Genomic DNA, 144,179 nt, shown 5'->3' on the forward strand with positions numbered 1-144,179 from the left:
ACTCAAAAGATATTGACAGTGCCATCCTTTACCATACCTAACTACAGTGGGACCTTGACTTACGGATTTAATCCGTTCCGAATGCACACTCGTAGGTCGAAAACTTCGTAAGTCGAGTTTCCCATAGGAAAAGCGGTTTCCCATAGGAATGCATTGGAAACGGAAAAATTCATAAGCCGAGGAAACCACATCTAAAAATCCGTAAGTCGAGGAAACCGCATCTAGCCGCGAACGGGTTTTCCATTCGGATGTCAAAAAAATCGTAAGCGCGCGGCCACTTTTTCCGCTCATAAGTCAGAAATGTCGGGTGTCGAGTAGCTCGTAAGTTGAGGTCCCACTGTACTAAATTCAGTAGGCTTACTTCCAGGTAAATCAGCAGTGGGGAGCCTGTAGCTCTTCATGTGTTGTTGGATTCCAACCAGTGCCATTTTTCTAGATAAAGAGATGCCAGAACTCACCATGAACACCACCCTCGTTCTCTTAGAATGATAATGGCGCCCACCTGAGAGGTGCCGGAACTGAGTTCTGGTGAGTTCTGGCTGAAAAAAAGCCATGAGTCCAACTCCCATCAGTCTCAGTCAGCAGGAGTTAGGGATGATGGGAGTTCCAGCATCTCAAGGGCCACCGTTTCCCCACCTTCGTGGTAGATAGTTAGCTGCACTCTGAGTCTGTTTCTAGAAATAAAGGGTTCAGCCCTGTCCATGCTTACCTGGAAGTATGTCCTACTGAGTAAAAGTCACCATTGCTTCTTTCCTGCTGATTGCTGCTGCTTTTGACTCCCTCCCTGGTGTTTCGCTGGCATCAAAGTGCAAATACTGTGCAAATTATGCAGCTGCATTTAATTCTCCATAGCAGTGTGCATGGAGGAGAAGACTGGGAAAGCCCAGAGATCTTCTCCTCCACATGGACTTCATGAACATCTCTCCCAGCCCATGAAATAACTTAAGCACCATGCAAATCAGCTCTTATTCTGAAGCAGCTGGTAACTTTAATGGGATTGCATCAGTGTGACTTGGGGATTAAGGCCTTTGAGCCTTAAGGCTGGGTTTGCAACCCATGGCTATGTTCATGCTGTCATGGTATGATTTGTTCCACAACAGAACAGAACTGTCTCAAAGCTTAGTCACTGCTCTTAATGCTGAACCAACCCCACAACTGTTCGGGTGTTATTGCAGTTGTTTGCGATATGTGAACCACCTTTTAAATTCACACCTATCTGAATTTTGCAATGCAGTTCTCCAACCAATGTTTACAAAATGCAGATATTAGGGGAAAGTGTGCATAAAAAGGTTTATATTACTGAAAATAACATACCAAATATGCTTTATATTGGGGTAAATTGCATGCAGAAAGGGAGTGCCAGGATGAAGTCACACAAAAATGCTGGTAAATTTTCATCAGGATTTTAAAATAAAAAATTGCTGCAGGTACTGTATGTGGAGAGCTGAATTTAAGATTGGAAAAAATGAGAAACTGAGAACCAAACCTGACTGATCCTTCTTTCCCTATCACCCAAACTTAGCAGCAAAGCTCCAGCTTTAGCCATGAGAGGAACCAAAGAACGCAGCAATGGAAAGAATGCAGTGGCAATGTAACAGAGTTGACCCCACACCTTCTCTTGCAAACAAAGCACAAACATACCACCATGACTAGCTGACAACATGCAGAACCTAGAAACAAGCTCCCCGGGAGAAGGGTTGAGTCCCATTGCGGTACCAGTGTGTTCCCACAGGCAATGCTTGTAACACAACATGTTTATACTGTTGTCTATGTAAGCGGAACAAGCAAAAGCAGGGGAGCCATATGGACAACAGCAAGGTCACAGGAGAGACCAATATTAGGTGCTCATTTGGAAAGAACAATGTCACGGGAAACTGGAGCGGTAGGCTTCATTCCCGTCCCTGTAAGATGCTGATAGGGCCTCTGCTCAAATGGAAAAGGGTGACGCAGTGGGATTAGACTTCAGGTCTCCTGCTTCAGCAACCAACAACAAAGCTACAGAGTCCCAGAAGAGACACACACAACCGGGCCTTCATAGTCTCCCAAGGGGTCTGACTGATAAATGATTCATTGCTTCCAAATCCCCATGAATAAGAAATGGGAATCTCGACAGTGTAAGGGTCCTTCTTGGAATCATGAGCTCGGTGGGAGGGCATGAGCTTAGCATGTAAGGCTCAACCACTGACTACTGGATCACAGGAAAAGACAATACACAACATGCATGACCTGAAAAAGTGCAGTGCAGTAGTCAATCAAATGTCCCACTGAAGTCATGGTCTAATCCAGGATTTCCCAACCTGCTGTCTTACAGTTGGACTTTGATTCCCATCACCCCTGAACATTGGCCACGCTGGAGGACACCAAGCTGGGAATCCATCGCAGTACCCCAGGATACCTTTGATATTGACCAGCCTCCTTCATCCCTCCAAGTTATGCTCCCCCCATTTTCATCAGGTTGATATCCTGGGTCTGCTGATTTACTCAACAGACCTTGTTATTTACTGCTCCCCACCCTGCACACTTCATGCAGATTTCGGCTTTATCGCTAGCAGTATGGGGGCATTCAGGAGACCATTGGGCTTGGGGGGGGGGCTTCCACCCCACCTTTGCTTGGTGCTCCAAAGATGCACTCTATCAGACCTTGAATGGTGTGACAATGAAGAACCTCCTGATCCACGCAACGCTGCCACTGTGAGTCCTCTCAGGTGAGCAGTCGGGGGGGGGGAGGATTTCAATCTGCTAACCACTAGAATAAGAGACACAGCTGAAACACTGGGGTTGGTTTTTTTTATTGAACTGTCAGTTGTGGAGCAAGTCCTGGATGTCAATCTTTTTTCTTCTCGCAGAGTCACTGTGTCCTTTGAAGCTGTGTAACAGGACAGGAGTGTGCCATCTTCCCCTGTGATGTGCATGGATGTAACTGTTTGCCATGCATTTCTTGAGGGGCACCATGACCCCCTGGGAAGAAAACAGCAGCAGCCCCACATACGAACATCTGACTTCTTGCTAGCCACCGCTTCTGCTGCATCACTTGTGGTCTTCCTGGCACTGGCGAGGGAACATCATTTCCTGTGGAAAGATGAGAAAGGCCTGGTAAGTTTAGATATAATGGGGTAGGAGCTGAAACCAGGGGTTTGTTGAAAATGCATAACTGAGAAAGGATGTCCTCACACCGAGTGCCTTTCTATTGCCTCAGTCAAACTCACTACTCTTCCATTGCCTGGGCATTCACCTAGTTGTAGGAATAGCTGAAGTACAGCATTTTGTGTTCAGAATAATAATAATCTTTATTTGCATCAGCCACTAGCCATAGAAATAAAATGAAATAAAATGTACTGAAGAAAGAGGTAAAAACTTAACTATGCAAAATACATTTTGGAGGTTTACATCAGTAATCAAACAACAGATCTTATTCTATTTTTTTAAAAAATATATTTATTAAAGATTTTCAAACATACAGAAATACAAAACACACAGAACACAAAAAATACAAAATACAAAAAACACAAAAATACAAAAACAAAAATTCTTACTTATAACCCTTATTTCTAATCTATTGACTTCCTCTTCCTCCTCCTGCTGCGCTTCTTTACATTTCATATTTAGTAAATTCTAAATCTTATATAAACTCTAAATTTACTTCAATATTACCATTTTACTATATCTATTGTATCTTATCCTTTAAACACTCAATCTATATCTTACTTCTTAATTAAAATATCCTTATCTTCTAACAATACTTATTTTCAAACCCTTATATTATCCACAACTTCCTTGTATCTCCCTCACTACCCTTAAATCAATCTATTACATGCTTATTTTTCAAATAAGTTTTAAATTTCTTCCAACAGATCTTATTCTAATTGCCCCTGCTAAAGTTTTGCAGAAGAAGAATCTTTATTTGCACCAGCCATTAGCCATAGCAATAAAATAAAATAAATGTACTGAAGATAGAGGTAAAAACTTAACAGAAAATATATTTTGGGGCTTTACATCAATAAACAAATAATAGATTTTATTCTAATTGGCCCTGCTAAAAACCTTGCAGCTTTTGCTATCATCTGATCATCTTTATCTGCTAAAAGAAAGGACACAGTAGCAACGGCTGAGCAACCCAGCATGGACAATAATAGAGGGGTAATAACTTCACTCCTCAAATCTTTACTGACTTTATACAGTGGTACCTCGACTTACGAATGGGACAAATGGCCACACACTTACGAATTCCTCGACATCCGAACGGAAACCGCGGCGGTTTCAGATAGGGTTTTTTTGACTTACGAATTTTTAGATGGGGTTGCTTCAACTTACAATTTTTTCCGTTTCCAATGCATTCCTATGGGAAATTGCGTTTCCAATGGCGCTTTTCGAATTACGAATTTTTCGACCTACGAAGGTGCCTTTGTAACGGATTAAATTCGTAAGTTGAGGCACCACTGTAGTGTCATCTCCACAGGGACATAACCATTTTTCCAGTGGAATTTTTAGCATTTTGTGTTCATCCACAGGGGTGTATCTCGCTGCCTTTCTCATTCTGTGGCAGAAGCTTAGGGAGTTGTGGTGGCGGCAGCCCTTTTTTCAGGAATCACTGCTGCTGATTGCTGCGTAAGGGAGAGATTTCTGGATTTCTGGAAGGACTTGGCAAGATACCAGCGTGTGAGGAGACAGTGCTAAATTTATAAAAGGGAATTATGGCAAAAATTCACACAGAATCATATATGGTTTGATTAATCTTGCTTGCCGGAAGAACTCAGTGACTTGAAAAAAGAAGAAAGATAATAATAGATTATGGAATAAGATCTGGACTATATTGAAAAGAATTGCAGTGACTATAAGAGGACTAGGCCTTCTGAGTCTGAAGCATGGGGAGTCGATAAATTTGTATAATTTGGCAGAGGATTTGGATTGTTTAATTGATATTTGCATAATTTGTATAATTTGAAAATGGATTAGATATTTAAATTGGAAAATCTAATTAAAATGTTTATTAAAAAAGAAGAAGTCATGCTTGGAAGCATGATGAGCCCTTCTTGCTTACCCGTATGGCTATGTTGTTCTTGCAGCGGCGCCTTTGGTGAGCTGATGTTCCAGGGGGATGTTTAATCACGGATTTCTGAGGAAGAGTTCTCAAAAGGAAGTCTTCGGGTTAGGTCAGGTTCCGGCAGTGTCTCCTTCCCCTCTGCCCTTTTCCACTGTGGATCGTCTCGTTTAGCTCCATGTGCTGGGGGGTGCTCCATTTTCTCTGACTGCATGCCAAGACTCCTATGCAGGACCACTGCGTGAGGCAAGTGTAACAGAGTCAGAAATGAGAAAACTCTGCCCTTACCCACTGACTACTTTCCCCAGTCCTTCCTTACCTTTGACGGTCCAGATCTAATGTAACTCTGGACACCAATACAGATTTTCGATTCTCATACTGTCAGGATTCTGTGCACCTTGTCAATTCGTAACGGGCGATCTTTGCCTATAAACCTGTGCCTTTTCATTTACTTAAGACATCAAGGATCAAAGGAGAAAAGGGCAGTAAAACATTGTTTTCCCACCAATCTGCTTGTCATTTAGATATAGCTTATTGTATAAATGTCATGGAAACAAGCTGTTCCCTGCTTTTTTTTAAAAAAAAATGAAACTTGCTTTGCAGTTTTCTTCCTCTTGATAAAAAGGCTAAACAAAGCAAATGTGTTTACCAGGTAAAAGCTCTTTGCGATTCCCCTCCCCTACTACTCAGTGAGTATGCATGATTCATTTCCACAACAGGATCCTTGAGCCTCCCAAATTAAATATTAGCATAGATTAAGGGCCAATATAGATGTGGCATTAAACATGTCCTTGCATTTAATGTGCTCATTAAAAAAAAATGTAAATAGCAGTCACTGGATTTGATAATTATTAGGAACGCAGCAGGTGGGGAGGGAGAGTTTAATTCTTCTTTTTTTTTCTGCGCTGCAAATGAAAATTGCTCCTCCAAAGTTAATAGCCATTGACAGGCACGTGCCCCTTCCAGGAATTTGTATAACGCCCCCTTAAAATGGTCTAATCCAGAGGCCATCAGTATGAAATCTTGCAGCAGTCGTTGAAATGAGCAGTTTAATGCAGGACAGGAATCTGAAATGCAGCAACGTCTGAGATTACGGATGCCAGAAGAGCATCAGAGATCACAGGAAAGTGGTGCTGCCATTGAGGGAGGGACTGCCAGTGCCCAGTATAAATGCAAATAGCAGCTTCACAGGTTTTCAGGACATGAGAATACACAGGGAGGCTATAGGTTCCTGTACAGGTGCTTTGAAGGATGGAAGAGAGGCCACTCACAAAAAACCCTTGCACCCTTGTTAACTATCCTTTAATATATATTTTTAAAAGAAACGAAAACAGTGGTAAAAAGTAAAGTAGACCCACAACAAAAACCCCTACACTCCACCCCTGAGAATTTCATAAACCTTTTTTCCCTCCCCTTTTATAATTTTCAAGTGCAGTTTGTTTTCTCATTGATTGATGGAAAATGGCAAAAGAAAAAAAAGAAAAAACACAGTAAAGAAATTGCCAGTTAGGTGTAGGGAAGACAGGCACAAATGACAGTGTTTAGGTAAATAGTCAAATGGGTTTGGGGAGAATGAGGAAAATGCTACATATGCCGCAGATGGATTTAGCAGAGCATGACATATGGCTGCTTAAATGATTCTTGAATGCTTTATAAAACTCTGTCCTTTAACTGCGCCAATGAAGAATGACTGAAAAGCATGCTGCTGACAGGCCCTTAAATGTTAAGGTGCTGAGAGAACATGGCAGCCCAAATTTTGGATGTTTCAATATTCCCTGGCTTCACCTTAGACATCCTGTGCAGAAGTACTGAGTGTGGCTATCAGGTGCCGGTCATTCATGAACGCTCGCCATTTCCAGAAGCTCAACCTAAAGCATAGCTATTCAAAGAGGTTGTTTTAAGTCCAACCAATGCAAATGTGCTGGCATTTAAAAATCTGAAAGCTTGGGGGGGGGCGAGATAGTGACAATTCTCCAACACAACAACGCAGATTCTGTACCATAAAAACCTGAATTCTGAGACGTTAAGGAATTATGCTAACTAAGCACGTTTATTTAATTGTACGTCCTCTGTAGCTTGCAGCATTTCATCAAGCTTTGCCAAGACATTTAAAGCCTATTTGTTTACCATTATGTGGAAGAATTTTGCTTTTTAGAAATGAGAATTCTACATTTCTCAGGATACTAATTCTGAGCTAGATAGTAATCCACATGCTTACATGGTGTAATCACAGAATGCACCTGTCGTTCAGAATTAACACAGCATCCACATTTGGTGAATTCATTTACTTTCATACAGTAGATGGGTTACTTTTTCCACAATGGACAATCATCACTTCCTGTCATGACTACTAGCCATTGGCAGACACACACCCCTTCCAGGAAGTTGCAGAACTCCCCTTTAAACCACCTAAGCTAGTGACCATTACGACATCTTGCAGCACCCACTCAAATGAGCAGCTTAATGCAGGTCAGGTATCTGAAGTGCAGAAACACCTGAGATTTCTGATGTCAAAGAAGCATCAGTGACCACAGGAAATTGATGCAGCCAAGAGCTTATTTCTGGAGAAAGAGGAAAGTTTTTCAAGTAATGAGTGGAAAGAGAAAAGTCTCCCAATTAATTGTTGGGACAAAATGTTACCTGTCGTCGTCCAGTTTAAGCGATGCTATACAAGCAGTAGAAGTAAAAGTGTAATATACTTACATGTTTCCAGATCCTGTTGGAGTAAAGGGAATAAAGGTTAGTCCAGAAATCAAGACATGTGCAAGTTTCCATCAGCAAATGTAATTCAGTTTAGGTTCACATTGCAAGGAGGAGTAAGGACTGACTTTGGGTTTGGCCACATTTCCGCTATTCCTGCCACTTCCCCTTGCTGTTTACCACTGAATCACAACAAATGTCAATTGGTTTTTTTCTGCAGATTGTCATTTGTTCCAACTCAGGATAAACAGTGGGTTTTCCTGGGGAAAGTGGTGGAACGAATGAAAAACCAATCGGACTCATGGTTTCAAGGCACAGGACAAGCAGTATGGGCAAGCCCTTATTACAGCACATTATAAAAAATATTAACAGATTTGGTGTTTTAATTATGATGGATGATAAGAGGGAAAGATCCAATCTGGAAGCTTTAGGTTACAAAGCCTCGCAGTAATTTGGAGCACTGGATCAAATCTAGAATGTGCCCTGGAACCAGCTTCTATTTGAGCATCACCCAACATTTGCATGGAAATTGTCACCTGGATCCTGTTAATACCCATAGATGTTCAGAAGTAAACATTTGTATTTAACTCTGGATGGGCATGCGTTAGTGCGCACTCTTACTGAATCCTGTTTAACAATTGAAAACCTGCCCATCAACTGCTTGGGAAAGGGATAATCAGGCTGAATCTGGTCATAGAAATATAGAATCATAGAACTGTAGAGTTGGAAGGGATCTCAAGGGTCATCTAATCCAATCCCCTGCAGTGCAGGAATCTCAACTAAAGCATCCATGACAGATGGCCACTCAACTTCTGCATGAAAAGTGAAGGAGAGTCCACAACCTTCCGAGGGAGTCTGTTCCACTGTCAAACAGCTCTTATTGTCAGAAGGTTCTTCCCGATGTCTAGTTGGAATCTTCTTTCTTGTAACTTCAATCCATTGGTTTGAGTCATACCCTCCTGTTGCTTCTTCCACCTTTTGTGAAATGAAATTGTCAGCGAGGCAATTGAGGAATTTGTTGAACTTTACATTCTTGGCAGAGTTTGAGTTCCAACAGATAGCAGAATAGTTGAAGTCTCCCATGGCTACTACATCTCTCCTTATTGAATGCTTGGTAATCTGCTCTAGGAAGTCATCAACCGAGCCTTTAAGTTTGGCTTGGAGATCTATAGCAGACACTCCCAGTAAGGTTACTGCTGTTTCGCTCTCCTACAATTTTTACCAATCTACTCTGAAACTACCTTCCATTCTCCAAGTTTTGGATCTCTTCACAAGTGTACATATCCTTTACATATGATGCTACTCTTCCTCCCTTACTGTTTGATCTATTTGTTTTGAGCAGGTTGTAGCCCTCAATTTCTACATTCCAATTGAGTCACATTCCATTGGCTTTCAGTAATGGTCTGATTTGTTTCTGACCCCAAACACACAATGCATGCACATGTAAATGGCAACCCACTAACTGCAGTGCAATAGTGCTAGAAATACTTACTTCACTCATTGATGTAGATTTATACTTCACTTTGTGATCCACTCTGTGCTTAGGTGGCATGAATTTACAGATGAAAATGAGACTTGGAGTATTTTCTCAAACAGACCTCAAAAGATGATTGCATGATGCTTTGACTAGGGCTGGAGTGAGTGTTCCAAGCAGCAGTACCCAGTGACGGTGACTACTTTTGCCCAAGTTAGTGACCAGAATAGATGTGGGCACAGCTCACCTGAAGCATGGCCCTCATTTCAATTCTGTCCACTAATATCCTGCCCACTTCTGCATGCTATCACCTCTCCCTCCTCTAATGTAAATAATGCCTCACCTTGGGGAAGAGGGAATGGTTAGCATCCTTTACAAGACATGCAGTAAGATAACCTGTGGTTTTTATCTGTGTAGAGTAGCTGTTTTTGCTACCTCAACATAGGGCTTCTCTGTACAAGGAAAAGACCTTAGCTATATAGAAGAGACCTCCAAAAAGAGGTAAATAAAATTCAGTTTAATAAAATACCCCAAAATTACTGAAAAGGGAATTCAGTTTCTCATCTGGAAATGCATGTACCACAGCCAGAAAGTACTTTTTATAAATGATTATTTTTTATTAATTGTGTTCCCCCCTCCCTTGCTGCATTTTATGTTCTGCATTTGATAAGCTGTTTGCATGTGTATGCTTGGCCAAATGCTCAGGTGGGGAAAATGGCCAAATGCAATAAATTGTTTTACTGCACTTGGGTCTTTCTAGAGCTGCACAGATGGACACATGGTGATTTGCTCCAGGTCAATCCAGTAATTCATTATTTGCATTCCTTTTTATCAAGAAAAATGTCCTAAGAGAGACATGCTATTGTCTATGCACGTTCAGGTACATCCATTTTTAGGATTTGCTTGTAATGCTATAGGCTAGTCCCAAATATGGTTGTAACTGGGGCCAGACAAAACTAGAAACACTTGCTTGGGAGTGGGAGGCGGGGATTTGTCTTTCATTACATCATTACATGCCTAAAGACAGCAGGCATTTCTAAGAAATAGAGGTGTTCAAATTCATCACCCTGTTTACCTGAATAGAACACTGTGAACAGATTCGGATAACTTTTGCTAAATGGGAAGATTTACAGAGGATCCCACTGACACACAAGAGACACACAAGATTTTGAGATGCCAATACATTTTGGTCAATGGAGACATGAACACACACACATACATACATACACACACACACACACACGCCAACCCCACCTGCTTTCATTTAAACACATTTGAAGACTTCTTAAATGGTTTGGAGTAGTATATGAACAGCCCTTTCCCCAGTTTTTAGTAAACAACTATTTGTCATATATAATCTAGAAGAGCATATAGCATGCAATCCTATGGGATTTGGGAATGGGGGAGGGCATTGGACAGTTGCTCTCACAGACGTTCTTCAAAGCCATTGCTTTAACAAGTGACTTGGCCAGTTCTTCAGCTGGCATAATGAAAAATGGACATGCAGATTTGGTATAAGTGTTCTAGGGGGTGTGCAAACAGTCTGGAATCCTGCACCAATCACAGACATGTGACCCTGCTTTGTCAATTAGATTAACCGGCATGTAAACTAGCACAGGATTACAGTCAAGGAAAATTAAACTTCAATACAATTTGTTAAATTAACATGTCATACACTTTCCCCCCTCTTTTTGCTGCATAGATAGCATGTGAAATTAGAGCTTATTGGATTGACAATACAAAATGAGCTCTGTTTTCTAACAACTGAAGCATTTTCAGCATTGGGATAAAAAAAAGTATTAAGAATTAGGAATGTTAACATCAAAGTGATCAAGCAACTATGTGCAGAAATTAACCCTTTTATTATATTGTATATTGTAGTAGTAAAGTTTGTTGGAAGTGCATGAATAAAAAGTTAGTGAAATTACAGGAGGAACAATCTATATAGCAATAATAGGTGCATTCACTGTGCATCTGAAAGGAAAAAAGAGAGAGAGAGTTTTCACTCATTTTGGCCTAAAACTTTGTGTTCAGGTTTCCAGAATTCTGACATCAGAACCCAGATAACACTGATTAGAACCATAAGGCTTTACAATAAAAGCTAAAATATTGACCATATGATGGCAAAAAGTCTTTATTTTGTGGTTATATTATTCTCTTCTAGCTACTCTCTGATGAAGTGGGTGGTGCTGTGGAGGACGACCTCCTTCTCCGAGACAAGGACCTCGATCGTTCTGCACTGTAGGTAACATGCTTATCATAGTTTTGTATCTGAGCTTCAAGGAAATCCCTTTGTTGTTGGCTGATTGTTTGGCTAATCAGTCCAGGGAGAGCTTGAATGCTACCAATTAATGTTTCCAATTTTGTTTCCAGAGTAACAATCCTCTTCTCAAAGTCTTCACTTCTTTCGTTTAAGTCAGAAATCATATCATACATGATGTTTTGAGTCTGAAAGAAAAAGGGAAAGGTAGACGCATTTGAGCAAGCAAGGTTGTTCTGCAGCATTTCAAACACTCATTGCTTACATACTGTGACTTCATAAGCCAGCAGCTTTACAAACAACTAGCACAAACCAGCTTCAGAATGTATTTTATTCCAAGCTTTATTGCACAGGTGCAATTCAGCTGAAGCTTGTGATTCCTTAGTGGCGCACTTTTGAGATTTCAAGCAAACAATGATGTGGGTTGGAAAACTCTTTAGAAATCCGGAGACGCAGAAATGTGTCTGAGTTCAACAAATACTCTTTGTAGCAGAAGCTGAAAAGCTTCTCTATCTGCAAATGGGTTCTGTTAGACTGGCTATGCTTTCAATTCCCCTCAACATTTACAGTAAAGAGAGTTTCATCTTTCTAAGGAGCACTGCACACATTATGTAGTGGCAAATGTGCTTCGCGCACTGTGTGTAAATCTAGTGTCGAGCTGAGGCATATCCCAGGTCCCTGAGTCACTTAAATCAGGAGTTATGCGGCTGAAAATGTACATAGCCTTTCTGGTGCATAGGCAGAACATTTTAGTTGCAAACCACACAACTTTAATGTGTAAAGTGGCCCTGAGACTCCACTTCATTTTGGCAATTTGGATGGGAACAAGGAAGCCAGCATTCAAAAGCCACTTATAAAATCTAGTCCCATTTATTTGTACATTCTGGTCTGTTCTGCTCAAAGAGCATCTCCTGCCCCAAGGCCGTGAGAGTAGTTTCCCACAACTAGTCTGAGCTTTTGCTTTCCTCAAAGAAGCTAAACCATTTGTGAATGTTGACTTGTCTCCTATGATAACAGAAGGAAGTTCACTGGAATAGGCTTATAGAGCTCGAATTGGCTTTTTACCTTAAAGCTTAGCGAAACGATGAATGCCAGTATACAAAAGCAAAAGGCCAGTACAGTATACAAAAGCAAAAGCTGATGTCCGATGTTGTTGCACTTACACTGACCTTTGCCAAGTCCACCAAAGTGTTTGCCTGATCGTTCAATTTCCTCTGTTCCATTTTAACACTTCTTAATCTAAAAGATTGAAAATCCAAGTCAGATAACAGATTTTTTTTTGCCAGCTCCTCAAACTTGAATACAGCATGCATCTAAACAGATAACTGCATGGACAATGTCTTGAATACTTTGTGTACAGTCATAACTGGTTATGTGTCTGGTACAATGAAAAAAGCATGCTTCCTTAACACCGCAAAAAAGAAAGAAGAGAGCAAGAAAATGTGATGTCCCCGAGACTACTAATTGCCATGGTTAACGCTGAATTCAAAGTGGGAGGTAAGGATTTATTCATAGTGTATGAAAGAAAGCCAAAACATTCCTTAAAGCTCCAGTATCCTGGCAAGTAGGCATAGGAAGTAATGAACGACAATTCAATCTCCTTATTATTGCCTAAGTAATCATTCGGCCTCTTCCATATGCCTACATGATTAGATACAGGTATAAGCCCTCTTCAGTCTGAAATGGATTTGGTTAGGAGGTGTTTGAACCTGATGAAAATACAGTGATAAGTGAGTTCCTTGTTAATTTTTAAAAGCTTTTATCTGACCAGCAGCTAAATAAAGAGCACCATTGTTAATATATTAGTTTCACAGATCTCAGTGTCGCTGACTTGGAAATACTTTTGTTTTTAATGTGCATAGCAATTTTCCTAGTAGGTTTGGTTGGCCAGTTTATCTGTCCGTGATTAAACTAGAACACTATGAAGTATTGTATCTGCATAGAAGAGTCTCATGGGTATAGTTTTTCCCTTGATGCCCAAGTAATTCCATTCATGTTAATTAGCTGAGCACCGTCAGAAAGAGAAAAACAAGATGTATTATTCTGAACTGTAGTATGAAAATGTGTGTTTGTTTATATGACCAGTGAGTTTGACAAAGACTATTAATCTCCCCCCCCCTCCAAATATATGAGAACAGAAAGGTTTTTAATCTGTAGTACTATCCATGGGGGGGGGGAATGTCTCAATGCAAATTGTGAATTGGCTGTATTGATATAAGAGGCTTCCTTCCTCTTCTTCTTTTCGAAGGGTTATATGCTTCAAGGAATAAAACAGTCCAATGCATAATTCTCTATTTATACCAAAGGACACACCCACACCAAGAGCTCCACAATAGCTTTCCCATTCATTTCAAGGGAGGAGGCCGCTCTACATGCTTTTTCTTTTGTACAGGTGAATCTGTTTTGCTGAGCTAAATGTAGAGGCATTACAGGCAGGGGTTGCTCTCTGTGTATTTTGGACATGTACCCCTCCCTCCGCCCAGGATGTAGGCTTTTAAAGGCAGTCTATTATCATCAAGTTACAAAGGCAATGAAGGCCTTATGTGCCTAAGCCAGCAGGGCGTTGTGTGGCCAACACCTGATAAGTGTGTGAGAATGTTTTTCAGTCCACAACGTGCCCATGATCTCATTCAAGAAATGAAGCTACCCTGAACTTAGTCATTAATCTCATGTGGTTCCTCTTTCCAGGTCATTGTCCTAAACCTCATTAATAATTGGAATCCGTTTATTTATTTAATTTTATTGAGTTTGTCCTGTATCAGCGCCATCGCACACATTGTTTTATTCACCATTGATAACTCGTGGATTTATTCTCTTAGTTTATTTTAAAAGAAGCTAAAGCTGGCTTCTTCACAACCCCAGCATCCATTTGTTTCAGGATTCCCTCTTAAAGCCCACCCCCTTCAGCACTGTGCATTCAATTTGATGGGGTGAATGAGAATGAATGGGCTTACAGCTGCAGTCACACAAATTCAGCATTGTTGTGGGAGGTATGAGGGGCACTCAAGCTCACATTTTCAAGAGGAGGAATAATGTATGTCCAGAAACACATAAAATTATTAAGTGACACTGTGACCCAGTTCTTTTAGCCAAACCATGACTAGGTGTAAATGAGCTGTCCTGTTGCTGTTCCATTATCCAGAGCTACTGTAAGCCATGGTTTGGCTAAGCATTATGCCAGAAATCTGGGCTCATGGTTTTGCTCAATCACACAAACTATGATTTGTAGCCAAGGTTTATATTTGACTTATCATTAGTGCTGGATTTAGGACAGTGAGGGCAGTTCCCCTGCACAAGTCGCCAAGCCATGGGGGTGAATAATAATAATAATAATAATAATAATAATAATAATAATAATTCCTATATTTATACAGGTATCTACTGAGAAGATTGATTTAAAAAAGGAACTGTACCAAAAGGAATTATTGTGAAAATAAGAAAAAAAATGGGGGAGGGGGTGCCAAATCTTGTCCTTGCTCGGGGCACCATGTTACCAAAGTTTGCCCCTGCATTCCTAGTTTGTCTTGAAAGCAAACCTTGAGCCTAGCTTTGGATGTACTGCTAAGCCAATCAATGGCATAATGTTTGCTAGCATGGCAGCAGCAAGATAAGGCAGGCACCCCCAAACTTCGGCCCTCCAGATGTTTTGGACTCCAATTCCCATCTTCCCCGACCACTGGTCCTGTTAGCTAGGGATCATGGGAGTTGTAGGCCAAAACATCTGGAGGGCCGCAGTTTGGGGATGCCTGCTCTAAGGACACACATGTTCACTCATTCATGCTTAGCCATGTCTTGGCTTACTGTTATGTGTAAACAGGGTCTATAAGGGACAACACTGAAAGAAAGCAAACAAGAGTGTTGGTCTGTATACATTAGACGTGTAGATTTGTCTGTATAAACTTTTGAAAGTATATTTTAAGTCATCAGTTATCTTTGGAAGAGGGAAAGCCAATTAGCGACATTTTAGGTTGAGCTTTCTATCCTCCTTTCCCTCCCTATATGAACATTTGGAGAAATATGATAAATAAATGGTATAATTTTTATACTGATTATTTACCTCACTTGCAAATGTATGTTGATAAAGAGAGATTTGCATCTTCAAGGTGTGTATATCAGCCTTGGTTGTGACTTAGGAGGAGCAAACCTTTTTATAAACTGATCATTTCTTAGCTGCGACAGTCAGATTAAAAATGATACTAGCCAGATCTTTCTCTGAAAATTAAGAAATATTGATACTCTGATTCCTTCCTTCTGAACTTCACTTATCACAGAAGAAATTCATGACTTTGGATTGCAGTTCCACAGTAGCAACCAGACTATTGAAATTCACAAATAAAGTATCCATTTGTTGCATGCAGACAGTGGTAAATTCTGCAAATTTGAAAGGAACAGCTCACACAACTTACTTCCGAGCTCTATTTTCATTGTTGAAATAAAAAGACAAAACAAAAGAAAAGAAACTGTAAAATTGACTAAAACAAATTAACACAAGGGATGGTCTTCATGTGAGCGCAATGTGCTCTGTTATGGAGCTTGTAGTTCATACATTTTCTCCGTAGCACTCTCTGGGTCAGCAATTAACAACTCAAATGCAGGACAGTGTTATACTCTCAGTTTCTATACCACATTTCACCATGTTCTGAAAATAAGCAGAGTTGTGGTACAAGCAGACTTAAGCTGCCTTCACACATCACATTAAACCATGCTTAATTTTTAACTATGGCTTAATGTGAACAAGCAGCATGCTGGTGAAAGTCCTTGCTTAACTCCTCCCCTGCTCTTGGGTGCGCTATATTCCGGGGAATAAAAAGCCGAACCTTGGCTAATCATATTATCCAAACCTGGGCTTGTGTTTTTTTTCTCCCAAACAAACCACCAGCAGTAAGCCAAGAACAAACTTTGGCTACCACTTGTGGTTTGTTTAGAGCCGCATACCTTGACCTGACACATGTTCTGAATTCAGACACATGTGCTGAGTCAAGGTTTGTGGCTTGTTGCTCCTGGCACAGTGGGGCCAAGAGTGGGGGAGAAGTGACGCATGGACCTTTGAGCACTGTGCACTAGAATGCTGCTTGTTTACGTTAAACATTTAACTTCACATTTCTTCCTGGCCGGAGCGATATCAGTGGCAACTAAACACTTCAGCCCCCTTCCCACATGCCATCCATACATGGGAAGAATTGATAGCTGAAATATTACCAGGATTCTCAAAAGTTAAGAGACCTAGTATTTGCACATTTTATTTCTATCTTCCCTCTCAACATCAAGCGTTGAGTAGGCTAGATTTAACCTTTAAATAGGGTAAATAAGGGGAGTTAAAGGAAAACGTATGAATATGTGAATGAAGACTATCACCATGAATCAAAAAGGAGAACGACACAGTTCAGCTAGAAATAGAAAATCAAACTTATCATTCTGAATGTTAACATCCAACAGGATATGACTGGTTCCAGTGTAGGGCCATTCCCCTATTTTGCTAGAATTCAATTTAACCCCCTTTGTTTGACCTGGGAGGTCAAATGATGCAGGACAAATTAAAATTCAGAAGTAAAACAGAAACCTGGCTCTGCATAACAAGGAAAGGTGGCCACTATGGGAATGACTTCATTTAGTTTCTTACTCAATAGGAGGTGATGAACAAATATTTGCAGTTCTTTTTGAGACTAAAGGGATGCATCACTTCCTTTGAGAATAAAGCTCTACCACATCAGTAGGCAAATTCACACATAATTTTGAAAGTCTGAATACTTCTAGCAAGGGACACATAGAAAGTAAGGTCAGAAGACAAAGCTAAATCACATATTAAATTAAAATGAAGACAAGCACCTGGCAGATAATAGCTACCTTGCCCCATGCTTATTAGAAGCCATATTGATGTGAAAAAAGGAATATTCCATGAAGACTGATCTGATGCCAGCTCACAGTAGGGCAGGGTGGGAAACCTGTGGCATTCTAGGAACTTTTGGATTCTAATTCTCATCAGCCACAGTGAGCATGGCCAATGGTCAAAGGGTATGGGAGTTGTAGTCCATAGGCTCCCTATCCATGTTGCAGGGGTTGCAGTCTAATCCTGAACATGTACACTCAGAAGTAAGAATCCCACTAAATCACAATATTGTAATACCTGGTTTCAGCTCATTTTGTAATTCACTATCTCAGGAACCCACCCTATGAACAGTACACTGCCTTTTTTCTCTTTTTTTTTTTAGAAAAAGCGTTTCCCACAGGTGTTTTTCTAACATGTGCTTTTCTATAGACAGCAGCATTTAACCTCACATCTTTGCTAAACTGAACTAATACTCATTGTGTATATTTTATTTTACAACTTAAGCACACTGTGTAACCATTAATGAGTTAACCCTTTTCAGATCCCTCCTCTGAAGCAGAAATAACATTACTGCCATTTAATGCGTTCAAATCAACAGCGAAAGAAGAGAAGCACTGTTAAGTTATGAAACTTATTTCCTCCTCACTTTTGGTGTAATGGGTGACTACAGACTCTATGAAATGAAATTCATGACTCTTGGGCTCTGTACACAGACCTCTGTGCAGGGAACAACCAGAGATCCCACGTCTTGTGTTAACGTCAGGTATGGAAAAGAAGAAAGTAGGAAGAAAAACGAATTGCTCACAAATGAGCCTTGTTTGGACATGACACTAAACCATGGTTGAATGAGCTGCAGTGAACTTTGGGACTGTTATCCCTCTTTCTCTTTCACTTCTAGCTCTTTGTAATGTTGGAATTCAGATGAGACAAACTGTTAATCTAACCATGGTTTGTTGAAACAAGCCTACTTCAAACCACAGTTCACAAAGTTCACTTGTTTTAACTAACCATGGTTAAGATTAACCTAAGTTTGGGGTTAATATAAAATGAAAGCAGAGATTTTTTAATATACTCCCTGCATCTGTGCTGGAGTGGAGAGCACATAAGTCAGATGCTTGCTACGGTTCACAATGCTAAGCCATATTTATTTTGCAACTTCTTGGAACTGGCACTGAAGTCTTTTTCTTGTTATTATAGTATTGGGTCAGTCAAGATGATCTAACTTTACTGATTCCCCACTGTAGAATGATTAAAAGCAATATACATCATGTGTATTTCAACTCAGATTCTGAGGTTCTGATCTACACTTCTGAGAAAGGACCTCTTTCACAGAAGTGGACTTCTGCTCCCATTTTCATTACCCTGTATCTCTACTGCTAGTTCACCAAGCTCCATACTCTTACCTTTGGCCATTTCCTCCTCCCAACAACTCTCTATGTGCTGCAGAGGAAGGGCGTGAAGAGGAGAAACTTGCAGCAATTAACATCTGCCACTAGCTTTATGTAGCCCAAATTGTGGCAAGCTCTTCCTACTCTGGCATAACAGTGACTGAGCACTTTCCAAAGTCAGGTATGAATGAGGAATCAGAGATGCTTCCATTATATCTGCAAGGAGCCTGTGGTTTCCAAAGATTAGCTCGTTTCAGGAACTAATTCCCCCACATACCCTAAATGAATAGACCATAAGGTGGCTAATTTCTGGGATGCGAAAATGTAGACAACTATTCCACCATTATTTTTTTCACCAATATTTGCTGCAGCAATAACATTACCTAAAACTGACACAGTAGTAGAACCTACTGGTTGCAATAATTTAAAAAATGGTAAAACAAATTCTATTAAACTTATATATCACATAATAAAATAAGTGGCTATTGACTGATGGTGACTATAGTAAAAGATTCTTTTGTCAGCTGTTAGCACCTGCCAGAAAAATCACAAGAGGATGTTATTGATATTCAAATCTATTTTGCAATACGTACTAGATTCATTCTTATTCCAAAATATCATGTGTAGGAAGCTTTAGCAAAGAAAATCTGTATTCAAGTAAGGGTGGTTGGATCACACATGAAGAGTCAGGGATGTGAAAAACTTGTTCATTGATTTCCACAATGTCTTTGCTTTGTCTTCCCCTGGCCTTTGAAATCCACAGAAACTTCATGAAGGGTCTCAGATATCTTTCCTTCTAAAAACTGTATGCATAATCTGTATGTGAATTAGATTGTACATCTCATTTCACATCCATCTTGAATGCTATTGTTTCCCATCCATAAGATGCAGATTCAGAGACACTGAGCTACATACAATGTTTTCCTCCCACACCCTTGAGATAAAGTGAACAGAATCAGACAGAAGGTGGATTTGGGATAGCTGCTTGTATCAGCAGAACAGCAACATCCACACTAGAAACTGAACCTGCCAGATTACCACAACATCCTGGATAAGGGAAATATAGACAAGCCAAAATGGTACTTACTGGTGAATAGCTTGCAAGAATTTGCGCTGATGTTTCCTTACTTTCGCATGGTCTATCTTTTTCACCAGCTTTGTATTTTTATAAATTAACCATGTTTCCCTGAGTACATTGGCAGCTGCATTTTTCACCTGTTTTAAAAGAAGAAAACACCAGGCTAACTGAAACAGCATCACACGTCCCTTTGAGTCTTCCCTAGCACATGTTATCTATCATAAATATTTACAGGAACGTCTCCTTCTGAGACCAGGTGCTGTAGAGAGCTAATGTAATAGGAGCACAACTGTCTAAATTCTGTGCCTCTGCTTGGCACTTCCATTAGCGACTACCCCACCCAGCATCTTGGGAATTCTGCTTTATGATGCAGTAGGTCTGATTAACAAGCTGACTCCCCTTCCCTTCCCCACTGCCCATGCAGGAATTTCCCTTCTCTCCTGTGTTGTCATGGAACATCTTTTTCATAGACAAGATCTTTTTCATACTTGACATTTTGGTTCATGGCTTTATACAGCAGGGTTGCCAAAAGTTGTTAAGCTTTTTTGCTAAATCTAAAAAAAAAAGGTGAAGTTTTTGAGCTACCTTTAAGGAAATTCGCAAAAATCTTGCCATATGGACAGATTTCCCCAGATGTATATAATAATATTTTATTTTTTAAAAAAGCATGTGGCTAAGATATAACCCTGCCAAATAGACAAGCATTGCTTCTCACAAGCTTCTTTATAAGATAGATAATTTTATCTGATCAGCACTCCGAGAGTACATTTCCACCAGAACATCAGGAATTGTTAGACACTGAATGCCAGTCATGTTTTGCTTTGTTTTAAGTAGATGAGAAGTTGTGTTGAAGGACCAAACTGGCTACCAGTTTGTCATTACAATCATATCTCACTTTTGTTCCATAATGGAATCAAGGCAGAAAACATAACGTTTCCTTGGAAGTTTCACTTCTAGGCACTGATCAGTCCCATACCTACTTAGATTTCCTAAGATTGGTTTATCATGTGCCTTGAGCTCATGTTCCAGGACCTATTCCACATGTTTGCTTCTGTTTTGCTATTCCTTAAGAGAGACTTCACATCTACCAACAGTGGATGAAACACTCAAAGCTGACATGAAACTTGAAGATTCAATAATTCAGCAGCATCTTTCAAGATCTATCCCTAGAACTATCTGTGATCCTAGCGAAAAACGAAGCAAAACATTTGCTTTTTATTGCACATGCAAAAACAAACAAAAAGCACATCATGACTTACTCTTTTAGTTAGCTGGGTATCCATCATGAAATTATGCACATGTTTTTCAGCTTTGGTAAGTTCTAATTTCCTTGCTACCACAGCTACCACCAGTGCAGTGCAACCGGCACCCTGGAAATAGCAATAAAACAAAATCCAAAGAGTTGCAATACCTTATTCAATAATGGTCACACTATTGACGAAACAGGAAAAGAAAACAGTATGGTTACACAAAAGAAGTACATTTGTTTAGTGCAAAATGATATAATTTGATTTTATCAGTGTCTCTGTAGTTGGGAAGAAATTCAGTGTCGTGTTAAGGCGATCATTCAGTCAATGCGATTTCAGTTTCCCAGATGGAATTATCCCCTCTCTCCTCCTTCCAGACAAGACTCATCAGGTGAATCCCACTCACAGTAATATTACACTTTAAGTGTTACTTTAATGGCACGCCCAACCTCTTCCAGATCATCTGCAATACTTCTCCCTCCTTCCCCCCACAATGGCCTGATTTGCATATTACATTAAGTGAAACCTTGGTTAAGCGTGAATGCACAGACTCCCAGAGAGGAGCTTGCAGCTACTTCGCTCTTCCCCATCTCTTTTTGCTGCCATGCTATGCCTTAGTATGTCATCCCAACCTGTCTGGTTAACTTCTATCCAGACTAGCCATGAGTTGTAACTAAGAACAAACCATGGTTTGTTGGAGCCTGTAATATGTTCACGCTTTTGCACTAAGCCAAGGTTTGATGTGCAAACCAGGCCACTTGGTCTCACAGGAAGAGAATCTTCTTGCTCCAGTGATTCTGCACATCATTTGTGTCTCTGTTGTTTTCTCCCCCTGCCACAATGAGAAGTAACAAAGGAGGAAAAAGCTGAAGGTACTGGCAATATGTTAAACAGCTGCCCACTAGTTCTCCACAGGCATTAATATTCTTTAGTTGGGAAACTAAGGACTGTAAGTTACAGATATCCTGTTGAGGGCAAAAGAAGTTGGGACTTTATGGGCCATAGACAAAGGGATGCCATAGACAAATCTAAGAGATGTGATTCTTCAAGCAGCTGATACATGCAATGGGGTTTGGGCACTGACACATAAACATTAGTTCCTCATTTGATATTAGCAGTTTTCCGTTTTCTCTGCTAGTTATGAAAACAAACTAGGGAGAATTAAACAAGCTGCACCATTAATATCAGTGTTAAAACAGTACTTAACATTTACATTATAGCAATAATGAGCTTAACTAAACCAATTTATAGTGAACTGATCACTGTGTCTATTAAGGAGGATAGTATAATTATATTAGGAACAAATCTAATAAAAACAGAAGCCTGTTTAAACTTTATCTTTGGACTTTAATAAAAGTCTTACCTAAAATCTAATTAACCCATGGAAAGTGAAATATTGTACAATCTGCCCTTTGCACTACCCACAAGGGGGAAAGGCTGACATTCCATTAGTAACAGTTTATAGGGATTCTATACATTAAACATTTATTGACATTAATATTTTATCTGTATTGAAATACATTGCAATTCTACAAATCCTTGTAAAGATGAGTATTTGGGATGCTCTTCACAAGACTTTAATGAACTTTTCCTCTATAAGGTAAATTTATCTCGCGCACACCCTCACAAATACATTTTTAAAAACGTTGAACAGCAGAGAGCCCAGGTTAGAACCTGTGCCACCCCACTTGAGAATTCCCTCAAGGCTGACACAGAGTCATTACTGAGCACCCAATGGGTATGGTTATTCAACCAGTTGTAGATCCACCTAACTGGAGTAGCATCAGCCCACTTTTTACCACCTTGTCAGCAAGGAAGACTGTCAACTGCCGAAATCAAGATATATTATGTCCACAATATATTATGTCTTACCCCTTTTCAGAGCCTGAATGAAACCATGTTAAATAAAACAGCCTAGAACATCTAGGAGAGTCCGTCATGGGAAGAAGATGTGCATAACAAAATACTGAAGTCTTCTGTCAGGAAGATGTAATTGCATCAAGGGATTCTCAGCATCTGCAGTAGCAGAGATTTCAGCCTTTGGATCCTTCTCTCTCTCTCTCTCTCTCTCTCTCTCTCTCTCTCTCTCTCTCACACACACACACACACACACACACACACAGGTTTTTCTAGAAACCACCTACTTTTCTTTCAGGGACTGAATCCATCTCCTGTTTCCTGGCTGAACAATGTTGCATAGAAACTAGTTTGGGAAAAGAAGGGATTGGCACGAAGCATTATGTAGCTCTTTTTTTAAAGAAAATTAATAGCTGCACTTTTGCTTCCTAAACTATTGTGTTCCCATTTCCCCAACAATACAAGCTCTATTCTGTCTTCCCTATACTCTGGCTTTCCTTTTCAAGTCTACCCTCTCATTTTTAATAGGGGGAATCATACCTGTTGGTACTGGATCAGAATCGGGGCAAGTATAAATCCATTTTTTCCTGGAAAAGCTTAGAACAAACTGTGATTCATGATATAAAGAGGTTTCTTTTTTAAAAAATAATAATAATAATGTCGGGCCTCCATAGATGTACAAAGGAGCTTCAAAAAATGTAAATTATTTTTGAACTCCACCGCTCCTCCCTGCCATACACGGGTCTGTGCAGCGTATTCTCCAGAAGCTTAACCATTTCCAACAAATGATTATATGCTACAGCTGGTACTTCAATGACTAATTAACCTTTGCAGAAAGAAAGCCTTTGTTAAAATGTCACCAAGCTCACAATGAATAGAGGGAACATCTTGAGATGTCTAGGCAAAGACCAATAGCTAGGAGTCCTTTAACAAAACACACTCTCTCTCTCTCTCTCTCTCTCTCTGGCTTAAGATGATTCATTTGTCCACATGGCTAGTGTAAGACAAATCAGGGAGCCACAATGCTTAGATCCAGAACTAAAAAGTACAGCCAACTGAATTCAAAGCAGGAGGAAAACAATTACAACTGTCTGCAGAAAATCTCACACTTCTATAGCAGTTTGATTCTGCAGCTGTTCTCATGCTGCTGCTTCCACAGCACATTGTGCAAGAAGCAGAGCCTATCCGAATTTAGTTGTGCTTTCCTCGTGAAATGACACAACACCCCTTCTTCTGTGGCTTCTAACTGTGGAAGGGCACTGCTGCATCCAACTCAGAATTTGGATTCAGAGTTGTGGTTCAGTTTCATCTTTATGTGAGGCACAGAATAGTTCTGATATTTACTAAATCCTAATTTCCCCCTTGGAAATCCAACACAGGGATTATCTACATAGGTACACATATGCTCACAGGCATTCCCTGGTTCCCACAGTGTAAACCCCCATCTCACACACACTGAAGTTTGACTTGACAGAAGTATTATGTTGCACCCAATAGAACAACATCTGCTTGGTTGTGTGTGTGGAGGGGCAACAGTTTCTCCAGTTTGCAGATGGGCCCAGGGGCCCAAAATGGTTGGCAACCCCTGATCTAACGGAACATATAAAATACAGGGACAGGAGTTAGCCACTTGCACAGAATTTAAGACACAACAAAGGAAGACAGAACTAGTTTAACTGAGAGAATATATCTGACTGATATACATGAACATGACCCCTTAATCCTAGTTGTGATCTGGAATTGCCATTCAAACAGAGTGCTGGTGAATAGCATTGGCTATTCTTCTACAGTTCTTCACGTCAAATTGTTGTGAGCAGGGATTTTCAACCTGACGAATATGAAAGAAAAGAGAGAGGCTTCTTTGTGTTTATGAAGAGTTTGTTTGTCTCAGATTAGTTCTGCCCTATGTTATAAATCAAGCACTGCTAGGAGGTGTTTCTTTTTGTTCTGCAATGTATTTCTTATCAATAAAAACTTTGGTGTGGCGTGAGCATATTTTTATTCTGAAGGTGTGGCCCAGAGAACAGAGTTTGAGAACCACGGCCATAATACAAGCGACAGACCTGATTCTTTGGCTTGGCTTGCATGTCTCATTTATGTATGGTTCTTTGCCACTGTATATTGCTCATTTACATATATAAAATCAATGCATGCATTTCAATGTATGCAACTTGAGAATGAGTAACATGAAATACCAATTTCCATATCCTGAATAAAAAAAGCAGCTTGGGTTTTCAATAACTCTGCCCAGCAAACTTCTTAAGACTGCAACAATATGGACAAATTTTAATTCTTAGATACTTCTTTTAATGCATTTTTAAATTACAGGCCAACACAGCTAGCTTTCCTTTTTGAATGACTTGGAGAGTATTGAATTCAGCCATTCAAAAACAGTATCCTAACTGGAGGAAGAGGATTTTATAGCATAGGGAGATGGGGCTTTATTTTCTGAAGGTTATTCCATTCCAGCCACTAGGAAAAGCTACTTAATTTGACTTCAGTTTACTCTTTTTTAACCTAGTACACCACCTAAAATTAATCTCCAGCTCTGCAAATATAAAAATTACCATATTTCCCTATGTGTATTTTCCTTAAGGCTACAGAACTGCTGGATTTTATATCTGTTAAAAAATTGGGAATTGGCCAATGTCTATTTCTTCCTCTTAGGATCCCTAGGTACAGTCTAAAAACTCCAAAGCACCTAGGAGAGCCTTATATGATAAATCTGCTATCTTGTCCCACACTAGAGCTGAAGACCAATACCAATGCCAACTTTATTGTTTCAACACAAAGCAGCCTTCCTTCCCCCCAAATTTTGCTTAACACCTAAGCCTGATAAAGGGCTTTGAAGAACTCAGAAGTTTGACCACTAATTTGTGGCACTTTGCTGAGGTAATAAAGGTAAAGGTAAAGGGACCCCTGACCATTAGGTCCAGTCACAGACGACTCTGGGGTTGCGGCGCTCATCTCACTTTACTGGCCAAGGGAGCCGACCTACAGCTTCCGGGTCATGTAGCCAGCATGACTAAGCCGCTTCTGGCGAACCAGAGCAATGCATGGAAACACCGTTTACCTTCCCACTGGAGCAGTACCTATTTATCTACTTGCACTTTGACGTGCTTTCTGCTAGGTTGGCAGGAGCAGGGACCGAGCAGCGGGAGCTCACCCCTTTGCAGGGATTTGAACCGCCGACCTTCTGATCAGCAAGCCCTAGGTTCAGTGGTTTAGACCACAGAGCCACCCGCATCCCTCAGAATAAAGGTATTTCCCTACTATGATTTGTTTTTCTTATGGCCCAACACAGCTGCCTTTGCTTCTCCCTGATAGTTTTTTTAATCCCCCAAAAGATATCTGTTTTTCAAAAGTTTTGCTTTTACTGTAGTCCCCACCCTCTTCCTATATTTATATGATAATTTTTAAAATCTTAATAAATTAGCGATAAGGAGGAAATACATGTTTTGCAAACATCTGTTGCCTATCAATAAGACACACACTTCCAGAGAGCAAAATGAGAGAGTAGTCAAGTTTGAAAGTCAACTGGCTATGCGCTATGTAATCTCCTTTATGACTCTCAGAAAAACATCACTGAACTCTCCCGCTCCTTCTAGAATCTAGATATCTCAAGCAGCTTTGAGTTCAGCCAAATAAGAGGCAGATCGCTGTCTTTGCCCACAAAATACTCTTCTATACTTGCCTGTGCCTGGGAGAAGGTAGCTGACCCACTTCTTGCTCATTTCCCTTGGGATCCAAAGAAGAAGAAAGTAGGTCCGCTTTACAGACAATGATGGGAAATTTAGCTCTCACCAGAAAATGCACAACAATCCTCCTTCTCCTCTGAATAAAATGAAAGGCCTGTAAGAATTTAAATAGACATTCCATTCATTCTGGGATCCCTAGGTGGAGAGCCAACCAAATGGGCCAGTTAAAAAAAGCGTTGTGACTATTAAAAAAAAATTCCAAAGGAAGCAATTATTGGAGGAATGAGAGCAAAATCCATCCCTGAGATAGGTTTTAAGACAAGTGAGACCTCCTGCAACAAAAAGCTGCAGCCTGGAAGTAACAAACAGAAATGCATTCCATTAGGGGGAAATGTGTCACAAAAAAATGTGTACAGTGGTGCCTCGCTAGATGAATAGATAGATAGATAGATAGATAGATAGATACTTTATTGTCATTGTACTTTAAATAGTGCAATGAAATTGAATGCCCTCCCTTAAAAACAAAACAAAAACAGAATTACAGCCATACAAATACTGTACATACACATCCCCCTATTCTCTTACACTGTCTTTGTTTAAAGTTGTGGCTTCCAAAGTTTTTACAGTGTTGGAGGAGAAAGTCGCTTATGTTTCCTTTTCCTTTTGTGTTGCATGTTAGCTCTGCTTCCCTTCTGAGGCAGGTTGCTTTGTATATCTTGAAGGGCTTGTAAGATGAATTTTTCGCTTAACGAAGAGATCTTTCGAGTGGAGGTTGCCTCGCAAGACGAATTTGTTTTGTGAAAAATTTGTCTAGCGAATCGCGGTTTCCCCTAGGAATGCATTGAAATTCAATTAATGTGTTCCTATGAGCAAATAATAATAATAATAATAATAAAATTCAATGCATTCCTATGGGATTCGCTAGACGAATTTTTCGCAAAACGAATTGACTCACAGAACGAATTAAATTCATCTAGAGAGGCACCACTGTATATTAGACAGAACTGGATACAAAAAAGGGCATTTTAGGTGCGGGAGCATGCAATATCTAAATGGGCTTGGGTCTTGCTGACTTGCTGTTCCACAGGCAGAGGTGTCACGGTAACAAAGGTACCACTACAGCAGATAGAAATCTGAAATCCGGTATACCACATGTGTGTAATGCAGTGCAAACTACTTTTTAATTCTCTTGCTTAGGGAAGCCTGTGGCATGACAATGACTAGCACAAGTTGTGCCTTAGTTTGCTCAGAGGTTGTTGTGCTGCACAATCACCCATGAGCAAGGAAGGCATAGACAAGGCAGAATGTTGGGGAATTCCCCGCTCCCATGCTCAAAGCAGCCTCCGACTGAGAGTGAGAGAGACTTTCAACAGTGAATCATCTTTGACTGGAATATTTCTATCTACGATCTTTTTAAGACTTCTAAGGCAGTGGAAATACTGTTACACTGGTACCTCTACTTACGAATAACTCTACTTACGAATGTTTCTACTTACGAATGGAGCTCCGTCCGCCATCTTGGATGCAGTTTAGATAGGATTTTTTCTACTTACAAATTTTTAGATAGGGTTGCTTCTACTTACGATTTTTTTCTCCCAATGCATTCCTATGGGATTCGACTTACATTTTTTTTCGACTTACAAATGTGTGTTCGGAACGCATTAAATTCGTAAGTAGAGGTACCACTGTATATTGTTTATCTTTCACTGGTATCTACTATTTTCCCTTTCCCTTATTAATTATTCAAGTTTTTATTACATCAGCAATTTTCAATTGGCCTTTTCTGAACCCTCCTAAAAGAAACAAATAATTCAATCCCTTATTAGCAAAGCGAATTACCTTGTTGATACCAAAATAATTTACATAGCTCTAAGATTTGAACACCCCCCCCCCCATGGCAGTCATTAAGCATTTTTCCTCAATCGTCAAAAAACCACAAAGGTATATATATAATAAGTTCCTAATCTCTCCACAATGCAGAACTTGGTCGAAGTCACTGAAGCTTCAATCCTACAGTCCCTGGGAGAAAGTCTCAGGGACACAGGATACATTGGGTCCCACTCTGACACTGGAGGCAGAGCTGTCCCAAACAACATCAGAACTCCAATGTCAGCGTAGGGCATGTTGGGAGGATGTTCAGGGACAGCTCTGGGGCAGTAGGGGGCATGTGGTGAAGGGCATTTATGCAGAGGCACCAGCTTCTCTGGAGGATTGGGGCCCCAACACAACATTCTCTGAATATTGAGGGGGCCCATCCCCTTCAAAAAAAATATTTTGAGGGCCAAAACTGCCTCGGCCCCTAGGAGTTGGTGTGCTTGCACTTATGGAAAGGAGCCAAATTGTCTGGGTTTCCCAGCACCCCCAAAGTAGGAAAAGATTTAGGCCATTTGTGTGTGGAAGACTGCAAGATTAAAACACTATCATTTGCAGGAAGAAGTCAGCGCATCGCATGACAATGCAGCCACATCAGTTCACCATAAGGCATGTGTGTGTATACTAAGGGTGGGTGAGTCTGTCAATTTCTGTTTCTTTCCATTTTTTCCAGTCTTGTTTCTTTCCATTTTTTCCAGTCTTGAGTTCAGTTTTCCACATCAGTTTGCAATTTATTGATTTTTTAAAAAAGGCCTCATGAATATTCACCAGCATTTTCATGTGAATGTCTCCTAACAGGCACGTTTGTGTATGCAATTTTGCTTTATACACACATTTTGCAAAGCAAACGCTCCCTAATGTAGTGCATTTGATATGCTCTTTTTTTCACCAACACCTGCATTTTCTTGTACACTTTGAACCAAAATATGCATTTTGGGGGACATTTCTCACCTTCAGAATTGCACTGCAAAATTCCGAAAAGTGTGAATTTTCAGAAGCTGTGTTTTGGTCTGCAGATTGTTTTGGAAAATGAAAATTGCGTAGCCTCACTTTTAAATGTCAAGTGAATCAAACTGCTCCCCCATCCCTGGTATGTACCAAGGGCATGTACAAGATTCAGCCTGGATAAAATTTTGGCATACTTTTCAGCCACTTTCATGACTGCATCAAAGACCACTCAGGCACAATCTTGCATCTGCTATTTGTGTGGCATCTATGTGACTGTCTCATTATATGTCAAATGGGCAGGATTCAACCAGTGAGTTCTGTCAGTGAAAGCCCCGCACAAGGACATCCACTTCTGGGTGGTGAGAGAACTCCAGGAACATTGTGCAGGGAGAGAACAGGGATTGTTCTGTCTGGCAAGCCAAAATGCTTGCCCTGACGTAACAATTGCCTCTGGGTGACGCTTAATTTCTCCCAGTGTTTTCCTGTGGCTACAATGGATGGGGTCGTCAAGAGAAGAGACCCTCACTTTGAGCTACAGTTAAGATAAAATATTCAGACATTAAGGGGACTGTGACCTGCCAGTGACAATTTGTCTTATGCTATCTATATAAAATTCTTCAATGAACATCAGAATGTTGAATCTACTTCTCTGGAACGCTACAAGCAAGAGAAAATCAAGTCTACCATCCACTGCTGTATTTGATATCTCATAATCAAAGATATATGATCCCTGAAGGTGGAAGTTGTATTCCAAGTTATGACATTTAAGCTATGAATAGGCCAATTATCTGTGAAACGGGGAACGTTCATTCGAAAGCCACTTATATTAGAGGCTATGACAATAGCATGTTGATATATTGGACCACTGAGCCTAGGGCTTGCTGATCAGAAGGTCGGCGGTTCGAATCCCTGTGACGGGGTGAGCTCCCGTTGCTTGGCCCCAGCTCCTGCCAACCTAGCAGTTTGAAAGCACGTCAAAATGCAAGTAGATAAATAGGAACCGCTACAGCGGGAAGGTAAATGGCGCTTCCATGTGCTGCTCTGGTTTGCCAGAAGCGGCTTTGTCATGCTGGCCACATGACCTGGAAGCCATACGCCGGCTCCCTCGGCCAATAATGTGAGATGAGCGCGCAACCCCAGAGTCGGTCACGACTGGACCTAATGGTCAGGGGTCCCTTTACCTTTACCTATAAACTTATTATGCATTGCACAAATCATTGCTTCCATTTGTTTATGTCAAGGTCATCTGAGCTGAACTACCCACATAATGGTAACATTTACGCATGCCTTCTCCTCAGGATTTGGTAAATCTTGCTTCCTCTCCATATGCCATTGTTCAGTACTGAATACAGCTCTTTTGTTCCCCTTGGTACTTATCCCTCCGGGAGCAGCCAGCAGGGAGCGCTGTTTGCACACACCTCGCCTCCTGGCAATAGCATCTTAGGAGGGGGAGAGGCAAAGGGGCAGGGAGGTTGGTGCTGTGTGGATGCACCAAAAGCAGTGCTGGACGGCCTCCACCATAGTGCCCGCATATGCCTGACTTTCTCACCACCTGGCCCTCACCTTCCAGGTATGCCACATTGTTGGGAGTATTGGGAAGTGTGTTATATACTGTCAGCTCTCCGCGCAAGCTGACCCGGATCCCGTTTATTTCGCATTAATGGAAGATGTGCCCGTGGTGTTGTGATCATCATCATCATCATCATATGCTGCCCGCCTGACTGGGTTGCCTCAGCTACTCTTGGTAGATTTAATGCTCAAGTAGGACTGCAGAAAGTACTGTAAGGAAAGGTAGCAGGTACCCTTTTTCTTCCACAGGAAGTGAACCATGTAAAGAGCATAGCGCAAGATGATCCTTATGAGCTCCGCTGAATGCCCCCCGTCAGCATGGTTTGAAGTACCTCACATTCATGGATAATTCAGAATGCTGAAGCGATCCAATCCCCAAAGTTAATGCCATCTCAGAATGCCCTTTGTCTTGAGCCTATCCAGGGAACCATCACCCCCCAGTGCAGAAAATACATGACCGTATTACATCACCCAAAATAATAAGGGTGGTAAATATAAGGCTACGATATTTTCCATGGAACATGTTTAGAAGTGGGAGGGTGCACTGACCACAAGATTCGGTTCAGCATTTTGGAAAACAGCCAGCATCAGTCTGAAGTGCTTTGTACATTGGTTGGTTTGCCTCAAGCTCCATCCGAATCTGTTTCATTTCCCCCCTTCCCCCCCCCCCATTACTGGAAAAACAAAAGAACCCTTTATCACTTCTGGCAGAAGTAGATGGTATTTGCAAGCATGCTAACCTCTACAGCAGGCATCCCCAAACTGCGGCCCTCCAGATGTTTTGGCCTACAACTCCCATGATCCCTAGCTAACAGGACCAGCGGTCAGGGATGATGGGACTTGTAGTCCAAAACACCTGGAGGGCCGAAGTTTGGGGATGCCTGCTCTACAGAGTGGATAAAGTCTGTCAAACGACAAATAGACGCAGGCAAGTTCTGCCAGGTAACTTTTTAAAAACGTTTTGATTTTAGCAGATACTTCTCTGCAACCTTTTTTTTTGACATCTGGATTGCTAAGGCGCCCCAGGGACTCTGATTTGTGCTACCTCATACAGTTCCTGCTTTGCCTCTGACAAGCACAACATTCCTTTGAGACACTCCACTTTGGCTCAGGATTCACCCAAATCTCATGCACACCTCTATTTACAATACTAGCTAACCCAGGCATCCCCAAACTTCGGCCCTCCAGCTGTTTTGGACTACAATTCCCATCTTCCCTGACCACTGGTCCTGTTAGCTAGGGATCATGGGAGTTGTAGGCCAAAACATCTGGAGGGCCGCAGTTTGGGGATGCCTGAGCTAACCCATAAAGTACACTAGAGACATGATACAATTGAAGAGTAGTATTCCTTACCAGGGCCGGCTCTAGGTAGACCCCCGGTGGCGCAGGGCACCACGGCGCCGGCCCGCCCACTGGCCGGCCGGTCCGCCGGTTCGACGCGCAGCTGCGCCCGCCCGCCCACCGCGCTGGGAAATGGGGCGGGGGGGCCGCCGGAGGGATCCATCGCTCCACGGCGCCAGGAGCGCTTAAGACGGCCCTGTTCCTTACTCCTGAGCATTTTTAAGCTTCAGGGTTTCAGATGGATATATTTCAGTATGCGTGTAACTCTCCCACTAAAAATAAATGGGGCCTAAAGTGCTTATGTTTCCTTGGATCATGTGCAATATTACCATTATTACTATAGTATTTACTCATGCTCTAGTGTAATTGCTCCATAACTTCTCTTCACAGTATTCAGTCCTCAACAGCTGTGTTCTGATACATCCTGTGTGTTAGCCCTACATCACAGAGATAGAGAAAGAAAGAAACATGGCAAAAATGTATAGGACAAGTACAAATATGTGCTGAAAATGTAAAGAAAAAGAAGGTACCTTTTATCATATGTGGTGGACTTGTAAGCTAATAAAAGCTTTCTGGGAGATGATATATAATGAAATAAAAAAAGGTTTAAAATAACCTTTGTTAAAAAAAACCCCAGAAGCTTTCTTATTAGGAATGATAGGTACCGACATTCCAAAGGCACAGAAAAGACTTTTTATGTATGGAACAACAGCCGCCCGGATGCTTCTAGCCCAGAGATGGAAAGAACACAAAGTCCCTACCAGAGAGGAATGGCAAACCAAGCTGATGGTCTATGTTGAAATGGCAAAACTGGAAAACTCAGAAACCAAGAGGACAAAAACTTTATAAAAGAATGGAAAAAAATTATAAGTTATTTAGGAGACCACTGTAAGCAGATGGAAACACTGGCAGGATTTTGATTTCACTTGCAGTGTAACAAATACCATGGACAATATGGATTGATATAAAAGTTAGTGTATAGAAGAATATGCAGTTGTAAATCTAAATAGGACCCTATGGAGGGGGTGGGAGGAAGTCACAAGTCAGAGGAATCTCTGTAGATGGATATATATTTGGATCTTTATAACTTTGTATTTGTAAAACCAAATAAAAATGATTTCAAAAAAAAGAGAGAAAGAAAGAGAAAGATAGATATATTACATTCCCCACTTCACTATATTTTGATGATCTGGACAGTTTATGACTGATTCAGACATCTTGGTTTTATGGATGTGGGAATTACTGTAGTGTTCTCAGGATTCTACAGTGGGGTTATCACGTTATCTACCGTGTCAGGTCCTTCTGAGTTTTTGTATAATGCTTTTTCAATCATTTAAGGAAACTGTCAACAGGCCAGAACAAACCCTCTTCAAACAGGGGCAAGAAGTCCTGTGAGGGGTTCCTAGAGGCTCCATGTAGAGCGGTGGGTACAATTTGCCACATAGAGAAATATATGTGTAGTTAAACAGAAAGTAGCTGTAGCCACTTGTTTGTATGAATCAGCTAACACTGGCAGGCTTTCCATCCACCCACCCATTTGGTGGCCAGTAGAAGACCAGCTTAACCAGTAGAAGAAAGTGGAGGGACACCTAAGATCAATCCAATGCCCCTCACCCAGCCCAGCAGAAGGGGGTCTGGATTGCAGCCTAAGTCTTCCTCCATAAGGTAGGCCACTATATCAAATCACTATTTCAGCTGGCCTTTCCTTTCCTTTATTCAGTTCCACTATATTCATTGAGAAAATTAGGGCCCCCAAATGGAGAGGGCATTATTCAGGATTCCCTTTACACAATTTTCTGGGGTGCCCCTTCCAGGCAAAGTCAGCCCTCGCCATGGTCAGTCACATCCTAATGCTCCCTAGGCAAAACTACCATTATGTACTCCATGTGTGACAGCTCTTTAAAAGTGTTCAGAAACTACAGCTACCGCTGGAGTATATGAAAGTCTATTAAAGGCCACTTTCTTCCATATATGCCCCCCACGTGCCCTCTATTCGACATCCAAGGCCTTGCTCTGGATGCCACTGCCAAAAAAGTTCAGTAGATGTGAACTTATAACAGAAACTTCTTGGTAGTGCAGCCAGCCATTGTTGAACGCCCTCCCCAGAGAGGTCTGCCATTTTCAGGCTCTTCAGAAAGCTTTTATAATGTATCTTATGCATACAAATTATTTTTATTGGGATTGCAATGTTTTTCTTTTCATTTTAAATCATCGCATTGCATTATCACTGATAAAGAAAAAACAGGATACAAATTATATAAAAATATAACATTAGGAGAACCAAAGATAGATATAATTTTATTATTATGCTTGGCTTAAAAAAAAACCCAACCCCTTTCTTATTACTGCATTTGCCCTTTTCACTGTCACTGCATATAGCAATGAAGTATACAGTAATAATAGATGCATTCAGTGATTTCCCCCCCTAATAAAATGTTTAGGGGTACTCTCATTTTCCTACCCATATTGAAAAACTGCCCCACAATGAGGCCAAACTTAGATTCACAAAATGTTTAGGGGTATGTGTACCCCTGCGTCCCCCCCAGAAAAAAAAGCACTGGATGTATTAATGCAAATATGTGAAACCACTATGGCAGTTTCATAAAAGCAAGATCACTCAGTCTATTGTAAGACATATTTAGAAACTATTAGGTCTGACATTATAATTCATTGGAAGCAAAAAAGAAGAGGCAGAAATGTGGTGATTGCCATATAGGACATGACTGGTAGCTGAAATATTTGATGCTGAGAATATCAACTTGTTTAGCTCAGTTTGTAAGCATTTCCTAAGAAAAGCAGGAAGTGAATTCCTGAAGACAGTGCCCAGGAGTGTCATGCTGTAATCCTATACATACTGGGTTGGAGTCATGTTTCATCATGCTTAGAACAGACCCATTGAAATCAATGGAATCAATCATTTCAATCGGTATACTCTAACCATGATGGGAAGCCAGGGTGCAACCTACTTACCTGGGAATAAGTCCCACAGAACTCATTAGGACACCTATATAGACATGTACCAGATTAGACGTGTTGTTAAACCATTGAAGTTCTGAGAATGATTCACCCAAGAAACTCACAAGAAATGTGGAAATTAAAACTATGGGCACTCACCATTATTCCAGTAAGCAAGCAGACTCCTTTCCCACAGTATGTATTAGGTACCATATCACCATATCCAATGGAGAGAAAAGTTATTGAAATCAACCACATTGCTCCAAGGAAGTTGCTAGTAACATCCTGTTGGTCATGATACCTGAAAAAGAAAATTATAATCTCTTTAACCACAAATTCTTCAACAGTGCATTTCTTTTTTGGCTATGAAAAGAACTTTGGCAGCCCGTTCCTTCTCAAGAATAGTTTTGTTACTTGAAACATATGCTTAAGATGCATGTTTTGTCCCCTATGGGGCTGGTCCACAAATACATGCATGAAGCAGCATATACAGTACATGCCTGCCAGTATATGGGTTGTTGCTATCAATGTTGACAATACTGATCTCCTCTTAGAGGTGAAAAGCACTTGGGTCTTGAGTTCAACGTACAATCAAAAAAGAAAAATTTTCTTTTTTCTTTTTTTTTTAATTAAAAAGTTTTTATTAATAATTTAAACAAATACAACAATAAGAAAACGAAACGAAACAAAAACAAAACAAAACAATTCAGCATATTATCAAATACAAAAAATCCCCCACCCCCACCCTGAGTCCTACCCCCACCCCTATCCCTAATCCTTCACAACCTAACTTAGACTTATCTATACTATACTTGTTTCCGGTCACACACGTTGATACACGGTAAGTACTTAATTTTTGTATCTACTAAATTCACAAACAAAACAAAAAAGATTATGGTTATTACAATGTCAATAACATTCATATAACTAATTTGCTATCTTTTTGATTCTAGAGTCCTGTTACATCAGAGAGGAGAGACGATTTATCTATATAAGTGCTCAGATAAACGGTAAGTGACTCCCATTTCCCTACGTTGTCCTCCAGGTTTGTTTCTTTCAATATTTCGTGTTTTCTTGCCAAGTTATAATATAAAATTAATTTTCCTAACCATTCCTCCTTTCTTGGGATTTCTTTTGACTTCCATGCTCTTGCGACTAGTAGTCTTGCTGAAGCAGTCGCATAGCTCACTACACATCTATCTTTAGGTTTTATATCCTCTCCCAGCATTCCTAATAGGAAGGTTTCTGGTTGTTTTTTGAAAGAATATTTCAGAATTTTTTTCAACTCATTGTAAACTAATTCCCAAAATTCCTTGATACGATCACAATTCCACCAAACATGAATATATGTACCTATTTCTTTGCAACATCTCCAGCAGATATTATTGGCACTAGGATACATTTTAGCTAGTTTGGCCGGCGTTAAATGCCATTGATTTTGCATTTTGAATAAATTTTCTAACAAATCGTAATTTGGAGTAAATTTCGAATCTCTTTTCCATAATTGTTCCCATTTCTGCAAATTAATTATTTTACCCAAATCCTGACTCCATTTGATCATATAATTTTTTGTTAGCTCCTCCTCCGTTTCCCATTTTAACAATAATTGATACAGATTGGATATATATTTACCTTCCTTATCGATTAAGATTTCTTCTAATTTTGATTTGTCTTTTTCAAATCCCACCTTTTTGTCTAATTGAAATCTCTGGTTAATTTGGAAGTAATCTAGCCACGTATTTAGATAATTTTTAATTTCTCTATATTCTTTTAATTTCAATACTCCTTCTTTTTCTTCCAGGAGTACGCGATATGTAGGCCAAATGCCCTCCATGTTACGCCTCCTCACTGCCAATAACTCAGCAGGGGAGAGCCACCAGGGGGTTTTTGCTTCAAAAAATCTCCTATATTTTTCCCAAACTTTGAATAGTGATTTCCTAATTATATTAAACGTGAAAATGTTTCTCTTGTCTATTCTATCTTTCATCATATAATGATGCCAGCCAAATCCTAGCCCATCACCTTCAAGGTCCAATAAATCAAAATTCCTTAACTCTATCCATTCTTTGATCCAAACTAGTGCCGCCGAATCGTGATATATTTCCAAGTCTGGGAGACCATATCCCCCTCTTTCCTTGTGGTCAATTAATATCTTATATTTTATCCGGGGTTTTTTCCCGTTCCATATAAATTCTGCTATGTCTCTCTTCCAGTCTTTAAAGCATTTCTCAGTTCCCAACAGTGGGAGATTTTGGAAAAGAAAGTTCATCTTGGGAACCACACACATCTTAATAGCTGATATCCTACCCGTGAATGATAGTTTTAATTTCCTCCATACTTCAAATTTCTTTCTAATTTGTTTCCAAATTTCCAAATAATTGTCCTGAATTAAATCAATTGATTTAGTTGATATCTCTATTCCTAAATATCTCATTTTCTTGCTAATTTTGAGATTTGTATTCTCTTGTAATACTTTTTCTTCTTTTTTCTCGAGGTTTTTAACTAATAATTTTGTCTTGTTATAATTTATTTTTAAGCCGGCCAATTCCCCATATTCTTCTATTGTCTGGATGGCACTGGGAATACTTATAATTGGGTCCTCTGAGGTTATTATGATATCGTCAGCAAAGGCCTTTACTTTATGTCTTTTATTACCGACCACGATCCCTTTGATTTCCTCCTTTTTCCTTATTGTGTTTAATAATATCTCAAGTGTAATAATAAAAAGAATGGGGGACAAGGGGCATCCTTGTCTTGTTCCCCTCAAAATGTTAATTTTGTTGGTAAATCTTCCGTTTATGATTAGTCTAGCGTTCTGTGATTTATAGATGGCCTTTATTGCTTTTTCTAATCTTTTCCCCAAATTCAAATCTTCTAACAGTTTTAACATGAAGTCCCAGGCCACCCTATCAAAGGCCTTTTCCGCATCCACAGATAAGATAGCAGCTTGTTTATCTCTTCTATTCTCTAAATATTCAATAATATTAATAACATTTCTTATGTTATCTTTTGCAAATCTACCTTTCACAAAACCGACTTGATCTTTCTGTATTATGTCTTCAAGTATAGTGGACAACCTGTTCGCTAGTAATTTTGCAAATATTTTGTAATCACTATTTAGAAGTGAAATTGGTCTAAAGTCATTTGGTGTTACCACTTCTGCTTTCGATTTTGGAATTAATATGATTTGTGCCTCTTCCCAGGATTGCGGAGTAGTACCTTTTTCTAGTATTGTATTGAATAGATCCTTCAGGGGGACCAACATTATCTCTTCTAGTGTTTTGTAGAGTTCAGTTGGTAGACCATCAGTACCAGGGGCTTTCCCGTTTTTCATCGTTTTCAGGGTTTCCTTTATTTCCTCTACTGATATTTCTTTGTTTAATGCTTTTATTTTGTCTGGCGGTATAGGTGGCAATTTATGTTTTTTAATATAATCTTCTATTCTCTGCATGTTCGTGCCTTCTTTCTGGTACACTAATTCATAATGTTTTCTGATAATCCTTTCCATCTACCCTTATCCTTATCATTGTTGTTATCTTCTTCTTCATCTTGCTTTTCTGCTCTCCCAGACACCGAGAGCAGCTTATATGTGAGAAAATACAATAAATATTTGATTTTATTTATTTCTAAAATTTCAAAACTACTTAACATTAAAAACTATTTATACAGTTAAACAGGTGTTGGGAACAGGAGTAGGTTGAATCAGGAACTCCTTGACCCTTCACAAACCAGTTGGACAGGTGAGTGAACCAGTCATAGGATATCAGATGATTTAAATTTACTTGTAGCTATGCAGGCAGAATTTGGAGCACGCTCTAAGTGCACTCCTGATTCTTCCTTTCCACCTTGAATCCAGTGCCTTTTGAATTGGCACCTCTTTTGGTCACTATGCAGGGCAACAGAAAAAGTCACTAAATTCAACAAGCACCAAATTGAAGCATTCACTAGAAAGGAAGGACCAGAAACATGCTTACAGATAGGCAAATCTCAATTTTAGTTTCCCTTCATTTCTCATTTCCCCCTGTCTTAAGTTTAATTTTACACTCCACTTTGCATTTTTTAAAAACATTCATCAGCTTCCTAATGCAAATTTCTCTTAATATAGACACCTGTGTTTGCAATTTTCTTAATATACACTTGGTTGCAAAGCAATTTCCCCTGATATAATACATTTTGCATGTCGTTTTTTTTTAATACAAATGTATGCATTTTAATACACAGTTCACCCTAGTAGTAAATGCATTTTTTAATACTCATTAGTTGTCTGGACACTTCAACTGCAAAATCAGAAGTGTAGATTTTGAGGAATGGCTGTGTTTTGGTTCTCATATTGTTTTGGAAACTGCAAATTAGATAGATTCGCCTTTAAATGTGAACTGGATCAAATCTCTTCCCCAGCCCTACTTATATAGTGCACCCCCAGTTCTTCCTTTGGAATGTGGCACCATGGCTTCCCAAGTCCAGCGCATGATGTCACATGATGACACGGGATGGCCAAATGGGATTGCTTTTCTCAAAACTATCTCATAGGCCAAATGGAGAGGCCTGGCGGGCATAATTAGGCCTGGAGGTTCCCCACTGCTGAAATAAAACATAATGTAACAACATAATATGAAACCATTAAACACAAGAACACAACAAAAAATAAAAACAGAAACAGTGAAATACAGTAAAGATAGAGAATCCCTGGGCAGTTAAGTTCCAGTAAAATTTGACTATGGGGTGCGGCACTCATCTTGCCTCAGGCCAAGGAAGCTGGTGTTTGTCTGCAGACAGCTTTCTGGATCATGTGGCAAGCATAACTAAACTGATTCTGATGCATCAGGGCACTGTGACGAGTACCAGAGCACATGGAAACGCTGTACACCTTTCCACCACAGTGGTACCTATTTATCTACTGGTATGGGACAGAGCAACGGGAGCTCACCCCTTCGTGTGGACTCGAACTGCCAACCTTCTGATTGGCAAGCCCAAGAGGCTTAGTGGTTTAGAGCACAGCGCCACTTGCTCCCTAGTGAAATACAAGAGAGGCAAGCTGAAACACTTCTGAAATGACATTGTATTCCACCTGATACATTTTCAGGAGGCACCTAAAACAGATTACCTTGAGATTTGCAGAGGGAAAAGTATTCTAGATTACATTGCCACCCACAGAAAATGCCTCTTTCTGGGTCATTGCCCCATACCAATCTGATGGGCACAGTGCCATAATAATAAATCCTAACATTTCAAAAACACAGATCTATAATCAGTATCACAATAAGCCACCAAGTTAAAAGCATACAAGCTCAGATATTAAAAGAAAACAAGTTGTAGAAGACAAAATTCAGATAGGTTGGGAGAATTAACAAAGAATATCACATAGCAAACCGTCTCTTAACAATATCCGAGGTGAACCTTCCTGAATCCCAAAATGGTTTTCGGCCTTCTAGAGGGACAGTGGACATGATTTTCACCACTTGCCAGCTTCAAGAAAAATGCAGAGAGCAAAACCAACCCCTGTATATGGCATTTATTGACCTGACTAAGGCTTTTGACACTGTAAACCGTAATGCCCTGTGGACTGCCCTTCTGAAAATTGGCTGCCCAGATAATTTTGTAAACATCACCCGGCTCCTCTATGATAATATGATAGCAACAATCGCAGATAACAATGCTCTCAAAGTGAACCATTCTCAGTGGGAACAGTGTTAAACAGGGTTGTGTTATTGTCCCAACTCCATTATTTTCATTGCTATGATCCTACACTTTGTCGAAGGGAAACTCCCCACCGGAGTAGAAATCATATATTGAACAAATGGAAAGCTCTTCAATCTGAGCAGGCTGAAAGCAAATAGTAAGGTTACCGTAACTTCTGTCATAGAGCTTCAGTATGCTGATGACAACATAGTGTGTGCACACTCAGAGGATGACCTCCAAACCATCCTAAATATCTTTGTAGAAGCTTACGAAAAGCTTGGCCTATCACTCAACATCCCCAAAACCAAAGTGCTGCACCAAAAAGTACAAAATAACCGCTCTGCAGTGCCACAAATCCAACTCAATGGTGTAACGTTGGAAAATGTTGATCACTTCTCCTACCTACATTGATGCCAACATTGATGCCAAAATCCACCATCACCTGAGCTCTGTGAGTGTGGCTTTCTCCCGATTGAAGTGCAGAGTGTTTGAGGACCGGGACATTCGCAGGGAAACCAAAATGCTTGTTTACAAAGCTACCAACCTTACTGTATGCCTGTGAAACACGGAGCACGTATAAACGCCATCTCCAACTCCTCGAAAGATTCCATCAAAGGTGTCTCTGAAAAATTTTACACATCACTTGGGAAGACAGGCAAACTAATATCAGTGTACTGGAGGAAGCAAAGATCACCAGTGTTGAAGCAATGATTCTTCACCATAAACTTCATTGGACTGGTCATGTTGTGCGGATGCCTGATCATTGTCTTCCAAAGCAACTACTCTATTCCGAACTTTAAAATGGAAAGCGTAATGCTGGTGGTCAACAAAAGAGGTTTAAAGACTGTCTAAAGGCAAATCTTAAAAAATGTAGTATAACACTGACAACTGGGAAACACTGCCCTGCGAGTGCTCCAGTTGGATAACAGCCTTTACCAAAGGTATCATGGGCTTTGAAGACACATGAACTCAGGACGCAAGGGAGAAACGTGCTAAGAGGAAGGCACGCTTGGCAAATTCACACCGTGATCAACTCCTGCCTGGAAACCAATGTCCCCACTGTGGCAGGACGTGTGGATCCAGAATTGGCCTCCACAGTCACTTATGGACTCATTGTTAAAACCGTGTTTATGAAAGACAATCTTACTCAGATACGAGTGATCGCCAAAGAAGAAAGAAGGTATTACCAATCCAGGCATTGCTAATCACTACAATGCTTAGCAGTGCTATGCTATATTTTAACAGCAGAATTAACCGAAGCAGTTTCACAGGTTTCGCCTGAGAGAAGAATCTTAATTATCAATGTCCTTCAGATGACTTTCCTACCATGTATGTATCCCTATTTAGTAACACACTGCTCTGTGGTGTTGATCAAACGTTTTCTCAGTTTTAAGCTATGCAAGAAACAACCCAGTGTGAATGGTATTATACAGCTATGATTTAACAGAACTTAATTTACTGTATTAGTAGTCCCATTCCCCCCCCCAGCAAAGCCATTAGGTTCATAATAAACAATTCTAAAGCCACTGACTTGCAAGCGATATCCCTGGTGTCATGAAAAGAATCCCTTAAGGACTGCTGCAACAGACACCATGATCTTATAATCACCGATTCAACAGTGCACAGACTGACTTGCAGCAATGCAGCTGTTTCTGTATCATGGGGAAATTAAGTATAGAGCAGGTGAGTCTTGGCTTGCAATTTGCTGTGCAACCTCAGTCTGGAATGTGCAATAAAAAATTTAAGGTACATGAGCAAAAAAAGCCTCTGTAGTAGGTGGTCTTCAGAAATAATTTTCCTGTAGTCCTACACTGTTTCATTCACTCGTTTGTTTTATTTGCAAGCTACTTTTCCACACACACAGAATCATTCTCAAATTGGCTTACAAGCAAGAAAACAATACATTTTGTAACCAAACACTGCAAAAATAATTTCATAATAACATAGCAAAACAACACAATAGCATAACAACATGCAAAAAACAAACAATTCAGAACTATAAAAATAAAAAGGCTGCTATCAAGTAGGGATTGTGGGGGAATTGAGTTTAGTTCACATTCAATGGTGAAGTTCACTTTCTGGAACAATATGAGAACGAAACGCACAACCGCCCTTCAAAATTCGCACAACTGAAATTTGCAATGCAGTTTCCCAACCAATGTTTACAAAAATGCTTATATAAGATAAATGTACACATGCAAAGGATAAATTAGTAAAAATAACATACAAAATGCATTATATTAGGAGAAATTGCATGCAAAATTATGTATGTTAGCCGCAACTGCATATAAAAGGAGACATCCACACAAAAATGCTTAAATAATTTTATGAGGTTTTTTTTTTGCAGAAATGTGGAGAACTAAATTTCAGATTGGAAAAATGAGAAATTAGCCACATCCCTTTCCCATCCCTACTGCTGAACATGTCAAAGCTCCAGGTGGGGTTTAAGATTGTGAATAAAAAATAAATGCTTGGACAACATTGTACATTACTGTAAATAAAGAGGGAAAATAACCCTGTCTCAAAGTCATTCAACTTTATTTTGAGTGTTTTGGTGGAAGAAGTGAACAGGGTAGAATATTAATTTGGGAATTTGGGAATATAAATTAATTTTAGAGGAATTTATTTAGAGGGATGGGGTAATGAAGAATTGTGGGGGGGGGATTAGTTGAAGGGGCATTTATTTGGAGTAGAATCTGGGTGGAAAATCAACGGGAGGTAAATTGACTAAAGATGAATTGACGGGGTGTGCTGGGCAGGTTTATCAATTTGGGATGGGGTGCAAATAAATCAACATATTTTGAGGCATGCTCCAGGTGGATACTTGAAGTAAATTTATTGAAGGAGTAACTATAGATGAGAAATTAATTGGTTTACTTTCTGTGAAAGGGGTGTTCTGCTGCAGCAGAGAAACGTGGGATCAAACAAATAGTTTGATATTTTGGACTCAGATCCCATCACTGTCTTGTACTTAGTTTCTTGGTCAAGTTATTTACCGTATCTCTCACTCTATCCTCTTTACACTCTCTCTCTCCCCCCCCCTCTCTCTACTTATTTTTGCTTTCAACCACTCTGTTACCATCTTTGGTAATGGACAATATACAAATCTCTTAATAACAATAAACAAATGTGTGGCATGAACTGTAATCTGCCCACTTCCTCAAGCTTTCTGCTCAGTATGTAGGTGATTTGCTGCTTTTCAAGTGTAGCACAGCTGTGGTCTTGATTACATTGATCTATGGAGCTTGGTATCATGTGGGATGATAGTATTGTTTAATGCAGTGGAATATCTAAAAACATATGCAACAGCTATGTATAGTCCACCTCGTGACCCACCAGCTCCACTGGCTGGCATTTGACCAGCCGGGTACCAGCCCCTGACCTGTCAGGCTCTCCCTCTTCACTGCCAGCTTTCTTGTAGGTAGAGCTTGGCAGAGTGGGCAGATCTTGTAGCATGCCAACAATATTCTTTGGACTTGTACTGTTTGGTTCATTGCCATACCTAAAGTAGAAAATGTTTAACCTCACTATTTGGCTACATTCATCTGTTGTTGTAGCTTATCCCTTTCGGTTTATTGGCACACAGGAAGTGAAAAGTTTTACCTTCACACTGGATGATAGAGAGAAAGATTTTTGCAAAAGAGAAATGTCAACGTTCTGAAGACAAAGACATAGCAAAGCACTGGAAAGAAAAACAACCATATTAAATGCTTCTCCTAGGGATTTAAATTCCTATGTATATATTTTGCATGTATATTACTATACAGTAGCTGTACGTACAGACTTCCATCTCCTGCCCTGAACAATTCCTGAGAATTCACATTATCTAAGCTTAAGTTAGCATGCATTGTGTATCTTTTGAATACAGAGGAAGGCTACTGACTCGAAAACAGAGAAGAGGAAAATGGAGACATGGTATCTTTCATCATTGCTAGCTTTATGCAAATGCAAACACAGATGAGACAACAGGTTTCATTCAAAGTGCCTACTGTTAAGCTTTAATAGTTAATGAAATGTTATGACAGCTGGAGAGACAGGCTTGGCTTTTATATCCTCTACTGGATCTTCAGAAACACAACACAAAGGCAGGTGTCTGTGTGTGTGAGTGAAATTTACAACAGGAAACACCTTAAAGCAAGCTAGGGGACGGCAGTTGGTAGATCAGCAAGTACTGTAACGTCAATGTGGGTTATGCAGCAGAGATGAGGAGTTAGCAAAATATGACTCATTTGTAGTGATTTGTTCTGCTGCAAATCCTCCCAATTAGCACCACAAAAACATAGAATCATAGAAATGTAAAGTTGGAAGCAACCAAAGTGGTCACTTACCTAGTCCGAGCCTCTGAAATGCAGAAATCCTTTTGCCCCAATGTGGGACTTGAACCCACAACCCTGAGATTAAGAGTCTCATGCTCATGAGCTATGTGGGTAGACATTGTATCATATCTGGTAAACACGTACATATTGGGTTTAAATACTACTATATCACAACAGGTGGGAATTTAAGGGCAAAGGACAGCTCAAATAAACAAGCACTTCAAATATATTTTATACAGGAGAAAAACCAAACAGTGAATAAAAAAGAAGCTTTTAGAAAGAAACTCATGTAACATTGTACTTAACTCCACTCAGGGATACTGATTGCATTAAATAATAGGGTGGAACCTCTAACCCACAGGCAAGCCATGGCTACCTAGCCCACATTTGGCATATGATGAAGCAGGTAAAAACATGGGCCAGTGGAGGATCTACAGGCACCAATCAGCAGACTGGCAGCAACTGCAGAGTACAATGCCTTTGTAAGTAGGGTTGCCAGACTCAATAGAGGACAGGACTTCTGTGCCTTTAATTGCCCTGCTCTCTTTTGAGTCTGGAAACCTTAAAGAGAAACCAGCAGACCCTTTGTTTAATTTCCAAGCAAAGGGTCTGCTGGTTTCTCTTTAAGGTTTCCAGACTCAAAAGAGAGCAGGGCATTTAAAGGCACAGAAGTCCTGTCCTCTATTGAGTCTGGCAACCCTATTTGTAAGCACCATCAATCAGCTGATTGTTGGCACTTGCAAAGCCTTGTTCCTTTGCCCAGGCAGTTTTGAACCACGTAGGCAAAGGAAAATGTATTACTTGACAACATTGTGACATCAGGTGATTTTCAAGTGGGAAGCCCCACTCACCTACCAAACATGGCCCATGGGGGATTTAAGGAACCAGCATACTGGATTATTCAAATTCCCCATCCCCGCATTAAACTATGTGTGACAATGTTTTCAATTTGTGGCCATCCTCTGACAAAATATGTTAATTAAAGAAGCAAAATACATTGTTCGAAGCGTGGCAGATGAGCATAAAATAGTTATATGATCTAAGGCTGCATATACCATACATTTAAAGCACATTGCTTTAAAGAATGTGGGAACTGTAATTCGTTATGGGTGCTGGGAATTGTAGCCAAATGTGGGATAAGTTGTAGTTCTCAGGATTCCTAAGGGGAAGCAATATGCTTTAAATATAATGTATGTACACAGTATTAATTAACCATGTTTTGCATTTTAAAAGATGAGCAGATTAACTCTTGGCTAATGATGTTTTTTGCAAAAAAATTCCATTTTGTAACCTATTATCTATATTTTTAGAGGCTGGATTAGTACAGTTGGACTGAATAAATTAACCATTTGTTAAGTCTAGTCTACTCCCCTATTATGTTTGAAAGAAAGTACCGAATTACTGGCAGCAGACAATTCTGGAACAAATTGGTTTAAAAATCACCACACACACTGCCTAAATCTCATTCACAACCTGCAGGAAGACATCACCCACCAATTTGTGCTTGTGTTTCCCAGACACATTTGTTTGGCTATTGATGAAGACAGATGACTCAGCCAGATAATTCTCAACTTTACAACGGAGAATTATATAATTTGTGGAATCTAACACTAGCACTTTTGCATTGCCACATCTCTTATCAGGAAAGTATTTGAGGAGAAACCTCTGCAGGACTCTTCAAGCAAACAGGCACTGAGTTTTCCAAGAAGGTGAAAGTAAAATGTGCACTGGCAGCAGATTATATTCTGGAGAAGCTGTTCATGTTAAGCGTGAATACTAGCGGGCCTTAAAAACTATTCACTAGTAACTGAAATCTTCCTGCTCCTTCTCACACTATGCCACTGTCTTTGGCAGGAAAAGAATCACTCATAAAAGTTATTTCTTTCTTTTTTTAAGGCAATAGTCCAGATTCCTTTACTATCCCAGGTCCATAGTACAAATTGCAATTGTGGAGTCCTCCTTTCCTTTAATATGGCTCAAAATGCACATTATGACTCCCAACTTTATTACTTTTTTGCTCGCAATTGTGTCTGTGGTGAGTGATACATCCCACTTCAATGATTACAATAGCTGCCTGTTATCTGATCACAATTGCTACCCATCATTCCTCCTTGACAGCTGTTTCACATTCATCTTAATGCCAACAAGTAAAAAAAAAGAATTAAACTTTACTTCTCAGCTTATCTGCTACTTCATGCAGAGCTGCCTGCCTCAATTTAGCCTGATCAACACCAATAATCTCATGAATATAGTTTGCGATCCAGCACTTTGCTTTCTTAAACAATAGAACAAAAATTACTGAGAAGATTAATAGACAGAAAGTAAATGTTGTGGGGGGACTGGGGCCTTCCAGATACCCCCCCCCCAAAAAAAATAATCCTGCAAAACACTACTGATCTGAGCAAAGCAGAGACCTGTTAAATGTTATACAGCTAGACTAATTATAGCGAAAACGGTACAGCCCACTAAATCTGAAACTTGTCAATTTGACACTGAGTGGAGTAACTAGCTATTAGACATCCCCCAAAATAATAAATCTTCTGTCTTTTCATCACTTGTTTAAATCATAGGTGGTTGGAGAGTGGTGTCTTTCTTTTTCTCCTCAATACACTGCAGGATTTATACATATATTCTTCTTTTAATTCATTTACTGGCAGGTGTACAGGGAAGAGGAGCTGTGTGACCTTCCCAGTCCTACCAACCAGATGTCATATGAGATGGAGGTATTCAACATGATGGGAAGCAGGAGTGAGATTGTGCAAATCTTGTGTCTGAAGGATTGCGCATCCACCCAGAGCACCTGCGTCCCATGTGGCGTTATATGCCTGGTAGGGGGAAGCGAGGGCACCTGCTACTTTCCCATGCAAAGACTCTTGTCAGCCCCAGTATGAGTATGTAGTGAGCCTCAGTCACATGGACATGAATGAAAAGCAAAACATCAGAAAGGACGCTAAAGAACAGGTCCAAAATACAGTCATACCTCGGTTTAAGTACGCTTCGGTTTGAGTACTTTCAGTTTAAGTACTCCGCGGACCTGTCTGGAACGGATTAATCCACTTTCCATTACTTTCAATGGGAAAGTTCGCTTCAGGTTAAGTACGCTTCAGTTTAAGTACCCTGCGGACCATCTGGAACGGATTAATCCACTTTCTATTACTTTCAATGGGAAAGTTCGCTTCAGGTTAAGTACGCTTCAGGTTAAGTACAGACTTCCGGAACCAATTGTGTACTTAAACCGAGGTACCACTGTATATGACATTTCTATGTAAACAGAGAACCCTAAACGGGATGCTTACAAGCATGTTGTGCAGGATGTCATTTAGGGATTGAACTGGGTACTTTCTTCAACTTCTACCAGTCAGGGAAAATGTATTGAAACATTAGTCATAAGTACTAATTGTGGTTTTGTATGCCACACACTAGAAGATTAGCAGTGGCACTCTATAACCTGCTTTGTTCCCATGTCACACTATTCAGATAGCCCATTCAGTTCAAGTTAGGATCAAAAGGAGCTGCCATGATGGGAAAAGTTGTATGAATGAGAGCTCAGCATAGCAAGAATCACTTTCAGTAACCTTTGGTAAGATAAAGAAAGATAGCGGTACCTATTTATCTACTTGCACTGCGTGCTTTTGAACTGCTAGGTTGGCAGGAGCTGGGACCGAACAATGGGAGCTCACCCCGTCGTGGGGATTCGAACCGCTATATTAGCCTTCTGCATTTGATCAAGAGAGCTCCAGTCCCTGAAAACTTGTTAAGCGCCACACAACTTTGTTGTTGTGGCTGCAGAAATGTGACCTAGCCACCCTTTTAGAAGTTGTTGAAGTTGCCGAACAGAGTGAGTGGTCCAGTATAGATGTTCACACAAAAGACGCCTTCACACAGTTAAAGGGCAATTAGGTCATATTGCTAGTTCCACCTGAAGAGCAAGTAAGTTAAGCACTGATGCCTGCAGCATGGAAATCTATGCATGCAGACTTCTGTGTGAGTAGCTTTCCTCCTGTTCTGGAATCACAGAATCATAAATTACTCCTTGCAATGCAGGAATCACAGTGGCAGCATCCCTGACAGATGACCACCCAAACTCTGCTTTAAAATCTCTAATGAAGGAGAGTCCAACACCTTCTGGGGGAGTCCGCTCCACTGCTGAACACCTCTTACTGTCACAAAGTTCTTCCTAATGTTTAGGCGGAATCTCCTTTCTTGTATCTTGAATCCATTGGTACAGGTCCTGCCCTATGGAGAAAACAAGCTTCTTCCATCTTCATGAGTCTGGCTTGGTTTTCCTATCCGCAATTTCAACAATCCACAGTTCTCTGTCATCAAGAACTGTGGCTTGTTTAACACCAGAAATGAAGATTTCCAATTTCTTCCTTGTGGATGTGAAAGGAGAGGAGAGGATGCATATGAGCCTCAGGGTTGTCATGTCTCATTCATGTAGCAGAAAATCATGGTTTCCCATTACATCTGAACTGGACCAGTGTTTGGTAAACAATATAGTCTGTAAACAAGTGAAATCAACCCCCCCCAAAAATTTTAAAATCCATAAAAATCCAGAACCTCAAGCTTCCTTCACTGTCTGAAGGAACTCATTATAACCAACACCCTGCACTGTTATCTGATGCCAGTCTGAGGGTGTCCTAATATCAATGACAGGAAAAGAAGAGGGCATTGCTTCAAGATAGAAATCCTAAAATAGGTATAGGGTTAAAGCAAGAATTGGGAGCACTTGTGCCCTCCAGATGTTGTGGAATTACAACTTCCATTATTCTTGGCCATTGGCCATGGTGGCTGGGGCTGATGGGAAATGGAGTCCAAAAACATCTGGAGGGCCACAGGATCCCCATCCTTCATTTATGTGCCAAATCCAAGACACATTTCTTTAAGCTTTTGGAGCTGGACACCATTTAAGTATGATCTAATTGTTTATCTTATTCAGAAACTAGTCAATTAAGCAAATGAAATTAGCAGTTTCTAGCCCTGATCGTTTGCTACTCAGTTGCAGCTATCATGAAAAGTTGTTCATTCACACTGACACCACTAAATCAACAACTCCAGAAGGAACCCCAGATATTCCTGGTTGGGTAAACGAGAGCTTTAAAATCATCCTGGTTCATTTCACATTGTTAGTATGTTAAGATATTTAAAATGATAATGTTTGCCAGTATATTTGCTCCTTCGATAATTGGGAATATAAACAGTAGTGTATAGACATAAACAAAGCATTTAGAGCTAACTGACTTGATGAAAGCATCCCAAATCCAGTATGTCACTTGCTGCAGAACATAAGCCGTCATCTGTTTCAGCGATGCCTGATAAATCATTCATCACATTTCTACAGGAGACTTATTTACTTCCCTGATGTACACAGTGTAACACCTCTTGGTGCTTCACTCATTCTTCAATGACAGTCACCAAGTCATTACGTATATTGGAAAAAAAGACCATGAATCCAGCGGCAAAGAGGAAAGCATCCCATACATTTTATTTTATGGATGCTCAGTTTAAGATAATATACTGGGGGAATGAGGATGAAAGGGGAGAACCCAAAGCTTTAATTCAGTTCTGAGGAAATGTTGAGGAATACTTAAATTCTCATGAGGGGGAAGCAAACTTGTTTCATGTTAAATGAACATAAAACAAAAAGCATTCCAAAAAGAGATGTTTATTTTTAAGTACGCAGGACAGAGTCTCAAACAAAGATCATAGAATCATAGAACTGTAGAGTTGGAAGGAACACCAAGGGTCATCTAGTCCAACCCCCTGCAATGCAGGAATCTCAGCTAAAGCATCCATGGCAGATGGCCATCCAACTTCTGCTTAAAGGAAGCTCCAAGGAAGTAGAGGCCACAACCTCCTGAGATAGACTGTTTCACTGCTGAACAGCCCTTGCTGTCAGAAATTTCCCCCGTATGTTTAGTGAGAATCTCCTTTCTTGTAACTTGGAAGCCAATGGTTCAAGTCTTGCCCTCCAGAGCAGGAGAAAACAAGCTTGTTCCCTCTTCCATGTGGCAGCCCTTCAGATATTTGAAGATGGCTCTCATATCTCCTTTCAGTTTTCTCATTTCCAGGCTAAACATACCCAGCTCCATCAACCACTCCTCATAAGGACGTGCTCTCCCAAGCCCACATTCCCAACATGTTCACATTCCTGTCTCAGCGATGTCTATACCGGCTTGGCCATGTGCATAGAATGGAAGGTGCCAGGATCCCCGAAGGTGGCAGGATTCCCAAGGACATGCTCTGCAGGGACTAGGCCTATAGGCAGACCAACTCTGTGTTAGAAAGATGTCTGTTAGTAAACATGACACGAAGGCTGGCAACATCAATCCTGCTGTATGGGAATCCCTTGCAGGTGATCGCAGTGCCTGGAGACAAACAGTCAGGTTGTGTATCCATAGCAGTGACCAGAGGACAAATGACTGCTGGGAGGAGCACAGAGATAAGAAACACCAGGGTGCACCTTTAGCAGCAAAACCGGGCATCTCCATCTGCCCCACCTGCAATAAAACATGTCTCTTCTGTATTAGTCTCTACAGCCACAGCAGGCATTGCAGCTCTGCAACAGTTTGACTTTTTACCCACAAAGGCAGACTCTTACATTGTTTCCTGAGGCAGGTGGATGCCAACAAGTACAGATTCAATTCAATCGTGAATTAGATGGTTATAAGTACAAAGGTACAGGTACCTTTTAAAAATAGCAATGTTTGCAACTAGGGATATTGTATCACTCCTTTCCTTCTACCATAATCCTACAATAATTATTTAAGTGAAGCCTTTCCTGCGGTCCTTGAAATATTGAAAGAGCCAAGTAGGTTTCGCCTGGAAAAGAGGAGAGTGAGAGATGAGAGCCATCTTCAGATATCTCAAGGTCTGTCACATGGAAGAGGGGACAAGCTTGTTTTCTCCTGCTCTGGAGGGTAGGAGCTGAACCAATGACTTCCAGTTATAAGAAAGGAGATTCTGACGAAACATCAGGAAGAACGTTCTGACAGTAAGAGCAGTTCAACAGTAGAACAGGCTCCCTCAAGAGGTTGTGTACTCTCTTCCTTGGGAGGTTTTTAAGCACAGGTTGGATGGCCATATGTCTTGCAGGCTTTAGCCAAGATTCTTGCATTGCAGGCGGTTGGACTCGATGACCCTCAGGATCCCTTGCAACTCTATGATTCTATGATTCATGCATTCGGATGCTGTGAATAATAATCACACAAGGGGTCTCCATAGGAACAAGCATACTAGTTCCTCCCTCTTGCCACTGTTCTCATTGCCTTCCCTGTACAAGTTGGAGGGTGACTGTGTTAAGTGGGAAAGCCTTCTCTACTTGTGGAGGCTTCCTGCATGCTTTATAACCCACCTGACCTCTAACTTGTGGCCAGTGGGTGGAACCAGCATGCCCATTCTTTGTGGGCCATCCTCATGTTACATGATTATTAGACACAGCAACAGAATGCCTAAAGAGGGCTATTTTTTGTGGGGAAATCGTTTCGACTGATTATGGTCCAGAAGACAAATACAACCCCCACACTCCAAGTTTCAATTGTTGTTTAAATTATTATTTTAAAACCATTTTCAAGACAGCGGATTTCCAATCCACAATCTCACCCACTCTAATAATTCTAGGCTACTAGCTGACATACAGAGACACCATATATCTTCCCTGTGCACATGCTGTTATTTCCAAAGAGGCCAAAGATTTAGTTTCTTACACATCATCTCTCTCAAAAACAGAAGAAACTTCAGTGCCCTAGCGTGAGCTACAGAGATAAATAAAACATAGTTCAATTGTTCCTCCTCTGCTCTCTGTGCTCTGGTGCCCTTCTCTATCCACTCTCCGAGAACACTCCTTTCCTTTGCAAGAAAAGCGGGGAAGATGCAAGTGAAATTGCTAGGCTCCTTTTTCTGCAGCAGGGGAAAAAGGCAGGATTAAAAAGGAGACTTCACTGTCACATAGAGATGAGAACGAAGCAATCTCTCTGCTTTTTCCAAAGCACAGCCAGAAATTATTCTGAACTCTTATGAATGAATAAAAACACTTCTCACTGCATTCATGACACAGCAGCACATCTAATCACCCTTGATATATAGAACAAAAAAAAACAGTTCAAACATGGATCTGTTCAAGCAGACATTTGCTGGCCTAAGACATTTTGGCATTGAGGCTAACCACAAAATGGTATCCCAATCCCCGCTAGGAAAGAAAGGGGAAGTAAAGATATTCACACCAGGAACGGGGGGGGGGGGATACCAGCAGTGTCTCCTATTCACCAAGAGGCCAGTCCAGAGGTCACTGTGGGGTCTGCTCAGGAGGTGGCAGATCTGGCCTCCAAGGAGCATGCCTCAGCCATTGCTGCCACTGCGATACATTCCTTGGAGGCCAGATCTGCTGCTCCTGTGGATCCTGCTGCCTGAGGCAGTCGCCCCACCTTGCCTCCTGCATGGGCTGGCCTTGCCTTCAAGGAACATAGGAAGCTTATCATTTCAATTAAACTTGGGGGTGGGGAATCAACTGCTACTGTCTTACACTGGGCACATGGAGTTTTTTCCGGATGAATAGTCACATTGTTTTCCAGTAAACCTTTCAGGGGTGGAATATGGTATTGGTGAGTGGGGCCGAATGCAAAAGTAGGAAGAGTAATGAATGTAGGTTGTAAAAGTAGATTGTGCAGAGCAGGGGCGTAGCCAGGATCAAAACTAGGGGGGGGGAGCCATGGTCGTTCAGGGGCGGGGCCATGAAGTGGGAATGTGGGCGGGGCTACAGGGCCAGCTGGCCTGATGATATTGTGGCGGCGGCGGCAGCTGCGGCCACCTTGTGCTTCTGTGTCTTTGTGTCTTATTTAAACCTATGCAGGTGGCAGGTTCTCGACTCATAACTCCATACCCTTCAACATTTTTCCAATGAAAATAGGGACGTCCTAAGTAAAAGTGGGACATTCCAGGATCAAATCAGAAACAGAGATGGCTTCTGTAAATCTGGGACTGTCCCTGGAAAATAGGGACGCTTGGGGGATCTGCATGATGTGGCTTGGGTAGAGGTGGGTGGCTTGGGGAGTCATATTATATGTAATAACCACCGATAATTACACTAAAATGAAATAACAGAATTTTACTTCTGTGAATTATGAAACATGATTAAGAAACAATATTTGCATAACAGGTTCCTTCATATGTTCCAGAAATATACAGGGGGTTTTTTGTGGGTTTTTTTTTGTTTAGGGTGTTTGTATTCTGTGTGGAGTAACAGAATATTGAATCAAGCTGAAGCAAAAAGAGAATGTTAGTAGCCATCTGAAGGACAAAGTTTTAAATTCTGAGTTAGCAGCTGAGAAAGTTTATGCAGAAGGTTGACATCTGAGAAGGGAGCTTGTGCCTAATTCAATTTAATAAGAGGTACTGTGGAGCTACACTATAATTTATGAAAATCAAGAAGCTAGAATGGAATAAGGGTTGTCCTAAGAGACTGTAATGTTCTAAAGTAAGTTAAAAACCATTATAAACATCCATTGCAACTTTACCATGCAGGCTGACTGCAAACTAAGTTGCAGGATAGATCTCAGAAGCCAGGCCATTTCTACCATGGTCTGCTTAGTGATGATCTGTATAAAAAACCCACACATTTGTTGCATAGTTATTGTGTGAGAAATCAAAATCCTGGTATTTGTTTCCCCAGCTGATAAGAAAAATCCCCCCTTTTTTTTGTCTCCGAAAGTATCATCTCATACATTTTGCTTTGAAATTTCATTAAGTTTCTGTATTTGATCCACCAACCCTTAGCGTGGCTTCAGTCGCATCTGTACCAGCTGTATTTCATATTCCCCCGAGCAACTAAAGCAATTAACACCACATCCTGGCTTCAGTTGCTGCTTAAAGCTCCAATGGCATTAGGAATACCTCAAATAGGTACTTTTGTCATTTGGAGCATTCCACATCATGGAAAGCATTGTCTATCATAGGGCAAAGAACAGAAAACTCAAGTGAGCTTTCCTCTCCCACAAAGAACAGGAGACATGAGGACACATCACAATATAGAACCACTGAACTGGCCCAATATATGTGTGGTCTGATACTGTAGAATAATTGTATGATGTCTGAACACGGCCAGTGGCAGATATGCAAGAGGGGCTGTTGACTACCCACTTCTGTGCTCACAGCGACTTGGACTCCCAGGTGGCAGTGCTGCAATGGCAAGACTCAGGGCCGGCTCTACCGGTAGGCCCGGGTCCGGTGGCGCGGGGCGCCAGGCCACCAGGGGCGCTGCTGCGCCCGCTGCGTGGCGCGATGGAGGCTGCCCCAAGCGCACCTCTCAGCTGTTCAGCGGCTTCAGGCCGCTCTCCGGAGGCGTGCGGCCCTGGGGCCGCCTCCGCCACACACAGGGGTGTCGCAACAGGGGGCGGGCAGCGCCCCTGGCCCAGGGACGGCCCTATGGCTAGGCTGGGTTGCACAGGGCTCTGGCCCTCCAGGCGGCAGCCGCGCAGCGCCCGCCACGCTGGGAAACGGGGTGGGGGCGTCGGAGGGAACCGTCGCACCACGGCACCAGGTATGCTTAAGACGGCCCTGACAAGACTTGCCCTCCCTTTCACATTTACAAAAGAGCTTGGCAGGAAAACTGAATGTGCTTATCTGTCCTCACGCCCTGGCCACTACACCCTAATCAATAAAATTAATAAAGTATTTTTTCATCAACTAAAAAGGTGCCCTTGATTTTCAGGCAGCCCATTTAAAGTACCCTTTCTAATAAAAGAATGTATAAAAACTGAAGACAGCACACACTTAGAACGATATTAGTCTTTCACTTGCTCCCATGGGAGGAATTGCTTCTTCTAAGATGGTTTATGCAACACATATAGAACCATATATATAAAAATGTAGGCGATGCACGCACGGAGGTCACAGCCTTTCTCCGTAACTGCTGAACCGTAATGTAACAAATTTGGCCACAACGTTCCATGCCCATCAGGGAGGGATCTGGCATAATTTCTCCCCCAAAAAACCACACCTTTCACACCAAAAATAATGATTAAACACAAAAAGTGGTGCCCAAATTAGACGTCACCACCAGAAGCTCTGAAGACTCCAGCAGCTGCGCTGCCAGATGACACCACAAAATTCCACAGCAACCAACTGAAAACAGTCCTTTTGCAGCAACAAGGCCCAGCTATTTCAATAGGCCACAGCATTGCCAAGCAGGGAAAAACAAACAGAATAGGGCCTTTCACAATGGGGGGAGGGCACAGGGATGAGGCACAACAAAGAGAGGGGGGAACACATAGCCATGGGGGGAGGACCCTGAGTTAGCCGAAGCAGTGGAGGGTGGGTTGGGACAGGAAAAAATGAGTAGGCCGACCACCAAAACCACCATTCCACCTCCAAAGCCCAAGCCCAAGCCTCTCCTGGTGGCTGCATTAATAAACGCCTGGCAGCATTAGGCAGTCGTTCATCATTTCCCCTAACACGCACTTGGGGGCACGGCAAGGGGTTTTTGCTTTTTAATTTACTGGGCGTTGTGTCACATGCGAGGCTATGGCGGCCATTTTAAGTAAGGGCAGTCATGCCCCTTTTAACCTAGGCTTTATACTATGACTGATTGCCAGCCTCTGTGTCTTTAAAAAAACCAAAAAACCATGCACTTTCTCTCCCCAGTTTAAGTCCTCAAACCAACACCACACCCTACATTCAAAACACCTACTCCAAAATTAGAAAAGCCAAATAACCAAAACAAACAAACCACAAAACAATGCCCAAATCATACAATACTGTACCCACCAAAATAACAACCCCAAAAATAAAATTAAACAATAGTAACTTCTGCTTCTCATGTTCTAAAAATAAATAAATTAATCTATATATATATATAAATGTATATATAAATGTTCACGATGCATGCGCAGGGGCCAATGTATGGAGATACAGGGGGGAGGGGACAACAGAGGGCTCAGACAAAAGTAAATATTGGGAAACAGAACCCAGAAGCTGACAGTTCCTTCTCCAAGGGTGGGGGCCAAGGTATGGAGAAACAGGGGGAGGGGCCAACACTCCCCGGAGACAACATGGGGCTCAGACAGGGCGGGTGGGGGAGGAGGGAGCTCGATAGCTCATGAGTCAGGACAGGGTGGGGCCAGTCACAGGGATGTGCCACGGGGTGGGAGGGAAGGGGGCTCAATAGCTCATGGGTCGGGACAGGGTGGGGGTAGTCACAGGGATGAACCAGGGGGTGGGGGGAGGAGGAGGGGGCAGGATAAGTCATGTGTCCAGACAGAGTGGGGGGAATCACAGTAAAGAACCACAGCAACGCGTGGCCGGGCCAGCTAGTATAACATAAAAAAGCAAAGTAACCAGACGGTTTTCTTCAGAGCTAACACAGTCACTTAAGATTTCTTTATTCAGGTGACTGCTCTTTGTACTGTTGCTTTATTTTATTTTTAAAAATTACCATTTAAATTCTGCTGGGGTTTTTTGTTTTGTTTTTTACTGTGGTTTTATATTTTAAGTCCCCCCCCCCCAGTTCTGTAACCTAAGATGTTTTGAAGGAAGAAGCTTCAAGTTAGCTATACCATCAATATGTTAATATTCACTAGCTTGGTAACTTGGTACAGATAAGATACACCTGTCCACCCCCACAGATATTACTGGACTCTAGCTCACATCACTCCAGCCAGCATTCCTAATGGTCAAGGATTTTGTCAGTGAGCTGTGGCTGTGTTTAGGTCCTGGGTGATAGCCAGGAGGCTGCGAGGGAATGTGCATAAAAAAGAGAAGAGGCTGATACTAGCAATTTTGTATTAATGTAACATTTTATACTGGAGAAGGAACCGGCAAACCACTCCAGTATATTGCCAAGAAAACTCCATGGACATAAAAAAAGGAGAAGCTTTGAGAAGAAAGTGTTTCCAAGGCATGCTCTGGTTCATGGGGTCACGGAGAGTTGAACACGACTAAACAACAACATTTTATATGTAACTGTACATTTCAGCAACATTTGTTGTTTCTGCTTTAGTTTTCTACATACAGCTTAGAGATTTGTAAATATTACATGTGTGTGTATGCACATTTGTACCAAAAAGGCCCCCAGAGTGGTTTACATACACTCAAGTAAAACAAGCCATATATGCTGAACAGTATAGAAATGGTTTAAATAATTAATAATGGTAATAATAATATTAGGAGGAGGAGACCAGCAATACAGGGAGAACACCCAGTTTCCATCTCTTATTAAAATAGGGAAACAGATCCATTCTCCTGTGCATGTAAATGCTTTTAAAGAAACAGACAGGAGACAGACAACCAAAGCAAAAATTCTCTTCCAACTAATATGGCATTTCTTTCCCAATTTCTATGCAAATTTACATCAAATTTTACTCTGGAAATAAACATCCTTCACTAAGGTAAAAATTGATGTAAACATGACTACATCTGCTCCTGCATTCCTAATCAGGTAGTGACAGTAAGCAGTCAGTATATTTCCTGCTTCAATCTGGCTTTACAAATCAGCGCTAATTTCCGTAATTTGTAAAAAGTGTTTGAATGATAGAAGCTTCATTCCAGCATTTTCTCATTGTCTGTTGTTTTGTTTTGTAACTGTAAATCCTTCCACATCAAGAGTATCTTAATGAATGTGTAATCTAGGATCTCTGAACCATTCAGAATTGTTTCTAGCAATTAAACAAATTCTTTTACAATGCATTGCATATTCTCTCTCCTCAGTGATGGTATGTCGGCTCCACTAGAGCACCTATTGATGTTCACACAAGGAGGGCTTCACACAATTAAAGAGTGATTAGGTCACATTGCTGGTCCCAGCCAAGCAAGTTAAGCACTGAAGTCTGCAGCATGGAAATCTATGCAGGCAGACCTCTGTGTGGGTAGGTTTCCACATGTGTTGGAATCTTAGAATTCCAGAGTTGGAAGAAATTGCGGGGTCATCTAGTCCAACCCCCTGTAATGCAGGAATGTCAACAAAAATGGCAACTGCTACTATTCGTTTCCAGCAAGGGAATTTTAAATGGCCTCCAAAACTTGCTGAAACAATACAGCCCATTCAAAGGTGTATGAAACAAGTGTCAATTTGGTCCAGTCATAATCTCTGCTGACATGTGACTATGAAGAAGTCATTAAGGCAAGTTCCTCAGTACCTCAACCTTAAATTCACTGTTCTGTTTGCCATCAAGAGAGAATAATAGATTTATTTTGAGGATAAATGGCCCAAAGAATGCACATTAAAAGCATCAAATATTGCAAAAATGGATCAAAGACAGGTTCAGAAAACTATTTTTATTGCATTTGGGGCATTGATCTTAATCGGGGACATATTCATTTTAAATCCATTATTTTCACATACCAAGCAGAGACACAGAACACCCATTTATTGGAGGAAGATTGCTTCTGCCATCTTGCAAAACATGTATAGCCTGTTAATGCATTTTACCAGATTGTCAATTAGTAGTCAGGTGTTTTTTTAAAAATCACTTTAAGAAAATAGAAACATTTATTTTTACTCCAGTTGGCTGTTTCATGAAGCGTTTTTCTGTTCTAACCAACTTCTGCAATGATCCCCCCCTTTCTCTTTATTGGAATGAGGAAACACTTTGATTACTTTTCTGCTTTTAACAGTTCAGACTGCTAAAACCAGCTAGAGAAGTGTTGCTGAATATTTGCTAGACAAAGAACACTGTTTACAAACAAGTAATCTGAAAATGTGCTAGACTGTATCAAATGGTTGATTTGATAGTGACAATTAATGCATTTGTTTCCACTATTGATAAGAAACCCCTAATTCATGGTATTAAGAAGTGCAAGCTCTAGTATGGAATGAATCTGAAATACTGCAGGGCTCCCAGAGACGGCTTTGTATGCTCAGAGTCTTTCCCATTCACTTCACTGCACAGGAATGCCCCATGCATGCCAACAGAAGAATCCACCGAGGAGAACATTTACTTCCTGCTGAAATATAAAAATGACATCTGGGGCCGGGGCCAGGGCTGGTGTCAACATTCCACAGTCCAACAGCTGCTGGCTCTCTGTATCTTAGCAGAACCTGGCAGGACTGATGCTTCTCTTGTGCCAGCTGCAAGAGGCAGATTTCCCACAATGCACTGGAGCTATTCTACATTGGGCACTGCAGAAAATTTAAAATGACAGCACGTAACTACCCACCACAGCCACGAGCTAAGCCCATGGTCAGGGAAACCCATTGACATAGGAGGCGAAGGAGGAGGAGGACAACAAAACAATGACATTTAGCCAACAGAACCCTCACACCCGGAGCCTGCCATTGTTAATTCTTATTCTTAATAGGTCAAGAGGTTGGCACACTTGTATTAAGCCCATCTCTTCTTCACCAGAAAAAAAAAAACATCTGGCACAAGTCAATTCAATAGCAATATCTACACCTGCAGTGCAGTACTGGATCTACATACAGTGGTACCTCGGTTTGCGAACGCAATCCGTTTCGCGGAGGCGTTCGCTCGCCGAGGTATTCGCTCGCTGAAGGCACGCTTCTGCGCGTGCGCAAAGTGCCAATAGAGCGCTTCTGCGCGTGCGCAAAGTGCCAATAGAGCGCTTCTGCACACGCACACGCTGTGCAGATCGTGTCTGCGCATGTGCGAGCTGCGCAGATCACATCTGTGCATCCGACACCGCGGAACCCAGATGTAAACACTTCCAGGTCCATGGCGTTCATAAACTGAGGTTTTCGTAAACGGAGGTAGTCATAAACCGAGGTTCTTCTGTATTGCCATGGGGCGGGGAAAGTCTGCACTGCCACCCGCTTCTCCTGCAGACTCAGTGCCAGTTCTGCCCTATGCAGGCTTCCTTCTCACGACAAGAGACATGAAGGGAAGAAAGTCCTTTCTCTACTTCATGTCCCATACAGGCTTTCTTCATGCAGAGCTGGGATGGTGACAAAGGGGAGAAAGAGTTTATTTCCTTTATGTCCATCACCAGCACAACGGACAGAAGGAAGCAGGCAGGTGTCCTGTCCACCTGCTACTGCAGCTTCTCATCTTCCATGCCACTCAATCATCCCGATTTAAGCTGAACATCCTGGAATTCAGAAGCCATCCCAGCTTCTGATAAGATCCCAGAATGGTCCAGTGCTCTGGCATGAGTTAGTTGCCTTGCGACAGAGCACTGGACCAAAAGGTGCTCGTTTTTTGGTCTCATGCTCTGGTATGAGTCAGTTGAGAGAGCTCGGGACCAAAAAAACCCCAAGCACCCCAAGTTGGATCAGCCAGATGTTTGAGGGTATGATGGCGAGTGAGAAGGTGGGAATTTCTACAGGAGCCCATCTCTTCTGATAACAGAGCAAGCAAGCAAAGATGTTTATTCGGCTGTACGCCCATCATAAAACACAACACAACAAAACAAATCAAATAAAAACCGCAGACTCGTACAAACCACAGATAATATAACACAATTCACAGCTCACAAGAACAAATATTAACAATTCAAACAACATATCTTGAAGGTTTAAGATTAAGATTAAAAATTTAGGCGCTAAACTAAAATCAATATCTGATGTCATTTAAAAAAAATTCTTATAACTATCACTAATCAGCTAACATTCCATTCCGTCTCTTGTACAAGAGGACGGCTGTTAGGAATTTAGCAACCTGTAGAGTAATATAAGGGTCCACATCTTGAAGAACCCAGGCTAGCTGAAGGTCAACTGGATTGTCAGCCATAGGCTGGATTATGGAGTTTAATATACTAGCACGAGCCGAACTGTACATAGGGCAGATAAACATAACATGGTGTAAAGATTCAGTTGTTCTGATAACAGAAGTTCCACTTATTAGAAGAGGTGGGTAGTTGCACTGCAGCATAAAGGTACAGGTAAAGGGACCCCTGACCATTAGGTCCAGTCGTGACCGACTCTGGGGTTGCGCGCTCATCTCGCATTATTGGCCGAGGGAGCCGGCGTATAGCTTCCAGGTCATGTGGCCAGCATGACAAAGCCGCTTCTGGCAAACCAGAGCAGCACATGGAAACGCCGTTTACCTTCCCGCTGTAGCGGTTCCTATTTATCTACTTGCATTTTGATGTGCTTTCAAACTGCTAGGTTGGCAGGAGCTGGGACCAAGCAACGGGAGCTCACCCCGTCACAGGGATTCGTACCGCCGACCTTCTGATCAGCAAGCCCTAGGGTCTGTGGTTTAACCCACAGCGCTACCTGGGTTAAACACCTGGCTTCTGCACTGCAGCATAGGTACGTTCATTTCCCTTTCACAGGGACTGGATGGAATGTAAAACCAGTTCCTGCACCCAATGGAATAAATATAGTGTTCGTCTTAGGAATAAAACAGAAATGGAGGAGTTGAACTACCTTAGTATGAAAGCACACAAACACAGCCACCCACTTAGCTGACATTAATGTTACCAGGATGATCACCTTGAGAGTAAGAATTTCCAGGGATGCTTGCCTTTGGTTTTGAAATACTGGCAAAGTAAATTCCTTAACACAAAGTTGGGAAGACAGATGGTAATTTTCTTATGTGTGGGTGTGATGACATATGTGTACTGGTTTGTATATGCAGAATACTGAAAAATAAAGCTGCCTCCCCCCCCCCCCGGCTTGAAATCTGCAGAGAACAAAAGACTAAAGTTCCTGTATAAAGAAAAGGTCCTAGTGCCGGTGAGAGAATAACTGGAAATATGGTTATACTGGAAAGAATCTCAGTCAGGGAAATGTTTTTAAGGTATCTATCATTCCCAAAGTTTGCCAGAACAGTTAGTCAAGAAGATAGGGAACATCTCAGCCTGCCAGTTCTGCTAAGGTTTGTTATCTCTCTGGAAAGAGATACACCCAAATCAAGGCTTCATGTGGCTTGAATGTGAAGGGGATTTTGGCCAGAGTAAATAAAACTCTTGCTTCTATTCACCAGGGAGCTGTGGTGCTGGTAAGAGTGCAAGGTGAAGTCTCCAGGTCCAGGAGACCCTGAAGTTTAAGTAGAAAATGGTAGAGACACTTGTTTAAATAAGGATGAACATGAATTTCTTTTCTCAGGTGAGCTACCAGGGCAACCTCAAACTCCTTCAGACTGCCACTGCTGGTGGTCTAGGTACTGTCACTTTGCAACGGGGAGTACTGCTTGGGAAACGTGGGGACATAAAGTATCTAGATAAATTCTGTCTTTCTGTTCAGAGGAGAAGAAGATATCGACCCCCTTTCCCTCTAGAAAGTTTGAATAATATTTTTTTCCATTCCAAGAGGGCAGAATCATCAGACTAACTGACTTCGTGACTCTGTAAGAAGAGGACTGCCCCCCCATTTCCCTCAAGCATCTTTAAATAAATTATTCCCTGCTTTATCTTTCCACTCCCTCAAAACATTTCCACTTTTTGATAGAATGGCCACATTTTCCCATCTTTAATTCAGCATAACTTTTGGATGTAGAAACCATTATCTGTCTGCTGCAATCATACACTGTTGCTAATAAAAGGGAAAAACGTTTAAATCACAATCTTAAAAGCCAATTAAATATCTCAGCGGGAGAATTTTGTTTCATCTTCCTCATCAGTATACGTAACCCATTGCACTTTTGAAATAAGCTTCTAGTCATAGTTCAGTCTGATGCACTGGGTGTTTGGGGTGTCAGAGTAGGACCAGGGAGGTTCAGTCAAGGTAGACCTCATTCAGCAATGAAGTTTGTGGTGTGACCAACCTACCTCACAGGGTTATTGTGAAAATCAAAGGTGGGGGGGGGGAATCCATGAGTTCATTAAAGGAATTGCATGTGTAAAAATGGAATTAAGTGAATGCAGGAACATAGCCTCCCCCCTCCCCGCATTAGGTATGAAGCCTGAAGTAAAATGCAAACTTGAAAAAGGCAATTCATCTTACTATTCTCATGTTAAAAGTTCTAAATAAGCTTGCATTTAAACCTATTCTGCAGTTTGTTATTGCCCATGAATTAATGCCCAGAAGCAATGCTTTTTATCTTTAAGAGCTGGCATTGCAGTTAGTGTAGGAGGGTGCAGCCTCCCTCTGCCTCCCCCTGTCACAGAAGCACTATGAGTGAGATGCAAGGCGGCAAAGGACAAAGATTATATTGGCCTCCACACAATCCTGAAACCAAGGTTTGCATTGCCAGGCTTTGCATATGCATAGTCCTATTAGAGGACTCTGCATGGATACAAAGTCTGTCAAAGGCTATGGGTAGGTGAACATATATTTGAGATTGTGGACAGATTGTCAGGAGGTTGCAAGCACAGCCTCCTTCTATTATTCGTGGCTGCTCTCCATGCGTTTTTCCAGAGAGAACAGTTTGAAAGCTGGTGAGAAGCAATTCAGCAACGCAGCCAAATTGTTATAATTGGCACTTTTCAGAAGCATGTATATGATATACTTCATTTTGCTTTGGATATAGTAATTGGTTCATCTCTCTAACCTTGCAATACTTCTATTATTTGAATTGGAATCACTTTGTAATTGTTTGCAATGACTGCTGAAATCAGCATCCAGTGTTTTGGGGGCGTAAAGTTATGCGGCTAAAATGATTGTACTTAGTGCCATTATATCGGTCATCATGAATCCTGATCTGAGGTTCCAAGCATTTATTTGTGGCCAAACAAAAGCTGTCAAAAGCAACACTACCAGTCAGTGTAGGGTTTACATTAATATCCACCATTCTCTCTGTTTCTGATTCAAGACTTCACATGCAAATGCAAATGTGTAATTTCCGCCCTCACCCTTCCCCTCAGGTGGGCGGGGTTGGCGACATTGCGCAAGGCTTACCTGGAACAGGTGCCACCCACCTGCTCGGGTTGGCCTGTGAGCCACCACCTGGCCAGGTAGGACAAAGGATGCCTGGCCAGGGGGTGGTGAAGTTAAGGCCAAAGAAAGTAGGCTGAGCCTTGTGGTCAAGCCTCTTTGTTCTTTCTTCCTGCTAGAGTCACCCACCCACCCTCCCTCCGTCAATTAACATCTTTTCTTTTCTAATAAATTTCTTCCTAGGTCAGCGATCATCAGGTTAACAATGTTTTCTTTACAGCATAATATTTTGCATTTCAGGTAAGCGGGCGCTGCTGCGGTCATAAGATGGTTGCTGTATTCAGAACTGGGAAGGAGTTTTCCCTGCATTGGCAGGTTTCGCCTTCCCCACAGCAATTCATCACAACTTTGGCAGTTTTAGGCCTTGGCAAGGTTTCCTTTTGTCTATCTTCAGGTTGGGAGGGATGCAATCAGACTCCCATCCCATGCGGCAGCGTTTGCAGGGGCCCGTAAAAGGGCAAAAATCAGGAGTCCCTGGCCCTAGAGTGGCGGCACGTAGGTCAAACTCCCGGGATGGAGTTAGTGGAAAGGCATGCTGTTAAGTTTGCACTTTACAGTCTCCTCTCAGGGGCGTAGCCAGGATCAAAACTAGGGGGGGGGGCAAGCCATGGTCGTTCAGGAGCGGGGCCAAGGCACAGGAGGGGAGGGGCCATGAAGTGGGTGGGGCTACAGACCAGCGGGCCTGATGACATTGTGGCGGTGGCGGCGGCAGCGGCTACCTTGTGCTTCTGGGGCTGGCAGCGTTGGCGGCTACCCTGCTTGGCTGGAGAGGACGGGAGGGTCGGGCAGGCGAGAGGGGGTGGCAGGGCGGGCGAGGCAAGGCATGGCCGCAGCCATGACGGATCCGAGGCGTTGCTGCATATCAGCATAATATTTCAACCATGGTTCAAGCCCCACCTTAGGAAAAAATTCCTGCATTGCAGGGGGTTGGACTAGATGACCCTTGTGGTCCCTTCCGACTACAATTCTATGATTCTATTAATATATAACCATAGCATATGCATCATTCTGCTTTCTTGAATTGTTCTATTCCTAGGCATAGCAGCCAACTCCGAGAGGCCTAGGTGCCTCTCCCCCCCAAAAAAAATTACTGGTAAATACCATATTTGAAAGAGTCATCCCCCCATGTTGATGGGCTTTCTATGTGGGGCTTATCTGCCCCCCCCCCCGTATTTTATTAAGGATGGAAGAGGGAGGGAAGGAAGGAAGGAAGAAATAGAGAGAGGGATAACTCATATTTGTGGGTGTCTCTGGATGACTCTGTGATGCTGGAACTCTGCAGCAAGAGGACGGGAGGGTCGGGCAGGCGAGAGGGGGTGGCAGGGCGGGCGAGGGCGAGGCAAGGCATGGCCGCAGCCACAACGACTCCGAGGCGTTGCTGCATATCAGCATAATATTTCAACCATGGTTCAAGCCCCACCTTAGGAAAAAATTCCTGCATTGCAGGGGGTTGGACTAGATGTGGTCCCTTCCGACTACCATAGCATATGCATCATTCTGCTTTCTTGAATTGTCCTACTCCTAGGCATAGCAGCCAACTCCTAGAGGCCTAGGTGCCTCTTCCCCCCCCCCAATTACTGGTAAATACCGTATTTGAAAGAATCATCCCCCCATGTTGATGGGCTTTCTATGTGGGGCTTATCTGCCCCCCCCCCCCGTATTTTATTAAGGATGGAAGAGGGAGGGAAGGAATGAAGGAAGAAATAGAGAGAGGGATAACTCATATTTGTGGGTGCCTCTGGGAGACGCTGTGATGCTGGAACTCTGCATGTACAGGAGCCTTGTAAGCAGCTTTCTCTCTGCTTGATTTACAGCAGGCACGTCCAACAGGTAGATTGTGATCTACCAGTAGATCACTGGATGTCTGTGGTAGATCACTGGTAGGTCACTGGCACCCCTAAAAAAAGCTCACCCAAAAATTTCCTCCTCCCTAAAAAAAGTTGAACTATGACCTGAAGCCCTAAACAAAAATGGGCCTCCCTCCCTCCTAAAAGAAGCTCAACAAGTTTGACCTAAACCCCAAAAAACAGGGCTTCCCTTCCTTAAAAAAACTCAACAGCTTTGACCTGAACCCCCCCCCCAAAAGGGCGTAGATCACCCCCAGTTTTAAACTCTGTGAGTAGATCAGAGTCTCTTGGGAGGTGGCCACCCCTGATTTACAGTATACAGATGCAGGAGGAGGGGCAGACTGGAACACCACTGCTTTTCATAAACATCACTGTGTCTGTCAAAGCTACAGCCCCCCCTTTCTTATTCACTTCCTTTTAGCCTTGCAGAGCCACCTTAGTCAAATTGAATCCTCTGAGTCTGCACCCTCATTAAATCGCCAATAGAACTCTTAATGCTCCTGAATGCTCATTAACAACTCCCACTTAAGAACAATAGGGTGAAATGGTCAGCTATCGAATCTTGCCTGGGGATATATGCTCCATTGTCTTAACTGCTTAACTACTGGTAGCCACTTTGCTTTATTTATTTGATGTGTTTTTGTTACAGCTGTGTTCCCCCCCCCCAGCAAGCGGAGACTTAGCTGCTCTTGCTAAAGCAAAGCCCTTTCCACTTCAGTTTTTGGAGGGGGAAAGTGCTGGTTATGGTCTGTAAAATACATTATTTTTTTGCTTCTAGGGGGGGCAGCTGCCCCCTTCTGCCCCCCCTTGCCTACGCCCATGTCTCCTCTTGCTGTGCCTCACCGCCTGCATATCCTCAGCCAGACGAGCTGAGAGGGTTACCTGCCAAGGCCTAGGCCAGGGGTCCCCAAACTTACATTGCCAAGGGCCGGTGCTGCCAGCGCCAATTGTGCTGTGGGCCGGAGCACGCGGGAGCGTGCACCCATAAGCGTGTGCACATGCGATTTCCAGCACACTTCTGGGTCACCGGAACACCAGAAATAGCTTGTGCGCATGCACACGGGCCTCCTCCAACCCAGAAGCGTGCCAGAAATGACACTTGTGCATGTGCACAAGCCATTTCCAATGCTCCGGTGACCCAGAAGTGGGCAGCTGCGCCGTTAAGAGCAGGCGGCAGCAGTGGGCGGCAGAGGGTGCCGGGGGCCACATAAAAGAGCCTCGTGGGCCGCATCCGGGCCGCGGGCCTTAGTTTGGGGAAGCCTGGCCTACTTCTGAAGTTCAATAAAGTTGTGGCCAATTTTAACCCATACTCTGGTCGCTTGTCTCATTATTTGGGGAATCGGGTAGGCACCACAGACAGGGTTTAGCGCATGTGTCCGCAAAATGGCACTACCCATGCCCAAGGGGGTATCAAAAGACTTCAATAATCCAAAGTTTTGCAGGAGTAAAAAAAAAAAGGAAAGGAAAGGGAAAAAAGAGCGAGGAGGAAGCCCTTAAGAGAAAAGAAACCGATCCAACACAGTCCAATGAGAACTCAATAGCCATAGAACACTGTCTGACTTAAGAGAGAGAAAAATGTAAAAAACAAGATGGGATTAGAGTAATGAAATGAAACTCTAACACACGGCATGATAAACGTCTGCAATTTTATCAGGACAAGTTATTTGTTGTTTACTGCTGTTAACAATTGTTTTCTCAAAATTTATCTTCCGTACCATGAAAATAAATAAAAACAGTTAAAAGGGGAAGGGGGACTAGATGGGAGGGGCAATGAAATAGCTAAGAAAGGAGGATGAATGAAGAGGGGCATAGATATATAAAAAAAACGGTCTCATGGTGTGGGTAAGTTATTTCCTGGTTCATACTGTAAATCTACTTTTTAAAATCCCTAGAGATGAAAGGAAGAGGTGCCAAGAGAAATCAATGGAGAAATCCTTGGTTGTGTTTTTTTTTACTATAGTTAAGATTGAACACAATCATGTTCGCTTCACCACCAGCAACTCCCCTAAAGGGGGGGGGGGAGGAAAGCAACAATGTCCCAGTGCTTAGTGCACATCCCCAAACTCCCCATAATCTCAAATTAAGCAGGTTCATAATATATAGAAGCATCCTTTGTTTTAGACACTGTATATGTTACGTTGTGTTACCTATATCATGTTACAGCCAGACATTAGGGATGAGCTAGAAATAGTTCTGACTCCTATTGCTGAGCCATTCTTGCTATCTATACTTCAAGGGATGTGTTGCAAACTGTTTACGACACCTGAATGTTCCATTGCTGGCCTGACCATTTACGTATGAATATGAATTATTTTATTACAAGGCCAACCTTTCCACATAGATTATTGCACTCTTGTCTAAAGGGGGGGATTTAAAGACATTCATAGTATAAATCTCTTCATAATAAGCATATGTGACAAACTAATTATGTCAGCAGGTCTGCAGTCACCAGTCTTGTTAGATAAGCAACTAGCTGAGAGACCAGGAAAGACAACCTCTGCAATCTGCTTTGAAGCAGATGTCATTGTTGGAAAGCAAAAATTATTCAGGGTTTGGATGGCTGCCTTTTAGAACTGCCACACATCATGTGTCCAGTGCTTCTGCGAGTGGAGATGAGGCAACAGAATTAATGCTACAGTTTTTAGCACCAAATAAACAATGGCACTACCAGAGTGTTTAGTTCTGATAATATATTACTGAGGCCAATGGAACTCATTTTTAGGAGACAGGGACAAGCCAAAGCAGTTTTATTTAGAGAACAATTTATCTGGGGTTGCTGTAGATGGGTGCCATAACTTATTTCATTTGGGTGCTTGGCTGAGTTGCTACTGAAGTCCAGGACAATCTGGAAACCCAGCTTAAAAAGTCGAAAACTATTCCGAAGCAGTACAGGCAGGTTTCGCCTATCCCTATCCATAGGAAAGAAAGTATTGCTTTTCACAGTATACAAAGCTTCTTTAACTATCTCAGTCTTTTTAAGTTATGAAAGTTAATGGGTTGCTATGGTCTTTCGAAAGTCTCTTATCAGCTGAAGTCTGAATACACGAAGTAGTCTACATTTGCAAAAGCGTGGAATGGGCTTTTAGCCACATGACTCCCATTAACCTTATGTTCAGATGTTCAGCTAGGCTTTCACAATGCTTTGAAGCTTGCCTCTTATAACTCTTCCTTCTACCTCTTATCACGGAGCAAAACTCCGTCGCTTCTGAATGCAATGAAATGAGAGGGGCTTTGCCCAGGCAATCTAGATGCAAAGCATACTCCTTCAGAAGCTAAAAAAAAGTTTTTGAAATAGTTGTAGTGTTACTTTATGATACTGATGTACTTGTTTTAATTAAGATATTTTTGTAACTCGCCCTGGGAGCATTTGGTGAAGTACGACTAACAAATGCATAAATAAATAAATGATCAGAAACAAATGGCTTGGCCATAGTTTTCCCCCATGGGCGTACCCAGGATCAAAACTAGGGGGGGCAAGGGGAGGGGCCAAGGCACGGAAGGGGAGGGGCCACAAAGTGGGCGGGAACAGCGAACTCGCGCTCCGCCGGGCTGTGCCCCTCCCTAGAAGCAGGGCTGGTGGGCGGAGGCGGAGCCCAGCCCAGCGGAGCGCGAGTTCAGCGTTCCCGCCCGCCGCGCCGCGCTCTCTGGTTCCCCGCCGCGCTTGGCCTTGCCAGAGGGCGCAACGGGGAGCTGGAGGGAGGGCGCAGCGCGGCGGGCGGGAACGGCGAACTCGTGCTCCGCCGGGCTGTGCCCCTCCCTAGAAGCAGGGCTGGTGGGCGGAGGCGGAGCCCAGCCCAGCGGAGCGCGAGTTCAGCGTTCCTGCCCGCCGCGCCGCGCTCTCTGGTTCCCCGCCGCGCTTGGCCTTGCCAGAGGGCGCGACGGGGAGCTGGAGGGAGGGCGCAGCGCGGCGGGCGGGAACGGCGAACTCGCGCTCCGCCGGGCTGTGCCCCTCCCTAGCAGCAGGGCTGGTGGGCGGAGGCGGAGCCCAGCCCAGCGGAGCGCGAGTTCGGCGTTCCCGCCCACCGCGCCGCGCTCCCTGGTTCCCCGCCGCGCTTGGCCTTGCCTGAGGGCGCGCCGGGGAGCTGGAGGGAGGGTGCGGCGCGGTGCGGCGGGAATGGCGAACTCGCGCTCCGCCGGGCTGTGCTCCGCCTCTGCTCACCAGCCCTGCTTCTAGAGTAGGGCAGCTGCCCTAACTTGCCGCATGGTGGGTACGCCCTTGTTTTCCCCGCTCCATCCTCAATTTCCTCCTAAGCCTACTTGCATAAAAGCCAGGTAACAGACAACAGTTACCCGTATACCTTCCAGCATGTGAGCATCAACACCGCTCATCAATCCACTTTGGGGCCATGAAAAAAAGTAGAAGTTTTAGTTAGAGGTTCATACATTTTCTTCTTTTTTTACAAATGTGGCAGGAAGATGCAGGAGCACCCATGGAGAGTTTGGGAAGATGGAGGGCAGTGAGAGGACAGGTTTGCAAGGAAAGAGTGGCATCTTCAACTATACCTTAAATTAAATAAATAAGATTCGGTCCAGCTTATGCAATGTTTTCAAAGTACAGTAATGCAATAATTATGCCCAAGTTTCACAGCTCTGGGAATGGATGAATATTTTGCTGAGCTTGGGCTCAAAATGCATTGTCAAGACATGGATGGTAGTAAAGCCAGACTGGTTATGTATAGGCTCTACTTCCTGAGAAACGCACACAAATGTACAAGCTGTGATACACAGATAGAACCTCCCAAGATCTAGTAAGTCACTCACTGCAGAAAATCATTTGCTACTATAACTAGCTTTGTTTATCCATCAAGAATGGCTTCAGATGACTCTTCCGCTGTACACAGTATATCCTTTATTAGTGTATGCAATCTCTATTGATGACAATGGAGATGATGATATTCAACTTATTGCCCACAATTCACTAGCAGATCCCAAGGTGGGTCACAACAAGCTAAAATTCAACATCAAAAGCCAGCCAAAACAAACTGCAGTCATGGGAACAGAGTTATGCTCCAGATATTACTGCTTCCTTTTGCTCTAAATTATGAATGCTTGGCCATATGGCTCTAGAACAGTGGTTTATGTCTTTCTAAATTTTTATGCTGATTGATTCCCCAAACAACATAACTGTTGCTGTTTCCCAACAATATTGCAGAAAATGCCATGCTTTTCCTTAAACAGAATGTCATTTATTGAGAACTCAACTTGATGTTATGGTGGAATCCATGTTTATTTAGTCATATATCATCCATGTTAATGCCTAAAAAAGGGTAAGGTGTGGGATCTACTTTTCACATTAAAAATGCACATGTGCAGTGAGCTGACGTCCCCATCCCAGGCTTCATCATTCAAGCATTTCTCTCCCAAACTCAAATCACAGTCAGTTACCCAATAGTTAAAGGTAAAGGAAAAGGGACCCCTGACCATTAGGTCCAGTCGTGGATGACTCTGCGGTTGCGGCACTCATCTTGCTTTATTGGCCAAGGGAGCCGGCGTACAGCTTCCGGGTCATGTGGCCAGCATGACTAAGCCGCTTCTGGCGAACCAGAGCAGCACACGGAAACACCGTTTACCTTCCCACCAGAGTGGTACCTATTATCTACTTGCACTTTGACGTGCTTTCGAACTGCTAGGTTGGCAGGAGCAGGGACCGAGCAATGGGAGCTCACCCCATTGCAGGGATTTGAACCACCGACCTTCTGATCGGCAAGCCCTAGGCTCTGTGGTTTAACCCACAACGCCACCCGCATCCCTTTTACCCAATAGTTAGATTGGGACAAAAAAGCCTGAAATGATGGAGTAGAGAGGCAAGGTGAGGCATGGTAAAGATTCAGTTATTATTACCTGTATTCTCATAGGAACATACAAAGCTCTGTACCAAGTCAGATCATTGGTCCATCTACCTCATTATTGTCTATGCTCTGTCTAGGGGTGACTAGTGGCTCTCCAGGGTTTCAGGCTGTGGACAGTCCCAAACGTTCCTGGAGTTGCTGGGGATTGAACCTGGGACCTTCTGCATGCAAAGAAGGCTATGGGCCTTCTAAAAAGTAGATAGTAATCTCACCCTGACCTGTTTTGGAATGAGACATGTCAAGAACAAACACAGCTGACCCTAGGGATGGAAGGGAAAAAATGATTCAGTGTGCATTCAAAACCTAATCTGCAAATTTGCACTTTCCAAAACAATATCCAAACCACAACACAGCTATCTTTCAAAATTTGAACTTATCTGAATGTTGCAATGAAGTTCTCAACCGATGTTTATAAAAATGCACGTATTAGGTGGGAAAGTGTGCATAAAAATGAAGGTAGTAGTGAAAATAACATAGAAATGTGTTATAAATGGGGAAATTTGTTACAAATATGTGTATGTTAGTCAAAAGTGCATATAAAATGTGTATATTTGGAAAAATTGATGCCAAGATGACACTGAGTTTTCTTGAGGCTTATATTACAAAGGGGAAAATTGTTAATTGTTGCAAAATGTGGAGAAATAAATTTAACATTGGGAAAACAAAACAAAAAAAGCCCTGAAGAAACTGAAATTGAAAGATACTTCCACCCCTATTGATTCCATCATATCTGGTATGGCTGTGCCAGGCCAATGAATTGCTATCTTTAGATGCCTGCATAACTTCAGGCTGATGTGAAATTTTGGTTGAAAATACTAAGCCATCGCTGCTGTGCTTCCTCTTTTAGAGGACCCTTTTCCCTACAGCACCAAAGTGATACCAAGATGAGGAGCATGAAAATGTGGTAGATTATGGTCCGCAAAGACCCTGTATCAACACCACTGCTTTCAGGGTGTAGAAGGAAGAGAAGCAATTGCACCAACTATCAACTTCACTTGGATCCAGTGTTTCATTTCCATCCGTTGTTCTGCTATGCTGCAGATCATCTTGGGTGGCTGCACTGTGGCCACAACAACTGATTCCAGGAAGCTGAGGCAATACAGAGATCCTAAGTCATAAACAGGTGTGTGTGTGTGTGTGTTAAAAAAATGTGCATAAACATTTGCTGGAGCAAGTGCGTGCCAGTCACAAGTTCAGTATTTTACAATATTCTTACTTGCTCACTTTTGAAGTTCTGCAGCTCAGTGACAGGTTCATTTGCAGAACATGACGAGCAAGTGTAAAACTCTTTGCAGTAATGAACGCCGCAAAACCCAAATACCTTAACGACTTGATGGAGAGACACTGCACACAAAAACAATACACAGCCAACCACATAAAAAAGATGAACTTCTCAGGGCCTAGAATTGGTTTTTTGTTTTTAAAAGAATTTAATTCAAGGTGTATTTTAAGATCTGTACGATCAGATTATTTCTTTTCCAGTTCAAAATCCAATACAGAGCTAAGTATGTTTGAGTCCATTGATTTCAGTGGGACTGAGAACACTTAATTCTGTGTTTATTCAAGGGCAGAGCTTCACTAATGAGTTTCTATTTCTACTTTGCTGTTGTTTTGTGTGCCAGTGTCTTTGATGGTTACTGTATGTTTTCTCTCCCCCCCCCATTACTTAGATATAAAATATTATTTTAAAATTGATTGTACCTACCCTTAATTATGAACACCTTTCTTGATGTGCAAACATTTAAACAGCAATACAAATTATGCTTTCAGCCAATTAACATTGACATTTCAGCATCTGGCATGAAAGATGGAAAGACAATAAATTATTTGACCCCGCCCTGCATTGGTATGCTAATAAATCAAAGTGATAATGGGCAGTCCTTGATCGCCATTGTTAATTAATTTTTTATGACTACTTTTACAACACTGAAGAAGAAATCGGTTCATGAGGTAATATTTAAGTTTCAGTGATTTCACAAAGGTTGGGCACGTTGTGGTTTCAACTCAGCATTTCCTCTACAGTCCCTTCCTATGAATTTAATGCAAAGTTTGCATTTTGCTCTCCAACTTGCTCTCCTTTAGTGTCATGTTGTTTTATAGTAGTTGCAATGCTGCAGAGAAGGATGTTTGTGTTTTATGTACTGCAACACAAATAACATATTCGGTACTTTACATAGCTAATTCATTCATAATGAATAAGTAAACAAACAAACAAACAAACAAACAAAGTATTGCTAGCCCATTTTTGGCAAGGCAAGTTACAACAAATGGAAGCAATGTTAAGGGGTTGTATCCCTTGACGCCATCTTAGGTAGCACTCTATGTGGGGCTACCTTTGAAGTTGACTCGGAAACTACAACTAATCCAGAATGCGGCAGCTAGACTGGTGACTGGGAGCAGCCGCCAAGACCACATAACACCGGTCTTGAAAGATCTACATTGGCTCCCAGTACATTTCTGAGCACAATTCAAAGTGTTGGTGCTGACCTTTAAAGCCCTAAATGGCCTCGGTCCAGTATACCTGAAGGAGCGTCTCCACCTCCATCATTCTGCCCGGACACTGAGGTCCAGCATCGAGGGCCTTCTGGCAGTTCCCTCGTTGTGAGAAGCCAAGTTGCAGGGAACTAGGCAGAGGGCCTTCTCGGTGGTGGCGCCTACCCTGTGGAACGCCCTCCCAACAGATGTCAAAAAGGAAAACAACTACCAGACTTTTAGAAGACATCAGGAAGGCTTTTAATGTTTAATAGATTATTGTGTTTTATTCTTTTGTTGGAAGCCACCCAGAGTGGCCGGGGAGACCCGGCCAGATGGGTGGGGTATAAATAATATATTATTATTATTATTATTATTATTATTATTATTATTATTATTATTATCATCTTGCTCTGGTCAATGGAGCGTCCATCCATTTCTCTCCTATAGCCAACCCCCCTCCTCAAAATCTGCTCTAGAAGGTTGGGGAACCCCACGCCCAGAGGATATTTTGGGGTGATGAAAGGGGAAAATAGAGAAATCCCATTGGATACAACCCTAAAATTTAAACTATAAAAGGGTAGTAAAAAATTAAAGAACATTAAAAGAACACTAACAGATAAAACTGTTCTTAAATATAACAATCAATCACACAAAAAACCAAAGGGAAACTGGGGTTTTAAAAAAAGAAAGCGCCTTTAGAATTTTCCAAATGACCAACAGAGAGATGTCCATATGAATTTCCCAGAGTACATGATGATGAGGGCTTCCTGACATGCAGAAGGTCTCAGGTTCAAGATGGAAGGATTTGGCGTTAAGTGAACCTTTACTGATAAGTGGGGAATCAAGTTTTAACATACACATGATGGCACAAGTAGTTTTATAAACTTCCCCATGAAAAATTAGAAGTTGTTATGTGGAGTCCTCTTGTTGGGAGGAAATAGTGTATGACTCAGGGGTACCCAAACTTTTTTCAAAGAGGGCCAGATTTGATGAAGTGAACACGTGTGAGCTTTTTTAAGGATTTAACCCCAGAGTTGTTGAGTTTTTTTGTTTTTGATTAGCTTTTTATAATTTTACCCCAGAGTTGTTGAGCTTTTTATACTGTTGAAGTTGCTGAGCTTTTTTTTTAAAAAAAGGATTTTACCCCAGGACATATACCGGTACTGTTACAGGAGCCAGATTAAATTGACCAGTGGGCCAGATTAGGCCCCCGAAACAGACTTTGGACATGCCTGGTGCACATTCTAAACAAGACCCATATCATATGTGTAGTCATAGATTATTGCATGAACCAGCCACATGCGCACTGTAGCCATGGTAACAGGGTCACGGCACTCCAATGACATTTTCAACACAACTTTACATTCTCCTTAACCTTTGGTAACTGAAATAAAAAGGTTATTATCTTCTGTTTGAGCCTTAACAGTATTCAGAAATCACCCTTTGTGAGCCAAATCAATTAACAGCCAACTGGTCTGCTGACCAGCGTCATTCCCACACGTATTCCTGTCCAACCTCTTCCTATTATCATTTTCTCTTCCTGTATTGGAAGCCTTTTTCAGCAGGGGAAAGAGAGGAATGAAATGGGCATGCTTCCCTATTTGCTTCTAGTAAAACATTAAGAAATATTTTGATTACAGGCAAGCCCAATGTTCTCTCCCGTAAAGGTTTCCTATTTCATTTCGCTATATTTTAAAACTGGGCTAATAAGTGTCTTGAAGCCAAAGCAAATGACAGCAATTTAGCACAGTCTTTTTGTGTGTGCGTGTGTGTGTGTGTGAGAGAGAGAGAGACTTACAGCTTTAGGGGAACATTTGCAGCATGATGTGCAGGAAATTGGGCATGCAGCTCCAATTAATCTGAGGAAACAAGTAATATATATATATATATATATATATATATATATATATATATATATATATATATGAGAAATATTCATAATATTTACAATGAGAAATTCACCACACCCATTATGCAATTCCTCATGAGAACATGGGAGCTTAGTCTTCCCCTGTCAGGCTTCAAGGAATCCGCTCCCTCCCACAAGAAGCAAATAAACAAGAAGAATTTCTTGCCAAATAATTTATTCACTATGCACAGAGAGAGATGAAGGAAAGCAGTCTCCCCTAGATAATGGCGTTCCTCTGAGTAAAGTCCCACCCCCTCCGTCTCTCCTATTCTATGTCATCCCTGCGTCGGCTAAGCTGAGCTTTCTGCCTCTGAGCTTTCTGTTCTATCACCCTTAATGCCTGCCTGGTTCTCGGAGGGGGGGGGGCAGGAATGCTTTCCAAAGACACTGAGTCTGTCAGCTGTCTCTCCCCTGGTGCTTCTTTTTCTTCCTGCTGTTCCTCTCTCAATATTTCCCAGCTTCTCCCCTCTGCCGCCTCTGAACTATGACCTTCTGCAAACCACCGTTCTAAATCTATACTGACCTCCTCTTCTCAGGAATGTTCAGGAGAAGGGGGGGCAGTACCCACCATTCCTCCTCAGTTGAGCCCCTGACACCCTACCTCACAAGGACTGCCTCAGTTATAATAAGCTATATAAATTGTTTTTATTAAAGAGAATGCTGGAATTCATAGAATTACTGGATGGCTGTGAAGCAATAGTCCAAGCCCTCTCCCATTCCCAGCCAAGTTGCAAGGTAAGAACATCTGGATATATGTACATCACCACTCCGACATTCAGCTTACATAATACTTTATAAAAACACATTTACAGTGCAATCCTGTAAATGTTGGCTTGTTCTCATAGTTTAACAAACCACAAGTGATGGTTCACTACTGGGGCGATTTGAGTAGCATGAACCAGCAGACCTGCCTGGTTCCCAGTAAACCATGGTTTGTTTCCCTCATTAGTGTTACATTCAACCAAGGCCAGTGACATTAGGCCTATTAACTACATGGGGATGACGTTCACCAACATCTGTGAGGCCCCAGTTCTCCTGTATCCTTCCCCAGTTTTAAATGTTCATCATCACATTAATAACCACATCACAACATAATTAAAATACCTGAGATATGAACTGGAACAATAATGACAAAATAGATTAAGGCTGCAATCCTATGCACACTTGTCCAGGGAGAAACCCCAACAGAAGACCGTCAGTGGGACTGACCTCTGTGTAAACACACACATATTGCACTCTTAATAGTTCCCAGTCAGTTTCTTAAATGTTCTAGGTAAGCCAAAAATAAACCACAGGCAGATTCTGATGACTTAATACCAGTTTAGGAGAAAGCAAAATAAGTATCACTCAGCATCCTGTGATGCTATAGCAAAGTAGTGATACAATTTAATAATCTCCTTAAAATGCTTCAAAGACAAGGAGCTAGCAATTATAGGGAACAGAACAGACATAAAACACAAAACAACTAACATTCCTGGGGGGAGGAGCTGAATTAATAAAGGTCACATCCACACCATACATTTAAAACATATGGCTTCCCCCTGAAGAATCTTGGCACATCTTAATAAAATGGAGACTTACCTTTCGCAAGCTCTGACAGTCCATGCAGCAATTATCCACAAGGAGATACTAAAAACCAAGAGTACAGTTCCCGGACATATTGTCATTAAAGTCTTCATAACAAAACGAGTATTGAAGTTTATCTTATTTAGTGCTCCAATGCTTCTGGATGAGGCATCAGTGAAAAGTTTGCTATGCAAAAGCATAACTCTGGCAATAAGATATAGTCTTAAGAACATTGGTATGGATAAAATTATATCCACATCAGCTATTGTTGTAGATGGCGTATAAGAAAAGGCAAGCCGAGCTGTCCATGTGAATGTATAGTTGCCAGGGATAGGATGTATAGCACACACCAAGATTTCCAGGCAGATGAAGAAAATGCGCTCATAAGTCATGGCTATTCTCCAATCATCTGCTCCATTGTCCACCATGAACAGCTGAAAGAGAATGGCAGAAGACTGACTTTAGCAAAGAGATGTATAAAGAACACCAGTCATATTTTTTAAAAAAGTAATTCATTTGTAAACATTAAACTCGTGATGTTTTCTTCCTTATTTTTTACTTCAGGCATTATTCAGAATCTCTCTCTGTCACACACAGTTCTATCACTTCTAATGTTGAAATGAAATCTGTATATATGTTGTTGGGGTAACAAAGTTCCTTACGTTAGTCACTCAAATGCTAATAACAGATACAACTTAATACACGTTTACTTTACTGCTTTGTAAATCACTGGCCTAATCATTAGTTCCTCGCCACAAATGAACAGTGAATAAGGTGACCAATTAAAAACAGGTTCGTTATGAGGGAGATATTGGAGTGACTGGTTGGGTGGTGTGTATTGGTAGATGTATAGGAGAAGAATGGAGTGAGTTGGCATTGCATGATTTGTGTAGATGTAAGACAGAATTTAGGTGTGATATGTTAATGGGGTGAGTGTTGTATATTTTGACTCGTGCTGAAGATGGAAGGGATCCCTGGCTCTTATAATATTTTCAAAATCTGCTGCTAAGTTTTTTATTTGGGGGCGGGGGCAATCGTACTGTTTTATATTGAACTGCATTTCTGTTTTGTACTCTATTGGAGCTTTTATGGTTTGTTTTAGAAATATAATTGTTAGGCTGCTGCCAGAGACTGCCACGGCTGGTTGCCCAGGAACATCCAAAATCAAGGAATGTTCTTACCGTCTGCTTTTTATTCAGTATTTACAGAGAGGGGCTGTAGAACCCAGCCTCTTGGATAATGGCGTTGTCCCGAGTGAATTCCCACCCCCCCACCCCCGTCTCTCCCACTTCCTCATTTGTCATCCTCATCACTTTCTCTATGGGTGCTGCTAAATGCCCTCTGTCTTTGAGCTCTTTGCTCTCCTACTTTCAAGGCTCACCGGGTTCTGGGAGGGAGTTCTGGAAACGCTTTCTGAAGACACTGTGTCTGTCAGCTGTTGCCCCTGTTGCTTCCTCTTCCTCCTCCTCTCCCATTATTTCCCCTTCATCTGCCTCTGAGCTATGACCTTCCTCAAACCCCTGTTGTAAATCTGAACTGTCTTCCTCTTCTCTGGAAGGGTCAGGCTGGTGAAGCGGTCTCCACCATTCCTCCTCTGCCAAGTCCCTGACAATAATACAAACATACTGTATGATATTTCTTATTTCTTAGAGACTGTCTTAGTTTAAGCAGTACTGTATATAGGGCAGTATAAAACTAACCTGTCCCACTGGAACAAGGTTTTCTGCTTGCACAATGAGACTTTGCTCCTTCTCCTCCTCCATGTGCTCCACAACCCCCCTAAATCTACTCCAGAGGGTTGTGAGAATGCCCAGAACAAATCTGGGACAGGGATGGAGAGATGAGATGGGAAGAACATTTTGTGGTGCAAACAAAAATCCTTGCGCTGATGGAACATTCACTTAGTACTATGTCGGATTCCAGCCATATGAAAATAAATAAATAAATGTACAGCAAATATTTTGTAAGCTGTGAGCATGAATATCCCCATGGTCAAGAAGCATTATGGATTAGAAAAATCCCAACAGAAGCATGGCTCAAGTTATCACTATTGTGTTTCTATGGAATTATAGCTAACTGGTTGCTGTTGGGTCTGACTCCAATACATGATGTCTACTTCTGCCACCAATAATCTTGCTCACCTTTTCAGGCTTCTTAGTAGACAATCCCACTATTAAACCGGAAGGATACTATAGCTTCTCACATGACTGTATATCTTCAGAAAGTATGTGTTTGAAAATCTCCCCATATCAGAATTTCCCTTGTTGTGGAAATTTTTCTTAGAATAAAGGTGTGCAGAGTAGGGAGCAAGATCACACTCACTGTCTTTGCTCCTGCCACTTAGACAAATCTCCCTATATTTAATTGAAGAATTCATCAGTATAACAAATAACCATAGGCTAGCCATCAGTTATGGTGCTGGAGGAGACTCTTGAGAGTCCCATGGACTGCAAGAAGATCAAACCTATCCATTCTTAAGGAAATCAGCCCTGAGTGCTCACTGGAAGGACAGCTCCAATACTTTGGCCACCTCATGAGAAGAGAAGACTCCTTGGAAAAGACCCTGATGTTGGGAAAGATCGAGGGCACAAGGAGGAGGGGATGACTGAGGACGAGATGGTTGGACAGTGTTCTTGAAGCTACGTGTTCTGACCAAACTGCAGGAGGCAGTGGAAGACAGGAGTGCCTGGCGTGCTCTGGTCCATGGGGTCATGAAGAGTCGGACACAACTAAATGACTAAACAACAACAACAAGCCATCAGTTCTCACATGGTGCTCTTGTAGTGGATGGAGGGATGTGAGAGAACATCCTTTGCATATCAGGTAGAAGACAATGTCGCTTACCTTTGCTAGTTTGTCTAAAGAGTTTTTAATAATAATAATAATAATAATAATAATAATAATGGAGAATTCAATCATGTGAACCCCCACCTGCAATCTGAAGTGGTAGAGTTGTGCTTTTCATCTTATTAAGACCCTGAACTTAGTTTTAAAAGTTGCATCGAAATAAATGGACCAAGTTCATACAACATACATTAAAATTTAATCTTGCAAATTACTCAAGGAAAAGAGTTATTTAACTGTTCGGTAAAGAAAATTAAAATTTCAATACTGTTAAGCTTGGTAGAGAATATGATTCATGAGAATAAAGCCATTTCTATTTTATTAGAAAAAGAACTGCATCATTTTTCTTAATAGTCCAGATACAATGTGCAAGTTCCCTCTATTAGTGTGAATATGGTGCCTTACATAGGTAGGATCAACAATTAAGTGGAGGTTTCTCTCAACTGTGCTCTGCTGAAGGTAAGCCTCTACCAGGACAGAAGGTGCAGATTGTTGTCAAGCTACCACAGGTGGGAATGCCGCTGGTGATAGCCTGACCAGGGCCGAGGGATGTCAGAGTATTCCAAAGAAAATGGAAAAGGAAGCTGCAGTTTGCATGATCACCTGTGCTCAGGAATGGAAATCAGCAAAGCAAACATTATGGGGTATATGTTCACATCATACTGTTGTTGTTTTTATGTCTGCGCATGATGTATCATTAATGAGCTTTATTTGTGCTATTTTGAAATCAAAGTTAGTTATGTAAATAGTTACTTAAAATAACTTATGTAACTTCCATTAAATAGCAGAGAGCAAGACGAGTAATGGAGTTCTTGGCAGAAACCAAATTGCAGTGGAATGGAAACAACACGACCTTCTTGCATTCCCAATAGGGCACCAAAACAAATTGTTACAGGGGTGGAGCAGGGCTGGGAATAGATGGACTGGATCCAAACCAAATTGTTTCTGTCAGGAGCCCAAATTAGGGTGCAGCTCAAGCAGCAAAAAGAGAAATTGACTAACCCCAGTCATCCATTGATAAATTGGGGATGTTAATGAACTACTTTGTAAGGTAGCAATACTGTTATCACATTCTGTGGTAACGAAAGGGTCACAGAAATAAATAACATGGAAATAACTTACAAAACAAAGGCCAAAGAGCCATATACCAGAAGTCCCATCAAAATATTCCATGCCTACTTATTCTAGATAAGATCCCCTGAGATTTCCATTCAAACATCAGTTATTTTAATATGATAGTACTCATATCAAGATGTCTTAAACTAGATACAAGGAATCTCTATGAGAGAGATGGATATTTATAAATATGTATCTGAGTCATTCAGATACATTCACCTGGAGATTCTGGGCCTTTCCTAAACAGTACTGTGCTTATCTCTAATGACTTGCAAATCATGATACAACTTGGATATATAAAATAAGAACGAGGCACAGTGCCACAATATTTTTAAACAGTTAAAAACCTCTAAAGATGTACCACAGATATGCATTAATCAAAAAACAAAACACTGTGCTAAGACTCACATTCAGGAATACCGATCAATGCAAAAGCATCAGTTTGAATGTCATATCAGGCATCCTCAAACTGCGGCTCTCCAGATGTTTTGGCCTACAACTCCCATGATCCCTAGTGGTTGGGGAAGATGGGAATTGTAGTCCAAAACATCTGGAGGGCTGAAGTTTGGGGGTGCCTGGTCCATATTGTTACCACAGACATATCACATAACCTCTCCTAGCCAAGCTTATCTAATCTAAATGCTTCTTTATTCTGAACATGTCTTCCATATTCTAAAATACCCTTGGCACATGACATCCTGCCCAGTGCCAACTCTCCAGAGCTATTTTTCTAATTGGGATAAAATGCATGAACCACAAGAAGATTGGCTTGTGGGGAGGAAAGAGGTTTCACTATAATTATATTTTGTACACATTGTTCTTACGGCAGGTTCTGGGTGGGGAAAAGGACAGATGAAAATGAAGTTTTAGGCTAACGTTCACACTTGGATCCTTGTTACCTGGTTCAAAGTTCTCATTTCATTTAAACTACAAGACATATCATGACTTTTCATACTGCTCAGTCATGAGGTTTTATAGTTGAGGATAACAAGAAACCTTTTCACGTTCCTTTCTGTATAGACTTTGAAGCTGTCTCACATCTACCAAGTTCTCCTTCAATGAAATACCTGTCTAATGAGTTTCCTGACTTAAATTGCTTGATGTTTCTCATCTACATTTTGTGTGAGTAAAAACTCATGTATCCCTCATTTTCTATGGAATTATGTAAAGGGTTTCAAATGTAGGAATATATTTTTGAATAAATCTATCTTACATGAACTGAAGATGAAATGTAGCAAATTACATTAGATTTTGGTTTTCTACGTTGTAAGTACAGAGCACCCAAAAATGAGAGCACCACAGACAGAACAAATGAAGATATAATTTACAATTTGCACATTAAATATGCTATAGAAATGATAACAACGTGCTATTTGATGCAGCTGAATTATTTCTGGAAGTGTAAAACAAAGGTTTTTAGACAGTGTTAGGCTACGCATCTACGCCGGTCCTTATATCAAATTATTGCTCCCTTTAAAGAATGCTGTAGGAAGTTTTTATTTTTTCGTATCAGGATGATCAGAATGCACTATCTGTTAGTAGGTGCTGAACCTGTGATTCCAAATTAAAAGTGAATGAAGTTGCTGTGAACTCTTTGACATCCTAAAGCCCTGCTCAAATTTCTCTTCTGCTTGTAACAGGACACTATCAGTATTCTCCATTTCCTGTCCTGAACTGTAGTATAATATTAATGTGTAGCATTCAACACTATCAGTCCGCTTCAGATTCCTCCCTTTCAACATGTCCAATGCAGCTCAAGAGGGGGACAAAAATGTCCTTAGAAGTTGGTTGTTCTTTTTCATGTGGGTCTGGGACTACCAATCACTGGAGGATGCTGAAGTATTGGCAATGCTATGCTTCATCATTGCACTAACTCAAGCAGTTACAAGTTCCTCTGCTGCCTCTGTCACTTGAATACAGTTTACAGAGTTCTTCATCTTTCTGCTAGAGATAAGGCTGGAAGTCAACACAGGGTGGAGGGTGTGTGTGTGAAGGGTTGGGTGGGGTCTCTCTAATTATTTTGGTATAAAGTAATGTACCGTATTTTTATTTATTTTTATTTTTGATGTATAGAATGAATGAACCTTTTGATGATATGTAAAAAAAACATTTTTTGTAATTTATGAATGAAACAGAAATAAAAACAATTAAAAAAAGAAAGAATACAGTTTACAGAAAACATTCTGATCTCTGTGCAACCAATCTACTGTCCATAAGCATGCACTTGCATGACCACAGATGGTGCAGTCAGCCATTTCTGCAATTACCTATCCATTCTGATTGTAGGAATCGCCATTGGTTATATCCATTGTCAGTGAGTTCCCATGATGTGGTGTTGTCTATATAAATGGGTACCTGCGCATGCTGAGGTTCCACTGCAAATCAGTTGTTAAAAACGGAGTGGGTTAATTTAATGGAGAGATGCTGTTAATGTACGCTCATAGGCTTTCCAGACAGGAGAAATGTCTGGCATTCTCCTCATTGAATGCTTGCCCCTAAAGCCTGGATGTTGTAGAAACTGAACTGATAAACCCCTGCCACTTGTTTTCTTTTCAGGTCATTTATCCCTCTAGTGAAATGACTTTTTTTTAAAAAAAAATACTTTCAATACAATATCTTTCTATAATGCAATTCTCCCCCTGGAGAAGACAGGTTCTCATTTTTCTATTATGATATAGAACCATTTTGCATAGGGAACCATATGAGTGTATCTTAACAGAATCATCATTAAGAAATATTTGCCATCATAGATCATTTATGTTGCCAATATTTTAAAGAGTTATCAGAAGCTTATATGCTGGATAGGACAATTTTGGCTCCAGGGTGGAAGAGAAATGGGTACAAAGAGTAGTGGCCCAGCATAAAGCAGAGCAACTGAATTCTGAACTTTCGTTTCGTTTTTAAAGAATTCACTGCCTAGCTAACTTATAATAGAATGGTGTACATGTATATTCAGAAGTGAGTAACTTTATGCTTAATGGATCTTAAAGGTAAAGGGTAAAGGGACCCCTGACCATTAGGTCCAGTCGCAGACGACTCTGGGGTCGCAGCGCTCATCTCGCTTTACTGGCCGAGGGAGCCAGCATACAGCTTCCAGGTCATGTGGCCAGCATGACAAAGCCGCTTCTGGCGAACCAGAGCAGCGCATGGAAACTCCATTTAACTTCCCGCCGGAGCGCTACCTATTTATCTACTTGCAGTTGACATGCTTTCGAACTGCTAGGTTGGCAGGAGCAGGGACCGAGCAACGGGAGCTCACCCCGCCGCGGGGATTCAAACCGCCAACCTTCTGATCGGCAAGCCCTAGGCTCTGTGGTTTAGACCACAACGCCACCCATGTCCCTTACTAATGGAGCTTATTCCAACCTAAATTAAAGTGGGTACAGGAGTGCAGTAATCCGGCCAAATTAAGATTGGTTGAAATCTTGGAGCTATACTAATTTGCAAATAAGAACCTCAAAACATGGCCCATTATAGTACAAAGATGCATCTCTCTGATTAAAGGAAGCCAAATTTGGCATCTACAATATAAAATCTCCTTTTGCGGCTGAGAATTTGCAATTGATCCAAGGCAATAAGTGAGCAAAACAATGATGAGTACATTAAGTTCAAAATGTGAAACTGCAAAGTCAGAGTATTTTTGTTGTTTATCAACCCTGGCAAACTGATTTGTGGCTGCCTTTTGCTGTTAAATATCAGGAGTAGAATCTAACTATCAAGTGGGAGGGGGATGCCTGCTTTCCTAGCTTTGCGTGTGTTTTCTTATCTAACTCTTCATCAACTCGTTTTGTCTGTCAATGTTACACTACATTTATACAGTTACAGATGTTCAATGTAAGCATTTTTTTATAAAAATGTACTATCAAATTCCACAAATGTTTCATTTGCAAGGCTTAAGGGGAGAGCAGGGCTCCTTGACCTTGACAGCCCTGTGACAGGCAGAAATTAAACAGGGTAAGGCATTTCTAGAATGGAAATACAGTTAGGGGAAAAGCTTTACCTGTAGGCATTTTGTCTATCATCATATTATTACTTGTGTGTGGTCCCTGTTTACTTCTGAGCCCTCTCTGCCACCTGCAAGACATGGCACAAAGGTGCATATCACAAAGAGTATGCAAATTTTATGCAACTTATTGTCTTCTTCTGCAAGTGTAGAAGAGGTTCCAAGCAATATACTGCGTACTGGGCCTATAAAATTCTGGTGGGACCCCTGTTTGGCTGTTTGAAAGTTATAGATACTTGCTAAATAGACCAGACTGGGCTTTACTCATGTTGGTTCCATGCACAAGTTGCCAGAGGAAACCCATGCATTACAATCTTAATATTTCTTCATTTTAATATTTAATATCACACTGCATGTCACAGGTAATCCAATTATAATTCAATACAAGCCCAGGGCTTCATGAAGTTGGAGTAAACAATGTAGTTGGATGAAACTCCTCAAGTTTCAACATTTGAAGCCTTCTGTAAGGTGAGCAAGCAGAGAAAGCAGGTATTATTCTACGTTAACCCACTGATTTAAGGACAAAGGGCAAATAGCATCATACAGATGCCCCTTTCTGCTGATCTGTTCCTCAGCCGCACCAACCATGTATAGTATGCCAAGAGTGTTCAGAGCCATTTAAGAAGCTTACAGCTCAGCTCAATTATAGGTACAGCCTAGTGTGCTTTGAGATGACACTACAGATTTTTCTCCATTGCTGTTGAGAACTAAACTATTTATCTTAAACTAGGAAATAATACTAATTCTCAGAGATATCAGAATATGGCACTGAGGTGATGGAAGACGCACTGAGATCAGATTACGTCTGCAGAGTGTGCTGTCACTGAATGGATTTACTGTTTTTTTTATAAAAAAAAATAGCTTTGAGCCACATACAAAAACTGTACTTGCAACTGCCGCTTTCTGCAGAACAAAACTCAGGACTACTTTTGCCATTTGTTCATGTAGATCCACATTTTTGAAATCCTTTTCTAAATGGCATGCTGTCTTCTGACCCATCCAGCACAGCAATATTTTTTTTCTGTCTCTATTGTGGCTGATGTGTGTTGATCGTTACATATTTTCTGCATTTGTTCCTGCACTGGGTTCCATCCCATCCCATGCCTCTGTTTTCTTTCTCCTGCCTCCCAGCTTAAGAAAATCTCTTCTGTCACACAGTGACAGACTAGTCTAGAAGTATACTTGCTTTGAATGCAACCTTTATTATATTAGATGTCTGAGGAAATAAGAAAAAGTGTTTACTTTCCAACATGTAATCTTTGCTAAGGCTGTTAGGGAAACTAGCATGCTTGTAATGGTTTTGTCTGGTTCTGCTATCCTTCTATCTATCTATCTATCTATCTATCTATCTATCTATCTATCTATCTATCTATCATCTATCTATCTATCTATATCTATCTAGCATGCTTGTATACAGGGAAGTGTGGTGGTTAGGTAAGCTACTGATATAAAAATAAAAATATTGTGACACCTCAAACACTAAGGGAAATATCCAACTGCTGCCCTTGCACAAGGGCAAAGACTTCTGATCCATCTGCTCATGGAAGAGGAAGGCAATATTTGCCATCTACCCCTGCCCAGCAGTCCCCACCAACACACTGCAAATCTGTGGGAGCGGAAATTGGCAAAACGTCAAAGACTGGGTGCCTGCTGCTGACACAGCAGTGTTAGGGGGCACTAATTGGATACCCCCCTAACCCTAACAAATTTATTATGGCATAATAAAATGTGTGCCCAAAGGGATAATAAAGTATTTAAGGTGCCACAGAACTGTTTGTTGTTTTGCTAAAAGAAACTAACCCAGCTACCCTTCAGGAGACAGATAGTAGTTAGAGATGATTGAATATCACCAGGGCAGTGACCCCAAAAGAGGCATTTTTCTGCCAGTGCCTGCGAACCTTAGAATGCCCTTCCCTCTTCCATTCATCCACCAGTTGCTTCAAACATATTGTAATGATATATCTTCTTGCCTAGGCTTTCCCTGGTCCTTAATATAGAATTCCCCTTATTTGAAGAAGTGTGCATGCACACGAAAGCTCATACCAAAATAAAAAAAACTTAGTTGGTCTTTAAGGTGCTGCTGGAAGGAATTTTTTTATTTTGTTTCGATCATGCAATGTAGAATATTTTCATATACTGTCATGTGTTCTAGCAAGAAAAATCCCACTGGTGTATATGTTAGGCTGTGTAGGACTTGGGTTGTTGTAACAATCTAAACTACTTCTATATGTAAACCAACATCTACCATCTTGGACAATAATGGGCTATCATGGACAATCAGAAGGCAAGCAAGTTGAAAATAGCCCAAGGCATGTAAAAGGTTTATTTTCGCAAAAAATGCCTGCCTGCCTCATTCTGCCAATTTTAAATATTACAGCAATCTGCTGAAAGGTGGGATTTAATATTCAAGCTTTGCAATTTGTAATTTAAACATGCCAAATTATTCTGATATCAAAGTTGTGTTTTATATGTTTCAGTTCAAGATCTTTGGCAGTCCATCTGACCAAATATGAAGTCCCTTTTGGCAGTATTTGTTACACTACAAATCCAAACAAGGGCCTGTCCAATTTTTTTTTGAAAATCTGCAAGGAAGGAAATTCTATAACCCCACTAAGCAACCTATTTCACTCCTTAACTGCTCTTACATGATATTTTTAAAAAACCCACCCAAAATATAAAAGGTAAAGGGACCCCTGACCATTAGGTCCAGTTGTGACCGACTCTGGGATTGCAGTGCTCATCTCGCTTTATTGGCCGAGGGAGCCAGCGTACAGCTTCCAGGTCATGTGGCCAGCATGACAAAGCTGCTTCTGGCGAACCAGAGCAGCACACGGAAACGCCGTTTACCTTCCCGCTGTAGTTACCTATTTATTATAGGTACCTATAATAGCGGTACCTATTTATCTACTTGCACTTTGAGGTGCTTTCGAACTGCTAGGTTGGCAGGAGCTGGGACCGAGCAATAGGAGCTCACCCCATCACGGGGATTCGAACAGCTGACCTTCTGATCAGCAAGCCCTAGGCTCAGTGGTTTAACCCACAGCGCCACCCAAAATATAACTTCCTGTAAATTAAGCCTATTCCTTCTTGTCCTGTTCTCAAGTGATGCAATGAATAATTGTATTCTGTTCTGCTCATATATTTCACAATATTTGAAGTTTGCCAACATAACTGCTAATCTTTTAGCACACCAGATTTGATGACATGCAAAATACCATTCAGCTAAATAATCTGTTTATTTTAAACAAGAGGCACGTTCTACAAAGAAAGAAAGTCTCATCCCCCAAAATGGTTGTTAAATAAACTAAAAATAAAACCTCAGTCTGTTCTACATTCACAATTCAAAAATATATACAGAAGCTGGGTGTGGCTTTGTCTGCTTTTGTGGTAACCAACGATGACAAACTCCAGAACTTTTATAGAATGGTAAAATTCAAATGATACCTTTCTTCTAGCAATCCTATTGTATAAGGTTTTACAAATGTGACATAAATATAAATCTTCAAAACATCTGCTGCTAACAATAACTTGAAAACAACTTATAATAAACAACTGTTTATTGTCTGTTTTATAATAATAAACAACTGTTTATTGTCTGTTTTATAATAATAAACAACTGTTTATTGTCTGTTTTATAATAATAAACAACTGTTTATTGTCTGTTTTAACACAGCTATTGTTTCTGAGTAAACAAGCTATTCTATAAAAGGACATTTATGTTTCTTAATAAATCTGCCAATGCAATAGCAATTTTCCAATGGTGAGAAGTTCAATTTGCAGAGTTGAAAAGTTATCTAGCTTATTCTCTAGTTTTGATACAAACAGGAGAAGAATATGACTTGTATCCTAAATCACCATTATGTGATCAGTTGATCTTTCCATGTACCAGTATTTATTTTATTTATAATAATACTTCTGAACCACCAAATCATTTTTAAAAGATGGTGGTGTGCTATAGGAGCATTAAACCATTACAAAATACAGAAAGGATTAGCTTGCTTAAAGACCTCTTCAATGAGCTGAACTCTATCCATGAACAGAAGAGCAAAAACTCCAAGCGTTTGTATTTGCTCGGTTAAACAAATCTGTGAGGGACAAGGGATATCGTGAAGTCCCTCCCCTCCTGAGTTCAAGCCCATCCCCGAGCACAGGGGAAAGCAGAGAGAGTTCCGATTCCAGTGGGGAAGCAGGAAGTCGTGTCCGAGGCTCAGGCAAGGTAGCGGAGCCAGGGTCCCAGGTGGGACAGGAAGGGGCAAATAAGGGGGGGAGACCCATCCCCCCAACTCCGGAATTGCGCAGAAAGAGGAGGGGAAAGAGGATGGGTCTACCCGGTCTTCTGGGTGGACAAGAAAGACACGCAACAGCGCCGTCTTGTGGTGGATTTTAGACGGCTCAATTCAGTGACAGAGCCAGTGGCTTTCCCCATGCCCAGAGTGGACGATCTCCTGACAGCGGCACGCAGGGGCAAGATTTTCACCAAGCTAGACCTGAGGGGGGCGTACAACTTGATCAGGATCCGGGAAGGCGATGAGTGGAAAACCACGATGTTCACGCCTCTGGGCTCTTTTGAATATCTGGTGATGCCCTTCGGGTTGCAAGGGGGCTCAGCATGCTTCCAGGCCTTCATGCACCACGTCCTGGGGTCCCTCCTCTTCAAGAACTGCTTGGTCTTCCTGGATGACATCCTTATCTATTCCAATGACCCAGTGCAACATGTGAAGGATGTCAGGGAGGTGTTGCAGCGCCTGAAGGAGAACCACCTGTATGTGAAGCTGGAGAAGTGCAAGTTTCACACCAGGGAAGTAGACTTCCTGGGCTACAAACTGTCAGACAAGGGGCTGGCGATGGACAAGGACAAGGTGCAGGCCATCCTGGACTGGCACAGCCCCAGGACGCGCAAAGATGCCCAACGCCTCCTAGGCTTCGCTAACTTCTACAGGAAATTCATCAAGAACTTCTCGCGTGTTACGGCTCCCATCACGGACTGCCTGAGAGGCAAGCAGAAGTTCAGGTGGACACCAGAGGCGCAAGCAGCGTTCGAAAGCCTCAAGAGGGTGTTCGCTTCAGACCAAAACCTGTTCCACGTGGTGCAGGATGCGCCCCTACGCGTGGAAACAGACGCTTCAGACAGGGCTTTGGGAGCGATCCTGTTGCAACTGGACGCCAACAGAGAGTGGAGACCTTGTGCCTTCTTCTCCAGGAAGTTGACCCAGCCGGAGCGCAACTACACGGTGTTTGATAGGGAACTTCTTGCGATCCACGCTGCTTTCCAGCACTGGAGACACTTCCTGGTGGGCGCCAAGCACCCCATCCAGGTGTGCACAGACCACAAGAACTTGGAGTTCTGGAGAACAGCCAGGGTGCTCAACCAGCGGCAGATACGGTGGGCAGAGTTCTTCTCGAACTTCAACTTCTCCATCCACTACATCCCGGGGGAGCAGAATGTCAGGGCGGATGCCCTCTCCCGCAAACCAGAGTACATGGAGCAGGAGTTGCCACCAGCACCCAGGCACATTTTCCCCCCATCAGCATGGTCCTGCGGAGCAGCAGTGGTGAGCCAGGCAGAACTCACAGCACTAACAGCAGCTGATGAGTTTGCCACCCGCATCTTCAGAGAGCTGAGAGGGGGGAGGGAGCAGGCAAAAGACTTTGCAGAACGCAGGGGGCTGCTTTTCTACAAGGGGGCACTGTACCTGCCCACCACCCAGCTTAGACGTAAGGTCCTCAAGCAGATGCACGACAACCCAACAGCGGGTCATTTTGGAAGGGACAAAACCGCTCACCTAGTCATGAGACACTTCTGGTGGCCAGGGGTGCGGGAAGATGTTAGAGACTATGTAAGGGGCTGTGACACCTGCCAGCGGGCAAAGGTAGTCAGAGCAGCCCCAGCAGGATTGCTGGAGCCCTTAGCCACACCACACAGGCCGTGGGAAGTGGTGTCCATGGACTTCATCACGGACCTGCCCGCGTCCAGGGGCAAGACAGCAGTGTTGGTGGTGGTGGACCTTATGTCCAAAATGTGCCACTTTATACCGTGTGCCAGGGCGGTCTCTGCAGAAGAGACAGCCAAACTGTTTGTTGACCACGTATTCAGACTGCATGGATTACCTTTAAGGGTTATTTCGGATCGTGGCCGCCAATTTGTTTCCAGGTTCTGGAGGAGGCTCATGAACCTCCTGCAGGTGGAGGTCAGCTTATCGACGGCTAGACACCCGCAGACCAACGGGCAGGCGGAGAGGGTCAACGCCATTCTGCAGCAGTACCTGAGATGCTACGTCAGCCAGAGACAAACGGACTGGGTGGATCGCCTGCCACTGGCGGAATTTGCCTACAATAATGCAGTGCACGTCTCCACAGGGGTGTCGCCCTTTAAGGCCAATTATGGGCGCGACCTCAGATCTTTCCCGGAGAGGGAGGGGGAGGAGGAGGAGGAGGGCCCACTGGCAGAGGATTGGGCAGAGGAACTGGAGACGGTGCACCAGCAGCTCCGAGAACACTTGGAGAGGGCCAAGGAAGCGTACAAGAAGGGGGCAGATCGCCACAGGCGACAAGGGGAGGTCATCAGGGTGGGGGACAAGGTTTGGTTGTCCTCGGAGGGCCTTCCCGTTAGAGGGAGGTGCAAAAAGCTGGCGCCCAGACGGCTGGGCCCCTTCACGGTCACGCAACAGGTCAATCCGGTGGCCTTCAGATTGGCACTACCAGAGAACATGAGGGTGCATCCAGTGTTTCATAGATCGCTGCTGTCGCCGTACAGGGAAAGCAGCAGGCTCCGAGACAGCGAACAAACCCCCGAGGGAGGGGGGGAGAGGGAAGGCAGGGAGCAACTCAATGAGGCCACGGCCATCCTTGATTCACGGAGGGGGGTGGGGGGCCTGGAGTACCTCATGGCATGGGAGGATGCTCCACCGTCACAGAATCAATGGGTCCCAGCCACTCAGATACAGGAGGAATTCTTGGTGGAAGAATTTCACGCCCTCTTTCCCCACAGACCCAAGCCCTGGCACATGGAAAGGGAGGGGGAGGGGGAGGAAGTACTGGAGAGCAGTTCACCATGGGGATGGGAAGCGGAGTTTGAGGAACCAGAGGAAGAAGTATGGGCGTCGCCGAGATCCACCCAGTCAGAGGAAGAAGCAGACTGGCAGCACATTTTTACCCCCACCAGCTCTGACGCCACGGACTTTTTGGGATTCCAGTCCTCCCAGGCGGAAGGGGGGGCTCGCAGGACTGGGGGGAGGTGTTCACACCAACGGGCTCGGAAAGTACTGAGTTCTTAGGCTTCCAGTCGTCACCGACACCTGGGGGGGGACCTGGGGAGGGGAGAAGGGGAGCTTGGGAGGGGGGTGGATGTGAGGGACAAGGGATATCGTGAATTCCCTCCCCTCCTGAGTTCAAGCCCATCCCCGAGCACAGGGGAAAGCAGAGAGAGTTCCGATTCCAGTGGGGAAGCAGGAAGTCGTGTCCGAGGCTCAGGCAAGGTAGCGGAGCCAGGGTCCCAGGTGGGACAGGAAGGGGCAAATAAGGGGGGGAGACCCATCCCCCCAACTCCGGAATTGCGCAGAAAGAGGAGGGGAAAGAGGCTACCCAGGCTTTTGTGTTGGAGAAAGACGCGCCAAAAGCCATTCGGAGGTTCTGAACCCGACTGAACACATAGCTCCGTGTAAATAGCAATGACTTCAGCACTGTAAATACGCAGCACCAATAAAAGAATAAAATGCAGAGCTGTGTAGAGTCGTTACTCTGAAGTAGCCCGCTCCGACCACTGTGACAAAATCCTAACACTGGTTGGAGAGAAGTGGGATACAAAAAGGTTGTGGAGCTGCCACCACCACAACTGAACCTATGTTCCTCACACACCAGCCAGGACAGAATGGAAGGGAGTAAAATCCATGTGCTTTTTGCTGCACGAGCTTTTAGGCCAGACCAAGAGGTACAAATCATGCCCCTTTGTGGGTGTTAGATTCTTGGCTATCTCCACTTGGCCACACACAAACACAGAACACCCCATTTTGTTACCTTCCACCATACTCTGCAACTGCAGTGGGTCCTCTGTAGAAGCAAAGCCCTCTACCCAACCCACTGGTGGAGGCATCCAGATAAGGGTTTAGGATTTCTGCCTTAGATATTGTAGGAGGGAGACTAGAATATTATTCCAGGAATAATGGGACAACAAGAGAAACCACTTGAGAGAGCAAGAAAGCCTGAGACTGCTGACGGTTGCAAACCTGGTGGAGCAAATGTTACAGGCAATGCAGTGTCAGGGGATGAAAGCAGAAAGATAAAGTGAGTGGCTAAAGTAAGGGAAACCTTTAAAGAAGGATGAGTAGTCTGTGCTGTGTCTTGCACAGGGATTATTATTTTCATATTAACACCACTTATCTCCCTTACTGTGGACTAAACCATACCCTTTAGCTCAGCATTACACTATTGAGAAATTGCAATCCATTTCTTCGCTGCAAAACAGCATTAAGAGCTGACAATTTGAAGAGAACAAGCCACGGCAAGGGAGATTAACCCTTCCATCATTTATCTCCCCCCCCCCCGGAAGCTCTCGGAAACTGCTGGAAACTCTCACAAAATGAGACCGCAAGGGAAGTTGCAGGCGGGGAGGGAGTCAGCACCATTCTCCCTATTGTGTCCACGCCCTAAATATTCTACAATTAAAACTAAAATCCATAAGAGAATAAAACAGTCTGTATCATCTGATGACAACATCTTGTGCAGAAACTACCTGCTATTTAAAAGTGGGTCCATGGGAACATGCAAAGCAAGGAATCAAGAAACCTAAGTCTCTCTTCACAGCAAGTTTTACTGTATGTAATTTTGCACAGGGAAAATTTGAATTAACAAATCTACAGAAGTCAATGGCACTGAAATCAACCCATTCTAGATCTGTTTCAATGTTATTTACAATTGTAACCACCTATATGCAAGGTTTTTTTGGTTCTTCATCTAACACAGGGTGTCTCAAATTCCTAGAAGGATGGATACAACTGGCAGTGCAATAAATAGAATGGGGTGTGTGGGTAGGCAATTGATTCAGGGGACAACATCAAAGGAAGATAACAGGAGGGCTGAGCAAATCCGGATTTTCAAAAAACAACATTTTCATTCACAGAGTCAGAACCCTTAGGGAGGGAAACTAAAACCTGGTTTCTGATGTGTCATTAGCAGAACTATAGCTGTAATAACCTAAATGTGACATTTTCATTGAAGCTGATGGAGCACTGCAGACATAAGTAAAAGGGATGCAAATGTAAGGGACTGAATATACCTTGATCCTTTAAACATAATTGTTTTATATGTGAATTAAGCTTGCCTTGGGAATAACGGTCACCATCAAACCCCTCAAGAACAAAGGCTCCTAGTATAAATTCAGCGACAGTAATATTAAAGAGAAGAGACTGTGTAATTTCTTATCTGTGGGATTTATGGGCAGAAATGCTTATGAGGCAATAGCATCTAATGCTAAAGTGTGCTAGATTTTGCCCCTCTGTTGTGGCTGCTCTCCTTTATTTAAGTGCTCTTTCCCTGCCAACCTTTTTGGAGCCATGGGCCCATTTCCAAACCAGATGAACTGTTGGCAGCACCAACACTAACCACATACTGAAAGCCTATTATATTGGCTACAATTGAATGCTACTTCCAAGCCTATTTTGTGTCTGTGGGGGGGGGGGTTGGGGTGGACACCAAGGAAAGCCTCCGCCCATGCAACTATGTGTGTGATGTTAGTCAGTGGCATAGCAAGGTCAGGTGGTAGCTGGGGTGGAATTTTTTTTGTCACACACACACACACACACATTGAAATTGAAATCTGTCAAAGAGAACCGCACAGGTGATCCTGATGCAGATCCCACCTTCTCCCCTCCCTCCCTCCACCCCGTCAAAGAAAGCTGCGCAGGCAATGCTGTTGCTCGTCCTGATCCCGCCTTGCCTCGTTAGAGACATGGCTCCTTCTCACCTTCCTCCTCTCCCCTCCACCCCTACACCAGCGCGTGATCTCTCCCCCCCAAAAAAACTAGCTGGGCTGCGGAGCTCTCCTAGGCGCTTCTTCTCCCCCCCCCAACAGCGCACCTTGGCCCTTAAATGAAAGGCGAAAGCAGGCAGCCACAGCCTCTCCCACCTCTGTGCGCTTCTCGGGAGTCCCACGTCAGCCCCAGAAGGACCCTGCCTTGCCCCGTGAGCAGCACATCTTTGACCATGGCCACACAGACACACACACACTCAACCCCACTCGGTTCCACTACACAGGCAGCGTCGAGTTCAGCCGGCATTTTGTCACACACCCCCTCATGATGTACCCTAGGCAGACCGCACCCCCTGCCCCTGATGTTAGTGACCCCTGATGACCTACAAGTGCCTAATTCCTGCCAAGCATGAGGTCTGCAGACCTCCCCTTTCAGGATTTCTCTCTCTAAGCATCCATTAAGTTCTAAAACAATGTGATACGTAAATCTGATGGCAGATTTCACTGTCTTTATCTCACTGTGTTTATTTCCAATGACTTGCAAGACACAACATGATGCAACTTGGATATATAAAATATGAGGGAGGGATAGTGTCACATGAAACAGTTAAAAACCACTGGAGATGCATCACACATAGGCATTAATAATAATAACACTGCTATGACACACAAATTCAGGAATCCTGATCAATGCAAAAAACATCAATGTGAATATCCAGATTGTTACTTGCATATAAGTCCTCATAGGTGTGTACTTGCTTGGATCTTGCTTGGTGGTGTTTGCCTCAAGGTTGGCCCGATGCCCAAAAATAAAATATAATAGTTCACTCTTGATAAAACAGAAACCTAGGTCATGGGTAGGCAAACTAAGGCCCGGGGGCCGGATCCAGCCCAATCGCCTTCTAAATCCGGCCTGCGGACTGTCCAGAAATCAGAGTGTTTTTACATGAGTAGAATGTGTGCTTTTATTCAAAATGCATCTCTGGGTTATTTGTGGGGCATAGGAATTTGTTCTCCCCCCCCCAAAAAAATCATAGTCCAGCACCCCACAAGGTCTGAGGGACAGTGGACCAGTCCCCTGCTGAAACGGTTTGCTTACCCCTGACCTAGGTCTTCAGTCTGAGTGTTAGGCTTAAGCTTTAATTTGTATTCTCCACACTATACCAAACTCTGGGTACACAGACCATTCACTGAAGCAGGAGGACAGCTATTTAACATCATTATTTGTTGTAAGAACTATTTTAAGTACAGCCCGGTGTTTATGAGGTTCTACAAAAGAAAATGGATGTACAAAGAGCATGGGGCTGGGTGACTTAACATGCTCATTTTGGAATACACCTTAAAAAGCTCATGAAAACATAAGAAATAGGAAAAATAACTGTATATGTTATCTTCTGTGTAATTTTATCCAGTGTAAAATACATTACAGGAAAAGATTCAGGAGTATGCTGTTATAATCAGGCAGTCCACCACACACACAGAGTTTGTTTTATACAAAACAACATAAGGGTCTATGCATCTGAGAACATTACACAGTCACCTAATGTGCATATTAATGTGCAAATGAATACAGTGGTACCTCTGGTTAAGAACTTAATTTGTTCTGGAGGTCCATTCTTAACCTGAAACTGTTCTTAACCTGAAGCACCACTTTAGCTGCCGCCGCGCCGACAGAGCACAATTTCTGTTCTCATCCTGAAGCAAAGTTCTTAACCTGAGGTACTATTTCTGGGTTAGCGGAGTTTGTAACCTGAAGCATTTGTAACCTGAAGCGTTTGTAACCTGAAGCATTTGTAACCCAAGCACTGTACTACAGTGCAATCCTGCCACTCAGTAGTAAGTCCTATTGAATTCAATGGGGTTCATTCCCAGGTTAATTGGGTTAGAATTGAAATTCTACGCAAACTTCCTTGGGAGTCAGTCCGAGTGAAACAAATAGCACTTAACTACCAAGTGAATGAGAAATAGTCAATCCAAACTTAAATTTCGTATTTCTTGAAAAGGTTGATATCAATCAGTAACTGACAGCCCACCATCATCTAGTATGTATTTTTCTGCACACTTCGGCTGTCCCATCCGAAGAATGATACAGATCTAAAACACCTGCACCTGGGGAAATGATATTCTTCACAAAAGCTCCCCTACAAAAAATGAAATTCTTAATTTACACTCAAAAAGGCATTGGTTCTGTGTTAGGATTTTCTTTCCAGTCAGCATGTGCTTTACCATCATTATTGTAGGAAAAAGCATACCTCCCTCTATTGGCCTGAAGCACGATCTTCATATTATGCAATGTGTGCCTCAGTAAACATCTGTAAAAACTTTATATTTAAAATAATTCTAAAATGATATGAGTATTGTAATTGTGCTCCGTTCTAAAGCAAAATGACTTTGCACAAGTATCACATTTTGATAGAAATGCTATTTAGAAGGCAGATCTCTGTCAAATGCCAAAATTCTATGCACACTTATTGGAGCAGAAACATTAATTTGTTTTCCTAATGGACTTAGAATGAAGATTAGGCTTAGCACAGATGTCAGTTTCCAAGGGTTGCAAAATCTTTGGAACTGAACTGGCCAAATACAATACTATGAAGATTTCCAAGTGAGTGGTCATCACCTTTGAATACCCTCTACAAGACTGCGGGGTTTGATACCTTCTCTCTTACAAGCTGTTCACATCCTTTTTCCTTTGTGTTTCACCAGATTATGCAAACAGCGAATATAGCATATTTTAACAGCATGTATGTACATCATAAAAATAAATAAGCCATTCATCTCTATTCAAAAATGTCTTTTAACTAAATTTCAAAATTCATCTGACACTGGATTTCCAGAAATACTTTGAATCACAGTGCATATTCTCTTTTCTATATGCTCACGCACACATTTACTTTCAGGGCGAAAGATGTTAAATTGCATAAACAAGTATTAGCAAAACATCTGATGCCAAGAGCTGTCCACAGTGCTGAAGGTGAAAGCCTGTACTGTGTACAGAGCTGGTGATTTTTCTTTCTTTCCATAGAAATTGAGTTTTAATAATATATAGTGAAACTCTTCCCTACGCCCTCAAAAGAAAATAGTGAAGTCAGGCTGCCTACTGATGTAGATTTATATGCTATCTAAAAGCTTTTATACCAGAACTAAAAATAGCCACTGCCAAGGCTTAGAAAAACAACACTATACAAGTGTTTGAACTTTCTATCACTAAGATATCTGGGAAGTATGATACTGGAAAGCCCAAGGAAATTATTTGTACTGGAAGGTTTCCTATGACACTTTCTGGAACTAAAATGAACCCTTATTTCATTCCTTAGCAAGAGAGAGGGAGAGAGAACACATTTGTTAAGCTAATATTCCTGGTTACGATGTAACGCTATTTCCTTCAGAACTAAAATATTTATTGCAACATAATTAGAGAAAAATGTTCCTGTCTGTTGTTTCTCCTAACTTATATTATGTTGGATTACACTTCTTTTCAGAATACATTTAAATAGTCACAAGTAACATAGACAAATTATAACACAGAACTACATCATCAAATTATAACGCAGAACTACATACATTGAGTGAACGAACTCAAATCACTGCATACATGATTTCCCCACAACTATCCACCCCAAAATATAGCTGGTTTCTGCTGATTTTGTGGGCACTGACTATTGCTGTGCTAATTTTCTATCATCTGTTCATGAGAGAGCAGGTGGATATTTCACAAGGTGAGACTAAATGATGCAAAGGATGTAATGAGGTCATTGTGGTCAGAAAGAAAGAAAAGCCCAGACTTCATTTGAAGAAGATTTGGAATGTACCAATAATTTCACAAGGATGCCCTGCTGTCTACAATAGCCAGATTTAAAGGAGTACTACTATTTAATTAGGCTTTTAAGAGGCAAGAACAATAATGGCAACTACTGGTAAAACAAATTGTCATCAGCTATTCACAACCACTTTTAAAAAGTAGTGAGTTTAGAAGTAATCACATAACTCTAATAAAAGGTTAATTATTGCATTTACCAGCACTTTCATAAATATATCACGGGGGGGGGGGGTGTTCACTAGCATAAAGTATTTGTAAGGTTATAACTCGCCAAACTCTTACTTGGGTTCAAATGCTCAGGAATAAATTATTTGAACACTGATGTTCAGAACTTAACTGGTTGTAGGCAATGCTGATTTTATAACATATACCACTCAATCCTTTGAATGTTTACTCAGAAGTAAGTTCCAGTGTGTTCAATGAGATTTGCTCTAGGGAAGCAGGGGGGGGGGGACGTGCACAGCCCTGTATTGATTTGAATTGATTTATTTGCATATACTTAATTGCAAATAAAGATTGATCTTTTTACAAAAGTGCTACAAATCAAACATCTGTTTAAAGAAATGTAAACTATATTCCTGTTATCCCTTTTAAATGCTTAGTACAATTATATTCATCTTTTTATGACAAGCAGTAAGCTTCTTCAAGCTCCACATGACTCCTGAGAGGATATTTTATTTGCATTACTGAAAACGATGTACTATTATTGTGATTTGAAACATATTAGCTCAGATTTACTGGGGGAGGTGTGCATGAAAAAATATTGGTAGATACGTTATGGGTTCCAAGAGGGGGGGAGAAAGAGATTTCCTTTTTAAAAAAAAAAATACTGTCTCACTTTCACACAAGCAATTCTACTGTTTGTACTAAGAAATATGAACCTAAGCTGGGAGGAAGGTTTGATAAGACTGTGATCCTATGCAAGCCTACCTGAGAGTAAGTCCCATTGGGACATACTACTGAATAGATATGTACATATGTATATTGTTAATGCTTTTTTTAATGTAAATGTTCTTTCTACTAGAGCTACAGTACAAGTTAAGCGAAACAGATCCTGTGACCTTGAGCCATACAACACACAGCTACCTGAGAAAGAACCTTCAGGATCTATGGTTTGGTTTGAAACTGCTCGAAAACACTTCACAATTACGGCTGCCTATTACATGCTGGTATTTTCCTCCATCAATTAAAGAAAAAGCCTTGGTCCTTGAAAGATATTGCATTTATAAGAATAAAGATATTCCATTTATAAGAGGTTCTCTGTGATAATTGAACAGCATTCTATAGGAATACATTGTACCCTTCACACAGGACAGTTTTACTACACTGAGATAGTTTTCATCCCATGCATACTTCCTTGGGTGTAAGGAATACTCAAATAAGCAAATCTCCCAAGTAAGCACATACAACATTAGGGTGCACATAGGGGGAACCATACAGCATTACTTGTGAAGTACACAATTGTATCTGTGATACTCAAATACAAGTAATTTAGTTAGGAAGACACATTTTGTAAGCAACAGAATACACTTTTTCCAATTCAGAGACAATGTCCTTAGAGGAAGAAACATCTAAATCTCGAAAGGGATTGATCTTCCAAACCACTTTTACTTAAAGAAAAAGCTAATCATCGGCCCTTTAAACAAAACTGTGTTTTGCTGATTTTTAAAAAAGATTATTGTGGTTCATTACTGGAGTTTTGCATCTAGCACAGCAGCACCAAGGTTTGATATTTGGAGGTGACTGAAGAGTCCACAATTAGTCATGTGATCCTGTATGGATTAGCATAACATGCAGTTGTTGTAGAAGAACGGGCAGGCATTAAAGCTCTTCATTTTGCCTTAATAAATTGCCTTTGAGGGCTAGAAAAGCACATCTAGTACATGCAGACTAGGGTACTCAGACATTGGAAGTGACAATATAGCTAGTAGCACCTAAGACGTTGCGCTGTTAACTCTTTAGTAAGAATGCATCAATGCAGTCTGCTTAGTTTCACAGAAACGTCCTTGAAACACAGGTAGCAACAAGCCTCAGATCATAAGTGGAACGTACCTGAATTTCCCTTGCGTGGTATACAATAATCAGACCAAGCAGAATGATTGTAGAGAGGCTAATAAGGCATTTTAGGGCTAATGAATACAGCGACTCCTGCAAGAGAAAAATAGATGCTTTTTACACTGATCTTTATGTCCTTCATCTTGAAGATCTCAGAGGGGAATACAGGCTATGTTTTGTAAGAAAGACTTTGCTCTTAAAAACAACAACACACCTTAAAAAGTATAGATCTTTACATTAAAAAGCAACAACACAGAACAATATATAACTAATGAGCTAAATGTAAACTCACTGTTCTAGCAGAGTAACCCAGTACAGTACTGGGAAGAGATAAACTCCTTCAAAGGCATAGCAAAACAACTGGGAGTTAAAAACTCACCCCCGAAAATGTTACATGCAGGTCTAACTACACTGGGCAAGCCTTTCTGGAATTAAAGCTATCTAAAAGGCAGTAATCTTGTAAGGGATGCTAAAACCATTGATGCAAAGCATTTAAACAGCTGGCTTTTCCAGTTATTATCTTATCAAGGCATTATCCGATTTTCTGTCCCCCGTCAGCTTTGCAGTGTGGTAACAAAGAGGCAGGGTTTTAACACACAGCTGTCGCTGCTCAGATCAGGAGCTACAAGCAGCAAGTGCCTGCATACCAGATGCGGGGCATCTTAGTGTAGAAAGCATCCACACAGCATTCATTCAGAATGTATGGATAAAGAATGATTATGGGAAAAATCTTACTAGGCTAACATGGATTGGCTGTGCAAGTTAACAAGTTCCTCTGTTACTCCTTGCATAGTATGCTGTGCAATGTAGCAGATGTACGATACACATTTGTTCTACAGCAAAGCATGCATGGATGGGCATTTTAAACATCTGCGGAAAAAGCAAGCAAACTCCAAGCCACGCTGCAAGGTTCCCAAAAATAGCGGCAAATGAAGGCTCTTTTCCAGTGTAAGTAGCTATGGGAAATACCTACAGCTCTCTGGCTGAAACAGTCCCACAGATTTCCTAGGTAGATTGTGGCCATAGTAATAGGAATTTCTGGATATGCAGTCTGTAGGATTAACTTCCAAGTAACAGAGTTTACAGGACCAGAGCACTTGGCTGCATCCCTAAAGGACTTCCTTGGAAGTAAATGCCACTACAAGTAAGTATTCAGGATCGGGATTTCAAAGTGGTTACCTGCCCCATTGGAGGAAGTAAGCAATATTGAAATTAGTGGCTAAGTAAGCATGTGGGACATTAGAAAACCACATTACTTGTGAAGCACAACTGCGTTTGGGTGACCTACACAAAAATAGTTCAGTTTTAACACACAGCTTTAGTAGCTCAGTTTTAACGTACACAAAAGCAGTTCAGCCGGGAACCCACATTTCCTAAGCAACAGAGCGCACTTTTCCCAATTCAGAGACAGTGTGTCCTTATGGAGTGGGGTTGGATACGACAATACGAACTGCTACAAAAAGATGTGGAAAGGAGAGGGAAAATAATGAAGTGGGAAAGGGAAGAAGGAGAGGAAAGGAATGGACGTGGGCAAAACAAGAAAGGAAATGCGGAGGAGAAAGAAAGAAAGAAAGAAAGAAAGAAAGAAAGAAAGAAAGAAAGAAAGAAAGAAAGAAAGAAAGAAAGAAAGAAAGAAAGAAAGAAAGAAAGAAAGAGGGAGGGAGGGAGGGAGGGAGGGAGGAAGGAAGGGGGAGAGAGGAACAGAGAAGCAGAGAGGAAATACAGCGAGGCCAGGGATGCGAGGCAGGCGATGCGAGGGGCAGCAGGTACCTTGGTGTAGGCGCCCCACGACAGCTCGGTCTCGATGACCATGACGACGATGCCGAACATGCCGAAGATGAGCGCGTAGTCGCTGAGGCGCTTGCGCTTCTCGAAGAGCGCGCGCCGGTGTCCCAACTTGTAGCCGATGTTCTGGTTCTTCTTCTTGCTCGACTTGCTGCCGCCGCCGCCGCTGTTGGTCTGACTGCCGCCGCCGCCGCCGCCGCCGCCTGAGGATCCGTAGAGCGCCAAGTTGTTGGAGTTGTTGTGCTCGGGCTTGGACACCACGATCTCCGGGCCGGCGCCGCTGGCCGAGGAGGCGGCGGCGGCAGCCGAAGCGCTGGGACTGGCGTGTGAGGGAGGCGGCGGCTGGTGGGGCTGCAGCGGCTGCGACTCGGAGTCGAGCTCGTGCAGGTTCCTGCGGGACGAGCTGAGGTTGCTGAGAGGACGCATGACGCCGCCGTTGTATCTGCAGCTGCTCATGGCTATTTCCGTGAAGGGGTTGCTTTCCCGCCGCTGCTGCTGGGACGCTGCTGGGTGGCTGTTAGGGTGGCTGTGGCTGCCTGCGCTGCCGACGCTGCTGCTGCTGGGGCTTCCCGCCGGCTGCTCGCTATGGCACGGCTGGTAGTAGTGGGAGTGGTGGTGGGGCTGGGGCTGGGCGTAGTGGTGGGGCTGCCTGGGCGCACTGGCATGGCTGGAAGGGGTCAGCTCGCTCACGTTGAGCTGGCTGCCCGGGCGCGACGAGGCTGCGGAGCACGAGAGCGGCGTCGACGAGCGCGCCCGGAAGGCGCCCGCCGCCGAAAGGGGCGACGAAGTGCGGAGCAGCAGCGGTAGGTTATCTCCCGCGCCCGACGCAGCGCCGTAGTGAGCAGCGCAGCAGTTGTTGCACTGGAGGCATGGGCTGCTCTGCTGCTGCTGCTGTTGCTGCTTGTCGTGAGCGTGGCGCTGCTGCTGCTGCTGTTGCTGGCAATGCGGGTGTGGGCGCTGCTGCTGCTGCTGCTCTGAGCAGAAGCCCGGCTGGAACTGCAATGGTGTTTCCATGTCAGAGCTGTTAAAGCTGCAGGAGGACCAGGCGGTGGTGCACCCTGCGCAATGCGTTATGGTCGGCAGAGGGGAGTCCTGTTGCCGCCACGACGGGCCCATCGCGGCTCCCGTAGAATCCAGGCGCCGAGTCCGATTGGTCGGGCGCACCAAAACAACGGGCATCACGTCACCTGGAAAAGGCGGGAGGGTTGGGGGGCGAGAGAGAGAAAGCAAGTTGCAGCGTGAGGAGGAGAAGAAAAGCGCGCGAGCGGGGGGGGGAGGCGAGAAAGAGAGATTCCCAGGAGCTGCGCGTGCCGCCGCCTCTGCTGCTGGTGGCTGTGCCAGCCGCGGGAGCGCGCGCTTCTCTTCCCTCCTCCTCCTCCTCTTCTTCTCCGCCCGCCTGCCCGGGGGGATTCCTCCACCACCTGCCATCGCCAGACACTCACTGCAGTGGCAACCCCGGCGGGAGAAGGAGGGGGGCTGTCACCAGCACCACCCGCTGCTGCTGCTGCAAGAGTTGCTCAGGCAGGTAAGGGTTATTTCTCCCCCATCCCATCCCACCCCCTCCTCCAAACTCCCCTTAATCTGGATTGCTCCAGGGCGCTGGAAACCAGGGCTTTCCCCTATAAACGAAACCCGCTCTACCGCCCCCCGCCCCGAAAAAAAAAACGTGGCTGTGGTCTCGCAGCCCATCCGTTAACACCCCCAGCTCCGAATAAAATAAAATAAGGCTATTGGTAGCCTTATTGTGTCTGGACGTGCAGCACAGGAGTCCCCCGGGGTGGTTCCGCTCGTGTGGATGTGACGTGCGTGTAAGGCACTGGGCGAGGATTTCCATTTGACTACGGATTCCCTAACGTTTCTAAGATTGCTCCCGACGGGGCCTTCTGCCCGCTGTATCATCCAGAGACAAGATAGATTTAATTCGGATCTCATGGGGGTTTCTTGGGGGGGGATATAAGCCTTGGGCATGGAGCGCAAACAGGTCTCCCGGGTGATGTAACTGGGGGTTACCTCTAGCGGGGAGAAAGATGCGTGCATTGGGATGGGCGGGTGGGTGGCAATCCTCGAAGCACTTACGATGTATGTAATTTGAAAGCAGAAAACACTAAAATGCAACAATGGTAGTAGTAATAAAAATAATAACCATAATTGCATCCGCAATAACAACAACGAGAAGATTCCCGTCCTCAAGGCATTTGCTCCGAGTCCCATAGAAATTAGAGTAACACAACAACAGGAAAATCCAGTGCTCAAAGCCCTTGCTCCGGAGTAGCCCCATTGAAAAGCATAGAACGAGTCCGGAGTAAGAGCTTTGAAGCTTGCGGGGAGAGGGATGGAGGGAGGGGGGAGACTGCGGAGGAAGCTTCCGACGAGGATTCCCGGCTCTGAACAAAGGGAAATCCCGGAATGCCAGTGTGAAAGGCGGTGCTCGCGCTCATTCGCGAGAGGAGGCAGGGAAACGCTTTCCCATTGAAGGAGAAGGAAGCGAGGGAGGGATTCTTTTAACCCTTTCGGGGCGCCTCCCCCGTACCCCATTCCTCCTCCGAGGAGCCGTTCGCGCCAGAGGGCAAGACCTTTCCCAGCAGCTGTCGCTTGGTGGTGGTGGTGCTGGGGAGTTGGCTGAGCCGCAGCCGCTTCCAGCGGGGATGGGCATTGGCGCGGGGAAGCCCTGACAGGCGCAGGCGGAGGGAGGGAGGGGAGGGGAGCCGTCTGCTTGGCTTTGGGCGGGGGTTTCCCCCGACCTCGCGAGCGCCTCGCTTGCTGGCGCACATTTACGCTTCTTCCGAAACATGCCGAGCGGCGTCCTGCTGCTGCCTCCCGTTGCTGTCTTCGGCTGTGCTGGGGGAGGGGTGGGAGGGTCCGCCCCAGCGAAGGAAAGAGAGAGGTGCAACTCGGAGCCGCTGGGAGCTGTCCAGCCCGGGCAAATCCCTCTCCGTGCGGGCTTTCCTTTCTCGAGCCTCCAGCAGCGGGATTTTCTGCAAGACAGAAAAACACACAGCAATAATCCAGCCAGGCTGTTTGCTTAGCGCCTTTCTCCGCTCCGTCTTTTCTGCTTCTGAAAGCCCCACAGGCGTTAGGCAATTCCTAAAACAAACCCATATAGAACTAGACACGCACACAGAGAGAATATACCGTAGAAATATACTGTATGCATACAAATCTACCGCTCATACCAAGCCTTCCTTTATTTTAAAGAAGCACAGTCCAGTTGCAGATGCTTCCAACTTCCTTCTCTCAAGACCTTTTTCTAGCCCAGGATTGAAAGCGAGCTGAAAAACTGCGCTGTAAACCCTGCAGTGCAAAACCTCTTTGTGCAGAGAGAGGCGTGTTGTGACCACAGTTAGGCAACAAAAAGGGACTAATTTTGAACGATCCAGATGTTTTGCATTTTATATTTGCATAGCTTGTGGCAATCTTCTTTAAATAATTTTGTTGTTGTCAGCCTTTGGCCCTGAATTGGATTAGAAAACTGAAATAAATAAATTAAACATCCTCTACTGAATCTGAAGATATTTGTGCGGATAAGGCGTACAGTTCACTACTGTTCACCAGTAGCTCTTTTGTCCAGCAAGCTAAAAGAAAGGCATTCACTTTTAAATTGCTGGATATTTTCGACTCCATTCCATTGTGTACACCAGTGCTGTAATGATTAGAGACAACCGTGGTGTATATACCGTTCAGTGTTTCCGTGATCATCTGCAGTGCTTGGTTAAAAGCTTATGTAGCCTGCAATTGATGGTATTGCATTACCCCTTCGCCTGGATAAAACGAGATTGCAGAAGCATTTGTGGTACAATAGGAGGGCACTCCAATGATAATAAGGGGATGTGCGGGTAAGACTTACAGGGAAGGGAGTTAAGACCAATTCACAAAATGTTCCTGCATTTCTCTGAACCTGAGTCCATATGGTTCCAAGCAACAACCCAAGTTGGACAACCCAAGCTGCCAACATCTAGTCCTCAGAATTTAATGCGAACTAAACATGGGAGACCAAGTTTCAATATAAATTCAAGGTTCTTAATAAGTACAGGTTTCTTTCATGAGTGAATACTTGTTAACATTACTGTTTGTCTCTGCTTTTCGGTGCTTCTCACATGATATGCTGATTAAGATGAAGTGAAAAAGCTACAAGAATAGGGTCCAGGGATCCATTTATCAATTATTTAAAAAGTAGTAAAGATGAAAATATTTGGAGAGGTTGTCGTGTGGAGAAAGTGTTCAAGCTTTCTTCCCATTTCATTCATTTTTCCAGAAACATATCTTTAGAAAGATTAAACATTCTGGCCTTTGTGTGTGTGTGTTTTAAAACTATTAATGTTTTATTGGGAACTAAAACTCAAGAGACAGAAAAACCATCCGTCAATAGCAGTTTTGTAGTTTCTTTTTTAAAAAACCTACCTTGTGACTTTTACCAAACGTTTAAGAAGATTCATGTGGCAGGGACACTCCTTAGGGGTCAGCAAAAGCCAAACAGTGAAACAGGATCACTGTCATTAAGTAATTGAAATTCTGACTTGGATCCAGTTTCCTGAAATTCTATTCTTCAGCAACCCTAAAGTTGATCACCTGCTACCATTTTGTCTTTTTTCCAGTGCCTTCAAGTAAATAATTAATTTTAACACATCCCAAATAGAATACAATGGGTGTGCCCAACAAATTCTCTTTTGTTTCTTTTTATTTACAGTAAATAAACCAAAAATTGATTCATGTACAACAGCTATGCTGTTCTGAGTACCATTATTAAACCAGCAATCATATTTTAATTATAGAGCCTTGCTTTGAATATTTATAAAAATTAAAATGTACAGGAACACCTTACTTAGATGGATGCATCTGCAAATCCCAATCAATCCAGAAAAATAAATATATGTGCTGGCCATGTTTTGGTAAACTGAATTCTTCTCTGAGAATTAATGACATGGTCAGTTGTATCCTGATCAGTATTTAGGCTTTGTTGAGATTGAGCCATGCTATTTTTCTCATCCAGATTTTGTACTGCTGAAAGCAGTGTTACTGTAGATTATAAATAACATGTTGCAACATGTTACAAGATTATTGTAATAGCATGAAAATCAGGGTTATTATACTTATCCTTAGAACATTTAAACGGATTTTTATAATCTAGGATATTGTAGTGATTTACAGAAGAAATCACAGTCTGCTAGGTTAATAATCTGAAGTATGCTTATTTTGTGTTTGAAAATATCTTTCTCTCTTATGTTAACAATCTACTAAGGTTACACTCAAAAGCACACTTTCTTATAGGTGATTCCACTGAACTCTGTGAGACATATTTCCAAGTAAATGTTCATATGCTGTTAAATGTTATGTGTAGACAATTATAATAATTTAGGTTTATTTGATTAGGTCAATCACCTTGTACACTTAGTGGAAGGGATTTCATTTACTTTACTTTAAAATAGCACTTTTTAATAAATAATAATAATCCTATACCCATCAAAACGAAATAATTAAAATGCCCTTGTTTTGACTGCATTCTGAAGTGATCTGTATCTCATAGTAGTTCGCAAAGTCCAAGCTGAGACTATGCTTGGAAACCAGAAATGCACAATACATTGAAAGAGCAATTTGTAACATTGACAACAGGATCAATGCTATAGGACACAACTCATGAAAGGATCAATACACTCTTGATTTTTGTTATGTTCTACTATATGCTTCTATTTTATATTTGATATTGTGCTAAGTTCCCTGTTTTACATTTTAATCATTTTTAGATGTTGGATGTTTTATTCCAACTTGGATGTGTAACTGAGTGTACCGATTGGATTTTTTTTTTAGCAGATGCAGTGATCCTATACTTGCATCTATGCTATTCCTTATTAATTGTTTTAGCTTTGAAAGACAAACAAATTGAATTGCATTCTGTTGTACATATAAAACTTGATGCATTTCCCAAGCAAGTCTCAAATGCACCCGCAGCTACATCCCATGTGTGCTGTACTAGCATTGAATGCATTCAAACTTGAATAAATTATTTTGTTTCTAGCTTCTGGAATATCTTATTACTGCATGAAGTCCCATAGAACTCCATGGAGCTCACTTCTGAGTAGGCATACATAGGATTGTTCTATAAGCCAACGGACAGTGAATGCATCATAACAACATCTAACACAAGAAATCATTCCAATCCCAACAGCATTAATAGACATCTCCAATCAAATTATTTAAGTGGTTTCAATTCTATAGTTCTTGGTTCAGCTCCAGAGAGCCATGCAAATAGTATATTGTGAGCTATGCATTCTCAAACAGCACCTTCCATCTTACACATGCATGCACAAAGACACACATACACTCCATGTGATAATCTACTATTAAAACGGAAGAGAAATTCCAAATTACCGGTAATTTGTGCTATAGTGCACTGGTCTACCATCCAAAGGAGAAAAGTGGGTAATTAATAAGAATAGTATCCAGTCATCATCTTGAAGGGGAGTGGTTCCTAATTAGCTAAGTACTGTGGATGCTCTGTTTTTCAAAAGCCAAGCCTTGGACCCACTGCTTTTGAAGATTTTGATGTCTCTATAGTAGTTATAGTTATGTGGATGGTTGTACAGACCCACTAGAGTTTGTAGACCACCAATTGGGAACCATTGTTCTAGGGTACTTTTTTATTCATTTTAAGAGAATGGTGATTCTTTTTTTATTATTTAAGTTGAAAGATATTAAAAGCATAGGTAGGGGCTACAACATATCTGTAGCATAAGATGCAGAATCGCAAAGCATAATTGCAAAGTTTCTCTGAAGATGAAATGGCTGATACTTGCCAATGTTCTTCTCCCAACTGCAGTCCCCGAGTCTCCTTTTTCATTCTTTTTAAAGCAGGGAGAATGTTAAATGCATGCAGTGTCTATTTTGGCTCCATAAGAGACAATCATCCAACAGTGTAGCCTGGAACTTGCTGTTTACAGGCTTGGAATATATGTCTCCTAATATATATACACACAGAGCAACTAGCTGCTCCAAAATTCCTGCTTTTTTTAAAAAAAATAAAAAAGTCTCCCTAATATTTCTAAACTAATAACCGACTGTGGACTCTCGACAAACTAAGAAAAAATCATTTTGAAGGTAAAAACCACGGCCCAAATGAAAGTCTAGCATACCAGTCAGTGCATCCTCTGCAAATAATACCACTAATAATACTATTATTTGCCACAGTAGCAAACATAAGACAACTTTACTTTTTAGTTCATATCTGTCTAGTATACATTCCCAGTACAGTAAATATCCAATGGCAGCCGCATGCATAAAACAAAGCTGCCTCCTTGAATGACATGGGTGAGATCAACTTATGAACTGTGACTGAACATATCTTCCAATGTGATCAGCTGCTTTCTAACGTTTCAGCCCTTATCATAAGAGGAAACTTGTACAACACCTTTCAACAGTGTGCCTGGGAATGAAAATCTATAACTTTATTTCGGACAAAGAGCAATTGATTAAATAGAGGCCTTGGCTTTAATAGACTGTAATTTTCAGCTAGTCAGTATATTTTCGGTTTTGCAGTTACACGGCCAAGCGGAGGTGTGTTTTTCTCTCTCTACCCTATGCAAAGGGAGCAAGGGCACCCCCATGCACAAACTCAGAAGGTGTCTAGTCTTCCTGAGATATTTCTAAAAGTCTAAGGTATACACACTCAGCATATTCAGGATTGTGCACAAAACTAGATTGTGTCTAATAGGATGACACCCCCTTGCTGAAGCTGAAAAGGTTTGGGAGACCATATGGGAATCCAATATATGCTGCCTTGAGTTTTGTGATGGAAGAAAGGTGGAAATAAGTAGGGGTAGGCTATTTCTTTCTATTTTTCATTTTTCCCTTCTGAAATTCAGTGTGCTCTATCTTTGCATCAGTTTGCAATATTTTTTTCAAAAAAAGGATTTGCTTGAAAATTCACATGCAGTTTCGTGCAAATTTATGCCAATATATGCATTTTTTTTGCAAGCAGTCTTCACTACCATAATGCATCTTTGGATGCTATTTTTATGAATACTTGTGTTTTTTTCTCTCTCCTAGTAAACATTTTTTGTGGGTTCTTGTTGTTGAAGAAGTACATTGCAAAATTTTAAGAAATGCAAGATTCAAAGGGAAGTTGTATTTCAGTTCATGTATTCCTTGGGACATCGTGTGAATTGGGTAGGTTTGCATGCAAACCGAACCAAATTTCTCCCACATCCCAGACATAAGTGTACCAAAAAAATAAAATATACTGGACCAACTAGTCATCTGGAAGCAGTCCTGCATGGTCTTCTTTTTCAGGTCGAGGTGTCTAGAGCAAAAGGAAATTAATGTGGCATTGTACGGTTAATATTAACATATCATCTCCTGCTTTTTGGAGCAAAGAAACGGGACTGCAAGTGATACCATATTAGTAATAATATAGGTAGATGTTGTTGAGTTGGGCTGGGAAAATATTTCAAGTTCCCAGAGCAAGCCCTCAACAGAATTGAGAAAAAATGTATATAAATTCACAGATGCCATCATCATATTTTAGAAGCTGCAGCAACGAGGTCACTGGCATATTTCCATTCCTGGCTGAAAGGATTAAATTACAAAAGGTCCTCAAAAGGTAATGCAGTAAATAAGAAATAAGAGGCTGCCTTTGAAACTATACCAACTGAGATTACTGTACTGCATGCTTGCATTTCTAGAGCCATTTGGTTTTCAAAGAATCACAGCGAAATATATTAGCCATTGTGTAACAAATTTAAGTATAATTTAGGACCTGGAATAAAAGCAAGCATTCCCTAGTGGTCAGCACACTTGGTGTCGAGCCCCATTAGTACAAAGCTTGATCTCTCAAATATGTGGAGACTGTCAATGACGCTCTTATACCTTGCTTATGGGGCATCTTCCTATTCTACCTGAAGTTGGACTGGCACTGAAAAACAGGGGGAAACAGCCTTCTCGACTTCTTTGTGTGTAGTGGAAAATTTTGAAGTAATAATGAGGGCGCTCATAGTCACTTCTAAGGAGAGTAAAAATGCATACAACTGCGTGGATCCCTATATACATGTACAGGGTGAGTCTTTTAAAAGAGGACCCTTGGGACATGTGTACTCTGTATCCACGGGGCCTCTTTTAAAGGAATCACCCTGTATACATGCACCCTCCAAACCAGGCATAGGCAACCTCAGCCCTCCAGATGTTTTGGGACTACAACTCCCACGACCCCTAGCTAACAGGACCAGTGGTCAGGGATGATGGGAATTGTAGTCCCAAAACATCTGGAGGGCCGAGGTTGCCCATGCCTACTCCAAAGAGCAGCATAATACCCAATTTATTAGAATTAGCTGGCAGTCCTTAGGAAAGTTTTTTTTTAATAGAATGTATTCAACTTAAAACACCCTGAGCTTCAAGAAAAGTTATTCAGCCAAATGAAATTGTTCGATCAGAAACACAAAAACCCTCTTGCAATGAAACGTTACCATGTAAACTGCTGGCAATGAGCGGGAGCCCCATGAAAGGAAAGTAATATCCAGCCTCTGCTTGATTGTTTTTTCTCATCCATTGACTTCCTCCACGCCAAACTGTCGGAAACATCTGTAAAACCCGAAAGCTTCACGATCACCTCATTCATTTGTGAGGCCACGGAGAGTCTCTCAGTAGCACAGGCACTCTGGCAAAAAGGCCTGGAGCTGAACTCTCCAGTCTTCGCCCTCCACTTCACCACTGCTTATTATCATGGGTCGTGTTCAGCACGCTGCTGCTAAGGACATAGTTCCATCAGTGCCAGTGTTTCTGCTTGCCCAACAGAGCAATCTCCCCCCCCTCCCCTCTCCATGCAATGTTCTGGGGGTTTCTCCCGACCCTCCAGAGCAGATTTGGGAAGGGCATGTGGAGAGGGGGGGGAGGCCTTCTGCGCTAGCAGGAATCCCTGCACTGATTTTCCTTCGCGCAACAAGTCACTCTGTATAAAAAGACTGGACACAAGTTCTAGTGACATCAGTAGTGCAGCTCAAGACTCAGTGGACTTACCATGTTTAAGCTCTTAAAGGGGCTTGAAAGTTTGGCTAGTGTACATGTGATTACAGTTTTAGTCTTCAACTGCTGCACTAAATCTGTGGTTGTATATCAGGTGATATGCATCTGCCTTGGCAGGTACAAGCCTCTGCAAAACCCATTGAACCTGAAATTTTCAGTGATACAACACTGCTATATGTATGTGGTTTGGCATGTTTTTATTCAAGGAGAAATAAGTTGTGTGGCTGCATTTGATGAGGAAAAACCCCATACTGAGGCTAAACCCATTGAAATCTGCAGAATTAAGCTGATTAATTACAATCTGTCTACTCAGCATCAGCCAGTCTATTTACTTTTTATTTCAGTCTTGTCTCTTTCTCTCTTTTTCCTGCTTTTGATTCAGACTTTCTCCTTTCTTTCATAGTAGTGATGTGGGAACTAGGCATACACTCTCTCCCTGTATGGTTAAAAAAAGGAAAATCTTTGGGGACGGGGACTGCTGCATGAAATATCCATGAAATATACTGTCCTCACAGTGCAAAGTAGAATTATTGAGAAAGTGGTATTCAAACAGTATTGGTGCTTTGTCCTTGTAATTGTTTATTAAAAAAAAATTCTTATACTGTGTTAAAGATCAAATATTTAAATATACGTTCAGCCCTCATTTAGAAATAGGCATATGGAGCTAAGTGATGGGTTATTAGGCAAGATAGTGAACTTGCTTGAATGCATGCCTATTTTCAGTTTGCCTATGTATGTTAACTTAATAAAAAAATAGTTGGTCTACATTATCCTAAACATTCCTAGATCGACAAATTTTAGCAGGGTGGGAATCAGGGTTCAGCCATTTCTATCACAACTGCTGGTTGGTTTGTTGTTGTTTTTTAAACAAACTTTTAGACATATTTCCCCCTTTAAATGCAATGTATGAAACCACCAGCTTTTTGTTTTGGATGTGAAGATTGCTTCAAATCCTTTCTGCATAATATCTGAGATTTCGGATTGCATAACACATGGAACAGAGTATTCAAGTTGTTCTACTCTATTTATATACCAAAAGGCAACTTCATCACAAGGCAGTGTTGCCATTAAATAATGAATTGATATATTCCATCTCGCCCTGTCTCTTGGTTGTCAGTTCTCCATGAAATTATTTGGAAGAACAAAGCCTGCAGTGTTCTGTATAAGTATCAGGCTTGTCAACTTCAAGAGATTCAGCTGTTACATGATTGCCAGTTTTGAAGTATTTTCCAGCATTTGCTTGGGCTCATTACTAATTCAATGGAGTCACTTTAGCTCTGGCAAGTTCTCAGTTCCATGGTTCAAGAAGAAAATAGTTTCTGAATAATAGGTGGCACCATACCAACTTCCGAATTTAAAAAGGTTAGATTTTAGTGCTTGAAATATAACTATAAAGGTTCACTGTAGGCTTAATGGAACATCTTCTATAGCCCATGTTTAAAAGGTTCAGCTAAATTTATCCATAGGAAGAAAAAAGTGCCTGTCTTGCCTACCCGAAAATGGTTTTTAAAGCTTCTAAGGAAAAATACCTTTTATACAAAGGAAAGGAATTCATATAATCCAAAGGAAAAAACAGTGGTGTTCTTCCTTAACCCCAGTTGCTTGTGTTGTTAAAGGTAGTGATTTAATCCCACCCTCTTTATTAATTTTATATGTTGAGATTTATTTATTGAAATGTAGAGCACATGAATGCTTTTTAACCACAAGCCCTGGATGCCAATGCACTTATTCAAAAAGCCCACCACATAATATACTTCATCTCTATAACTCACTATTTAATTAATGCTACCATAAATTCCAGTGGAAAGGGAAACACCATATGAAGAGACAAGTTTCTCAGTATAATGAGAACATGACAGTAATTTATTGAAGTGCTAAGCTATCAGTACAGAGCAATACTAAGGACATGCAGGTGTTATGTCATTGGATGCTGAAATTGTTCATGATATAATATTGCACATCCTTATTTTTTTATGCATTTTATGCATCTATGAATAAATATTTACATGTGAATGCAGTTCCTTTCACTAGTTTTTAAATGCTCAGATGGATTTTATTTTGATATAGAAGAAAGCATGCTTATGGGATTCAGTTCAGTAAACAATCTTTAGTAATATAAAGGTAAAGGTAAAGGGGCCCCTGACCATCAGGTCCAGTCGTGTCCGACTCTGGGGTTGCGGCGCTCATCTCGCTCTATAGGCCGAGGGAGCCAGCGTTTGTCCGCAGACAGCTTCCGGGTCATGTGGCCAGCATGACAAAGCTGCTTCTGGAGAACCAGAGCAGCACACGGAAACGCCGTTTACCTTCCCGCCGGAGCGGTCCCTATTTATCTACTTGCATTTTGACGTGCTTTCGAACTGCTAGGTTGGCAGGAGCTGGGACCAAGCAACGGGAGCTCACCCCGTTGCAGGGATTCGAACCGCCGACCTTCTGATCAGCAAGCCCTAGACTCTGTGATTTAACCCACAGCGCCACCTGGGTCCCTTCTTTAGTAATATAAACAAGGCTAAATATTCCCATTTTTATTTATGCATTTGTGGAGAAGTTTAGATTAGGAGCAGTAATATATATACTGTATTCAAATACGCCTTGTTTAAATTTGTTCTTGTTTAAATTTGTTTCCCATGTTAACTGCATCAGGACACAACCACTCCTGTTGCTTCGCTTCAGTGTGTTGAGTTTGTCCGAATATGAAGCTGTCTTTACAAAGGCTAGCTTTTTTATTGATTTATAATTAGCCAATATAAACACCTCCTTTATTAATCTGAAAACTCAACTTTTCAGACCATTAGGTGCCATATAACATAAATTATTGATTTGTATAAAACTAATTTAAAACATTTTTCCTACAGTTCCCCTAGATAGCCTTCCAGGCAGATTTCAGCACTAATTAAAACAATATAAAACAACAACAATAAATAATTCACAACCAACCGAACCAAAATCTGATTAAATAATAGCAAATAATCAGCAGTACAGCGAGTGATAAGAACCATTTTTTGAACAATTGATACTTATTCTTTAAGAAGCTCCAGCCAATAGGAAACAATTCACATATTTAAAAGATGGCAGTGTGCCTTGGGAGGAAATTCCAGGGCTGGGGAGGTGGGCACCACAATAAATGTTCTCTCTTGAGTTGCTTAACTTCTGAAGGCAAGGGTATGCAGAGAAGGACACTAAATGAATACTTTTAAATCATATCCAATGCAGATTCAAAGCACATGCCCACCAAAAAAACCTATATAGTTAGTTAATGCTACTAGGTGATTTTTACTGTAGCAACAAAGTTCTGAGCTGCCCACAACGAGGCAGCCTTGGCATGGATCCTGAAGGATATGGGTAGGCAAACAAAGGCCCAGGGGCCGGATCCGAACCAATCACCTTCTAAATCCGGCCCACAGACGGTCTGGGAATCAGCATGTTTTTACATGAGTAGAATGCGCCCTTTAATTTAAAATGCATCTCTGGGTTATTTGTGGGGCCTGCCTGGTGTTTTTTTACATGAGTAGAATGTGTCCTTTTATTTAAAATGCATCTCTGGGTTATTTGTGGGGCATAGGAATTCGTTCATTTCCCCCCCAAAAATATAGACCGGCCCCACACAAGGTCTGAGGGACAGTGGACCAGCCCCCTGCTGAAAAAGTTAGCTGACCCCTGGGATCCTTGGTACTTGTCTGAAACTGATTTGGTTATCTTAGGCAGCGTTTCTCAACCGCTGTTCCGCGGCACACTAGTGTGCCGCGACGTGCGGCGACGAGAAGGGCGATTTTGCAGCTGCAAACTCCACCTCCCTGGGCGTCCTATTTCTTCGCCCCTTCTAGTTTCCACAGACCAATCAGCTTTCATTATTTCCATTTTCCCCATGCCTCACGTGACAGGATCATCCCAGAATCCTTTAGCCAAGATGGCAGCCCCCAGCAGCTAATAGTGCCGCACATGTGTCTCTTTTTTGGAAAATCGAGCAGACTTCAAGTAGCTACTTTAAAAATATTCAATCTCCATCATTCAAAAGGTAGTTTGTTGCTAATTCACGGAGGCATGAAGACCAAATCGTCCTCTCACAAGTCCGAGAACACGCACAGGGTAAGATACGGGACGGCGGGGTCGGGTGGGGTGGATCAGAAACAAGGATCTTTTAAGAACTCGGCAGCGCTGACCCGCCGGAAAGCAATATTTGGCAAGTGTTTCTTACAGTCATAATTATAATATAGGGCGGCACAGAGTTAATTTTTTAAACTTTTTTAATGGTGGTGTGCCTCGTGATTTTTTTCACGGAACAAGTGTGCCGTGGCCCAAAAAAGGTTGAGAAACACTGATCTTAGGCATCACTGTTATTATAACTACTGCATGCTACTAATATATTTATCGGCAAGTGAGAAACAAGAGGTGGACCTGTCCATTTGTTCCCTAATATCAGCCATATTTCTCAAAGCAAATATAGACACTTAGGCAGCTGTGGAGCAACTACTACCTCCAACGCCCTGCCGTTTGCACTGGTCAGGGCTGAAGGTGGGGACAGGGAGGTATTTTCATCTTATTTTTGTGCGCCGACTACAGGCTAGCATCAGAAAGACCTACATCAGGCCCCTCTTGGGCTGCTGGATTCACTTAGGAGTCAATAGAGGCATGTCCTATCCAGCTCTGTCTCCAAACCACCTCCATTCTGCCCTGTTTCAGGGCCTTATCCTGGCTTATGCCTGTGGGAACCTCTATATGCTTTCAGCGGTGGTAGAGTCTTTCCCCTCATCAGTGGAGATCCACAGAAGGACGCCTGCATTTAATCCCCAATCATTTTTAAAGATCTTTGGTTTGGAAACATGGTACAAGATGAACTGATTTTTCCCCCAAAGTCGCTAAACTTAATGTATGCACTTTCTTTAGAAATAATTACAGTTTAAAATCTTTCCATGTAAAACTGTATATATATATTTTTTAAAATGCTAAAGTAACATATTAGATCAGAAATTAAGTTGTAAATAAACTGTGGAATTTAGGAATATGTGATATGAAAGGAAGAAAATAAGGTTATGTAAGGTGATTAAAATGATTTAGAATTTGCTAACTATAAATGTGTTAAAGAACCACAGGGAGGGAAACCCGAGGAGGTCCCATTATACCATGTGAAGTGATATGAGAATTGTTGTTGTATTGTTATTTGCTCTTTTTTCTTTTTCTTTTTTGTGTCTTTTTTCTTTATATATTGTTGTTATTTTTGTGAAAACTCTAATAAAATATTATAAAAAAAAGAAATAATACATAATTGCTACTAGTGCGGACACTCATCAAAAGGAAAACATTAACAAATACAGCTTGAGAGGAAGAGTTAATAGAGGTCTGTTTTGGGGTGGGAGGAGAAGATGGATGACATTTGTTGGAAAAATAAAACACAAAGTTGAAGAGAAAAGAGACGTCCATCTTTCCTTGCATTCTGAGCAAGTTTTAAAACTTTTAACTAATTCAAAGGGGGTTAAAAGAGATGGTCAGAAACAACCCAGGGGAAGTAAACCCAACAGCAAGAATAGGTAGAGGTGAGGGTGAGACATGGAATTCATGGGTGGAGTTTAACGAGCATCTTCACAGGATGGAGCACTGTCAAAAGGGCATAGTGAAACGCTTCCCTATTTAGGCTGTGCTGAGACATAACCCTAAGTTATAATTGGCTTTAGCTTTGGTTCATTGAAGAATCCAAGAGCCCACTTCTATTTTATTAAATAAACCATAGTTTGTTTGGGGTTTTTTTGGCCACAAATGACCTCAAAGTTGTTGACATGAAAATAAATAAAACAATCTCATTACAAATCACAGAACACAATTAAGATAACAGTAGAATAACAGCCAAAGGTTAAAAAATATCAGCAATATTGATAATAAAACCACAAAACCAGCGCTATAAAACAAAATAAGGCTCAAAAACACTCAAACCATAGCCACCAAGAGTTAGACCAAAACTAGCAAGTTTCTTTTCTTTTTTTTAACAAGCAAGTTTCTTTTGAACTCCCAACACACGCCTTCAGAAGGAAGGAGATGTTCCAGAACTTGGGCACTACTACCATCCCAAAGCCATTTGTTTGTTTCTTTTCTAGAAGTTGACTTGAATTAAGCCAGGGTATTCGTTCTGATGTAAAAGAACCAACCACAATTGATGCAAGCTGTGGATCGAAAACCAGCTTCAAACCATGTTGCTATCCTCAAGCAAATCACCAATTGTTGGCTGGGGAAGTGATGAGTTGCAAAATCAGGGATTTTTTTTTTGAGGGACAGGAAGTTGCTTTTAAAAAAACTACATTAGAAATTAAGCAGTTAAAGGGGGCACAGCAGAAGCTGAACCTCAACATTTCCCAATTATTTTCCTAAGATGTGCAGGTCATTGTTCATAAACCTCCCAGCTTTATGGTACTATTTTACTGTACAGCTTAGTCAGAAACAAAAAGTAGAGTGTTTTAGTGTTAGTAATGTCTTTGCATCATATCTGGGAGGAAAAGGGGGGGGGTAGTTATTTTATCCAAGTGTACTATTTCACGTAAAGCACAACACCGTTGACTCAGGATGACTTACTGAAGCTTACTTTAGGTTTTTATATTGCAAGGAAGACTGAAAATTACCACCTACATCCCATTCCCCTTCACACAGAAGCATCAATTGCATGTCACTGTCTTTTTCTAAATATTAAATTCATCGACTGGCTCTCTTAAAAAAACATTATTGAACTTTACTCTGTCCTTCGCAGAATGCTGCATCCTTCTTAAAGAAGTACTAGCCATTCTCAGTCATAGCTCAATGGTATCGTGCTTTGAAAACCAAAAGCCACACATTTTCAGTGGCTGGCATCTGCATTTAGAGGAGCAATGGTGCAGATGAAGCTTACAAAGTCAAGGTTCGCAAAAGGTTTAGGAAACAGAGGCCAAGGGGAATGCAGAATCCCAAATATTTCCATTTAAAACAGATGTTAAGCTTCATCATTTCTGAACACACAGTTTGGGGTTTCTCAAACTTTCTCAGTCCTAGGGATAATTTTAATCTGCATTTTAATCAATTGTTTTTCTTTCTTTTACGTTTATTTATTGATGTCAGCTGCCCTGAGCCTGGCTCTCACTGGGGAGGGCGGGGTATAAATAAAATATTATTATTATTATTATTATTATTATTATTATTATTATTATTATTAATATTTACCAAGCCTAAGGGTCACAGGTGGCGCTGTGGTCTAAACCACTGAGACTCTTGGACTCGCCGATCGGAAGGTTGGCAGCTTGAATCCCCGCGACAGGGTGAGTTCCTGTTGCTGTGTCCCAGCTCCTGCCAACCTAGCAGTTTGAACGCACGCCAAAAGTGCAAGTAGATAAATAGGTAGGAAGGGAAACAGTGTTTCCGTGTGCTCTGGTTTCCTTTACGGTGTTGCGCTGCTCCAGAAGTGGGTTAGTCATGCTGGCCACATGACCTGGAAAGCTGTCTGTGGACAAACGCCAGCTCCCTCAGCCTGAAAGCGAAATGAGCGCCGCAACCCCATAGTCACCTTTGACTGGACTTAACCACCCAGGGGTCCTTTACCTATTTAGCTTTTTACAACTTGGGGGCTGGAGACCTCAGAGAATGCTTGCTCCTCTACAGACCTGTCCACTTGTTAAAATCTTCAAGGGAGGCTCTCTGAACCGTTCCTCTTAGCTGAGGTCCACTGTTTGACAACATAGGGGAGCTTCCAGGTGGTGGCACCCTGGCTTTGGAAGTCCTTCCTTTTTAAAGATATGATCAGTACTCACTCTTTTAACCTTTTGATGCCAACTGAAGACCTGGTTGTTCACTCAGGGTTTTGGCAGACCACAGTTTTGTTGCTTATCGTAGTTGGCTGGTTGTATTTGCCTTGAAGCTTATACTTGTATAATGTATCAAGATTTGTTTTAATTTTTAACCTACTATAAAATCAATTGTAAAAGTTCGCAATTCCACAGGCAGCAATGGCAGGAAATAAATTCAATGGGTTTTAATCAACTAAGGTCTGCTCAGAGTAGACCCACTGAAATGAATATGGCAAGTTAGGTCCATTAATTTCTATCGGTCTACTCTGAATTGCATGCCATCCAATTATTTAAGTAATTACACCTGATTTTATAATAAATATTTTTTTCCCATTACTAAGAGTTCCACATGTAGACTTGCCCATTAACTATTTAGATGCTTCTGTGCCTGAATAATTTCAGTTTCATTTAATCACCTATAGGCAGCTCTGTGTATTAAACTATCAAAATAATGACAACTCCTAAAAACTGATGAAATTGGCTTCTCTGGTTGACATTGGTCACTAGAAACTGTCCCCAGCTGATCCCAAATTCCTTCATTTTCCCCCAGCAGTAGAAATCCTGCCCTTTAAAAAGTCCATTGAACATGTTACATTCAGAACTGACCAGACTAACATCAATTACCACAAACTTTTGCAAAGAGCTCTTCCATTTGCACCTATTGGTTTGGAGCCTAGACAAGACCCTGTAAACTAGGAGAATTTAACTCCTAAGAAATAAGAATTAAGACATCAATAGCCAGTCTATTCCCAGTAAATACAGCCTGACTTCATTTACCTTTTCTTTGCCCTGAGGCTGCAACATAAGAAAAGTTGTGATGTGGATTTTAATTAGATTCCTACATTTGCAGAAGTTGCAGAATAAGCCTTAAGAGGGAACTACTTTTGTATAGGCTGTATCTGAGAACTATGGAGGACTACTTGTGATTACTCCATGGTTTTTTTTAACAGTATCCTTTTTTAAGATACTGTTTTTAAGATTTTTTTTAATTTTAAGTAAAGAACAGTATCTATTTCTGCACACTTTCATGGGCTGAGCTCTAGCAGTGAAACAAGTCCTAACAATCCAATGCTCGAATTGAAAATGGGGTGATTAAACGACGAAAGCTCACCTACAGAACCTGGACAGTTTTGATGCTGATATGTTCCAGTTTCAGCAAAAAGAATTTGTAACTTGCCTTCGTCAGTCAGCTAGATTTCATGTTTCTATGCATTCTTTTGAAAATACACCAAGTTTTTAAATAGAAAGAATTCAAATATTTTCTTCCATAGGTCTTTTTTTTATAGTAATCCCTGAATAGTTGGTCAATTTAACCTGTGTTTCTGACATTAGGGTTTTGTTGTTGTTTTTAAATTTCCATATGACTGAACATTTCTGTAGGGTAGTGATTTTTGTGAACTTAATTTGCAAGTGTGCTCTACATATTGTGCATTTATAAGTGACTTAGTCTAAGCATGTGGGAGCAGACTACATTTTTGTCATATTCTAACTTTTGAGGCTTATTTGCAAGAAAGGCTCTGTGGGACTGCTGGGTTTAAAGGTATTTTTGATATGCCACTCTCCTGACTTTGGTCAGTGCCTTTATTTTTCCTAACATAATTGAGACTTGAAGCCATTGCCCTTGAGCACTCTTGACATTCATGCCATGGTGAACAGAACCGCAATGAGTCCCTCGCCAGACTTTCTTGCCTTGTTGGAAATTAATCCAATTCCTACCGATGGAAGTTGAAACCTAACACGAGCTCCCAAAGTACCAGACCACTTTTCCAGGGTAAGAATTGTCTATTGATTCACAAATTCATTTAGAAATGGATTTGGAAAGTTCGGGGCTGCTTGTCAGTCATAGGTGGCCAATTAAATTTCATGAGGGTCTGGAAAGTCATGACAGATTGGTGACTGGGCCTGAAATTCAGCTGCTGTTCCATTTGCACAGAGATACTATCATTTGCACTGTAGCATGGTTGATGATCCGTAAACCCTGAGCTAGAAATGACAGTTTGGGCTGGACTACACCATTCATCTTTATCTGAACTACTGTTACGCTGGGAAAGTTGGCCTGGAATGACATAAAAGACCAGCAGAAAATATGTCCAACTGATTTTAATGGGTTAGCCCCAGCTCAAGCACACTGTGGGCTCTATATAAATACGTTGAAGTAGCATTGGGAACACTCCTTAGAAAGAACTTGTTTAGTTCAATAGAGTTCACTGAATTAGTTCAAAAATCTTTTAATTACATTTGAAAGTAGTTCCTGTAATTGTCAAGAGAACTGATCATGAATTAAGTTCATTTTGGGGTAGAACTTCAAAAATTTATAGTTCATACTCAGGTGCATTCTCTTAAATGTTTGCCTTGTTTGTATGTTTGTTTTACTATTTAAACTCTTTGGGCCTTTAAGCTTAAAGATCACAAGGGTTGGTGAAAATAAATTAATTCACATGCCACTGTGCACGTTTTGATGTTTCCTTAGTCTTAAGTAAATCTTATACTTCAGCATGGCAGGTTGTAACATTCTAAATGCTAGGGGAAAACACTGAGGATCATTTGAATGATATTGAATTGAACTGTTAACTGATCATGAACCAAACAAGTTAATTTTGCAAATGGATCAGCATGAACAAGTCTTTACCTTTGAGATATGTTGAACATGAACTAGAACTAGTTCCTTTTTTAAACGAACTTTTCAAGCTTTGGTTGGAAGTAATGCTTTATACTGTCTTGGGCTTTAAAGTCTTTAATACTAGTCTTTCACAGAGGGTATATGATATTCAGGATTTGCAGCTGTGCTTGTAGAAGGACTAGGCATGCCTTATTGGCACACATAAAGAAACAATGGGTGCCGACCCAAAATATATTTTATTTCAAGGTTATTCTGGCTCATTCCATTTATAAAATTATTGATAGTCTAGCGCACAACCAATTTCAGAAGAAATAGACATTTGAGTCATTCAAGGGGATAGCGTCACATCCTTTAACTTAACTGGGTCTAGGCTAGACAGTTAATTGTTTTTGAGTACAGCATTGTGCAAAGCAATGAATCACAGAATTGTACAGTTGGAAGGAACCCCGAGGGTCTTCTAGTCCAATCCCCTTGTCTTCACTTCTGGATGAAAGGGGGAGAGGAGAATGTTTATTATTAGCAATTATTTGCCCAAATGGCTTCTAAGCGATTAAGACAACAAGTTCAAGACAGGAGATGAGAATACTTTTTGAAACAGGTGTATCTTCAAGAGCCAGCAGAATGCCAAAAACCAATAGGGCCTCCCATATTTCATCGGGGAGCACATTCGGGAGTACTGGTGCTACCAATGAAAAAAATCTGCTTCCATGTTACCAGAGAGCAAGATGTGGTCTTACCTAAATCATATTATGTATAATAGGAATAACATAAATTGGTTAGACATATTGGTGTGTAGAAAAATGAAGGCTTTCCATCATGCATATTATTGAGTCTTGCAGCACATGGATTATAAAACGTTTGCATTTTCCAATGTTTGTTAAAATTGTTTAAGTGATTTCTGTGCACATTTAATAGCATGCTAATATAAAACTAATAATGTCTGAATTATGTACAGTATTATATCTATCATACTTATTTTTCTGATGTGATTATTGCTGAAGCAAAACTTTTCATTTTGCACACAAGATTTCTAGTACAAAAGAGGGGCAATGTCAGTGATGGTGGGTTGTAGAAATGTAATCCTCCTACGCATAAGGGCTTTGTGTTTGCTGTGTTCTTGCTTTTACTTGGGTGCAAGTCTCATCAAAGACCACCAACAGTTAAAAATATTTGTAAGATTAAGGCCTTAGTTAGATCAATAGATGGATGGCTAGATGCATGGATGGATGGATAGATTTGAATAAGAGCTACTTACTCAAATATAATTCCTTATTATGTATACTACTGAACAGTACCACAATATGATTCCCCCCCAATTTATAACTTTTCAGTTCAAAGCCTTAAAACTAGTTTTGTTTTAGATAATATTTGATACGTCATTTAAATGAACATCTATCTGTCATTTTTAAAAAGGATGTTATTTTACTCAAAGAGATACTCTAAAAATTCAAGCATTGGTTAGAGTTTTGGAAAGGCCTTAAATATAGAAAATATTGGAACCTGGTTCTCCAGTGAAATGCAAACAGGGTTTTTTAAATAAAATTTAGAAAGATTTATACACTATTTACCCAAAACTCTCTAAGCAGTTGTATGTAACAAGTGAGAAAAAAAACAAAGCTAAACATAAAAACATATACATAAAGTATTAGCAAAACACAGATGAAATCAGTAAAACCTTTTAAAAATAAGTATGTTTAACTAAATTGTACGGCAGTGCAGCAAGTGTCTAAAACTGAATTTACCTACTGACTGGACACTCCAGTTTCTATGAGTGTCCAGATCATAATGATTATAGAAGCATATGCATGAATGCAAAAAATACTGGACATTTATTTATTTATTTATTTATTTATTTATTTATTTAGGCTGCAAAGAGTAAGAATTTGTGAAGAAAAATAGAAATATGTCACAACCTATGAGGAACGACAGTACATTCAAGATAATGCTAGAGATGTATGTAAATCTTATACAGTACATATTTATTTAGAAAACAAGCCTACATGGAGCAACAACCTATCCAATGATGATAATGATTGACAATAACAATATTTAAATCTATAGCCCACCCTTCATGCTAATGTTTCTGATTGGTTGCCGCAGCATTTTTTCTTTACTTTTAAGGACAAACATTCCTGACACTTATTCCATTTCAAGCATGAAGACAGTTCCATTTTTAAGTGAACTATTTATCGCACACAAAGGAAATAATCTACTTCTTTGTTTTCTTGATCCTGAAGAGGGGCGTTGGAAGTGAAGGCAGCCCAAATCAGAGTACCGAGCATTCTAAGATATTGCTTTGAAGAGACACAACTAAATACTTCAGGGAAATGTGGATATTTTAAACAGTCTTTCGCAGCTATGCCGGAAAGAGGAAAAGGCTCCCCCAAACTCCGCCGAAGGATAAGGAAGGCATACAATGGGGGGAAAGAGACATGGCTTAGCCTCTTAAACAAATCCCATGCATTGAACTGAGGTGCTTACTAACTGTTTTCAGAAACTTCATTTTGCTTTGCCTCCTACCAAAAATCGTCTTAGTCAATTATACATCAAAGGAAATCAAAGCAGATTTCAAATTGTTCTTAACAAAAAACAAAACAAAAAAACCCAACCTCATAAAGCCTCCATTATGATCCAAATTCTCTCACCTAAGTTGATTAAAGAGTTTTGAAATCAGTAGGCTTGTGAAGATTTATATCAGAGGCAAATCAAACTCCATGTGTGTTGCCTCAAACAGCTACTAGTCCTTCATAACGTATTCTGGACAGAGTGTGCTTACTGCCTTGTGCCAGACTACAGAAGTAATTCTCTCTAAAAAAAACTTCACATGACGCCTTGTTTCGAACAGCAGCACCCCATTCCCTCCAACATTTCCCTGATGAATATAGGGACATTTTTCACTCCCCCACAACTGACCCTCTTTTAAAAAAAACAACCCCATTTTGGTTTCCCACCTCCCAGCACTTGTTTTACACCTCAGAAATACCTGCTCTGGGAAGGAAGCCGTGCTTGCTTTCATTGACATGAAGGAGGCGCTGATTCTTTGAGATGGGCTGTTTATGCCTCCATCTATAAATTTCCTCAAATTATCACTTCAGTCAATTGAATATATGAATTGTGTGCAAACATTATACAATGATCAAGGCAAGTATTAAAATGCTCCTGCCAACCTAGCAGTTCGAAAGCACGTCAAAATGCAAGTAGATAAATAGGAACCGCTACAGTGGGAAGGTAAACGGTGTTTCCATGTGCTGCTCTGGTTTGCAGCACATGGAATAGAAGTGGGCTCTTGGATTCCTTTAAATCTCCTTTAAGTCATATGATCCCCTAAAACCCTGCGATATTAATTGTTATGTACATTATTATTATTATTATTATTATTATTATTATTAACCACTTTCTCAAAGGGTGTTGGATGTCAATAATATCAACCCAAGGCCTGGTTAAAAAGGAACGTTTTCCCCAGGCGCCTAAAGGTATATAGTGAAGGCGCCAGGTGAACTTCCCGGGGGAGAGCGTTCCACAGATGGGGAGCCACTGCAGAGAAGGCCCGTTCTCGTGTTGCCACCCTCCTGACCTCTCAAGGCACACAAAGGAGGGCCTCAGAAGATGATCTCAGGATCCGGGTAGGTTCATATGGGAAGAGGCAGTCCTTGAGGTATTGTGGTCCTGAGCCATTTAAGGCTTTGTGGGTTAGAACCAGCACTTTGAATTGGGCCCGGAAACTAATCGGTAGCCAGTGCAGTCCAACCAGGATCGCTGTAATACGCTCAGACTTGCTTTCTGAAATTGTCAAATCCACATACTGTACAAACATTCTGGTTCACAGAATGTGAAAAGAAAGGCTCCTTCCATTTACGGGGGAACCTTCCAGAAGATCATATTCATTTTCAGCAGTATTCTGCCACTATCAAGAGCCTTTTAAAGAATTTAGACAGACCTTTGGCCTGTGGAGCTGATTTTAAACCTTCTGTTGCTCAACATATTTCTAATGGGCCGCTGCTTGGTATTTTAATTATCTTATTTATCCTTGACTGGTTTTATCGCTGTTATCGTTTCAACTGTTTTGCTGTGGGTTTTTTATGATTAGCCTTGGGTGCTACATGCAGAAAAGGTTTAATAAATAAAAATAGTATTTCAAATTGCCACTACAATTAGCGAAAAACAAGCCATTCTATGTGGTATTCTGTGATTTACAGCTAATTACTAACTCCTTCCTGACAAAGCCATATAACAAGCATCAAAATAAGATTCTTTGCACATCGTCTGAGTCACTAATGGAACACTTTTTAAATGAAGGATGTTAGCACCAGTCATCTCCCATACAGGGTTGGCATGATAAAGAACAGTCGTGTTTCTCTGATTACATGTCACAATGGAGCTTTTTCTCCATGCCTTCTCCCCTCTCTGTCTAGTCTTTGCTCTCCCTCCCTCTGTTGTCCCACTCTGGCAGGGGTGGCCAACTCCCAAGAGACTGCGATCTACTCACAGAGTTAAAAACTGGCAGTGATCTACCCCCTTGTGGGGGGTTCAGGTCAAAGTTGTTGAGCTTTTTTTAGGAGAGCAAAACTCGTTGAGCTTCTTGGGGGGGGGCAGTGATCTATCTACCAGTGATCTACCACAGACATCCAGTGATCTACCAGTTGGAAGTGCCTGCACTATGGCATTTTAGTGAGCATACAAACATGGTGCTTGCTTCCAAAAGACACTGGTCTTCAGCATTTTTCTTTTCTTTTATTTATGGAAGGGTGGACTGCTGCTGTGCCACAAAGTGATGCTGAAATTATTTAATGCTACCTAAAATGGTGTATAATTGTAATCGCTTTATATTCAAGATACTGCGAAGAATGTTTGAACAAATGGCGGAAAGCCGGTGTTTTCACGATCTCTCAATAGATCTATGACGGCCCAAACCAATGAATATTAAAAGGGACAGTGAGGCTATAGGTATACATATGAGTAAAGGAAGAGTAAAAAGGTGCAATATAAGACTGGCTGGAAAACACAATAGGGTGGGTGGAGGGAGGGTGGTGGGGTGGCTGATGAGATGTGAATTTTCGATTAAGCAAATATTATTTAGTATTTATTGTATTTTTTGGTTAGGTTGCGATAATTTTTGATTATTATTTACTATATCTTTTTGGTTTGTGTATGGCATTTTTTGCAAAAAATAAATAAAGTTTATTTAAAAGAAAGAAAGAAAGAAAGAAAGAAAGAAAGCTTTCTTTAAAAGAAAGAAAGAAAGCTGGTGTTTTTCCATTGGAAAGGTGGGGTGAGTTTTATGACTGAGTCACAGGTTTTCTGGGATTTCAGAATTTCAGAGCGTTTACTTATGTTAATGAAGTAGCCCACGCCACCCAGAGCCACGACTTGTTTTTTGCAAGGACACACAGCTCTCCCTGGGCTTTGACCAAAATGCAGCCAGCTGGAAAAGGAGGGAGTTTGAGTTCTTTCGATTGGTTTTTTTGGCAAAGATATGTTCTTGAGCCTTATAACTGGGATCAGTATATGTAAGAATAGTAATGTATACCTGAGACAATGTATCATTTGTTGTTTTCATAATGCTTCTGCAAGTAAAGCTTTAACACTTTTGTGTGTGCTGAGGATTCATTTCTCCGCAAAATGTCGGATCAGAGAGAGAACCTCTACTGTCTATATTAATAATCTACAAGTGATTCAGGGATCCCTGCTTTGACTCATTCCAGCTCACAGATATCCCTCTTCACTTCTGAGAAGCCCAAAATATCTCTGAGGCATTGTGTTTCCCGTCAGAATTTGACTTTCTTCTCAGTCTGACGCACACTCTTAGCATCCTCGTTTCCCGTCAAACAACCTGTGGTACCCATATGCCATTCAAGGCAACTCATGCTGCATCCTGTATTATAGTCCATGGTGATAAAGCCATACCAAAGTGCATTCTCTAGAGTATGCTACAAAAAAAAATCCACTATGAAGTGACATGGTGATTGGAGATCCTAAAGTCACTCAGGTGTCTCCACTGCAGGTAAGGATTTGGTTGTTTGAATACTTCTCCATATAAAAATAATATCTTAACGCACATCGGAAACTAGATTTTAGGGAGAAAGAACGTTTGGGGAGGGCAAATAAGGTGAAAGAAGTCAACTCTGAAAAGAGTCTTGAGATCCCCATCATCTAACATCACACCCTAATTGCGACTAATGTGGAAGTTCAGGAACATTTGCTGTGGACCCCATTATTTAAGCTAGTATTTATCTGGAGGTGTGAGGAAATTGCAAGGATGACCACTCTGCTCTGGCTTTGTTCCATGACAGCCATGATAAAATATGGGCTTTGCAAATGTTACATCAGAGACCATCTCTAGGAGAAAGAGCAGCTGGCTTATAATGATGGAGAAAGATAACTAAATTCTTTTGCACAGCTGGAAAAAGAAATTAGCTGGCTGTATGTGAGACAGGATGGAACAATATGAGATCATGATGGAAGATGACCCTGTTCAGTGATTATTTTATTTTTCCAACTACATGTAGATGTGCTTCCAAAAACCATTGTACATTGCAGAATATATCCACGAGATATAGGGCAGTGATTATTGCTGACAAAGGCCAGATAATTACAATTATGTTTATATATTTACACATTCTGTTCACAAACTACAGTGGTACCTCTACTTATGAATTTAATGCGTTCCGAACGCACATTCGTAAGTAAAAAAAAAATTGTAAGTCGAATCCCATAGGAATGCATTGGGAGAGAAAATTCGTAAGTAGAAGCAACCCTATCTAAAAATTCGTAAGTAGAAAAAAATCGTAAGTAGAAAAAATCCTATCTAAACTGCATCCAAGATGACGGACGGAGCTCCATACGTAAGTAGAAACATTCGTAAGTAAAGTTATTTGTAAGTAGAGGTACCTCTGTACTCTTAAAATATGGTTATGCCATTGTACAATAGGGACATTAATAATCAGTGTGAATTTTTCACTTAGAATATGCCCTCAATCTTTGTTTCCTCCTGTAGGGCTGATACATAATTTTAATTTTTGGAAATGGGAAGTGCTAATTAAATGGTTTGCATAAGATCATTTGTCACCAATAAATTAAGAACAGCAGTAAACAAGACTTAAAATTTGCATAACACAAGTGTTCATAACATGTTTTATCTAGTTGTAATCCTTACAACACCTCTGTAAAGTAATTCGATATTATTATTTCCCCATATTGCAGATGGAGGGACTGAGACTAAAAGAGAAAGATTTGCCTAAGGCCAGCTAGTGAGTTTATGGCAGAGGTTAGATTCAAACCAAGGACTGATCCACAGCTCAGTCTCTTCACTCAGGGATAGCCAGTGTGATACCACCAGAAGTTGTGGACTACAGCTCCCATAATTGTTGAAACTGGATATGCTCGCTGGGGCTGATGAGAATTGTAGTCCATAACATTTAGAGGATACCACATTGGTCACCGCCTAAACTGCATGTGTGTATCCCAAAACAGCATTACAGTGCCTATAGGTTCTATGGCAGATGTGCAGGAGTTTCTCAGCAGACAAAGAGTTCCCCCTCAGTGTAGAATGTGTTAAATCTACTTCTCTGAGAATTGGGAAACGACAAGGAATAAGCCTTAGAAATGTAGGAAACAAATGTCACCACAAGGGAACTATTAACAGTAGAGTTGCTGGTTCTTAATAGCTATTGGTTGTAAGACAGCGGCCAGTTGCTTTCTAATCTGCTGTGGAGGAGGTGTGATAGTAAAGACATATACAGTGGTGCCTCGCTAGACAAACGCCCTGTAATACGAATTTTTCGCTTAACGAAAGGATTTTTCGAGCGGAGGTTGCCTTGCTAGACGAATTCGTTTTATGAAAAATTCATCTAGCGAATCGCGGTTTCCCATAGGAATGCATTGAAATTCAATCTGTTCCTATGGGCAAAAATATAAAATATAAAATTCAATGCATTCCTATGAGATTCGCTAGATGAATTAAATTCGTCTAGCGAGGCACCACTGCTGGTAAAAGAAAGGTTTGGTGTACACTCAAATGATTTCTGGAATTAGGCTTTTTGAGAAATATAAAACCTGTAAGATTCAAAAACCCAATTGTAAAGTGATTTTTAACATTTGGAATCAAATGCTTAAAGAAATATTAGAATGATCCACTATATAGCCCTATATAAGACTGCCATTCAAATATTGCTAATGATTTTCATAAGAATAAGCAAGTAAGCAACCTCTCTACTATTTTGAGAAAAGAACCAGAGATCCCCAGAAGAGACATTTATCGCTGTATCATTTAAGAGTACACTCAAATTAAAAAGTATTTCTTGTTATAGGACCTTTTGTCAATCTGTCTCGAATTGCCTCTTGACACTACAGTATTTGGCAAAGCTGGTGCGGTGACTCAGAAAATCAAATAAACCAGGAACAAAGCAGTTGACAGGGCAACTTAAGGCGAGGGAAGCAATTGTCAATAGGGCTGGGAATAAAGCTTCACAGAGTATCTACCGTAGTTGAAGACTGGTTCAAGGTTCAGGGAAGGTAAGCTCAGAGAGAAGGAATCCAGACTTAGGAGAGGGAAGAAAAGATGGACCAACCAGAGTGGGAGGCGAGGAGAAATAGGCAGCACCTAATTGTTCGATGTGTGTATGCTTTGGGAGAAGCCTCTTGTTTTAGGCTCAAGTGCAGACTGATTCTGTGATACACTGCGCCAACACATCAGATGGAATGGTGCCTAGCATCAAATGCACCCATCATCCCTAAAAAGGGTAATATGATTTTGGATTGGTCTCCGTTGCATTTAAGTTGTGGGAGGCAGAGCTGGCAGGGCAGGGCAGAGAACTGAACAGTGAGGAATAAGGTAGAGAAGTAGCTGAAGCAGTGTTTGCACAACTGTAATAACAATGGCCCAATAGGATGGGGGAAGCCAGCTACCTGTATTATAGTGACAACCACCCCCACAGTTCTGATGACATTGGAAATAACAAATAGTGCATTACTGAAACTTGTTTTCTTTATCCCATTATGGTTATGAACTGAAACTACTAGTAAAATGCATTTTAAAATAATTAGAGCTTGGCAGAGCTAGGAGAACAAAATGTAGCTAGTTTTCATGGCAGAGTTGTCTCCCTCTGTGCCTTTAGAAAAGCACTATTAATGATTACATTGGGCAACGCTAAGTCCATCCACAAATATATTCTTAAAAGACCTTTTTTTGTCCAAGAGCAAGCACAGTGGCGGCTGATGTAAGTGCCTCTTTTCAACTGATGAAGAGACATTCCTACACCATTTTGTAGCCCTGTCTCTTTTTCTGCTTTTCTAGATGTGGCAGCCATTTTGTGTTATTATGTCATGCCTCTACTACAGCAACCGTTCTGTGACTTTCTCCCACATCACTTCCTCAAAATGCAAAATATGCCCACTGGCCCAAAAGGGGGGCAACCCCTGGCTGCATAACTGTCCTGAAAGAGAATGAATGAGGCAGAACAACAATGGCCTATCAGTCACAAAGAGGGGGAAAAAATGCATGTTTTCATGTCAGCTTGTTTTTACCACTTCCATTCCTGTGTGAGGCGGGCAATGGTAGGTTTAGTTAGTTTTCTTACACCCCACTCTCCCTTTACAATCGTCATAAGAGCGTTATGGAGAGCCTGCTGGATCAGGCCAATGGACCATCTAGTCCACCATCCTGTTCTTACAGTGGCCAACCAGATGCTTGTGGGAAACCTGGAATGAGGACCTGAGCACAAGAGCACATCCTGTCCCCTCTTGGCAGTTTCCAGCAACTGGTATTCAGAAGCATTGCTGCCTCTCAATCTAGCGGCAGAGCGGCAACCATGCAGTACATAGTCAATAGACATTGACCAGAAGCCACACTGGCTCGTCTCCAACAACATTGCAACATGGGTTGCTCTCGGCCTCATAGCCTCCTCAAAATCTACCTGACTTTGGTGAACTTTGTTTTCATGTGTGAGTGGGGTGGGTGGGTGTTTTTGAATCAGGTTAACCATATTGCTTCCTATGCTGTTGGTGGATTCTTGTCGTTGTCTTGTTGGGCTGTGTATGCAATCAAGGGGAGCCATATCGGGGTGAAGGTGTCTTCTATTTGTCCCTGTGTCAGTTCCACATACATTAAGTAGAATACAGTGGACGCTCGGGTTGTGAACATGATCCATGCGGGAGGCACATTTGCACCCCACAGCGTTCGCAACCCGCAGCACCGCGTCTGCACACGCGTGGTTGCGATTCGGCATTTCTGCACATGCGCAAAGCGCAATTTAGTGTTTCTGTGCATGCATGAGCGCCGAAACCCGGAAGTAACCCGTTCGGGTACTTCTGGGTTCACGCGATGTGCAACCCGAAAAGACGCAACCTGAAGCGTCTGTAACCCAAGGTATGACTGTAGGAGCATTGCCACCCAACCCCAACCCCACTCACCATGCCCACCTCCACGTCTTTCCCCCTTTTCTTCCTAAGGTAACACTAATGTCTCAACAAATGAAGCTGACCTGTAGAAAATGTAACCTGAAAAAGGAGACATTGCGCATACTTTTGTAAATCAAGAAATCTTTAATAAAAAAAATATGTTTTAAAAATAATACTCAACCTGACTTTTACATATGTCAATTAATAAGTGTTCCCAAACCCATTTAATGACATTTTTAAATTTAATTATTCCTCTCCCTCCCTGTAGCCAATGGTATTTCTTATTTGGGAAGAACCTATAAAGTAATCAACTAGGTGTTGCCCTGGGGACTCACACTCCAATTTCCTATCCCTTTTGTGTCTTGTTTGTTTGACTGTAAGCCACCCTGATACCTTTCAGCTCCCATCAGCCAGTATGGTCTCTAGGAAATTTGGTCCAAAACATCAGGAAGGCAGTAGGTTGGGGAGTGTTGCTGTCAGACATTTCGGCAGGGATTTGTCCTTGTTTCAATCCAAACAGCACCTGGAGTGATATGAGGCACTTTATAAACAAACAAACCGCTTCATATGTTTACTAAGTTGGCTTCTGCATCAGTTATGTGGCAAACAGCAAGCTAGCGAAGATCAGGTGACTGATAATTTAAAACAGCAGTTAGCACAATTTCCAAATGTTATCCTGGTAATTTCAGATCGCTATCAGCGATTAGCATCCAATACATTTCAGGCTAGCGAGAGTAACTGAGAGGGATTTTTGCCACACTGCGGTTTTCACTTTGCTCCGCTCCATACCTTACGTGGTAGGTACATAGGTAAAGGTAAAGGGATCCCTGACCATTAGGTCCAGTTGTGACCGACTCTGGGGTTGCGGCACTCATATCGCGTTACTGGCCGAGGGAGCTGGCATACAGCTTCCAGCATGACAAAGCCGCTTCTGGCGAACCAGAGCAGCACACAAAAATGCAGTTTACCTTCCCACTATACAAATGTGGAGCATAAAGTGATGTGTTTTCATTATATTGATAGCAAACACTCGAGAACATGTAAAATCAGTGAGGTTGCTGATTATCAGGAGCGACTTTTGAGAGGTATTTCCGTATATTTCCTTGTTCCTGCCTGCAGAAAAGTTGGGGGAAGCAGTTATCCTTTTCTAGTCTATTTTCACCAAAGAGATTGAAGAGTTGCTGGTGATGCTGATGATGCTTTGCAGCTCAGAGGGAAGGACCATAGCTTAGTAGCAAGTTCAATCCCTGGCATCTCCAGGTAAGGCTGTTAATATCCCCCTTTTTATATAAAAAAATAGCAGCCATAAACTCACCACAGATTAAAGATTGACATTGCACCCTAGGAAAGAGGGGAAGAGAATCCATAGCAGAAAAACTGTCAGATCCCATGCCCTTCTGGTCTCACAGCAGCCAGAGCAGGTGAGGGAGTGGCTGGGGGGGGGGATGCCTCGCCCATCCAGTGGGCACCTCGGGAGAAAGTGAGGGTTTGGGATCCAGCAGATCAAAAGCATTCTCCCTGGAATAACCTGCTTTTGCCATCAACGCTCTCAAAACTCTTAACACTAGAGCAGCAAAGTGAGCAGAGGTTTCCATGTCTGTAAGAGGAGGTTTGTGAAAGAAGAGTTCCTTCTCCATCCATAGATACCCCTCTCTGCAGGCAGAGCAGGAGATCTATTCTTTCCTTTGGGATTGTACCCTACGGTCTGGGGAAATAAATAAAAAAAGGTCTTTGTCTGGTGCCAGAAAGATAGCAAAGACAGTTATCAGGTCAGCTTCCCTGGAGAGAGAATTCCATCAGGAAGACACCACCACCGAGAAGGCCCTTTCCCCTTAAAAGCTGCTTTGAGGCTATTACTGTTGCAAAACTGAAATTTGACCCCAAAAAATATTCATCCTAGTTAACAGCTGGAAGTCTGTTGGACTCTAGAATATACAATGTCAGCAATTTACATGGGTGCAATGTTTCAGGGATCACGCATAAAGCCAAAATCATGTACAGGCAAAACACATTGGGTTCAATTATGTGTGTGATTGCCAAAGTCATTTTTCCTGGAACCCTGCCCTCCTCCCGCTCTATTTTGCCTTGCACATAAAGCTGAATAAAGGTAAAGGGGCCCCTGACCATTAGGTCCAGTCGCGGACGACTCTGGGGTTGCGGCACTCATCTCACTTTACTGGCCAAGGGAGCCGGCGTACAGCTTCCGGGTCATGTGGCCAGCATGACTAAGCCGCTTCTGGCGAACCAGAGCAGTGCACGGAAACACCGTTTACCTTACCTATTTATCTACTTGCACTTTGTGCTTTCGAACTGCCAGGTTGGCAGGAGCAGGGACCGAGCAACGGGAGCTCACCCCGTCGCAGGGATTCAAACCACCGACCTTCTGATCGGCAAGCCCTAGGCTCTGTGGCTTAACCCACAGCACCACCCGCGTCCCATAAAGCTGAATGCACACAAGTTAAATGAACATAAGTTGTGGGCTTACTGTGTACTGCTCTATAGGCTTTCCGAAATAACACCATGGAATTTCTGCTACTTTCTACAGATTCATATCAGAAATGGGAGAAAATTGGTTCTGAAAAATCTTAAGGATTTCCTTTGCCGACACTATTACTGCTCAGCCAGGCTTCAAATATCTTGTTTATTTAAGAAAAGAAAAGGCAATTATGGCTTGATCAAATGAAATCTTACATGTTCTCCAGTCTTTTGTTCATCTTTGTCACTATGGCAATGTCTCTATGGCAATACTGCATAATGAAAAATAACCAGACACAGATCCCTTATTCCTGTGGCTGTAATCTTTCTTAACTGTTTTTTAATTCTGGATTGTAAATTTGTGTAACCCCCCTTAGGACCTGCTGGTGAAGGCAAGTAATGTACATTATTATTATTATTATTATTATTATTATTATTATTATTATTATTATGAGTAGTAGTACTCAGTGCTTTTTTTCTGGGGGGAGGCAGGGGTACACATACCCGTAAACATTTTGTGAATCTAAGCTTGGCCTCATTGAGGGGCAGTCTTTCAATATGAGTAGGAAAATGAGAGTACCCCTAAACTTTTGTTTAAAGAAAAAAATCACTGGTAGTAGTTATAGTAATCTTAATTAATCTGTGTTCTCGGAGTATATACTATATATTTACAATATATATACAATAACATCTAGGCCCCCACAACAAAGTCTAAAGTTGCAGTCTAAAGTGATCCCTGTTCAGGATTCTAGCCTTTCCATTCCATTCTACCTCCCCTCCTCCAGTTTCTTGTCCCCTTTCCACACACACCCCAAATACCAATTGACCAGCATACAATGCCTAGGGAGCATGTCAGTCTTTATTGAGTCATTGTTTGGATTTTTCTACCCTTAAGATATATATATATATATATATATATATATATATATATATATATGCACATTTCTGGAATCTTTGGGGTTTCCCAAGCCTGATGTTCCCTCCCTCTTGTCCACAGATCCCCTTTAAGCTATATTTTTAGCTATATAAGGAACAGCACTTGAAGAACTAAGGTTGCTATTATGATCAGCAATGCTATTGAAACATGACTATTAGGAGTAAATGACAGGAATCAGGTGGAGAAGGAAAGAAGTCTGCCAGAAAGATGGGTCTTTGTGCAGTTCCCGTAATGCTGGCTAGAGATGATATCCTCAAATCAAGAAGCTGATTAGAGGTTTTAAAATCTCTCCGCACCCAGAGCTCCCCAGTAGTACATGAATACAGAAGAAGTAACAACTCTGACTGAGTTGTGATTTTCCATGATTAGCAGCACATTTTCCAGTACGGCACTCCCCATCAAGAGATTTTCAGAAATGGAAGGCTACACAAGGCTGTATCATGCCTCATGATTGAGAAACTATATATCTGACCTGCTTCACTCAATTTACAAATGGCAGTGAATGAGAACTTGGCTAACACTATGCTAAAAGGATGCTGTCCACAAGCTAACAGCGTGAACTGGTTGTGACGAAGGCCACATTTATGCAATGAGCTGAATGAAATGGCCTTTTAGTATTAGTAATATGCTTATTAAGGTCAAATGACTTATAACACAATATGCACATTTTTGCATGCCCAGGTGGAGACCCCCTAACCCCAGAAGCCACCTGGACAAAAAGAATGACTCTTGACAACGTGTTATGGGATTAAAATTGGCCACAACTTTATTTAAACTTTCAGATGTAGGAAGACCTTGGCTTAGGCATTGGGCATTTATCCCTCCTAGTCCCCAGCCGGGAATCTGAGGCACATCAGGTTAACAGAACTATCTGGGGAGTGGGCTGGCTCTGAAAGATATATGTTTAAGCAGAAATCCAGCCCCCATTTCACCGCAACACAGGGGAGTTGACTTCCCTCAACACAACCCCTTTAACGGGGGACCCAGGGATCGCTGTCATGGGGGGGGCATGTGTCACCGCTTCATGCACCCCCTCCATTTAGGGAAGATAGACTAAAGGATTCTGCCCAAGGCCTAAAACCACCACTCAAGATCACAAAGTCGTGGTCTTGCCACCAAGCTCTGGAGCCAACTGTGAACTCCCAGGTAGGCTCTGCCCCCTTACATACACCAAGAGCAGACCAGAGTGAAGACTACTTCCTTGTCTGCTCTCCTGCCTCCGCCTCTGCCCGTCACTATTGGTTCATTTTAAAATGAGGTTTGGCAGGAACCTCAAAGGGTTGTGACATGGGGAGGTGGACCAAGAGCATCCTGCCGGGAGTCTCGGAGGATCAGGGGTGCTGCGTGCTATAGATGCCCTCTGGTTCAGATCAGTTATTTATTTACGGCCATAGGCCCATACAAATAAAACACATAAATGACAACTTTTACAAAATAGATACATCAACAGAATATCATATCACATACCACAGTCGTCGCAAATGGTTTTAAAATAAACATAAATTTACAGTAAAATAAAATATTATAAACCTTCATAGTCATACAATAATCCATTTTGTCGCTTTTGGGAGAGAACAGAGATTAAAAACCTTGCCACTTGCAAGGTTGTATGAGTGTCATTGTCTTGCAAAATTAGGGTGAGGTGTGTTTCTACTGGGATACCAGAAAGGGTGCCCTCCGGTTGATGGGGAGAGCAATCATTATATGATGCACCTTCATTCATTCATACATGTATAATTTTATTTGTATGCCACCTTTCCACAGTTGGTAACCATGATCAGAGAGCTTACAACACAAAAAAAAAAACATAACTGCAACTTAGCAAAATCGGTCCTAAACATTAAAAAATACACAACCAAACTGAACAATTTCCACATAAATCACAAGATATAAAATAAAGTTACAAAAAAGAAGCAGCAACACTCCCCACAACAAAAACCCCCCAAACACCCCCCCCCAACACAAGAGTCTGCATATTATTCATGCTTACAATATTCATGCACATTATGTGGATCTGTTGCTCATTGGTTACATACTGGATGCAGACTAATCTATAGCTCTCAACTAGTGAAGAGCCAGAAATAAAGGACAGGATTCACCTAACAAGCACCATCCGGAGAAGCCCTGTGCAAGGTTTTCTGCTTGTACAATGGGACTTTCAGCCTCTCCTCCCCTCTTCCACACATCCCACTTTGGTTCTGTGGGAGTCTAGTGAACCCCAGAAGAGCATGTGTGGAGAAGAGAAGGGAGATTGTTCCATCTGGCAAGCTGACAGAACATTTGTCATTGTGCAATGTATAATTCCACCCAATATTTAGTTGATATTCAATTGATCAATAAATTGGTAGAAGATCAGAGAAATTATATTACACCACCAAGTTCACATAATGGAATGCCACACTTTTAAAGTCTCTGTTCCGATGGCAAAAACATCCTGCCCCTCTAATAATCTAATTTGCGATGAATAAAGTGATATTCATTAAGAGCTTGGGAAAGCCTGTGTTCTTATTACCTCTTTGATGAATACATGCAGTCCTTATAGAAAATACATCAGAGTACATCATCCATAAAGAACTTTTTGGAAAAGATCAGTAGACCTGCATATATTTCTGAAGTGAAAGGATGGTTTTGTACAGCTTCTAAAGCCCATGTGTAATTATGATTTGCGCCTCAGAAAAAAAAATGGGTTTGCCAATATCCTTTTCATTTTTAGCAATGTCCTGTAACAATAGAGAGCTTTCATATATTATTGTCAGCCATAACTGCAAAGGACGTGGCAGTGCCTTCAAATAACACAATAATAATTGTCCCAATTTTATAGATGGGGAAATCAAAAAGCCAATGTTCAATATACTCCCAAGCTCAGGATGCAATGCAGCTTATGCTTTATATCCAAATTTAGCATATGAATCAGCACATAAAGTTGGTCTAGAGGACACAGTAAGTTAGGTCTGGCATACCAACTAACAGAATAAAAATATAGTTCTCCTCCTCACTACACAGTTTATCCATTATCAAAGTTACATTATCAGAAGTAGAAAGAACGGCTGTGCAAATCATAAATTGGGCGCCACAGTGCTTTGCAGTGTTCAATGGCTCATTTTCTATATAGTCATTCCTGAAAATCTTTAGCGCTATTGCAATATTGGAACCGGGTTTATGATCAAAACAATATAAACGACTATCTGTGAATGGTCTTCAGACAAAAGCGCTGATTGTCAAACAAAATTGAAAGCAACTTCCTACCTTCTGTAGCTCTGATCGGTAAACTTAAGTGTATTAATACTGCATGCTCCACAAAACTAGTTACTTTCCAGAAGTGCTGCCAAGACAGGACATTGGGAAAGAGGTCTGGGGGCTCTACTCAGGAAAGTGAATGAACAGGCACCCTCAAACCAGAGCTTAAAGCTGGAAGGGTGATGATAAAGGGGTAGCACCGTTGCACATATTGGACTTCAAATCAGTGTTTCCCAATTGGGGGCATATGGCCCCCTGGGGGACCCCAGGATATTCTAAGGCGGCCACAGGTGAAAAATGCATAAAGGGAGAGGGCACAGCAAGAGGCTAGGGGGCCGCAGCAGGAAGTGAGAAGTGAAGGGGGGAAATCCTGATTGGCTGGCTGTCCTCTTGGCAAATCGCTTGGCCCTTTGGGCTGTATCTGTATGTTTCCCCTCAAATAAGTGTTGTTTACTTTTTGTAATACATGGAAGATGGATCTCCTTCAGGAGGTTCTGGACTCTCCTTCTTTGGAGGTTTCTAAGCAGAGGTTGGAGGGCCATCTGCCATGGATGTTTAAGCTGAGTTTCCTGCCTTACAGGGGGTTGCACTAGAAAGATTACCTTTGGAGCCCCTTCCAGCTCTATGATTCTATGTTGTTTCCGCTTCAACAATATTTCATTATGTTCCTATCATTTTATGTAATTGCATTTCGTATAAAGTTTAAAAAATATAAATAAATCATGTTCTATTTACAAACAAAACATTTAAATAGCTACCTTTCTACTGATAGGGCATGGGCGTAACCAGGATTTTTGTTAGGGAGGCAGGCTTTTGTTAGAGGGGGTCAGAATCTCATATTTGTATTGATTCGTATTGATTTTTACTTATTGGGAGCGCAGCTGCCCCCCTTGGCAGTGGAAATAGAACCTAGCTATCATGGCTGGAAACCACTGATACCCTCACCCTCCATGAATTTGTCTAATCCTCTTTTAAGGCTATCCAAGTTGATGGCCATCACTACCTCGTATGGGAGCAAATCCTGTAGCTTAACCATCAGACGAAGTACTTTTTTTTGGTCTGCCCTGAGTCTACCAAATCAGCACAGTAAATAGGAAAAGGTGAAAAGTTCAGGGTTTTGAGCCACTGGCAATCTTTGTAGCTTGTGCTGTGGAACCATGTCATTGCTAAATTGGCCATTCCCAAATGGTAGAAAGTGGGTCACCACCAGTTTATTTTCTCCATGGCAGATTCTTGAAGAAATACTTTCAAAACAAAGCAAAGCAAAGCAGCAATTTCCACAGACCACAGAAAGTTTGCAAGTGCAGGAAGGTACTTCAGACCCATCTACATGCAGTGCTAAATGTGACACATTCGGTGGGTTTTGTTTATTTAATACTAAAGGCAGGGGTTGGTTTCCATTGGAACCACAGTCATGGGACAGAGAGGTTTAATCCTACTTCCCCCAGCCATGGTCTATGTTTCCATCCCAGTAAGGAATTGGGAACCCAGGAACATCTCTGGATGTTCTTGGACTTCAACTCCTGTCAACTCTACAGGTAGTAGGCATGACCAATGGTCAGGAATGATGGGAGTTTTAATCCAGCAATGTCTGGAGGACCACAGCTTCCCCATTTCTGCTCTAAACCTTCAAAGACCTTCAAAGACAACCTTCAAAGACAACCTGACATGGAGTGTGTTTCAGTAGCCAATCAAAAAGTTCTCAAAGGCATGGATGATGGCAGCCAGCATATAAAAATTAACTGCTACAAGACACTCCTGACCGCAAGTACCATCTGCTTCTCAAGTAGCAATGCCAGGTCCAGAGTTATGCAAACTCCACTGATAACAGACAACCTCACCTACAGCGCAGTCTGATTCTCTGCCACCATGATATCTATCTCGTCTTGAATCATCCTATTAGACTTCATGTATTTGACCACAGCTTCAAAAAAACGGACCAGTATATTGGGTTGCCATTTTACATTGAGTTTCATGTAGATGTGAAGTATAATTGACATCAGAATGCTATGCCAGTGTTTTAATTTTTTATATTGTATGGTTTTATTTTTATGTAAGCAGCTTTGAGAGCCAGATGTAGTGAAAAGTGGGACATAATATTCTTTAAGTAAATAAGACATATCCAGAATAGACCACTCAGTGAGCACAACCAACCATGAACATCACCCTACTTTCTGAACCCTTCGGAACACTAATTGACAAACCCCCACAAAGGATGTATAGAATGTAGATTATGGCAGTGCAAGGAACATTTTCTAGGCAGATGGGGAAATGAAATACTTTTTCACAGGGCTAATATTGTAGTTCCCATATCAAAATGTCATTTGTACATTGATTTATCATTTTGGTGTTTGATCACCTTATACCCATAAGGAATAAAGCTATTTGTGTGATTTGGGGCCTTGGTAGCATGGTAACATGAGTGAGATTGGTTTAGATTTATGTGTGGTGCAACATTTGCTGCAGCAGGAA

At 41.7% G+C, this 144,179-nt stretch overlaps 1 protein-coding gene across 2 annotated transcripts; it reads right to left on the reverse strand.

The window, feature by feature from the left end:
• Window positions 1–11,055: 11,055 nt before the first annotated feature.
• On the reverse strand, window positions 11,056–105,424 carry KCNN2 (potassium calcium-activated channel subfamily N member 2). Of its 2 annotated transcripts, none has more exons than XM_035100160.3 (8): window positions 104,231–105,424; window positions 102,458–102,553; window positions 78,674–79,092; window positions 35,412–35,553; window positions 21,025–21,135; window positions 19,775–19,902; window positions 12,642–12,711; window positions 11,056–11,660 (listed from the first exon to the last, which is right to left on the reverse strand). In XM_035100160.3, the coding sequence occupies exons 1-8, from the start codon at window positions 105,422–105,424 to the stop codon at window positions 11,373–11,375; spliced, it is 2,448 nt and encodes an 815-aa protein (XP_034956051.3). In that variant the 3' UTR covers window positions 11,056–11,372. The 2 variants fall into 2 exon arrangements, with proteins under 2 accessions (XP_034956051.3, XP_088508820.1); XM_088652694.1 differs by having other exon boundaries at window positions 11,057–11,660; window positions 12,636–12,711; window positions 104,231–105,342.
• Between the last annotated feature and the right edge of the window lie 38,755 nt (window positions 105,425–144,179).

The sequence above is a fragment of the Zootoca vivipara genome, chromosome 10, assembly GCF_965207765.1.
Source record: "Zootoca vivipara chromosome 10, rZooViv2.hap1.1, whole genome shotgun sequence".
Taxonomy (NCBI): domain Eukaryota; kingdom Metazoa; phylum Chordata; class Lepidosauria; order Squamata; family Lacertidae; genus Zootoca; species Zootoca vivipara.

Bases quoted from the DNA above. Each gene is read 5' to 3' on its own strand.
- KCNN2 (XM_035100160.3), bottom strand. From the start codon at position 105,424: ATGCCCGTTGTTTTGGTGCGCCCGACCAATCGGACTCGGCGCCTGGAT. The intron at 102,554-104,230 runs GTACCTGCTGCC...TTTCTCTTGCAG, and splicing joins CGTGGGGCGCCTACACCAAG to GAGTCGCTGTATTCATTAGC. The intron at 19,903-21,024 runs GTAAGTCATGAT...CTTTTAAAACAG, and splicing joins ATACCCAGCTAACTAAAAGA to GTGAAAAATGCAGCTGCCAA.